General features: G+C 35.3%; 3 protein-coding genes across 3 annotated transcripts; 2 read left to right on the top strand and 1 right to left on the bottom strand.

The window, feature by feature from the left end:
• Nucleotides 1-11017: 11017 nt before the first annotated feature.
• LOC129257960 (tumor suppressor candidate 2-like) lies at nt 11018-19402 on the bottom strand. Its single transcript, XM_054896409.2, has 3 exons — nt 19044-19402; nt 18165-18294; nt 11018-17320 (listed from the first exon to the last, which is right to left on the bottom strand). Exons 1-3 carry the CDS (start codon nt 19220-19222, stop codon nt 17255-17257), a joined length of 375 nt encoding a protein of 124 aa, XP_054752384.1. The 5' UTR covers nt 19223-19402; the 3' UTR covers nt 11018-17254.
• An 892-nt stretch (nt 19403-20294) lies between these two features.
• Nucleotides 20295-69658, top strand: LOC129256016 (prestin-like). The gene is made up of 16 exons (XM_064097907.1): nt 20295-20360; nt 25979-26311; nt 44110-44220; nt 47535-47806; nt 48205-48369; nt 51453-51605; nt 52632-52714; nt 53529-53679; nt 55442-55555; nt 56380-56457; nt 57056-57151; nt 61121-61297; nt 61854-62075; nt 64515-64782; nt 67210-67325; nt 68009-69658. Exons 1-16 carry the CDS (start codon nt 20339-20341, stop codon nt 68123-68125), a joined length of 2478 nt encoding a protein of 825 aa, XP_063953977.1. The 5' UTR covers nt 20295-20338; the 3' UTR covers nt 68126-69658.
• Nucleotides 69659-91976: 22318 nt separating this feature from the next.
• On the top strand, nt 91977-115705 carry LOC129256590 (plexin-A4-like). The gene is made up of 6 exons (XM_064097901.1): nt 91977-95376; nt 98654-99740; nt 100645-100728; nt 113048-113242; nt 114354-114405; nt 115518-115705. Exons 2-6 carry the CDS (start codon nt 98670-98672, stop codon nt 115703-115705), a joined length of 1590 nt encoding a protein of 529 aa, XP_063953971.1. The 5' UTR covers nt 91977-95376; nt 98654-98669.
• Nucleotides 115706-121896: the final 6191 nt, after the last annotated feature.

Here is a 121896-nt window from a genome sequence, read left to right as displayed (position 1 = left end):
TTCTATTTTTAGTTGGGTAATTCCATTTTGTTTTTTTACTATTACTTTGGTTGTACACGTATTTTTCTTTTGGCTATTCCATTATAAATGGGTGAGTTTTATTATCAATTTACTTCTTTTTTTTTAATTTGGGCTATTCCATTTTAGTTGGGTTATTACATTTTGTTTTTTATTAAATTACTTTGTTCCCTTTCTTATTATTAATTTACTTCTTTTTTTAAGTTGGCTATTCCATTTTAATTGGGTTATTACATTTTGTTTTATATTTATTTCAGTCTCTTTTTTATTTGGGCTATTCCATTTTAGTTGGGTTATCATTATTTTATTCCCTTTTCATTTGGGCTATTCTATTTTACAGGGGTCATTTCTATTTTTTATCTAAGTTGTATTTTTTACTATTTAGTTCTACATGTATTTTTCTTTGGGCTATTCCATTATAATGGGGTTATTACATTTTATTTTTTAATCATTACTTTAGCCCCTTTTTATTTGGGTTATTCCGTTATAAATGAGTCATTCCATTTGATTTTTACTCACTAATTCTACTTTTAGTTTGGTTATTCCATTTATTTATTTTTACTATGACTTCAGTTCTGCATGTATTTTTCTTTGGGCATTCCATTATAATAGGGTTATTCCATTTTATTTTTTTATCAATACTTTATTCCCTTTCTTTTTTGGGTTCAAATTGGGTCATTCCATTTGATTTTTAATTTCTTATTTCTATTTTTAGTTGGGTTATTCCATTTTTTTTTACTATTTACTTAAATTGTATTTTTATTTGGGCTATTCCATTTAAGTTAAGTTGGGTAATTCCATTTTGTTCTTTACTATTACTTTAGTTCAACATGTATTTTTCTTTGGGCTATTCCATTTTACTTGGGTTATTCCATTTCATTTTTTAATCATTACTTTAGCCCCCTTTTGGGGGTTATTCCATTATAAATGGTGATGATAGTATGGGGTTAAGCAAATGCAGTGTGAAAAGCATTAGAATGTAGCTATAATCCATTGTCATGATTGCAGTCTCTCGATCAGTAGGCCTATATATCCACCCCCCCCCCTTTAAAGATGGGAGCTAGGGAGAGAGAAAGAGAGAGAGAGTGTGTGAAATAGAGGTTACATCATGGATGGGAATGAGAGAGTGAGTGAGAGACAAGGAGAAATTGAATGGAAGGAGGAGGTATAGCATTGGAGATCTAGGGAGAGAGAGAGATAGAGATGGAAAGAGAGCTAACAGACGACCGTGAAGAGGAGTTCTCTCAACCTGACTGTATTAAGGGGATCATAATTTCCTCTCATTTCCTGACCATTTAATTACGAGGTGTGACCCAACGTATTTGACTTTCTATTCACGCAGGTGCCTATTCATTCCCTGTTTCAATTCTTAAAAATAGATTTTAAAAGAATTCAATTTTGGTGCATCTTATAAATGATGTCAAGTGAGATTGGACAATAAGTGACAATTGGGGCCTATATCAGAATCATTCACGTTGTATTTCAGTCCAACATCCATTTAGTTTTCTTGGTATTGTATTCATTGCTTTTGGAAAGACAAGAAACGAATAATTCAAATCAATATATCAGTCTACCAATTTTCGTTCCTAACCTTTACTGTCAAGTATGGGCGCTACCAGTATTTCGCAATCAAGGGATATAAGAAAATTTATTCCGAATTTCTTACACGTAAAACAAAACGCAATCAAAAACGGAAAACACTTTAATAACTCCAGTACAGTGTGAAACTTGGGTGAAAAGAGGGGGGGGGGGCGAATCACTTGTCCCCCGGATCCTTTCTTTGATCAGAGGCTTAAACAGATTATAAATACTTAGTTAAAATACAACTTTCTCATAGTCGAGTTGTGTTTTTTCTGCTGTTTTAGTATAAACAAGCGTACGTGAGCACGTATACAGGTGAAACATAATTGTCCTCTAGCCACAAATCAATCAGTCATAATATATCTTTCCACTTTTACCGATCATACAAATATATATATATATTACAATTACAGGAAAAGGGCGACCGTAATTCACTGTGCAGCTAGGCCAGTCTATTGTGAACCGGCACGTCCCTGACTCATCACTGAGGATATGAAAAATGATCACAGCTCACTAGGATTGCACCTTCGGGCTCGTCATGCCAAAGAACCCTTCGTCGCTGAATTACCAGTCTTTCAACTCCCTCGATCCATTAGGGTCCATGGCAAGTCAGAGAATTGACCTGCCGCTTTCTTTTCTGATCCTACTCTTCCGTTTTTCAAGCTCCGAGGCAGCCCTGATACCATAAGCAGTTTCTAGATGTTCATCAGCTAGATGCTCGGCTCAGGTGTTTCTAAACCGTGCGGATCGAGCTTGTATATTTCTGGGAATTTGCGGAGTTGGATCGTTACAAGTGGATTCCTGGCCGGAGCTGAGCCAATTTCAATATGACTCTTGGACGAGGTTTAAAAAATAGCTGTGAGTATGCATATTAATTTTTTTTACCTAACTTTAAGGGGAAGGTGAGCTTTGTTAATATTTTCATCCTAAAATGCCACAGTTGATCACAACGGCAAAAGCGACTCCAGTGGAGCGTTTTGTGAAAGGATCGACTTGTCGGATGTTTTATCCGACTGTTACCATAGTAACAGTCGGACACCTGTGCTTCTCTGCCAGTCATAAAAAGTTGTCAGATTTGAGAATTTATCGGATGATAAATGTTGCTTTAAAATTCTGCCCAGACCGACTAAAGATATTACGTTAATAGGCCCTAAAAAACATTTAGCTATTTACGGTGCCGTTTCTTTTCGTACCTCTTTTAATTCCAAACTACATTTTTCTCCTAAATTCAGAATAAATTTACGGAAGTTCTTAACCAAACATAATCAGGACTATTTGGACATTCATTGCCCCTCCCATATATATACATTTCTTCACCCCCATCTTTCCTTCAGTTATGGGTGATCTATATAAGTTATTTTTAAAATGTGTGTAATAATTATACAGAACCTGATTGCCTTGACGTTTTAATCGTAATCAGAAGACCCTCGGTGACACGAATATGCCTAATTGTCCAATTATAAAACATCCGCTTATGAATTAATACCCGCCTAGTCTTACAACAGACCCTTCGGACAGGTGCATAGACCTGAGGCCAGTTTTTATAAAGCGTATTACAGATTTGCAATACCAGTTTAAAGCTACTGAAATCATTTTATTTGATTGGCTGACAAAGTATATTAACTTGTTATAGAAATTGTGATTTTTTTGTCATAACAATGCTCTATGAAACGGGGCCATGTAACTACTCTCTAAATTCTGGAGATTGAAAGTCAATCTAATAAATGGTGGTCAGGGACCCGTCCAAATTGGATCGAAAGTTTCAATTGTATAAGATTGAATTTTAAATCTATTAGATTGAAAATTTGAATTAATCTTTGGATAGGTCCCTGATCGCAATCTATAACAATGTCAAGAATTTAGAGAGTAGCTTAACGGAACATCCTATAGTGTGTTTGTTTATTCGATTTGTTTTACTACTTTGTGTGCGTGTGTGTAGAATCAGTCACGATTTTTTTAACTTTCATCTCAACTTTAATTCCAAAAATGTAGGCCAATAGTATACAGATTTGTAGTGTTTCAAGTTTCAAGACTTTGTTTTAATTTCGAAATATGAAGAGCTTGATTCCAAAAGGTGCTAAATCCACTTTTGACCAAAATTGATTGTTTTTAAAAATACAAATATGTATCTTAGACGTGGAAATTAAATGCAACATATCGCATTTGAAAAAAAAATGGAAAGGTTGGTAAAAATTGATTGCAAATTTGAGTTTTGTTCCAAAAGAAGCTAAATCCACTGTGCGGTTATTTAAAATTGGTTATTTATCATATTTTAAATAAATTTATGCATTCAATTTTTTTAGGTACATGTGGATACAAGTTTACACATACTATCACTGTAAATTTTGCTGAAAATAACAGAATTTTACAATTTTTATGATTTTTTTTATTTAGCTCCTTTTGGAATTAGATATCGAAAAGTCAACGTCCTTAGAGAAGATGACAATTTTTTTTTTCTTTTAGTAATTTTCAATGGATAGACATCAGAAAAGATGTGAAATGTACTCTGCTAGCCATATTTATGTGTTCCGTGTTCAATTTCCAGTGTCAAACATGTCTAAATTGGCAAAAGTTGACATTTTTACGAGGGTTTGTTCCAACAGGAGCTAAATCCATGACAAATAAAATTTCAAAAATTCGTTAAAAAAGATTATTTAATTACTCTAAGATGACAGTACTATCATAATTATAAACAAAAATAAAACACCGGTGGCTAAGGGAAAGTGGTGAATTAAAAAACCTCGATTTACAGAAAATACCAACAGTGGATTTAGCTCCTATTGGAACAAAACTCTTCATAAGAAGTTTCAAAAACATATCAAGGCATACTTTTAGGCTATTCCAATTCTGTATATTGGCGTGAAGTGGTATTTCATCCTCTTGAAAAGCTAGTCACATGCATGGAATACGAGCGCGAAGTTTTTTTCTTTGGAGGGGGATGGGGGCTTAGCGACCTGAACATTTTTTTTCATTTTCTGATTCTTTCCCTCTGCTCACTGAGTTTCCTTTCTTTTCTGATTATTTCTTCTAATTTTTATCCTCTTGTTTCCCTCTTCTATTCATCTTATTTTTATATCCTCTCTCCGAATTTTCTTTTTGCGCCGCCCCTCGATCCGCCTAAGATCATGTATGTCTTTGCATAGGCCTACTGTAAGACATGTTTATATCATATGTTGTGACGTTTAAGTATCTCCCTCCAAACATAATAAATAATAGAGCTTATCAATCTATGTTATACGCATTTCTAAACCCCCTGGTATTCGTATTTTCAATAATTCCCTTCCCTTTTCCTTCTCGTATACTAATTCTAAGGGGGAAATGTCTATAAAACATTGTTTCGATTTTATTGTTTCTAGAAAATAATGACAATCATGAATATGTATACATGAAAAGGACAATCAATTCCTGAAAGGCTGCCTCGATCGTTTCGAAGTTTTCATATTTCAGTAAATTATAAACCAATTTTATGATTGCTTCCATAAAGTCAGGTGACAGAACACATAATTAGTTTCGAATATGGATTCATGGTTGTTTCAAGTAATTCAGAGTTTTATTTAGATCATGAAGCTCTCTCACGTTTTGGGTTACCTATATAAAGTTCATGACTCGTGGATCAGATGGCAGTAACCTCATATCTAATTTCATTTTGTACTTAATTACATTCTCGATGTCAACAAGGTGATGTGTATCCCACAAGGAATGATCCTAAAGAATCATGATTTCAGTCGAATTCATAGTGGTTAAGAATTTTGTGTCGCCATTAGGAATAGAAAGGAATGTCTGCAATGGCTGATGCACTGTTTGAAAATAATGACACCTATATTACAGTGGTAGTGTCGGAGTGTGCAAGGTACTGCACGCTACTAGGTAAATGACACAAAACATTATCATGATTATTACTCATACATTAGATAATACCATAATTATAAGAGATGCCTAATTACAGGAACAAGAAATACAAAAAAAGTAAGACCTCCTCCCACCCCCCCCCCCAAAAAAAAATAATCCGGGGGTGATGAATGATACAAACTGGATAATTAATTATTGACAGCAAATATTGCAGTACTTTACTTTAAGTATCTAGTATGGGGGAGCTTTATTTTTAAGTAGACAAAACGCATGTATAGAATGAGTTGAAAAACTTTCGCTACCTTTTATGAGATACCTTGGACAAATAGAATGGAAAATAATAAGTAGTAACCCTCATCATTGAAAATAAAATAAAAGAAAGAAGCAGGACAAACCTAGAACGATGAAAGCTGAAATTGTGCAGCATTTGGTGCATCTCTTCTCCACACAAGTGCTACTAAAAAATAATCATTTTCGTCTTTTTAATCGGCACACTTAATAATACCAACCATCCACCCAATGGCTCATATTTATGGTTGCTTAGGAGGAATGCCCCCCCCCCCAAAAAAAAATGGTTCATGACCAAGAACAAAAAGAAAATGAAGAAAAGGAAAGTCAAAAGGAATGAAAATTATATGCTTTTTATCTGAATGTTAAGTCAAAATCTATCCAAAAGTTAGATGTATATATATAAGGGGCGGACCCAATATTTTCCAAAAGCAGGGCACATTTTCCCCCGAGGAAAAATTTGACAAGCAAATAAAAGGAGGGGGTTTAACCAAAACTTCAGGACATTTCGTCCACGAAAAGGTCAGACAAGCAAAAAAAGTCTTCACTTTCAAAGGGGGGGGGGGGGGGACACTACTATTTCAATGGCATTTTTACATTAAACATTTTAATTGTGCCTCTCAAAAGGGAGGGGGCACGGGCTGGCTTTGCCCCCCCCCCCCCTGGATCCGCCAGTGAGATATTATCATCATTAAATATATATCATCATTATCATGATTAAAAAGGTCCAACATTTTGCTCCATCCGCCATATCAAGCCTCTTCGATTTTTTGACTCACTGCGTCCATCACCCCCCCCCCCCTCTCTCTCTCTCTCTCTCTCTCTCTCTCTTTCTTTCTGTCGCCCCTTCATTTTCTTTCCCTTTCATCTTATTCACACTCCTCATATTCCTTCTTCTTAACCCAACCTGACATCATCACTAAACTGTTAAGTATTACCATGATTACTCTTCAATCCTCTGAGAAGGTTACGATTAAACGAGTATGAAAGGATTAAAACTGGGTTGACACTTGACTGTGCACTTTCGTTGCTTTACACTTGCTATCATTGTTTCTTGGCAGTGAAAATTCTCATTTTCAAGAGTAAGAGTAAAAGGGGAAAGGAGAATCATAATAAGACCATAATATATATTCACTATATTCACCATATTCACTTTGAATTTTCTTCTTTAAAAAAAAATCTTGCAATGCTGTTTCCTGCATAGCAAAGTATGACGTCATGCACATGATGCATGAATGCATTTTTTTATTTACAAATCCATCTACTATCTAGGCCCATTGCTTAAATCTGTTAAGATATTCAGGCGCAAGGTATTCTGATTGATGATAAGGAACAGACCACCTAATAATGAGGTCCGTTTTTATTTCCAGTTGAATCACAGGTGTAATAATGAGTGACACAACCAAAACCTCTGCTTTACACGCTGTTTCCCCTATCTTCTTTCTACATTTTCTTCCCTTACCTTATTGTTGTTCTCTTCTCCTTTGCCAAGTATCACAGCCGCTGAATAAATGAAGAAAACTCTACCATTAAAAAATCCTTATCGTACTCCAGTTCCTCTGGACGCAAGTCAAGGCCATAATTACATGCACTGCAAATTTGAAATTATATTATACATCTCGGGGTGTTTTATTATTCAATTATCATTTACTAATTAATCAGTTGAATTTCATAATATTGAGTTAAACGACTCGGACCACCCTGTTTAATTTCCCCTCTTCTCTCTATATTTCCTTCCCTTATCTTATTGGTTTTTCACTTCTTCTTCCCCAAGTACCGCAGCCCATGTAGTAATGAAGAAAACGCAACCCATCTGGATCTAGGCTGGGTTTACGTTTATACACAAGTTGCGCCTTCTCTGATATTTTTTTTTTCGTTGCATTATGTTATATTTTGGTTTATGATATTTTTACAATTTGTTAATCATTTTTACTGTCTTTTTTTGTATATCTATATTTTGTTTATTCGTATAATATTTTAAAGTGAACTACACCCCACTCCCTCTGGACGCAAGTCAAAGCCATACACTGCAAATTTAAAAATATATATGTCGGGGTGTTCTACTAATTAATGATAATTTATTAATTAAACAATCCTTATACACACCCCACTCCCTCTGGGCGTAAATTTAAGTCATCCATTGAAAATTTTGAAATTATACATATCTTTTGTGCTTTACTTCTTGATTATAAGAGGATAAAATAATTAACTGAATGTCGTTATCTCCTAACATGGTCAAGGTTTGATCGATTAGATATTTTGATTAGCATATCACATCGGAGTCATCAAGTTACGTAACATCCACAGTCGTATGTAATCAGTCCTTCTTTACAGTTATTCAACCAATTTAGTATTAAGGTAACCGGTGCCTTAACTCAAAGGTTTACACAAGTCATGAAGAAGATTCTGATTCGAGATTTAAAACGGCATAAACACAATGTTTACAGAGAAATCCTCAGCAGCAGTAAATGAATCGTGTAACGAGATGACCGAAAAGCGTATGTTTTTTTTTATAGTTTATTCACATCACTCTAATTTTACTACTGATTGAGAAGTCCACTAAAGCGGGTGATTTCAAAATTTTCCGTTTGTTTTCATCTGCTCCATTAATTATCCCACTGAACCTCATCTCCCTATGAATTACAGTGTCATTTTATTAATGTATGATTAAATATGTTTTTTCGAATTTACTGTATATTATTTTGAATTTATATTGAATTGTCAGGTGCCTTCACTCTAAAAAAATATTGGGTAAAAATGCTCCATGAGGGTAATTATGTGTCCAACCGACATTGGGCTTTTCTTTTGGGCATTTTTATTTATCCAGTGTGATGAAAATTTTGCCCATTTTAAAGTAATTGCTGCTTATTTTTTTAACCTTACTGGACAATATGCTTCCCGCATTGGGTAAAATACTGCCCCAAATTGGTTGGACACATAATTACCCTCGTGATGGTTAAAATTTTACCCAATATCTTTTACAGTGTTGAGCATTTGTTGGACTGGATATGTGTACATTAGAAGTATGGTTATCATGGTTATTATATTCTATAATATTCTTAACTGATGAAATGTGTTTTTGAGCTCTATTGAAAAAGTGGTATTACGAGATAAAGCAGGGGTAATAATAGCAGCGCTTTGTTTTCCTCAGTTTCGGATTCCGGTGACCCGGGTTCGATTCCCAAGTGGTGCGCTAGTGCCCTTTGGTAAGGCATTTATCCTCATTACCAGGTCCCTCGGAGAGGACCTTAAGTCGTCGGTCCCCTGGTTGCTTGCTCACAGGCATTCGTGCTTTCTTAGCAGTCAGGTAAAAAACCTCGGTATAATGAAGGTGGTGGTGATGGTGATGATGATGATGATGATGATGATGTTGATGATGGTGATGATGTTGATGATGATGTTGATGATGTTGATGATGTTGATGATGATGATGATGATGTTGTTGAAACAATAACATGTGTATTTACAATTATAGATTACTGATTTGATTTGATTAACTGTAGTCACGTGTCCTAGTCATCCCTTTTCAGATTCTTGATATAAACAACATGGTTTCCCATGCAGTATACGTAAGATGTTCTTTGGTCGGGAGGAGCAAAGTTATTACATATGTTCCCCAAATAATGCACGACTAGAATCATCGAGCTTATTACAAATAGATTTTTCCTATTTAAGTGTAAATTGATATTGACGTATCTGGTGCACAATCTCGATGTTCTTTGGCGAAAATTTCCGATAAAAGGTAAGGCTTTATATCTATTTTTGATATGCAGTTTTTTTTTTATTCCTGAGCCAGTGAGAGAGCGAAATATTTTGCCCTTTTTTAAATGAAATCTTGTGATAACATTCGACAAATGATATATTTCACCTTTTCCTTTAAATTCATTTCTTTTTATCTTTTTTAATTTTTATTGGTTATGGAACATTTTTTTTTTTTTTTGGGGGGGGGGGACTTCATTACAGCCACTATTGAAGCAAAGTATAAAATAATATGTCTTCCTCTATAAATAGGTGATGAAAAAAATGCCCCTTCCTTTGCTGCATATCAATTTTAACTCACAATAACATTTGTTATCTATCAAAAGATTTTTAATGATAAAAAACCCTCATTAAAACCACGAATGTTTCCCTATTACATTCAATCAATGTCATGACCTATTTTGGGGTTGAAATGACTATAATCATGCACATGTCTCTCTAATTTGAAGTGGTAATCCATGTTTAATATCACTAATCTCCCAGTTCCTATTATACACCGTTCTAAATATATTCATGATGTTGCTATTTTCCATTTTATCAACGCCAGTTGATGTTCAACTTACAAGGTTTCATCAACGTATCAATCATGTTAATACCTCATCCGTCTGGTTTCCTCTTCGGTTTACAATATTTACACATGAATCGAAGTTATGATTCCCCTACTTTGTTGATAATTGAAGTGATCGAAAATAAATTACAAATTAACTTTAAATGTGTCAACAATGTGTTTCTGCGTCGATATACCATATCTTTCTCTTTCTTTTTTTGTACACTTTCTTTTGGTAGATTTCGAGAAACCTTCGCTTTTATTATTGTTCAGCTAATGGTACATTATTCCCTCATCATTACAACCTTCTTCCTCTCCCCTTTCTCTCTACATATTACACGCATTTGCTTATATAGAAAAAATGGCTATCAAACGTTACTCTCTTCCAAAACGTATGGGGAATGTTTTATGCCTTTGAAATATTACACAATTATAAACAGTTAATATCTTAAATGAACGCTGAAAATTTACTAATTCTAGCAAGCTACTTCGCCACTGATTTACTTAAAGAACCCCTTGACCCTCTTCTAATAATCCCTCTTCTCAACCGTTACTTATCTTGATAAAAAAATCGCCGGAAACTTTGAATAAAAAAAAGATGACCAGAAACCATTTTCTGTGACTCTTTTTGGTAATAGAAGCTGGGCAGGGCAGGATATAGAGCCGATATGTTTAATTTCTTAACGTCGGGATCTCTGATTCGAGCTTTAAATACAGCGAGAAGTCTTTCACTCAAAAGTAGTCAAATGTAGGTCAGTCGGAAAAGGTTTGTGAGGTCAATTTGAATCGAATATTTTGCAAACAGAGTGGATAATTATGGACATGTGGAAATTATACGAATTATAAGAGGAATAATACTACAATCTTTGCTTGCAATATTTCATTATATAAAAAATCAATAACAATAAATGCACAATGCTTTACTTATATAATAAACAAACAATATTCGGTAATATATAAACAGAAACATGGGAGTATGTTTAGATTCTTTATTTCCATACATTCTCACGTCATGACTGTTCGTTTCCAAATGCATTTGGAATTTTACACAGCTTGGAAAAAGAACACAATGCATATATATATTCAAAATAACAGAAGACTATTGATATCCATGTCACGAAATATCTCTCTCGAGAATGGTGATATAGATTTAATACAAACAAACCCTTTGAAGATATTTTATTCAGTGTCTTCTGGAAAGCATTCTAAATATCTCTTCTCAAAATGGCAACATTTTGCTTCTTTTATTGCAACGTTCTTGAAATGTTTTGTCTTTTTGAACCATAAGCACAGACATTTGAAGAAAAATATCTTGGTATGTTGCAGATTTGCATATCGTAAAACTAGTTTTCATTTTCCTCTTGGCCATTTCTTGGCAAATAAAAATAATTTAATTTTTAACAATAATAATGTCATTTTTGTGCAGTATTTTTTACCACTATGTTCATCCAATTGACTATTCTCATGGCTCTGAATCCTGAATCAATTTTTATCTTATGTCAAATTTTTGTCTTAACTTAGTTTCAATGCCTTTCTTAGAGATCTCTTGAAATAGATCTTGGCCCCGTCTTACAAAGAGTTGCGATTGATCTGATGAATCTCAACTAGATATGATGTATATTCCTTGACAATTTTGTGTGTTCGCCTTTGTTTTCAAAGGACATTTTGCAAATTTACTGTAGAAAAAATTATGACACTGATGGATTTCCATAGTTACGATCGATTGGATCAATCGTAACTATTGTAAGACGGGCCAAGATATGAAATAATGTCACACCATATGATTCTGAAACATAACTAATACATACCCACAATGATATGAATTTATAATACATGGTATATCTATATTAACTGAAGATAAATTGCAAAATCAGAAATACAGTGAAAACTCAGTGTAACAATATTTTTTATCAATGTTCCTAACAATATTTTTTTTACAACAATGTCTTGACATACATATCTAGATACTACTCATATTTTTGTTTATTATGTGTTTAAGTTTTATGTCAACCCTACTATGTACATAAATAAAATCAAATTTCATTTTCAAAGCTCAGTAATGTAACATAACTGGGTGTGTGTGTTGGGGGGGGGGGGGGGTAAATCAACCTAGTGGGTCAAAAGAGGTAGAAAATATAAGTAAAAATTCAATGGAGCATCCAACTTCAGAAAATAAAGGGCAGTTCCTATCAAACCAGACATATCAGGAGCGTTTCCTTACTGCCATCTACTGTTAAATGTGCTAAATTACTCTGTTCTCTTGATTTCACCAATTTCATTGTGAAATTTTAAAGCCTTGAGGTCGTCTAACATCACCATACATACTAAGAAACGTGCATTGCCAGACTTGAACAATGGCCAAGATCAAAAAAGGTAAATTTTCTGCCATCTGACATTGTTTGATGTAAAAAAATTATTTAGACAGAGGAAGTATGTGACAGCATTTTTATTTGAATGTTTTATAAAAAGAATGCTTTAAAAGCAGCAACCTGTAATGACACGATGACATCTACAATTATTAATGAAAGGATGAAGTTTCTAGCAGTCGATTACTGGAAAAGATGAGGACAAACCATGTAGTCATCCTGTGTTGATTTTTCAACAGCATATTTACAGTATGTATTTTACAAAAAAATATTGCATGTCACTTCTATCATATCCATCTCCTAAAACAGTTAAAACATGATGAATTTCTTGTATATAACAAAGAAATTGTGATGATTTCAAAGATCTCATCATACTGAATTTCCACTGTATATTCTGGAGTAAACACACACACAAGTATCAAAATTGAGGGCAACAAAACCTTTTGAAATCTAGAGTACATCTCTAAAGGGGTTGGGGCAAATCACAATTGTTTTTTTTTATTCCTGTCTGAATCTCTGCTCTCTACCCTCAATTACACAAAGTGCTAAATTCAGCACTGCATGAGCTTGTATAGTGATTGCATTTTAGGCAGGTAGAGTGCTAGAAACAGCAATTGGATGCTCAAAGAACATCACATAATTTGTTTGTGGGAACAAAGTGCCGAAAACCAAAACCCCAAAATGCAGTCACTAATATGAACTCATAAAAAGCTCAATTTAGCACTTCAATTCCAAAATTGTAGTCACTAGTATGAGCTCTTAAAAAGCTCAATTTAGCACTTCATTTGTTAATGGTGTATCTAAGAGATTGTAGTTACTAAACAGTCATTCACATCAAATGGGATAATACCCTACTAGATAGATACAATGTTATGTCATTCCTATTTTACTGTCTAAATTTAGACTCTAAATCTTATAATATTTTGAACCTACGTTTTGTCACCCTTGCAGCAGAATATCATAAAAAAATTAACTATTACAATTGCACCTTAATGACCTCATAGGCTCCTACCACATTTAAAATACAACTTAAAGGTCAAGTCCACCCCAACAAAAAGTTGATTTGAATAAAAAGACAAAAATCCAACAAGCATTACACTGAAAATTTCATCAAAATCGGATGTAAAATAAGACAGTTATTACACTTAATATGCTTAATTTCACAAAACAGTTATATGCACATCCCATTCAGTATGCAAATCAGGAGACTGATGACGTTATCCACAAATATTCTAATTTTCTCCTCATTGTCAAGTGAAACAACAATCAATTCTTCCCTAAACATGTGGAATTAGCATTGTTTAATACTATATGTATCAGTTAAGTTGGTCCTTATTGTCAAATTTGTAGAAAATGAAATATTATATCATTCAAACAGTAAAAACTAAAGAAATAGTGAGTGAAGGACACCATCGGCTGTGTCATTTGCATGTCACTGAATTGCGCATATCACTGTTTTGTGAAAAATAAGCGAAACTGTAAAATGTCATAACTTTCTTATTTTACATCCGAGTTTCATGAAATTTTCATTGTTGTGCTAGTTTGATTTTTCTCTATAGATTTATTCAAATCAACATTTTTTTGGGGTGGACTTTACCTTTAATGATGACTATTTCATTCTATATGAAAACAAATAGGTCAGTAAAATTGCATAATATAACTATGTAAATAAAGATCATTAGAAAAACACACGTAAGAACAGAACAGTGAAATTTGACATCGGTGTCAAATAGTGCAGTTCAGTGGTCCTTGTTAGATTATACAAGGTGAAATATTTCAAACATGAAAAATTAACAAAGCTGTCTGATTTAGGAGGCATAGTGTGCATATGCAGACATGGGTATTAGAAATTTTCAGATCCAGTGAAAATCCCTTTTTTACAATCAAAGTCATCCAAAAAGGTAAGTTTATTTCTTTATAAATTCATAAATTTCTTTTCTTGCTAAATTTGAATGAGCATCTGTCCGTAAGAAATGCCATGCATGAACTCAGGTATGGAAGTACATTACACACTGTACAAGTCTGTTTCTTACATTACAAGAAATTTCGAGATGCATAATTCTCATTTACAGTTAGGATATCAATTTAAAAAAAAGAAGAAGCTAATTCAAAAGTATGTTAAATCACCCTTTTTAGCCTTTCAGTTTGCACCATATACAGTATGCAATATCAAGCAATTATGATATTTTATTAAAATAATAGCTCCCGAGTATACTTCATTCAATGGATTGAATGGATACAAATGTAATATACACATGTGTACTGTATTGGTCTCAAAGAATATTAACAATTATCACAAAATATATGTACTACAGTAAACTGGCAGAACATGTATTGTGATGCATAGGATTGACTAACAATGTCTATAGAACCAAAATGCACAAAACTGAAATTATATTCAATATAGAGTACCAAACAAACAAAAAATAAATTATTAAAGAAGGCATAGCTATTGATTCTTTACAAACCACTCATGAATAAAAAGAATATATTTGCTATTCTTATCATATCAAATTCAGCAACATAACACATTCAGTTTACATAACTGAAAATTATACTAATCATATTTTTTTGTATGAGTGGCAATAACAAGAGCTGCTCGTATGAATCTATAATTTCTTTGTCGTGCATGGCTCATGTTTTTCCTCCAAAATTTGATGGTTGGAATAAAACAAATATTGCGTCAAATGATCAAAAGTAAAAACTAATAAAGATTTCCTAACACTACAGTATCACAAAAATACCTGTATGTCATTGATTAATGGGCAAGTATTCTGTTCTAGGAATGTTGATACGACAAGTAGTGAAGATTGGTCAAAAGGTAAATCAATCATCATCAATTAATAAGTCTACCTCCACAAACCTGGCATAAAATAGATGCAATTCCATTTTCAAACAGCATATAAATGACAACACATATCTGTAGTAGATATCAAATAGTATCTATACTATTTGATAAAGGGATACAACTTAATACATGTGGATTATTTTACTTACTTTCACAAATACTAAAAAGTTATACCTGTCGACTAACCATGGTAAGTTGACTAGTAGGGCAACTGGATATGTTCTTATTTCTACTGATTCAGACCAGAACGTAATTGATCTGCTTTAACAAAAAGTCATACAATCCATGTATCAACAAAATTCAAGTTATTGATGTTTTCATTTTGAATCTATGCAAATTTACAGGAAGTTGGTACACAATTGAAATTGGCTTTGATGGTGCCTTGATACATGTAGGTCTGAAAAGCGACTTTAGTATGAACTTGTTTCCTTTTATCCAAATGGTTTATTTCCAATTCGTCTAATGCCAATTCATCTACATGTAATTGCCAACTCGTCTACTATCATTTGGTCTACCATCAGTTCATCCACTATCCACATGGTCTAATTGCCAATCCGTCCACTCAACATTTCGTCAAATAACCAGTTGGTCCAATAGCCATTTACATGTAGTCCATATACCGGTACCATTTGGTATAATTGGACTATGAAGTGTTAACTGTTAATTGTGCAAAATGAATGAAAATGAAATGGATATTAGACCAACTGGTTATGAGACGAAATGGTCATAAACGAAATGGTGATTAGACGAAGTGATAATTGTACCAAATGGTTATTGGACAAAATGGTTGTTGAAATGTTGAGGGACGGAATGGCATGAGACAAAATGAAAGTAGACCATGTTGTGAGTGGAAGGGCTGGCAGTAGACAAATTAGCAATTTACCATCAAAATATGGCAGATGTAGTCCCTCCAAGAAATATTGTGGTCACCACTCGCAATAGATTGATGCAATTTCAAACATGATTTAATGAAATGTCTGAGAAAGACGAAATGAATGCTACGTGTATATGACTGAACTTATAATAAAATAATCACATTAGGCCAACAAGTAGTAGTAGTAGAGGTAGCAGTACTAAACTCATTTACAAACAAAAATATATGAATAAAGGACCACGTTAACACAGGAAGGTACACATACACATATGTTTCAATGTATATTATTTTCTCCTCACCATGTACACACGATCTATGAATATAAGTGTGTGATAGATATATATTGTGCAATATGGCACATTAATAATGACCGGTCACCACAAACAATTTTGCTTACACGTCAGCTTACTTAAAAAGTAAAATATATAATAAACGTGTATCTGCCGAAGCAAAATAGAAACCTGTTTGACTAAGGGAAAATTCTACTTACAAGAGATAAATAACACATGTTTTGCATATTAGGCAATTATCTGACTAAATATGGAAGGTTGACTTCAGCAGAATCTACTGTATTCAAACACGATTTGAACATGTGAATTCACATTTGATTTTAACTTCGAGTATTAGTCAACGGGAATACTTGGTAATACTAGACGTTAAAGTGGTAAATGACATAGAACTCATAGATCATCAAGTTTCATCACTTCATTAGCTGTACACAAACAATAAATCATACATTGGATGCCAATTACTATCAGCCTTGTGTAACAAAGCGCAAAGTACACTAGACTGGACATAACTCACTGGCATGTGTGCTGGTTGTAGAAATAAATGAGTACAAGAAGTCTCGTTCCTTTTCACAATATCCGCTCACTGAAACCAGCAGTAGCGTCCCGAACATTCGTGCTTCGGTCCAAGTTGGGCGCTGCAGACAGCGTGCAGAACATTTCTTTAAGTTTACCACACTCTGTAATATACACCTTTGACTGTATTTACAGGCACTGCCAGTGGTTCTCCAACATGCCTTTTGCATGACCAGTGAGAAAAGTTATTCAGTCACACAGAGCAGCATGGTTCACATCTATATTCTTTGATATAATCTAATGTAATAGATAGTATTTTGGTCATAGTTCCATCATTACTGCAGGAATCTCTCCTCGTAACCTAGGTGGGTCTACTGGTACTTCTCCCTGTTGAAAAAAAAGACCAATAACACGTAAAAACTCCTGCCAATCGCACACTGTAGGTCATGATGATTTATAATTATTCTAGTTTGCTTGTTTGTTTATTTCCCCTATATTAGCCCATTGTTTCTTTTTTCTCTCTTTTTTTTCAAATTGTATTTCAATATTATTTGTTGTTTACTCTTTATGTATGTCTTATATTTATTTGTATTTAATTGTATCATGGTGGCACTGGTGCCCTACCCATAAGTTTTTAAAATGAAAACTTCAAGGGGCTCCCAATCCCATGTTTTTATCTAATTTGTATATACCTGCATTTTTATGATTGATTGATTGAAATAAATTTTGAATTGAAATTGAATTGAATTAAGTACAGGACTTCAGCTGTTTAAGCCTTCTGTAGTTCTGAATTAATTTCAAGGAGAAAACAATTTAACAATTGGTCTGTAAATTCTGAATTCCAAATTGTATGGAAGGTGAAACTACATGTAAATATTGTGTATCAAATGCATATACATACACATGTAACCCCTACAAGCATCTTGGTTTCAAATTCAAGACCAGCTTTGTAAAATCATGCTATTGTAGTTTAATGTTAAAGAAAATCAAATTATGGTTGTATTGTTAACATTATAAAAATTCACTTAAAAAATAAGCATCTTCGAAAAGAAAATGTCAAAAATATCAGTTTTGTTGGGTTAAGTGTCTCCAAATGTATAGGTTACTAAGAAAAAAATATATAGGCCTTCAATTTTAAGGATCTATAAAAAAAAAAAAAAGTGTAACCTTAAAACATTTTGGTCTGAGTGAAAATCACCATGTTAATTAAATGTCAAGTCATTAACTTTACCTGTGGGAATATATTATGATAAATCCTTCTCATTCCCATTCTCCTCCTGCCTTTCTTTGTTTTACTTCTTGTTGGAGTTTCCACATAAAATTCATGTGCAACTTGTCCATCTTCATCAAAGTACATGGAGCTGAAAAGAAAAACCAAAATATTTTTTTCAGAACATGCCATGGAATATTAAACAGAGTATGTAATTCATGTGTTTGAGAGAGATCTCTGTAAAGTAGGAGGTGCACAGGAGCAAAAAATAATAATTTCGGAAATGTGAGAGACATTACCGGTACACGATTAAATACTAAACTTCTACTCCAGTAAAATAAAAATTTCCGTTCATGGGGAAGTACTTTTTTTCTAATTTAGAATTAGATTACTTGTTACATGTCAAAATGCACATAAAACATACAATTAGGCCTACCTTATTTTTAAATCAATATTACTCTTTCTTTTGTTATAATACTGCATTCCTAAATCATTTAGGCCTAACTTGTTTATGAATATGAGAGATTGTGTCAACAATTTTCTGATTTTGATTTGAGACAAAAAATTGAATTCAATTAGGCCTAGGCCTAAATTTAAAAATGTAAAGTTTATCCAAATAGCGCTGGAAATGTTAAATTTTACTGATTTACTTTTATATGTATTGCTTGTAGCCTTTTACTGGTATTAGATTTGCAGTCATTGCAATTCAGATTCATGAGAAAATATTCAAGTCATGACTCATGACATGACATTGTAATATTGGGCCTAAACAATTACAAAACGATCATCATGATCATTTCCACCATCATACCAAATTAACAGAAAACTTATGCAAACAAAATTACATTAAAAAAATCGTATTCTGTAACCGAGTATTTTGTAAAATCAAAGAAAAAATACCTTGATCGCGTCAGAACAAACGGGTTCGCTAATCTCACGGGCATTCCGAAACCTTCGCCGGGCTCTCTTCCCCGTGATCCACTCTGGCTGTCTTCGTCCCCCGTCGAGTCCCCGTAGCCCATATAGTGCGACACTGGTGACACGACCTTCTGCATAAGCGATGACGATTTACCACCCATCCTGGGCTTCTAGATTAACTAAACAGACCTAGAACATTTAACACTCAGTTCAAGAGTGCATACATTCAATGATCAATCATACATAAACGATCCTGATCCACAATTTCTGAATTATTTTCGTTTGTTTTCACTGTCTTCTCGAGAATATTGATTGAACTAGATTTAGGATGGTGTAGGAAAGATGTCAAATCAAAATTGAAAACCAAAGTATCAATACGAGTACCTGCGGCGGGTCAACAAAGAGAAGAAGAAAATTTGTCGAATTCAAAAGGAAGTGTAGAATGCCGGCACAAATCGGTATGGAAAGGCTAGGTGATTTTTTTTCTTGTCATTATTTTCGGAAAGATGCTAACTATGAGTCGGGTGACCCTTGGAGTTTGGAGGCAAAATCGGCCCACCACTCTGAATCTTGAGCCCAATGTTGGGATAATGTGCATTTATTATATAATATAGCGTGATAGTATTATTCCAATTAATTAAATAATCGAATAATAATGCATGATAGAACTTAGTTAAAGCAAATGCTAAGTAAATAAAGTAAAAATATAAAAAATACAGCTCCAAATAATTTTGGATGCTCCTTGATGTATTTCTAATTTTCTTCAGAAGCTCCCTCTTAAAAAAAACATTAATAATATTTTTCTTGGAGTCTGGTTAGTATTTTTAAAAGTGAATTTCACAATTCTTTCACATCAGTAATGTTTTGGATACATTCTTTATAGATTGAGACATACTGGATATCGTTATCAATGTCTTGGGCTAAACAATGCTAAAACTCACAAATTCGGTCATGAACTAATTGTAACAAAGTCATCAATATTTCATTATCATTTCGATTTTACAATACGCGTTAATCTCAATTTCCTTTCCTGGAACGAATTAAAAAAACAACATTATTTTTTGGTTTTCTACCCTTACAATAATCCTCTTACAAGGGCTTGCATGCAGAAGATCAACAAAGCTCTTGGAAAATAAAGTAAAACGTCCTCTTGTGTTCACAGGAAATTACCTTTTGTTCCAACCCAAATTTTCAATATCCCTCTTTTGTGATTCTCATAGTAAGGTCCATGGTTTAAGCTCCATTGTATAAGTTTGTTTGTCTTCTAGATATACGTCATGGGTGATCTTCGGATATCTGGTGAGTTGTAAATGATATTGCATTAATTTTTGTTTGCTTTGTATATGAGGGGTAGTCGCCCTTTATTGCCCCTCGATCACCTGGGGTTAATTTTGTAAAAAATTTCGAAGGCATAAAACAGTCTGTAGGTCTATACTAAAACATGACAAAAAATCAAATAATTGTACAACTACAGGTGTCAAAGAAACTATTTTCGCAGACACCCCCCCCCCCGAAAAGAGGTAAACAGGTATGGTGTTTGTTGACGAGATACTCATTCCTAAGGTGATGGCGGGGGTGATGACTAAAAATATCGTCTTCAAGGGGGGTAACCTCAGTTGTGCACTGACTTCGGGGAGCCGGGGGGGGGGGGGGGTAAGTGGTATATCCAGAATGATAATTTACCAAGGACTCTTGTCAAAGTATTACTGGTTGCACCCTTATAACGCCCTGTCGAAATGAATAGAATTTCCATCTTAGAGTAACAGGGTTTGTAGATTATTTTTAAAACAATTACTCGGAAGAAACTGTTTACGGTTTTATGGGAATTTTTAACTCTAGACTCAGAAGCATACCCGTGTTGAAAGATGAGGAAATAAAACAACACTCCTTGGAAAAAAAGGTTTTAAATTACCTTAAACTGCCACTTTTGAATCCTTGAACGTTCTTTGTAAAAATCATTTAAGGTTATTGAGCAAGTAAAGAATCGTTTTCTGAACCCTTTTTCTGGGGTTCCAAATATGGAACAAAAGGGTTCCATACACTTCACTTTTTTTTTTCTGAGAGTGGACATCTATTCGTTTAAGTGAGGGAGTAATTTGATTTGATTTGATTTGATTTATTGATTTCCGTTTCACAATATTATTGTACAATATGATAAACATAACATAACAAGGTCGAACATAATTACAAGAAATAATATTATAATCATAGATTTTAGGAACATATATTATTCAATAAATAAAGTTTTTAAACTACATTATGTCATTCTTCGATGGACTTCGCTATATTATAACGCGTTTCTCTCAATTAGTCCGTCTTTAGTTTTAACATAATATATTTCCATTGATGAATTCATAAATGTGCTTTGGGCCTAATGGGAAAAGCGCAATATTAAGCCTTAACTATACTACTACTATTACTACTACTACTACTACTACTACTACTACTACTACTACTACTACTACTACTACTACTACTGCTGCTGCTGCTACTGCTACTAATACTAGTATTACTACTACTACTACTATACTACTGCTGCTGCTACTACTACTATACTACTATTACTACTACTACTACTACTACTACTACTACTACAGCTAGTCTACTATACTATACTGCTACTACTACTAGGCTACTACTACTACTACAGCTGCTGCTGGTGCTGGTGCTGCTGCTGCTACTATTACTATTTCTACTATAGACCCCATGGAAGAACAGAGTAATTATGCTAATGACTCTGAAATGGGCAATCCTTTCGATTATTTTATCTATATATCCAACATATTTGCAAAAATATATTATTATTTATTGTGTTTTTTTAATAATCAGAAAAAAATATAAAAAATACTATACTACTACTACTACTATACTGCAAATCATTTGCAATTTTTCGTATTTGTCGAATGTGTTATATTATATTACGTTCATTTAAAGGTCAAGTCCACCCCAGGAAAATGCTGACTTGAATAAATAGAGAAAAATCAAACTAGCATAGTGCTGAAAATTTCATCAAAATCGGATGTAAAATAAGAAAGTTATGACATTTTAAAGTTTCGCTTATTTTTCACAAAACAGTGAAATGCACAACTAGGTGAGTCAGTCGATGATGTCCATCACTCACTATTCATTTTGTTTTTTATTGTTTGAATTATACAATATTTCATTTTTTATAGATTTGACAATAAGGACCAACTTGACTGAACCATATAGTATTAAACAGTACTAATTCCTCATGTTCAGGGAGGAATTAATCGTTGTATCACTTGACAATGAGGAGAAAATTAGAATATTTCATATAATGAAATACAAAATAAATAGTGACTGGACGACGTCATATAGTCTCCTCATTTGCATATACCAGCCAGGATGTGCATAACTGTTTTGTGAAATTAAGCGAAATTTTAAAATGTCATAACTTTCTTATTTTACATCAAATTTTGATGAAATTTTCAGTGTTATGCTAGTTGGATTTTTTTCTTTTTATTCAAATCAACTTTTTGTTGGGGTAGACTTGTCCTTTAAACATGGACCCTACTAAGATATGAGCAATTGAATTAGAAATAGACCTATACTTCTATAGATATGAATAACATAATATATAAATGATGCTTTCTGTGACAGCTAGGGAGCACTTTATATAAGAGGGTGTATATTTTTATTGTAAGCAAATTGTGTTTTTTTCAATCGACTATTTATTTTGGTACAGGCCTACTATTATCTAGAAGAAAAACAACAATATCACGGACATAGGCTCTACAACTGACACGGAGCAACGACAACGCAAATCCCCTCCGTTAGTAGTTCCATGCAAATAGGGGATGGTAAATTTGGGATGATAACAATGGGTGATTTCAAGTTCAGTGTTGACCTTTTGGTGTTGGTGTTAGGTCAATTTTACACGAGTATAACACCCAACATAAAATGAAGATGGTCCTGAAAAGTCACTCACTAGTTGTTGAGATGTCGATAATGTGATCTGGTTTAGTTTTACAAACTATAGGTTTTGGAGCTAGGGGAAGCAATCCAAACTGTGCTTCCAACACCAACGCCAACACCGGACTTGGTATCACCCATTATCTATCCCAAACAGCCACCCTTGATTTCTTTTTCTTTGAAATTGTTCCCATATGTTGGAAAAGAAAGGGGTAATCAAAGTTAACATATATAGGTGCCAAATCCTGAACAAGAAGTTTTGCAATGGTATTCTGGTGACCAGGCGCGGATTTAGGGGGTGGGGGCGAAACTCGCTGGGCACGTGACCCCTTTTATTAGATTTTTTGCTCGCCAGAACCCACCTCCCTCCCATTTTCGTAAGTCCTGGTTCTTGGTAGAAGTTGGTGGTAATTTTGTTTCCGTTAAAAAAATTGACGATTTGATATATCGGGAATTATCAAAAAGGGGGCAGGTGAAGATGAAGCCCGGAGATGAAGATATAGCCTATATGCCAAGCATATTTTTCGAAGACTAGAACATATCTTTCGAAGACTAGAACTCCTCATCCTCTGAACTTTTATTGAAAATGATGACGGGGGGGGGGCGAAACTCAGATTGGATCTATTATTTGTTTATTTATCCATTTCATAATTCGAATATTATGTTTTATACTGTTTTTTCAGATTTTTTAATTTTTTTAATTCGTTTGTATTCTATTTTCCTTCTATATTCATAAGGTAGGAAAGCGGCCTCTTATTTGTCTTCAAGATATTTATATTATAACTAGAGTCTATACTTCTAGTTTTGTGGGAAAAACAATAAAACTAGTAATTTAATATTGATGAGTTCCGATCCATGCGTGCTTGCACGAAAACAAACACGATGACGTCATCATTACTACGCCAGTTTCATCACACTTGCAACGCAATGAGCGACTGGAAAGGGCTGGAAAGTTAACATTATTTTACTAAAAGTGAAGGTGAATATTGTTGACTTTTTTTCATCTTTTTTTATTATTGCCAATTATGTGTAGACGATTACTTGTATGTTTTTATAAATATAGGATGGAGAATGAAGGAAGAGTTATAAATAATTCTTACCACTGACTGATGCCGATCGTGTGATGTAGATACCAGTATTGGTGTGTTCCTCTCCCGGCAAATCCGGTTGAGTCTGCGTCAGGTGTCCGGTGGACTGGTCGTCGTGCCGCGCCGTGGAGTGTCGTAGATAACAGCGTTTTATGTGTGTGGGGATCGGGTCTCATTTTGAATGCACTTGTTTCTGTAAGAATGTTGGAATGAGAAGAAAAACGTAGAGGAGCTACCGGTACCGTAAATAAAAAATGAAAGAATTATAACATTAATAAGAATAAGATTGACTTGAGAAGGTGAATCATGTCTCATGATTGATATGGTCATGGATGTTGTTAACTTGAAATTGTGAAAGTCCTGGAAAAGTGGAATGTGGTCTTCTGGATCACTTTCAGTCTATTAAACCTTAGTGGAGTTCGTTTTTAAAATTCAAGATAAATGCCAAATTATTAAATGCAAATTATTTCCAAACACCCCCTAAAATGAGTTTTTCTCTGTGTGCAAAATAACCCCTAAACAAGTTTTTTGTGGGCTTTACACATTTTGGCCCCATAACAAGTTGTCGCCAGAATATGACCCCGGGAAAAAGCTTTGAGAATAAAACATACCCTAAACACATTTGGCTAGTCTTAAAAAAAAGCTTTGGACCCCAAAAAACCTACCCTAAATACGTCTGACCCAGCGATTGACCATTGACCAGTCTTTCAAAACCACCCCTTTTTTTGAAAATCTTTGTTTTTGATACCCTTAACGAGTGCATGCACGGCCCGCGTCCAAAACTGAAGAAAAAAAACAACCCTTTAAACACATTTTTTTTGGGGTCATTTATGTGTACAGCAATATATTTGACTGCCCCCCCCCCCCCAGGATGATAATACGGTAGCAGATTTTAAGTAACCTTGGTTTTACAGACTTGTGAAATAGTGTTTACTGCAACTATTTTCATATATCTTTTAGTCCATGCCCAGGTAATACCTATTGCTAGGTTTGAGAAGGAGTCTGTGAAAAAAATATATATATTGTGTTCAATGGGAACATGGAAAAATGAGGACCAGGAACATGGGGAGAGGAAGGAGGAGAAAGTAAATATATAACCAAGTTGCTGATGAAGACAGCAACAACATCAGCTGTTAGAAGGATGAGATTAATACATCTACATGTGTGATGGAGACTAGAGTGAAAAGAGATAGGAAATAAAGAAAATGGATTTACACTGTAGATAGGATTGTTGAAGAAAACAAAAATGAAGAAGGGAGAGGAAATCTAAAGTTAAAGTTTTTTTTATTAATCACTTCATGGTAAATTGCATGAATGAGAAAATCAGACAGAGGAAAAAGTTCATTGAACTCATCGAAATTTGACAGTTTCCATTCTCAAGAAATTATCCTTGTTTTGTCTAAATTTAGCTTTCATTTGATATGATAACAGCTTTACTAGCCAAAAAAAACCCAAAACAAAGGGCGAGCAGTGAACAAGAATGGAGAGAAGTGCTTGCAAGTTATTCTCCCAGTGCCAAATACTCATTGAGAGTGGCAGTTTATGAAAGGTTTTTTTTGTGGATGATAGTGCACACCTGGGAATTTAAGACAGAAATAACTTTTTTGTTCATTAGAGGTGTCTGAAGAGCAGCAATTTGCAGTGAAGGGGAATCATCAAAGTGGCACTTTTACATATTATCAGAGCATACTGAACAATTGATAATTAAGATTCAGCAAATATTCAGTCCCTTATTCTCTTGGTGTAAAGTCTGTGCTTTTGAATGTATTTTGAGTTTGCAAAATATGCAAATACTGTGAATTGATATCATCATTACTGTTGATTGCAAAAAAGATAGAAAGTCAACATTGTTGCATTAATTACCAAAATATATTACTTTTATTTTATTCTCTGCAGATCGCATGATGGCTGCATTTGAGGAGATCACGGATGTAGATGCAGATTTGCATTCTGGGCTGAGGAGAAGAGGTGATGTCTTTGTCTCCAGGCCCGCTTACAGCGAACAAGCCTTTCAGGAGCAACACACAGAGAATGTGAAGGAGCCAGTCAGCATTCTCACCAGGATAAGACGCAAGGCTGGGAGGTGCTCCTGTTCACCTTCTACAGTGAAGAAGTTCATTTGTTCGGTTATACCGATCTTGAGTTGGCTACCCAAGTACGACATCAAAGGCCTGTTGCCCAGGGATCTTATATCTGGGATGACAGTGGGTATCTTCAGGATACCGCATGGTAAGTTTAACATAATTTGGATTCATAGATTTCTGAATCATCATTTTGCTTATTTTTTGCACTTTAGTGTATTTTTGACCATTTGTACACCGATTTCTATGGCACTAAGAAGTAGGCATATGTGCAGCTACATATCTGAATCCCATCAAGGATTTTCCCCACCAAATTTAGGCCGCGGATGTTTTTTCATTATGCTTCAGTAAAACAAGGCATACATGTACAAATGTTATGCCATGGGAGAAAGATCTTGGGGCTGTTTTACAAAGAGTTGAAAGAGAATGAAGGTTGCATGATGGAAAGTTATCCTCACACTTGTCACATCATGCTCAAGGGTGTGTGCTGCAGTATAATGTACACATCAGCAGACTGAAAAAAAATTACACGGGGGCTTGGGGGCAATTTCGCCTTGCTCAAAAGAGCCCTGGAAAATACTTTTAAAAAGAGCCTTGGAAAACCCCCAATCATTGCAAAAAGCTTATCCAATGTTGCAGATTTACATGTAGCCAGTGAGTTGTGAAAACAACCCCCCCCCCCCTATATATATACAATTGCCTATCAATGAATGAATGTCAGTTACACTTTACTCTTTGTAAAACATTCCTCATCCATCCATCCTGCAGTTACAGTAGAAGGCGGTCTCGTATTTAATAGGATATTTGTGTATTTAAAAATCCTTTTTATTGCTGTTTGCGATGATGCTCCAGTGTAATGTAATGTAGGTCACTCCAGGCAAAGTCAAAAGTGCAGTGTTTCAAATACATTGTTATTGGTTGGTTGGATGGCATTCCTCATTGAGTTGGATGATGTGCACGAATCCGATGCATGCCTCCCCAAATGATGTGTAAACATTCTTTGTATACGTTATATTTTGAGATTGAAATTTGAATGTTTCTTTTGATGTTGCTATGAGTCTCTAGAGCTTAACTTGAGAAAGGAAAGCAGTAGGCTACATACGTGTAAATTGCAGACTTGTTGTTGGTCACCTTTACAACAATATTTTAGAACATTTAGTATTGGTAGATGGTTTTAGAAATGATACCGGTAACCTCTTTTCATTTTTTCATATTCATTCATTGATTAATTAAGTTATTTATTTATTCATTTATTTGTTGAGTTAGGAGTTATTAATTGAGTTTAGCTTTTTTTCTTGACCGCATACACCTACATGTATATGAAGATAAGGAAATATGATCTAGTGGCCTTGGTCAGAAAGGATTGAATAATGATGGTCATTATTTGTAACCACCTTCCTATAAAAAAATAATAAGTTGAAAAAATAGACCCTAATAAAGTTTTATTTAGAGTACGTAATCATCTTGTTGAAATTGATTACATGTAGATATAACCCATAATACTTCAGTCCATTCAATAGACAAAGTATTTCGGAAAGAATTCCATAGAATACATATATTTTTAAAAGGAGAAAAATAATTTCATGTTCACTCTCAACCGTGATACTGTCTTTACCCATTGAAACTCTATGCATTTAAAAAAGGGAAGGTGATCTGATAAAAATGCTTGTATCTTGTCTTAAAATGGTTTGAGTTTTACCACTTTGTATTTTCAGAATTCGCACTAGAACTAAGTTTTGCAGATTGTTGAAATATTTAGAAACCACACATTTATTCTACAGTGTAGTTTCTTTTCCTTTGGTTGCCTGGCAGATTTTGTGTGTTTTTAGGAGAGTGACATTTGTAAAATGCCTGTGTACATTGTACAGTGGCATTTTGCTATTTTTTCTTTTATGGTCTTCATAGTGTATATACACACACTCAAATTATATACATGATTTGGCTGAGAAAAGGTCATATGACCACATGAACAGCATATTTATTTACTTTTCACAATTTTTTTTCACATTTTTGGGGGTGAGGGGTGCATTTTCTTCTTTGTTACGATATCAGATGATTACATTATCAACTTCAGAATCTTTCAGTGCATTTTTCATTTTTATGTTCCACTTTTTAATAGTCAATGTATAAACAGCAAATATACTCAGCAAATATACTATGATGAAGAGAAAAAAAAATGAATTTTTAACCAGCAACTTACATGTACATGTAGCCAGGTCACACAGAAATTGACGGAATATGATATTCTCATAAAATAAATGCCTTGTATAGTGCATTTGATATCTAGCTCCCACCGTATCCATTATTGCTGGTAAGTCAGTTTAATACATTTTGAATACATACATGTTTAATGTTAAATATGTTGTACATTGTATTATGATATATTTTTCATCTTGTACCAATTTCCAGTAAAGGGCAAGTCCACCCCAGCAAAAAGTTCATTTGAATAAAAAAAGAAAATCCAACAAGCATAACACTGAAAATCAAAAAAAGAAAAAAATAATCAAAATTGGATGTAAAATAAGAAAGTTATGACATTTTTAAGTTTCGTTGAATTTCACAAAACAATCCTGGTGGTCGGTATGCAAATGAGGGGACTGATGATATCACTCACTAACCCACTCACTATTTCTTTGTATTTTATTATATGAAGTATGAAATATCATAATTTTCTCCCTGTTTTCCTGTGAAACAAAGTTTTATTCCTCCCTGAACATGTGGTATTGCTGTTGTTTTAACATTTTATGATTCAGTGAAGTTGGTCCTTATTGTCAAATCTATAAAAATTGAAATATTGTATAATTAAACAAAAAAATTGTGACATCTTCGACTCTCATTTTACATAAGATTTTGATGAAATTTTCAGCGTTATGCTTGTTTGATTTTTCTCTATTGATTAAAATCAAAATTTTTCTGGGGTGGACTTGACCCTTAATATCTTAAATTGTCGTTCATTTCCATATAATCTGATATTATGCATTTTACAAGAATGTAGTTCAATCACAAAAAAAGAAAATGAAAACCACACATCACTTTAATATCAATATAAAATATTATGTATTGACTACTCTTTAATTTTTTTCTCTCTAGCTTGTTTCTGAGAATGGAAAATGTCTTATTCTGTCCATCCTTTCTTCAATATACTACTGTATATTGAAGAAGCAATGTTTTATACGTATAGCAATGTTTTCCCAGCTTTAAGCCAGGAGCCACGCAATTAGCGTTTATCTTGAATTGCTGGTTAGTATAAACTATAAAATAAAGACATAACTTTTGTTTTTTTTTAATTCGCTACATTTAAAACAGGACCTTCCCCAGAGTAGGAAATGATTTTGTACATGTACATTGAGCTATTGCAGAATTTTGTGGGCTATTTCTTTAAAAAATAGAGCTTCATTTTAGGGGTAGCAAGCAATTATGCAGTAAAAGCAAATATCATTATTCTGCCATACGTACATGTATGTATTTAGAATATTGATCTTCTAAATACTCTTGAAGATCTTGGAGCGACTCTGAAAAGAAAAGTCGCCCCTAAGTATGAATTTTTTTGGGAAATTAGGGGCAACTTGGGCTCTAATCGCCCTTTGCCCTCATGTTTTCCTACATTGATCTTCTCTTTATTTAAAAAGTTCTTCATTATTAATGCTGGTACAGCCAATTTTCTTGCGAGTTAGTCAATATATGCACAAGTACTCATGTAAATGACATGTTGTTTGCTTGGTTTAATATTAATATTAAGTACTTCAATGTACATGTATACAATGGTGTACTTGTAGTTGGAATTAATTTTCCAAAGCAGAATGAGCATTTTGAATTCTCATCTAAAACACACATCAAAGGATTAAACTTTTGAGGAAGCTAAAGGGCCGTCTGCACCATCCCGAGTTTTCAAATTAGCGCGCTATTTCTGATCCGGCAAATTATCCCGATCTGAAAAATCTCGAGATAGTTTGCAGTGGAGACGCAATTATCGCGCTAGTTCGTAGGATTAATCTCGAGATTGCAATCCCAAGTCAACTCGGGTTTATTTGCAAAATAGCGCGCTATTTTACGAATTATCCCGCTAATTCGTAGGTGCAGACGCACTCGAGATTGGACTCGGGGTAATTTATTCATGACGTCAGTCCATAATGCAATTCGCGTTCCACTTCCGCCTTGGTCAAAACATAAACACGTGCGAAAGTCAACTTTATACATGCGAATAGATATTATCGCGAATAGCGTTCATCAAACTTTGCCTAATCAGCAACGATGGTGTCCCACCAGTGAATGGATTTTGGGAGAGACCAGACAGAAGGGGGAGGTGCTCATCGACGATGGTCATATTCAATAACAACACTGACAGCAGTGTCGTCTTATTCCTTCGCAAAATGTGAGCAAATAGCATTTCTTTCCTCCTTCTCTCCCTCTCGCTCTCTCTCTCTGTCGTTGCCTCCTACTCCGCCATCATATTTAACAAAGAATACATCACTTCTTCACTCGCTGAGCTGAGAGGATTGTTGCATAACACTGGTCGAATTCGGCGAAAGTGCTAGTGAAAGGAATACATTGCTTGCATATCGCGGGAAGTTATTCAAAAGCGCGGGCCGTTGAAACTCCAAGATCCGAAAGTGCGCATGCTCGGAATATCGGGCTTGTTGCCTCGCTCGAGCAGGAATCGCTCTTCTTGCGATGGTGGAGACGGGGTTTCTTGAATCTCGAGATTAATCGCGAAGTAGGCCGATCGGGCTAAAATCTCAAGATTGAGCAAACTCGGGATGGTGCAGCACCGCCTTATGTGATGAAGACATGATGTTGACTCTTATATCACACTTTGGGCTGAAGCATGATCAGGTTTGTGTTTCATAAAGCTGTACGTAACTTATGAGTGACTTTAAAGGGATGCTCCAGGCTGAAAATAATATGATTTCAACAGATAAAGAAAAAATCAGACAAACAAAGCACTGAAAATTTGATCAAAATCGTACATGGAATAACAAAGTTATGGTATTAAGGATTTGCATTATTCATGTGAAACAGTTCTAGGCATGTCTTCATGAATGTACAATGAGCAAACTGATGATGTCATATCCCCACTCGTTCTTTTGTATTTTATTATATGAAATTAGGTTTTATCAAAAAAATTTCACCAAGAATTAAAGATATTGGATTGGCAACTGATTCAGTGCAATAGATATTTATTGCTGCAATTTATTTCATAAAAAGGGAGACAACATTCACACATGTATGAAAAAAATCAAACAATTATGATTTCTTGTAATAATATTTCATAAGAAAAAGGAAAGTGGGGACGTGACATCATCAGCCCACTTTAATGTAAAGAACATTCAAGACGACGTGCATGTAACTGTTTTCATAATACATGTACATTGTATATTGCTAAAATTTAAAATTCAATAACTTCGCTATTTGTTATCAGATTTTGACAGAATTTTCTGCATGAATTTTGCTCTATTTATTTACTAAATATTTTCAGCCCAGAGGATCCCCTGAAGAACAGCTTGTGAACCTTCTTACGTACATGTACTAAATAATCACCGATGGTGAATATAATTTACCACAAGAAAGGATCACCAGTCGTTCACTCTTAACTTATGAACAGCTTTATGAAAGGGCCCCCTGGTCTCAATGCAATGACAATTCACTGAATCTCTAATTCACATATCATTTTGGCCCCCCAAAGTACACCATGAACCCATAATATTTTGTTACCATGACATGTTGTCTGGCCTCTACATGAGATTTGTATCTCTTAGTGAATGTGAAAATATAGTAATATACAGAAAATTATTGATACTGTATCAAATTTACTGAAGAAAATGTTTATCATATGAAATACAGTTTTTGTCAAATACATGCAAATGTAAAATCAGAGGAGAAAATATCTGAATGTATGTACATTGCATGCCACAAATTAATGTGTTGGTGGATTACTGGATTCTTTACGAAAGTGTTGCAGTGATTCAGAATATCTCAGCTTAATCTCAGTTAACGAATTTCAAAATTTAAACTTCTTGCGCCATATTAAAAGATGATCAAGCATAGTATGTACATCTGTACTTGTACTCCAGATCATGCAGACATTTTATTTTCCTTTTCTGAAAGGTTTTGAGTCAATATAACAAAATATGGAATGATTATGGCAAAATTATTGAAGTGCTATTTATTGCCTCTTGCTCCTCAACAGGTAATAACCTACAGTATAAACAGTATTTTGGCTTCTTTTCAAGGTCATTTATTCATAAAAGTTCAGACACGTTCTTGACATTGTCAATGCCTGTGTCATATATTTTTATACAGATACCATAAGTCACTTTCTTTGTTTCATAAAATTGTACATAAAACAATTAGCAAATTTTGCCAAAGCTACAATATGTTTTTAATGTCCTGTCTTCTTTTGTGCGAGCCTGAGTTGAAACACCCCTTTTTCTGAATTTTATGACTTGTACTGATGTACATTACCAAATAAATTCTATGTAGGCTTTACGAAAACTGTTTTCAAGGTTATATGAAACATTTCTCGCGTATTTACCAAATGCTAATATTTGGGCTGCTGCTTTGAAAACAAATAATGTTATCAAATTGTTAATCTCTCTTTATGATATGAACTTGTATCTGTATATGTAAACAGACCAAATTATTCTTCATTGCCTAGCAGTTTGTCAGATGGGTAAATCGGTTACACTTCGTAATTCCGAAGGTTCTTTATTCCGAAGGTTTGTAATTCCGAAACACGTAAATTGCCTATACCTCGATGTTCGTTAATCCGAAAACGTAAAAGGGTTCGTTAATCCGAACATTTGTGGCGTTATTCCGAAGGTTCGATAATGCGAAAACGAAATAAGGTTCGATGTTCCGAAGGCTCGTTAATCCGAAAACGAAATAAGTTACGTTGTTCCGAAGGTTCGTTAATCCGAAAACGAAATAAGGTTCGTTGTTCCGAAGGTTCGTTAGTCCGAAAACGAAATAAGGTTCGTTAATCATTTCATTTACGGACTTACGAACCTTCGGAATTACGAACCTCATTTCGTTTTCGGATTAACGAACCTTCGGAATTACGAACCTCACTTCTTTTTCGGACTAACGAACCTTCGGAATTACGAACCTCATTTCGTTTTCGGACTAACGAACCTTCGGAATTACGAACCTTTGGAAATACGAACCTTCGGAATAACGAACTTTCGGAATATCTGAACCTTCGGAATAACGAAGCTTCGGAATTACGAATGTATGAGGGGTAAATCCACTTTATTAAAAGGGCACATTTTAATATGCTTTTCACAATGCATTTCCTTAACCCATAGTATCCCTAACCCCAGACTATCCTTAACCCCATACTATCATTTTTGGGATTCACTTTGTCTTTCTTAACCCCATATTATTTGCTTAGCCATGGTCAACGCCTTAACCCCGGACCATCATACAGCTCATGAATATTAATGATTTTACCATACAGAGTGCGATTAACATGCAATTTCGACTTCTGTGATTGGCTAATGCTTAGCCCCACTTTCCTTAGCCCAGTTTTGTTTCATACTGCATCTCTTAGCACTGCAATTGTGGTGCTACAATGTAGCACCACCATAAGCCAGCTAACCCGGCTTCATGGGGCTCAGACCCCCCTTAGCCCCACCAATTTCCTGGGGTTAAGGAAAAAAGTGCAGTGTGAAAAGCATGAGTACCGCACTAATTTTGCAGAAATTTAAAAGGGCACAAAATACCCCAAGGCCAGTGAAAGGGGCCCTGGGCCCGTATTCCATAAACGAGATAAGCTTTTTGATTAAGTCTTAGCAATTTGTCTTAGCATTTTGCTTGTCTAAGAAATCTTCCCTAACAATATTCTATTAACTTTAAGACATTTGTCTCAAGTCAGAGGATATGGCTAAGCCAAAGTCTCAAATTCTATGACGTCATGAGAAAATTGCAACGTCGCGCAACTTTTGTCGCGAACCAAACAGCTGCTCCGCGGTAAAAAGTCTATGCGTTTTATGTGTTAAAGCAAAAATTGCATCATAAGAAATATCAAGATGGAGGCTGAGATAAAAGGAAGGCCAATTTCACTGAAGGAGAGAAAATTACGCTAATTAGAGAAATAAGAGAAAGGGAAGAGATCTTGAGACCCACGTATCACGTTTCAGGATAAAGAAAAGGCTTGGGCCGAAATTGCTTTGAAACTAAAACAATTAAGACAGCTCACAACTGTCTTAAAGTAAGGGCAAAATTCTTAGCCATGTTGAATTTATGGAATACAGACTCTGCAGTTATAAGAAAAGTTGCTTAGCCATTCATCCTATATCTGTCTTGGTCGCGCAAAAACTCTTAGCCAAATTCTAAGACAAAATTCTCTATGGAATATGCGTCTTGGCTAAGAATTTTGTCTTAGACAGAAAATAAGACAAAATGCTGAGATTTTTTACTTAAGCATGCTTTTCTCGTTTATGGAATACGGGCCCTGAGGCCAATATGCTATCCAAGATCATGGCCTTGCAATGTATGTATTGCATTAATTGCCCTGCCTGGTATGGATCTATTCAAATCTAATATGATTTCTCCCGCATGGTCTACAACTGTAACATCTGGTGCTTATGATATCTGCTCAGTAATCCAGATAAATAACTTAGAGATTTCACTGTATAATTGGTTTATTTCCAATTCGTCTAATTGCCAACTCGTCTACTATCATTTGGTTTACCATCAGTTCGTCCACTCACCACATGGTCTACTTTCATTTAAGTCCAATGCCATTCCATCTAATAACCAGTTGGTCCAATGGCCATTTAGTCCTATACCATTTGGTCTATTTAAAATTGGACTATGTTAAATTGTGCAAAATGAATGAAAATGAAATGGATTATTAGACCAACTGGTTATGAGACGAAATGGTCATCTACGGAAATGGTGATTAGAAGAAGTGATGATTGGAGTCTTGGACCAAATGGTTAATGGACCAAATGGTTGTTAGACGAAATTTTGATGGACGGAATGGCATTAGACTAAATGAAAGTAGACCATGTGGTGAGTGGACGAGTTGGCAGTAGACAAATTGGCAATTTACCTTTATAATGCAAATTATATGAAATGCTAAAATAGATGCATTTTAATTTTAAAAGGTGATATTTCAGAATCATGAGTGTTAAAAGTCAAGGGAATAATTTTCCTGGTATCGCATCGCAATTTGCTCCACATTTTTGAAAGACTGCTATGCATAAAGTATTTTGTATAACATATTTTTACATAGGACTGTACATTACTTTAATAGTTGAAAGCTTTTCTCTTATGACCAAAAATGCTATTCAAATTTGCAAAGCAAAATTAATCCCTGAAAGTCAATTAAATTCATTAGAGATCTCAACCATGATTCTAGACATGCTTTTTTTCATGTTTTGACTTTATTGTAGACAATCCAAAAGTTGACCTCTACTTCCAGGGTCAAACACAATATCCAATACATATGGATGGATTTTTAAAAAGGGGAATGGTGTGATTGAATGCTCCACTGAAACCAGATTTCTTTTTTTTTTTTTTTTTGATTTGTGAGTCTAGCCTATAAAAAAAATTGATTACACACCCTTAATAGACCATTTCATAAAGAGACAAAATGACAATTAGCCCAATTGAACCAATGACTATCAGCAATCGGGTTTACAGTATATCTATTATTCTATTCAGATGAAATTATGTTGGTGATATATGTAGGAGATTAGACTAGCAGTGAAATAGTAGTGAAGCAAGTGCATATATATTAATATAAATCATTTGTACTTTGAAGCATTTGAATGTGAATACAGTACAATTAAGTATATAAAGAAGGTTTTTCAAGGCTGAATGTGCTCATGTACAGTACATGTACAAAATGTACAGTATGTTAAAGTAATGCAAATCCTTCTTGTACCTCGTATGTATATGTCTATTATCAATATTTGAACATTTGTTATGTCTACATTCTTGAGACCTGTGTTCTGGTGTCAAGGCCTACTGCATACATTTGTTAGATGTTATCATTTTGATTTTTTTTTTGCAGTCCTTAAAGGTCAAGTCCACCCCAGGAAAATGCTGACTTGAATAAATAGAGAAAAATCAAACTAACATAGTGCTGAAAATTTCATCAAAATTGGATGTAAAATAAGAAAGTTATGACATTTTAAAGTTTCGCTTATTTTTCACAAAACAGTGATATGCACAACTACATGTAGGTGAGTCAGTCGATGATGTCCATCACTCACTATTTCTTTTGTTTTTTATTGTTTGAATTATACTTTTTACAGATTTGACAATAAGTACCAACTTGACTGAACCATATAGTATTAAACAATGCTCATTCCACATGTTCAGGGAGGAATTTATCGTTGTATCACTTGACAATGAGGAGAAAAATAGAATATTCCCTATTTCATATAATAAAATACAAAAGAAATAGTGAGTGGATGACGTCATCAGTCTCCTCATTTGCAACCGACCAGGATGTGCATATTAAAACAGTGCGGCACTGTTTTGTGAATTTAAGCGAAACTTTAAAATGTCATAACTTTTTTTTTTACATCCGATTTTGATGAAATTTTCAGTGTTATGCTTGTTGGATTTTTCTCTTTTTATTCAAATCAAGTTTTTGTTGGGGTGGACTTGTCCTTAAAATTTTGATATTTTAGGGATGGGCTACTGTTTTATAGGGCATATACTGTACATGTATATAACAGCACACAAATGACCAAAAGTAGAAATGGTGCCTAAAATATATGTGGCCTATGAGAGGGCATTGACGCCAGTCTAGACATGGTCTTGGATTAATCTTTATTTCTTACCCCCGTTTTTGTCTCACACCTGCATAGCAGAGTGAGACTACATGTACATGTATAGGCGCCGCTTTTGCGACGGCGGCGGCATCAACACCAAATCTTAACCGAAGGTTAAGTTTTTGAAATGACATCATAACTTAGAAAATTTATGTACCCAGTTCATGAAACTTGGACATAAGGTTAATCAAGTATTAGTGAACATCCTGCCTGAGTTTCATGTCACATGACCAAGGTCAAATGTCATTTAGGGTCAATGAACTTTGGCCAAGTTGGGGGTATCTGTTGAATTACCATCATAACTTGCAGGTTTATGGATCTGATTCATGAAACTTGTACATAAGGTTAATCAAGTATTACTGAACATCCTGCCCGAGTTTCAGGTCACATGATTAAGGTCAAAGGTCATTTAGGGTCAATGAACTTTGGCCAAGTTGGGGTTATCTGTTGAAGTACCATCATAACTTTGAAAGTTTATGGATCTGATTCATGAAACTTGTACGTAAGGTTAATCAAGTATTACTGAATATCCTGCCTGAGTTTCATGTCACATGACCAAGGTCAAAGATCATTTAGGGTCAATGAACTTTGGCCAAGCTGGGGGTATTTGTTGAATTACCATCATAACTTTGAAAGTTTATGGATCTGATTCATGAAACTTGGACATAAGAGTAATCAAGTATCACTGAACATCCTGTGTGAGTTTCAGGTCACATGACCAAAGTCAAAGGTCATTTAAGGTCATCAAACTTTGGCCATTTTAGAGGTAATTATTAGATTGCTGTCATAACTTTCAAAGTTTATAGATATAGTGTATAAAATGTGGATATAGGGGTAATCAAGTATCACTGACAAGTTTTAGGTCACATGATCAAGGTCAAATGTCAATGAACGTAGTATTGTATTATTATATGAATGGTGTTTTTTTTGCGAATAATTATTTTATAGTAGTTTTCAAAGTCAGCGCTGCTGCTATATTGAATGGCGTGATGCAGGTGAGACTGTCAGAGGCGCTCCACTTGTTTATTTAAATAACCTTTTTTTATTAATAAAATATGTATGAACAAAAACAGATGCCAGAAAGGCAGAAACATACATTGCAGAACCATTTACCAAAGCTGTAGATTCTCTGTAATAACTGGCTGGACAGTATTCAAGGGGAATTTGACCCCCCCCCCCCAATAAATAAATAAATTAATAAATTAATTTAAGTAAGTAAGTAAGTAAGTAAATAAGTAAATAAATAAATAAGTAAATAAAAAAATAAATGAATAAATAAAAATGAATTAAACTAATATAAAAATAAATAAGTGAATAAATAAATAAATAGATAAAGAAAATCAAATAGAAGAAAATGAAATGAAATAAAATGAAATAATAATTTCAGAAAATTGAATAAATTGAGAAACATCAAGCAAGCATCATCTAACATTGGATGTAAAATAAGGAAGTTCTTTGTTTAAATTGAATATTTTGTTCCACTTTTACAACAAATGACATTGATATGAAAACACATGTATATTCTTAAACATACTAGTAGTGTTTTGAGATTAAATGATTATTTTACATGAGGTACATTACAGTATACAAGCAGGGAGCCTAAATAAAAATCAGTACTATGCAGTACTTGAAAAAATTTTGACTTTTAAAGTTTATCATCAGACACATCATTACACATCATACGGTACTCTCTTCTAATTTTCTATTTTATAAGAAAAATATTTGTATTCCTTTTATTCATCAGTGTTCTATTGAAAAATTGAGCACATTGGGTAGCTATTCGCATATGACATCACAAATTAAAAACTTTACACAATCATAATTCTCTTACACTCTAAATTATGAGGATTATAAATAAATCCAGATCGGCTGTGAACAGTGACCAGCCAAATATTAGATATAGATTTAAACCATGTTGATTTAAATGTAAATCTAAAAGATTTGAAATTAAATCTTTTGAGATTTATACGTTAATCCTTAAGATTTGAAATCAATTAAAAATTCGGCTGGCCATTATTCACAGCCGGTCTGGATTTATTTTAAATCCTTGGAATTTAGAGTGTATTCTTTGATTGTTTTCATCAAACCTTCACCAATATTTTTCTCTATTTTTTTCCTGCTTTTATTAAATTCAATTTATCTTCAGGTTAAACTTCCAATCTAAAGATAGTCTACGGGTTAAGGAATAGTAACGTCTACGGGTTCGGAATTATAACGTCTGAAAACCATATGATGAACTTGAAGAATCTATAATTACCAATGCTACATGTATATATAAAATATACAGGATCTATTTTATTACTAGAGGGAAGTAGTTGATGAGTCGTAATGATCTCATTCAATCCGTATTACAAGTCACCTGGGAAGCTAGTTAGTTTGCTAAGCACAAGTACTCGAGATTTCTCATCAATTGACACCCTACATGTACAAGTCACCTGGGAGTTTTATTGATTTTGATTGATTAAAATAGTATTTGTCAATTGGCACCATACTGGTTGATAAAACTGTTTTGTGATCTTTATTTTGATTGATGAAATAGTAAAAGAAAGTTTTAAAAAATTAGTACGGTGCAGTTTATATGAATGAACTTCATGCATCACTTGTTATATCAGGGTGCTACATAACTTTTTAGAAGCACTTTCCCGGTTGGGCAAGTAAATTTTTACATAGTTGGAATATACTTGCCCAAAAATCTATTTCACTTGCCCGAAAAAATCCTTGAAAAAAAGTTTTAACACTTCATAAGAAAGTATTGTGGTTTTATGAACCATTGAACTTCTTTTCTCTCTTTTGGCATGAACTGATTTACCTTGTTATTGCATGACTTTTTCCAAATTGATTTTATCTTGCCCGCTATGAACAAAATTACGATCAATATATCAAAAATATCAACCCTAATTTTGGTCATTCTACTGAGAATTTTGCCTTCCCAATTCGGGCAAGTACTTTTGGTCTTTATTTCAAAACACTTGCCCGACTCTAATTTTTACTTGCCCCGGGCAAAAGGGCAAGTGCTTATGTAGCACCCTGGTTATATACATGTAGGAAGTTTTAATCAGGGACTATTCAATTAGGTGATAATTGTACCCCTCCTCCTACCCCAAGGTGCAAAGTTTGAACCTTTCTAGTAGGACCTACAGGTACATGGTTTGAAGTAGTCTGCTGGCACATACCTTGGTTTTTGCACAGTGCGTTTAAGAATGTCTGAAGTAGAAGACTGGATATACATGTACATTGATTATTTATTGTAACTGGTCAGATTTAGTTTTCTGTAAAAAAAAAAAAAAAAAAAACCTCTTGAGGAAAGTGGTCTGAATTGCAGCCAAAAGTCCTCCCTCAATGACTTGTGTACATTTACATTTGTAAAAGACCTCTCTCATCCAGGTTGTTGTTGTTTTAGCTTATATATCATTCAGTAGTGAATATTTGCGCCAGCATAATTTGTGGTAATTTTTATATAACTTTTTCTTTACTTAAAGGGATGGTCCGGGCTGAAAATATTTATATCTTAATACATAGAGTAGAATTCACTGAGCAAAATGCCGAAAATTTCATCAAAACCGGATAACAAATAATAGAGTTATTGAAGTTTAAAGTTTAGCAATATTTTGTGAAAACAGTCGTCATGAATATTCATTAGGTGGGCTGATGATGTCACATCCCCGCTTTCCGTTTTCTTATGTTATTACATAAAATCATAATTTTTTTCATTATTTCATACTTGTGTGAATAATATGTCTCCCTTATAATGAAATAAGTTGCAGCAATAAATATCTAATGCACTAAGTCAGTTGTCAATCCAATTTTTCTAGTTCTTGGAGGAAAAAATTTGAATAAACCTAATTTCATATAATAAAATACAAAAGAACAAGTGGGGATGTGACATCATCAGCCCACCTAATGAATATTCATGATGACTGTTTTCACAAAATATTGCTAAAATTTAAAATTCAATAACTTTGTTATTTGTTATCCGATTTTGATGAAATTTTCGGCATTTTGCTCAGTGAATTCTATTCTATTTATTAAGCTATAAATACTTTCAGCCCGGACCATCCTTTTATAAAATCAATTCAGTAAAAAGAAGGTATAGCGCTGCATTATTTGTGCAATTTTGGGAGAATCACAACAGACTGTCATCACAAATCACTTAACCACTTTAGGTACAACAAGTTGTGCTAGTCTTGTGTGAAGACCCACTTGTTGATCGAAGTCTAAATCAGGGTCAGTGTAAAAAAAAGATTTGGGAGAAGAATTTAAGATCTAATTTTTAATCAAGGTTGAGTACCCTTTGAATATTACAAAAATACCAATGTTGCATGTATGTAAGTTTGTGTTTCCCGTGTAGTTTTATATAGTGAACATCAACATTCTGTACATGTATGTCTCCAGATTCTTTTTATAGTATTTACATTGAATGGTGTGTACCCAAGTAAAGTTATTTTATTGATTTATAGGATAGACGAGCAGTTAACCTCATTTACTTGTTGATTCAGAGCTGATACCACAATATTGACATTAACTTCAATGTACACAATTTTAAACATCTTTGATTACAATTTCTGAATATTTATTTGTCTGTTTGTTTTGCTCCATATATCATTTGTCATTTTTAGTTTTACCCTATTTTGCTGGTATTTTTAAATAACTGTAATGCCATATAAGCAGTAATAAATTCTCCTTCTTTTTTTTGTTTTTTGTTTAATGATACAATATTTTGTAAATGTTTTGATTGCTTGTGATTGTGATTTGTTTTGATTTGTTCAATAAAAAAAAAAAGTTTTAAGTACATGTATGTACATGTACACTATGTGAAGTTTGTTATGACTCACTTGTGAGTTTGCATTGATAACAGATTTTTGCCTAAGTTGTATTTTTTATTGCACATATTGCATCCCAACATGGATTTACTCATCATTTTAAAAAGGGGGCATACATGTAGATCATTTGCCATATTGCATTTGATTGATTTGAAATGAACTTTTCTTTTTAATTTCCACTATTTATCGCTATGAGATGACTCGTACTCAGACAAGTACTGGAACAGGATACAGAACTAGATGTATTAACCCGTATTTTTCACGAGACCTATAAACATGTGAAGTAATTTATTGGATGGCACAAAATCAAGTTGAGCTTAAAAAAACAAGTTCTTTTGCAAATTGGTGTTGATATGTTTTATATCACATGGGAGAGCAAAAAGAAGCAAACCTACAACACTATTTAGTAGAGTCACTCATATTCATTTATTATTCTTAAAAAAAACAAGTTCTTATGCAAATTGGTGTTGATATGTTTTATATCACATTGGAGAGCAAAAAGAAGCAAACCTACAACTACATAAACTATTGAGTAGAGTCACTCATATTCATTTATTATTCTAAAAAAAACAAGTTCTTTTGAAAATTGGTGTTGATATGTTTTATATCACATGGGAAAGCAAAAAGAAGCAAAACTACATAAACTATTGAGTAGAGTCACTCATATTAATTTATTATTCTTAAAAAAAAACAAGTTCTTTTGCAAATTGCCACCAATTTGTAGAGTGGCCAGAGTGGTAGGCAAAGGGCGTGGTTCTAACTTACAGAGACATAAAGTGGACAACCTCACTCAATGATTGCCTGTGATGAACTGTCCTGGGCTAAACAACTTTGAACCTCAGGGGTTTATTTGGCATAAGATATTTACATGCTTGATTTATATATAACAAAGGTAAATTATGAATATTCATATAGCAAAGGTAGCAAATAAAAGAAAGACATGAATATACATGGCATATGAATAGCTGCTAATGAATATTAATGAACCTAAGTCAGAGGGAGAGAACCAATCAGAGAATAAGAACTTAGCAAGAGTCAAGTATGAGTGAACATGAGCATGAACAAAAGAGAGGAATGGAAGAGTGAATCTGGCATGTTGAAAGGAATGTAAAGAAGGTGCTGGAAGAAAAGATGGAATTATGATGACTAAACCCCCCATCACACTTATTCGGAATCAGCAGGAATCAAGCAGAAGCTGGAAAGAAAAAATATTCAAAAAATCTAGAAATTTTTGGGAGGAACTTATGAATTCACCAAACTGGAGTTGAAATTCAGTAAATTGACCAGGTGTATCATCATACACTAGTCAAAATGGAGTCAGATTGATAATTCGGGTCTCACAGGCCTAATTAATTCCCCATAGACTCGTGTGTTAAATTGGCACTTTAAAAAAATCATAAAAAATAAGGGTGAAATTCGGGGGTCGAATGTTTACTACCAGTGGATAGGATATATATCTGGCAATCCATATCTGACCAGAAAAGGGTCCCTCGACCGGCTCATTTTAGAAATAAATTGGCGTGTTTGAAGACACCGTCGGGGGGAGCAGATTCATCACCTCAAACAGCAAAATAGCCCTAATCCTTCCGCCAGTCAAAATATAGTCCAAAATTGATGATATTTCTTCCCAATTTGGGAAAAGGAAGTTCAGTAATTACCAAAAATAGAATCAGTGTTAGATGGACAATCATATGCATACACTTTGTCAATCAGCCATATCAAAATAAAAAAAATAGCAATGGGTTGGCTCGAAGGAATATCTCTTGCTTTCCCAATGTTAATAGGCCCGTGAGGCCTTCGTGCTACGTTTTTGGACATTCTAAATATCCTGAGTGCATTCGAAATATTTTTGTCATTTCTTTTGGCCGTCCCGAAGGTTTTGGTCATGTTCAAAACATTCGAGGGATATTTTCGAACGGTGTTCGAAGTAGATTTAAATGACCAACTGGTGGTCAAACAATAGTCCTTTCATTCAGGCCAATTCTGCTTGATTCGGAATAAGTGTGATGGGGGCTTAACAGAGGAGAGAGGATGATCAAGAATAATGAAGAACAAATCTATAAATAACCTTAACTATTCTCGAAACCCTGTTCACACTACAGCTCTACAGTGTTGATATGTTTTATATCACATTGGAGAGCAAAAAGAAGCAAAACTGCAACTACACAAACTATTGAGTAGAGTCACTCATATTCATTTATTATTCTCATACTTGTTTGCCTGTGCAGTGATTTTCATGCTCTTTTGAAGTTTCTTGTTTTGATTTTGCAAATTATATACACTTTTCAATCTTCTCAATAAAGCTTCTCTTTTATTTTATTTCTCCTGATTTGCAGGCATGGCACATGCAATTTTAGCAGATGTTAGTCCTATATATGGCTTGTACACATCCTTTTTTCCTGCCATCGTTTACGCCATATTCGGCACCAGTAGACAACTTAGTATAGGTAAGTCCAAAATGTGTGCACAATTAATCTTATAAATATTTTAAAATTTGTTCTCAAGCATTTCACTAGCTCTTAATTGCAGCGCAGTAGAATTTATGCACATAGTTTCTGCGCTATATAATCAGTATATATTGTTATTATATTTATATATGTGGAAAATTCCCGGGGGGGGCACTCGACCAAAAAAGTGGTGGGGGTGTGCCGCGGGCGAGACAAAAAACGGGGGCCTTGGAGCGGGCTTATTGTAAAAAGGAGGGTCCTCGGAACGGGCTTCGGAACTACAAATGTTTGTGAAAACGGGGGTCCTTGGAACGGGTCGCCTGCGTGCGAGTGCGTATGCATCCCTATGAAACGTGCATGCAGCTGGGCTGCGGCACGACTGCCGGGCGCGCTAGCGCAGAGGCGATGGTCAGACAGCGAGCTTTGGCCGCTTTTCACCAAAATTGCGACCGGAACGTCGTAACGGAAAATATGCGAAGCCCTGGAGCGGATTTTTTTCTTTTTTTTTTCTCGAGAAGAAGAAAATGCTATGCTTTGGAGCGGCTTTCTTTGTTCTTTTTCTCAATAAGACAAAAATGCTATGCCTCGGAACGGAAATTTGAGTGTAAAAATGGGGGTCCCCTCCGCGGCACATACCCACTATGCATTATATACTGAGTGCCCCCCCCCGGGGGAAAATTAACAGATGTTACAGAAAAGCTGGAATATAATCAGCTATCATATTGTTTTCATGATGTTTAATAGGAAGAATATCATGAAAATGGTCCACTGCAAAGGATTGAAATTTTGTCACATTCAAAATATAAATAACAGATTACCGCCATTTGCTATTTGGCTGACAACTTGGATGTAGTCCTATTTTATGTAGATCATGCTTTATGTCTACTGCATGTGACCTATGCAAGAATTGAGTTTGCTATTGTCTTTTTGTGATTCCAATGCTTTACAACAAATGGCAGTCATATATATCTTATTTTTGTATATTAGTTTTTCCCTTTCCTTTTTCATGAAGATTAAATGAATGAATTTGTGAAATATAAATGAGTCTTCATGTGTTAAATGGGGAAAAAATGTCATTCATGTTTAAATTTGGGTCAAGCATTAGAGTAAAATAATCCTTATTAGCATAAGAAATCTTGTTGGCAGATTTTAAAAGTAAGTGTTATTTGAAAGAGAAAGGAAGGTGATGATTGTAATGGTAATAATATATGCAACATTTATATAGTCCTTGATACAAGCACTGAATGCATGTGCCAGACTCATTCGTAATTCCCCCCAATTTTCCCATGTAAGGCCCCTACTCCACGATCTACATTGGCTTCCAGTACGTCAGCGAATCAACTTCAAAATAATGCTCCTAACATATAAGATACTACATGACATGGCCCCCACCTATCTCAGTGAACTCCTTAAATTAAAATCACCCACCCAGTCTTACAGGCTTCGTAGTTCCCATGACACAATGCTCCTCAGTCTCCCACCATGTAAAACAAAGATTACACTTGGTGACCTTCCTCACTAGGTGGTTTCAGACCGCCTCGAAGTTCGCCAGTTCCAGGTATTCTCTGATCGGGAAATTTACCCCGATCAGAAAATACCAGGTATTTTGGCGGTGTGAAAGCAAACTACGCGTAATATCCCCGAAAGAAAATACCCGATAAATAGTAGGTACTTGGCGAAATTACGAGAACTTTCGCGGGGATTTTTCCAAGGTCGTGGGTATTTTGGCGGTCTGAAAGCAAATTACGGGAACTTTTAGCCCAGCGTGTCGTTGGGTGCCGCGCCGTGCATGGGTTGCTGCTGGGCTAGTGATTTTGAACTTCGCGCCTTGCTGCTTATCAGACCATACTGCGCATGCTCGTAACTTCAGGAACTTATCCCGAAGGGTATGTTTCAGGGCGGTGTGAATGCAGGAATAATTAATGGGTATTTTTCAGCCTTAAAAAGTTCTCGTAATTTAATGGGGATTCTTGTGATCGAGGCGGTTTGAAACCACCTACTAAGAAATGCATCCTCTGTCAACTTATTTAAAACTAAACTGAAATCTCACCTCTTTCAAGAGAGTTTGATAAATAAGTCACTTTTTTGTTATGTATTTTGTAGAAATAATTAATCTTTACTTATTTTTCTTCGATTAATTTAGCGAACTTAAATTTACTTCTAAAATTTTTGCGTATCCTGTTATTCTGCTTATCTGTTATGTATTGTAATGCGCAGTTGAGTATATCCAAATAGAAATTGCGCAATATAAATTTACAATTATTATTAATTATTATTACAAATATTTAAAGGACAAGTCCACCCCAACAAAAAATTGATTTGAATAAAAAGAGAAAAATCCAACAAGTAACACTGAAAATTTCATCAAAATTGTATGTAAAATAAGAAAGTTATGACATTTTAAAGTTTCGCTTAATTTCACAAAACAGTTATATGCACACCCTGGTTGGTATGCAAATGTGGAGACTGATGACGTCTTCCACTCACTATTTCTTTTGTATCTTATTATATGACATATGAAATATTCTAATTTTCTCCTCATTGTCAAGTGAAACAGTGATTAATTCCTCCCTGAACATGTGGAACTAGCATCGTTTAATGCTTTATGATTCAGTCAAGTCGGTCCCTATGGTCAAATCTGTAAAAAATGAAATATTGTATAATTCAAACAATAAAACACAAAAGAAATAGTGAGTGATGGACATCATGGACTGACTCATTTGCATGTCACTGAGTTGTGCATATCATTGTTTTGTGAAAAATAAGCGAAATTTTAAAATGCCATAACTTTCTTATTTTACATCCGATTTTGATGAAATTTTCAGTGTTATGCTAGTTTGATTTTTCTCTATTATTCAAATCAACATTATGCTGGGGTGGACTTGACCTTTAAATGTTGCATATTGAATGGAAGGAAATCATAATAATGAACCATGTACCAACCTGTGCACAATGTAACAGAAAAAGAAGAATGACAAATATTTAGAACCATATATATTTGTTCTTATATGTTCATGTACAATGTATCAAAGACACATGCAATAATATTATACGGAGGTTTATTTACCTGACTGCTAAGAAAGCACGAATGCCTGTGAGCAAGCAACCAGGGGACCAACGGCTTAAGGTCCTCTCCGAGGGACCTAGTAATGAGGATAAATGCCTTACCAAAGGGCACTAGCGCACCACTTGGGAATTGAACCCGGGTCACTGGAATCCGAAACCCCCGCTCTACCGACTGAGCTATCGCGCCTCCTAATATAATATTCTTAATGTCATTGTTTTTGACGTGTTGGATTACAACCTTCATCCAGGTACCTTTGCCGTTGTGAGCATTATGTCGGGTCAGGCAATAGACAAGGTGATGGATGTCATTGAGCAAGAAAGGAACCAAGCTGTTACCATGCCAACCGCATCGCCTTACACGGTTGCCCCTGGTGGAGCCGTGAACTCCAGTTCAGGGGGGTACTCCCCCACGGGAGAGGGGGCAGTAGGAGGGGCCACGGCTATTTTTGCTCCGGGTGAGGAAGCCATCCTGCGGGCAGAGATTGGAGCTCTTCTGGCCATGATCGTTGGGCTCATCCAGGTAGGTTTGTGAGGATAACTAGATGAGAATAGAGAACTTTAGAAGAGGAAATAATGATTTTCAGGAAGAGAGGAGAAATTTGTATTAGAATGGATAGGCAAGGGCAGAATTATAGAGGATAAAAATGAAGGAAGGTATGAACGTGATAACAGAGAAGTAGAAAGGAAGAAAATTTGATTGGACCAGGGACTAAGTTTAAAGGGGAACTCCTAATATGTTTCATAAAGCATCTTGTCAGTGATATTCACGTAATGTATGTTTTCAATGAAAATGTTCAGGAAAAACCTAACCTGTGGTGTTTATGGACAGGTGGTCCTTCTACAGGTGGCTGCAAAACAATGTTTGAATGTATTAATCTCCTGTTTTGTTTTGTTTTCTCTCTCTCTTCTCCCATACAGGTTGCAATGAGTGTTCTGAGGTTAGGGTTTGTTACCTGCTACTTAGCCGATCCCCTTGTGAGAGGTTTTACTACCGGTGCTGCATTTCATGTCTTCACGAGCCAGTTTAATAAACTCTTTGGCGTCCCCGTCCCCAGGCACTCTGGGATATTTGCTCTCCCAAAAGTAAGTTAGAAATAAAATCCCTCTGAAAAAATAATACTTTAATTCATATCTAAATATTAAAGCCTCTCTTTTGTTTTGGTAAATACCTCCCCCCCCCCCCAAGAAAAAAAGTATTTGTCACTATTTCAGTTTATTAATACTCTATATATTATGTATATGTCCTAAAACTGTTAGTGGATGATATGAAATAAAAAGATGTTTTGGTGGATATACATTATTGACATTTTCTTTTTTGGTAGACAAAGTATTTAACCAGTATATCCATGTATATTTAACAACAATGTAATAATTAACACCTCGGAATTGAGTAACACCAACACTCTAAAGTGAAGATAAAAACAGAAATTTGATAAAGATTTGCATTGTAGATCAATTGTACATGCACCCCTCAGTTCATGCATGATCCACATGTTATCCTATTTTCCAACTACGTGTAGATTCAATCTGACTGTACTCTTGTCCTATGTGTTTCCCTTAATAGTGGTGATAGAAGATTACTGTTTTTCATGTCAAACATGTAGCTGTCGTCTTCTGTGTAACTTTGGGTGCGAAATGTTTACATAATCAATATTCAATTTGAACTCAAGTGCTGCTTCAATCTGCTGAATCATGCATTCAAATCAATATTAAGTTTTGCCCAAGAAAAAGAGAGTAAATGTGCTTTTCAGAAGTATTAAAGTGACATTGTAGATAATTGCTTAGGTCATTTATTTACGTAGCATGTTAAAACAAACACTGTATCATATGACTGATTCACTTAATGTTAGATGTCTTTCAGTTTTCAAGTTTCATTTTTTTTTTCATTTGTTACTTAAATGTTGAGATTATTCTTCATGCAATTCCATTCAAACTTTTTTTTTTTCAAGTCATAAACAACTTAAGTTAATCTTAAGAAATACCAATAAATACAACCAACCAAGCAGAAATGATTATCTTCAATTTTGCTCTAAAATAATTATTTAAAATTGTAATTCAAATATTGTAAAAGGAAGAAATCTACACATGTTTACAATATACTGGTAGTAAAAGAAACGCAAAGAAAACTTTAATTTGAGAACAGTAGGTTCCCCAATGTGTGCCTGAGCAGTTGTACATGTACATGTACCTCACCTGTCAACTGTTTAACTATTATCTTAACCATAGGACGTGAGCAGTGAGGTACCTGTCTTATAAATAGAGACATTCTTCATCAAGTTGTCATTTGTGCACATGCCTTTGTTATTGTGTATTATTAACCGTATCAGACATCTGAGCAGGGCAACTTTGAAACATTGTTGCCTGCTTAAGACTGGGATCAAATGGCTGGTCAATAAAATTCCAATTGTTTATCCACGGGCCCAATTTATTGCCCGCTCAGGAAAGTCAATGAGAAAATGCGTGGAAATGTAGCGGGCAATAAAAGGCAGCGCTAATATCCGGGTATTCTACGCGTTTTTGCATGCGTCCTTGAACCGCGCAGTGCTATACGTCATAATGGTAATCAAGTTAAGACAACGCTGGATACTGCGTCCCTAGGCCAGGGACGCGTCATTTCAATTACGTCACAATGGTAAAGTTCAGAGGCCCAGTCTGCTCAACATGATAAACTAGATTCTCATTCTAAAAATTTAAAATATCTAAATTTTAACGATTTTCGCTCTAGATGTCTGATTTGGTTAATAATAGCAATATTGACTGGCCTGGGGGCGAAAGGACATATATCGCTCTCGCTAAATTGATATCACCCTTGTCTACGACTCGGGCGATATAAATCTAGTTCGGGCGATATATGTCGTATCGCCCCGAGGCCAGTCAATATTGCTTTAATATTAAGATTTAAAGGTAAAGTCCTCCTCTACCAAAAGGTGATATTTATTGAAGGAAATTAAGCAAGATAATACATGTAGTTAAGTGCTGATTGAATGCTTTCGACTACAATATTTTGCACATACATGTACTTTTGTTATTGTATTATACATGTAGTGTTGCTGCCTTACAAAAGATTGAAAGGTAAATGTCTCCTCGGCATAAACGTGATGTTTTTAGGAGCAGAAAACCATGATAAATAGTTGAATTGGGGATAAAATGTTTTCACAATATTATAGAATTACGAGGATTTTTTAAATATTTATTTTAAGATTTAAATATTTTTTAAAGAGGAAATATAGAATTTCCTGATATTTGATAGTGCATGGGAGACAAGCTTGTGTCATCCATGTATATCACATATTTAATAGTATGATTTACTTCATTATCATAATCAAAAAGAAAATATTTCCCCCTAATCTGCAAAAGATTTCACCAATCATTTGTTTCGTATTTTTGTAAGTACTGCAAATCAAGTTGATTTTCGTGGAATATTGTCCCCTAGAGGAACCTTCGATGGTAATGATAGTTCCTTGTCACGTGTTCTGTCAGTTGTACCTACATACACTGTACATGTTAATTTCCATCAACAGTTAATTGTTCATGGGGTACGATGGAATTCCCTTAGTATACGGATTATATCTTGTTTATTGGCAATGCTTCAAATGAGTAAATATGGGAGGGGTAGCAGTTCTTAGTAGTAAAGGGAAAAAAAGTTGATGGGTTTTTCCCAATTACGTCTTCGTTTTGTTGCCAGCCATAGTTTAAAGGTTTTGATATGTCAGATTGTCTTGTAAATGAAGCCATTTCACAAGGAAGGGATAGGTATATTTATGTGAAATATCACTCCAATTTATTGGGTTGGTATTGTATTAATGTATGAATAACTAAACAATCATACATGAAGCTGTGCGGAAATTCATTGATGCCAAAGACTTTGAAACCAGTTAGTGATCCAAATTTTCTTATCTTTATGAAACCTTTTACATGATATCAAATTTCTAATCTTTAATCAGTGGTTGATTTATAGTTTCAAATCTAATATCATTTAAGAAATATTAAGCTGTAATTTTTTGGGTATTTCTTTATTTCATTGTATTGTGCTGGTGACCAGTAGCATCCAGCGAGCACCAGTCGACCAACTTGCCAGACCCAGGCCTAATTATTATCATTATTGAATTTATTCAACCCACTTCACTCTTTACTTCATTTTTTCAAATTTTCTTATTGATCCACAGACATATCGTGATTTCTTCCTCAACATACACCTAACTAATGTTGCCGCAATGATTAACAGTACACTGGGGATTCTATTCTTGGTGATAGTCAAAGAATTGCAAGATAAATTCAAAGACAAGATCAAATTTCCTCTTCCAATCGAGTTAGCAGTAGTAAGTATGATTGCCATTTAAAAAAAATCTCTGTGTATTGGATTATTACTATTCAGAATTTTCCCCTCATATTGAGATTTCATTTTTAGATGTCAGATTTGGAATCCATGACACCCTCTAACAACGTTAAATGGGTAATTTCAATCTTGGTGTCAGCATTAGCACAGCACCAAACTAAAAAACGGACTGATAGTAGGACGAATCTCACTTGATATCAAACCATCAATAATGCAATATGGCCCGTTTTTGTAAACTCAGATTAGGTGTGGGATCTATGCTTCCAACACCAACACTGAATGAAAATTTAACCATTGTGTTTCATTGCTCGTAAGATGTGATGATCATGAAATGTGTCAATGGCAGATATCTTATATGATGTAAAAGAGTGATGATATATATATATAATTGTTACCTTTGACTTTTTAGAGTCAGACATCATTCTTTAAATTGTTCTCAACCTCTTAACAAATAAATATTTTGAAAGCGTATATTGCTATGTGAATGCAAAAGTGAAATCAGTGTAGCCTAATGTCCATAACAGATGCAGGTGTGTTTTTCTTACACCAGGGCCCAGTCATATAAAGAGTTGCTATAGGTTTAAATCAAACTCAAATTATGATTGGTCTTAAATTCCTATCTCTTAACTACACAGTTTTTAATCAGTCGCAATTTGGGTTTGATATTAATCTATTGCAACTACATGTACATGTATTTGTAAGATAGGGCCCAGGGGTCTGTATCACAAAGAGATACTATTTGCACTTGATTGTAATTGATTGATATATCATTGCCTTTACAGTTACAACCAGTGGTACGATCGATTGCATCATAAAAATGTTGAAGTGTCTTAAGCACTTATGATTCTATTGGTTACAGTATGTTGTATGGAATTTCCATCAACAACAACAAAGATATTCTCTTGTACCAGTCACTTTAAATAAATTTGTTGTTTTATCTATTTCTTTCTGTGCAAACCTAAACAATTATATTTATTTTTGGATGTAAATATTTCCTTTTTTACTTCAGATTATAGCATCGACGACTGCTGCATATGCTGGAGATTTAAGTAATAGGTATGGGATGCCTATAGTTGGTGAAATATCTACCACGTAAGTACAGTGAATTTTTTCTTCATATTTTACTATGACCAATACGTAGAACCTATTATTCATTAGGCCAAGTCTACCTAACAACAAATTGATTTGAATGAAAAGAGAGAATCAAGCCAGTGTCACTCTGAAAATGTTATATCAAGTAAGAAAGTTGCTGCATAGTAACATATTGCTTATGTGGTAACATGCAAATGGGCAATTCTATAAAATAATCAACCTTTTTGTACATCCGACCCCCATTTTTCTCAAGTTTTACTTCACTTCATAAACTGTCCAAACCATGGTCCTTTGAGAGCATTACAGACTGTCAAAAGAACGTCGGATGTACATATTTGATGGAATTGCCCAAATGCATGTAGATTTTAGACATCATGATGAAAAGAATTGAAGAACTAATCCTGGGAATCACTACACAGAATTGTTATTTAGATTAATTTAAAATAAAGATACATGTACTACCAACTGGCAAAATACTAAAATAAAGCATTTAATTTAGATGAATTATATCTAAACATGTATGCAGTCTGTTGTAAGACCATTTTCTTGTACATATTTTCTATTATAATGAAAATACCTTTTCGCACATTTAGTAACTCTAAATTCCTGCATAATCTTCCCTACAGATATTTATAAAATTTTCATTTGGTTTCTTTGTAGTATGGTGATAAGATACATATATTTATATGTCCTACTTATCTGATCAGTGATCTTAAAAATTATGTTAATTTCAAATACCTGTATTTGAATTTGAATTCAAAGTCTTCATACTTACTTATTTTTACAATTCTTATCTTATTTCATATATATTCAGGTCGTTACCAGCGCCTATAATGCCTCCATTCAGGTATACAAGTATAATCATCAGTGATGCTTTTGTAATCGCCATAGTGGCTTTTTCAGTTTCTGTCTCCCTCTCCGTCATCTTTGCAAAACGGAACAAATATGACGTGTCTTCAAACCAGGTATGTCTGTAATGATTATTATTAAAGGGATGGTCCGGGCTGAAAATATTTATAGCTTAAGAAATAGAGTAGAATTCACCAAGCAAAATGCTGAAAATTTCATCAAAATCGGATTACAAATAACAAAGTTATTGAAGATTTAAAGTTTAGCAATATTTTGTGAAAACAGTCGTCATGAATATTCATTAGGTGGGCTGATGATGTCACATCTCCACTTGTTCTTTTGTATTTTATTATATGAAATTAAGTTTATTCAAATTTTTTCCTCCAAGAACTAGAAAAATTGGATTGACAACTGATTTAGTGCATTAGATATTTATTGCTGCAACTTATTTCATTATAAGGGAGACATATTATTCACACAAGTATGAAATAATAAAAAAATTATGATTTTATGTAATAACATAAGAAAACGGAAAGTGGGGATGTGACATCATCAGCCCATCTAATGAATATTCATGACGACTGTTTTCACAAAATATTGCTAAACTTTAAACTTCAATAACTTTATTATTTGTTATCCGATTTTGATGAAATTTTCGGCATTTTGCTCAGTGAACTCTAGTCTATGTATTAAGATATAAATATTTTCAGCCCGGACCATCCCTTTAATACTTATAAATGTTGAATTGGATGGCTCTGAATGGGATACCAGAGATATTCCAGGAATTGTAGATGAGTGGAATATTGAACGAAATGAGGGGAATGTATTTGGTGTTCCTTGCAATAAAGCCATCCAATATAAGTATTATTATCTATTGTACAACGCCTACTTAGCTTGTTGTACACGAGCAAATGGGAGGCTGAATGTCAAACATTCGTACCGTTGCACAAAAGACGTACCATCCAAAATGTACCGTCCAAAATGTACCGTTGCACGGCTTTAGGAGGTGACGTCACAATACGATTTAATTCATTGCGCTCGGTAAAAATGAACAATACGCGTATAAGCCAGCTGGCTAAATGCGCAAGGCTGCCCAAGGTCATGTGCGCTTGTGGGATTTTGCTTTCTGCTTTCGGTATTTTTGCTCCCTTTTCATAGATTACTATAGGGATAAACTCTTTGTTTTTTTCATATTTTCGCTAAATTCCGAGGCGTTGTACAACACAAATAGCGAATATTCTTATTCGTGCAATGGTGCGAGATTTCGCATTCGGTGAAAGAAAGAAACGCTCTATTCAACTCGGCTCACGCCTCGTTGAATAGAGCATCTTTCTTTCACCTCATGCGAAATCTCGCACCATCGCACTCATGCCTATTCGCTATTTGTATATTGCCCCCAGAAGTAATGTGATTTAGCAGATGTCTCTTATCAATATGGCCCTATTTCCATAAAATTATTTGATCAAAGAAATGCGACTTGCATGGAGCCCTTTATGATGTCATGTAGTATCCCTGCACAGTGCACTGCAATGCTAAAAGCCCACGTTGTGTATTTCATGCATTTGCATAGGTATGCTCTTGAGACCATATGAAAAGCAAGAGAATTTAGATCATATAATAGATGAATGAAACCATGTATCATTTGTTTTATACAACTACTGTTCTATATCCTGTCGATTGAAAAAAGAGAAAGCATCGAAAATATAAGTTGATGTCCCACAAATTCTTTTCCAAATGCTAACTACTTTACAGTTGGCCTACCCGGGTGATATATTTTGCTGTGTATATAAAAGCAGGTGTTTGCTTTTCCTCTTGCAATGTGCCCTTATTGCAATATGACATTACGTTTATGCACTGATACTCTTTCTTTTCCTCCAGGAGCTGCTTGGGTATGGATCCAGCAACGTACTCTCCTCGTTCTTCCTGTGTTATCCATGCTCTGGCTCCCTCTCCAGGTCGCTCCTGCAGGATCTAGGTGGAGGAAAAACCCAGGTAATTATACTCCTTCATGTTGGACCTGAAATCTGAAAAGGATTTGGGGGTGTCAATAATACCCCTGTTTCTGATATTGCAAGGCATTATTCTGAAATGCCCAGTGATGACAACACAGAATTCATTTCTTTTCTTCTTTTTTAAAAGTCTTTTGAGACCAAATTTGCAACCTATATACTTTATAGCTTTACAATGCCACTTGATTTTGTTGGAAGACAAGTCATTCTAAAATAGCTAATTAATATAAAATTTGTGTACAAATTCAATGGAAGTTGGAATTCATTATTGGTAACAAGTCATTAATGAAGCTTCCAAAACAACAGTGATGATGATTGTGATGATGATGGTAATTGTGATGATGGTAATTGTGATGATTATGATGGTAATGATGATGATGATGGTAATTTTGATGATGATGATGACGATGATAATGATGATGATGGTGATGATGATGATGACAATGACAATGATGATGATGGTGATGATGAAGGTAATGATGATGATGATGATGGTGATGATAAAATGTTGATGATGATGATGACAATGACAATGATGATGATGATGATGATGATGGGGATGATGATATGATGATATGATGATGATGGTGATGATGATGATGATGATGATGATGATGGTACTTATGATGATGATAACAAAGATGATGTCAATGTTAGTGATAGTAATGACATTCCCTATCATGGCAAGGTCATACTTGAATCATCTTTACATAGCAATGCTTGTACCTGTCCAAAATGAGGAAGAGAGAACAAAAACCTGTACAAGAAATCACCCTTATTTTGGTACATTTCTATTCATTTCTACAGATTGCTGGGATAGTTTCAACCATCCCTATTCTACTGGTGTTATTTCTTCTCACCCAATTCTTCCAGTCACTTCCTGTGGTAAGTTAATCCTTGTATAGCTTTAATATATCATCTTGCAAAGTAAAATGAAACAAGAAATGACAATTTCACCTTGCCACCGTCTTTTTTTTCTACACATCTTTTTTAAGGAAATCAATGATAAGAATACATTTGATCTCTATTTTTTCTTTATTATGTATTTTTTTCTTGAATTAAAATGGCAGGTAGTTACCTTGATATAAAATTGTCCATCTATCTATGTGTATTTTCAATCTAAGATGAGTGTATAGTGCTTTGAAATTACGGCCTTTGGTAAAATTGTATTCAGTTAGTCATCAGCAAATGAGCTCAAAATCATTTAAAACTCTTTCAGATTTAATGATTGTTTTGAACTCCTCTCAATTAAAAAAAAAATTGTTGGACTTGCTGGAATATGGGAGTGCAAGAAGCAGAGACAGTACATTTCATCAGTCCTTTCTTCATGATGCTGTCTGTAGAGTAAAAAAATAACAGAGATTTATTAGTCTGTAGATACGGCAAACATGTAGGTCGAAAAATGTCCCTCTTTGTTTCATTGTATTATCTGGTTCATGCCTTGTGAGATTTACGATGCATTGTTCTCTCTGTTTTGTTGCAGGGGTGCTTGGCAGCCATTGTCGTTGTTGCTTTAAGGGGAATGTTTAGACAGTTTAAAGACATCAGAGATTTATGGCAGTTCTCCAGGATGGACTGTGTAAGTAACCATGTACATTTCTTGTATATTTTGGTCATATTTTGGTTATTACCCACTTGGTCCAATGCCATTTGGTCTAATTCTTAGATCATTTGCGCAGTTCAAGGTATCCTCTGCTTTTACAGATTCCATCCTTCCAAACAAAAGTAACGCTAGGTGATCGGACATTTGCTTGTGTAGCCCCCCCCCCCCCCCCCAAGCTCTGGAATAGCTTACCCCTAGAAGTTAGGAAAGCACCATCTGTAAAAAACTTTAAATCAAAGCTCAAAACAATAATTGATAACAAGCATTTTAGGAGTTCCCTAAAGCGCAGTAGATATATACTTTATGGAATAGTCTCTGCACTCTATAAATTTATATATTATTATCATACTTCTATGGCTTAATATATCAGGGATCCATAACATTAAGCTTATAGATTGATAGTAGAGCTGAGTTTTATGATTCAGTACATTCATCGTAATGAGCTACAATCATATGATCAAAATGAATGATCAATCTCAAAGTTTTGTGTTACAGGCCTCTGGGCCCCGTTGCATAAAAGTTACTATTAAAGAGAAATTCCAGTATTTGCAGTAAACACTGATTTCATGAGAAAGTCTGTAAAACAAGGCTTAATTGTCAGTATATCATCGAGGATCTAGATCTGGTACAGTTACATAAACTGAACTTTGTGAAATCTTGAAATCTACGCTGAAAAATGTTCACACTGAAGATCACCAACACAGATAGGCACACGTGGGACAGTGTATTATTATTGCTAAAATAAAGACCCGACGGAAGTGACCGAATCCGCGCTTATTTTGCTTATTTCTCAGCAATCACACAATTTCTTCCAGAATCCTTTGGCACATATTTTTTATTCATACAAACAGACACTTAGGTGGTCATTATATTAGATTCTGTAAAAAGTCATTTTTAGATCGTTACCAAAACTGGAATTTACCTTTAACTTTGCTATCCAATGGTAACACTGATCATCAGCCAATCAAAATAAAAGATTCCATGAAGTTACCATTGGATGGCAAAGTTACCATAGTAGTAACTGTTATGCAACATAGCCCTGATGTATTTTTAGATTAGTCTTGCTGCCTGTTGTTATAATTAGCTGTTGGTCTGATAATTTCCTAGATTAATTTGCGTCACACTGGCAAACCCATTTAGTTTCAATTGCCTTTAATACTGGTTGTTTGATCCAATCACCATTTGGTCTAATACTTGTTGGTGTAATCTCCAAGTCATGTAACAAAATTTTTGAAAGAATCCATTTGTCTGCTAATATTTTGTTTGTTTTATAGAGTTATCATAATTTGGTCCAATTTTTCATCCCTGTATTTGTTTGTGTGTGTTTGTGTATTAATTTGATTGTTTCCATCTGGGGACTGACCTTTGACATCTTCATATGATAAACATGCTTTGGTAAACTAGCTCATGTCTATCCATGTTATTTTCATCGCTATAGATTACTGCCAATTTGAGGAATAAAAACAGATTATTTTCTTACGAAAGATTTGTGATTAAAAAAAACACATAGAATTCCGAGGGGGGATCGACTTCACCTTTGTTCTAATTGTTGTCACCTTTTAGGGGAAATTTATGGACATTGTTTTGAGAGATAAATTCAAGTCGCATAATAACTCCACGGTGGTCCATAGAGGGTTTCAAATATCATTGCTTGAATAACAGGAGGTTGTATCTTACAAAGGAAAACTTTCCAGGGGGCTGTTTCATAAAGATGTTCATAAAGTACACATGATTTTAAGCTCGACTAGCAACCCACTGTACTATGATACTTCAAGTTTATCCTGTTTCAATATAATGGGTCGGAACTTTCTATAATTCTAATCAAATCTTGAATAAAAAAGCACTTTGCATTCAATTGCTGTTGCAAAGAGAATCTGATTTAAATAATTGGATTTTAACGTTACCTGACTTTAATACAAATTATTAGGAATTTCAATTGGCAAAAGGAAGGGTCGCCATCAAAGGTCAAGTCCACCCCAGAAAAATGTTGATTTGAATAAATAGAGAAAAATCAAACTAGCAGAACGCTGAAAATTTCATCAAAATCGGATGTAGAATAAAAAAGTTATGGCATTTTAAAGTTTCCCTTATTTTTCACAAAACAGTGATATGCACAACTAGGTGAGTCAGTCGATGATGTCCATCACTCACTATTTCTTTTGTTTTTTATTGTTTGAACTATACAATATTTCATTTTTTACAGATTTGACAATAAGGACCAACTTGACTGAACCATATAGTATTAAACAATGCTAATTCCACATGTTCAGGGAGGAATTAATCGTTGTATCACTGGACAATGAGGGGAAAATCAGAATATTTCATATATTAAAATACAAAAGAAATAGTGAGTGGATGACGTCATCAGTCTCCTTATTTGCATACCGACCAGGATGTGCATATTACTGTTTTGTGAAATTAAGCGAAACTTTAAAATGTCATAACTTTCTTTAACATCCGATTTTGATGAAATTTTCAGTGTTATACTTGTTGGATTTTTCTCTTTTTATTCAAATCACATTTTTTTTGGGGTGGACTTGTCCTTTAAGCATGACTGGTGAAGGCGACCCTTCCTTTTGCCAATTGAAATTCCTAATAATTTGTATTAAAGTCAGGTAACGTTAAAATCCAATTATTTAAATCAGATTCTCTTTGTCAACAGCAGTTGAATGCAAAGTGCTTTTTTATTCAAGATTTGATACATACCACCCAAGCTTTGTATTCAAAAGCTTGTTAACAATAGGAATTTAATAAAAAAGAATATCTGATTTTAACATTTGCTGAAGCGAATTCAAATCTTAATGAATTGCAGTAGCAGAATGAAGAGTCTCCATTTATGTATGAAGGGTGTAATTTGCAAACTGCTAATGAAATACCAACCAGGGGCCCGTTTCATAAAGGACTTGCAACTGTTGTAACTTTGCCATTATGGCAACTACCATGGAAACCACGATTATGATTGGCTGCTGAGCCCTGTTACCATGGTAGTTGCCATTATGGCAAAGTTACAACAGTTGCTGGTCCTTTATGAAATCGGCCCCTGGAGAGTGTAAAATCATGGATGTCATAAAACTTTTATTGCATGAAAATGCCTTGCATTTGGAATTGTGTCATGGCTTTATTATTTATTATTGTTATTGAGAGCTATGATTGGGACCAGACATTGTATGAAAGATTAATGACTTATTAAATAATTTTCCCCCAAAATAATTTTACCCTGTTTATTTGGAATGAAGTTTATCAACACGCTTGGCATTATACTTATACAGGTCTTAATAAACAGGTATCATTCACATATTGTTATTAAACTGGAATTAGTAATGTTTGATTATGTGCAGATTTGAAAAAATGAATACATGTACATCAACCAAGTCTTTAAATACTGTGTGATAACACGTAGTAATTCATCTAGGATCCCTTAAATCCTGGACTTTGGCCAAAAGTGACTTCCTTCTGTGCCTACATGATACCAGTTGTATATGTTCATCATTGAACTTTTAATCTTATTTTTGGCTCAGTCTGTGGCCTGTATTTGGCAAAGTGATAATGCCTGTCAGATTTTTATTTCCTAAAAGTGTCTTACCCCAAAAGCAAAATGAACACTTGTTCTTGATCCAATAGTCATCAGCACCTATTCTATTTTCAAATTCACTCTTTGTGCCCCATCTATTTTGACGTCTTTGATCCATCACTGTAAACCGATATGTAAACAACAACTCCACCTGGCTTCTGCTTCCTATGAAAAATATGTAACGCTCTCAAATTATCAAGGTTCATTAAGTGAAATAAAATGGGGGTCAGGCAAACAGAAACGTTAATTAAAAAAAAAAATAGAAGCACACTTCATGCAAACTATAGAATCATCAACAACCTTGAATATATGAACGAAATGACATCATGTTCACCTTTCGGTCTCTTTGAAATTCATTTTCTTTGAAATTACAGATGTTATGGCTAGTGACCTGCCTAGCAGTCATCCTCTTGGGGGTTGATATCGGTCTAGGCGTTGGTGTAGCGGTGGCCATCTTCTCCGTCATTCTACGAACGCAGAGACCGAAATGCGGCATCATGGGTCACATTCCCAACACCGATATCTACCGTGACCTCAGCTACTATCAAGCGGTATGTGTGCCCTTCACAGCTTCAGTAGCCAGGGCCCTGTTGCATAAAACTTGTTATTGATTGCAGACCATTGGCTATTGTTGTAAGCTACTGAAATCATCCCATTTAATTGGTCGAGAGCAGATTGATATCAGAATTTTAGCACATACCTATTTAATGAAATTAGATCCAGGATTCTTGGTTGTTATCAAGGCAAATCAGTCTGCATTTAACTTCGGAGAAATTTATTCATGTTTGGTGTTTATGCAAATCAATTATAATCATAGAGTATTTTTGGTGACCTACAAAATATAATGATGATAGAAATAGAAACATTTTTCAAGAGAAATACATGATAAATTACCTAATTGGGATTGAATATGGTTGAAAGTAAAGATTGATAAGATGAACTTTTAATTTCATTTTTGAACAATGCTTGGAAAAAATATGTATTTAAACAAAAATATATATCATTCTTTAGAGAGTTCGGGAAGTAAGCTCTTAATTTTATTGTTTCTCAGAAAGAAATAGAGCTATGAAGTTAAGAGTGCTAACAATATGCCCTGCTTTCTGATAGGCTGAGGAGCTTCCTGGTCTGAAGATCTTTCGTGTGAATGCCCCTATCTACTTCGCCAACGCTGAATATATTAAGATGAGCATGTATTCAATAACTGGTGTCAATCCACTCAAGATCCTGCAAGAGAGAGAAAAGAAAGAAAAGGGGCTTGCAAAGGCTCAGGCCAAGTACAAGAAGACCAACGGTGTGGAAGAGATCCAGAATGGAGAAATTGCAATAGAGGTGAGTCCTAAGTGTTTGTTGAGGGTGGAAGATATTGCCTGGTGTGGAGGAATGATTGATGATAGTTCACAGTGTGACTTCAGGAGGTGTTTAGGTATGTTCCTTTAGTGGAACTCTGACACCCAAGGCTCAGGTCAAGTGCAAGAAGACGAATGGTGTGGAAGAGATCCAGAATGGAGAAATTGCAATAGAGGTTAGTCCTAGATGATAGTTCTTGCGTTGTGTGCAGGAATGACTGATGTTGGTTCACAATGTGACTCAAGGAGGTGTTTAGGTATGTTCCTTTAGTCGAACTCTGTAACCAAAGCTCGGGTCAAGTGCAGGAAGACGAACGGTGTGGAAGAGATCCAGAATGGAGAAATTGCGATAGAGGTGAGTCCTAGGTGTTTGTTGAGGGTGGAAGATATTGCCTGGTGTGGAGGAATGATTGATGATAGTTCACAGTGTGACTCAAGGAGGTGTTTAGGTATGTTCCTTTAGTGGAACTCTGACACCCAAGGCTCAGGTCAAGTGCAAGAAGACGAACGGTGTGGAAGAGATCCAGAATGGAGAAATTGCAATAGAGGTTAGTCCTAGATGATAGTTCTTGCGTTGTGTGCAGGAATGACTGATGTTGGTTCACAATGTGACTCAAGGAGGTGTTTAGGTATGTTCCTTTAGTCGAACTCTGTAACCAAAGCTCGGGTCAAGTGCAGGAAGACGAACGGTGTGGAAGAGATCCAGAATGGAGAAATTGCGATAGAGGTGAGTCCTAGGTGTTTGTTGAGGGTGGAAGATATTGCCTGGTGTGGAGGAATGATTGATGATAGTTCACAGTGTGACTCAAGGAGGTGTTTAGGTATGTTCCTTTAGTGGAACTCTGACACCCAAGGCTCAGGTCAAGTGCAAGAAGACGAACGGTGTGGAAGAGATCCAGAATGGAGAAATTGCAATAGAGGTGAGTCCTAGATGATAGTTCTTGCGTTGTGTGCAGGAATGACTGATGTTGGTTCACAATGTGACTCAAGGAGGTTTTAAGGTATGTTTCTTTGGTCGAACTACGACACCAAAGGCTCAGGTCAAGTGCAAGAAGACGAACGGTGTGGAAGAGATCCAGAATAGAGAAATTGCAATAGAGGTTAGTCCTAGATGATAGTTCTTGCGTTGTGTGCAGGAATGACTGATGTTGGTTCACAATGTGACTCAAGGAGGTGTTTAGGTATGTTCCTTTAGTCGAACTCTGTAACCAAAGCTCGGGTCAAGTGCAGGAAGACGAACGGTGTGGAAGAGATCCAGAATGGAGAAATTGCGATAGAGGTGAGTCCTAGGTGTTTGTTGAGGGTGGAAGATATTGCCTGGTGTGGAGGAATGATTGATGATAGTTCACAGTGTGACTCAAGGAGGTGTTTAGGTATGTTCCTTTAGTGGAACTCTGACACCCAAGGCTCAGGTCAAGTGCAAGAAGACGAACGGTGTGGAAGAGATCCAGAATGGAGAAATTGCAATAGAGGTGAGTCCTAGATGATAGTTCTTGCGTTGTGTGCAGGAATGACTGATGTTGGTTCACAATGTGACTCAAGGAGGTTTTAAGGTATGTTTCTTTGGTCGAACTACGACACCAAAGGCTCAGGTCAAGTGCAAGAAGACGAACGGTGTGGAAGAGATCCAGAATAGAGAAATTGCAATAGAGGTGAGTCCTAGGTGTTTGTTAGGGTAGAAGTTCTTGCGTTGCGTGTAGGAATGACTGATGTTTGTTCACAATGTGACTGAAGGAGGTGTTCAGGTATGTTTCTTTAGTCGAACGCTGACACCAAAGGCTCAGGTCAAGTGCAAGAAGACGAACCATGTGGAAGAGATCCAGAATGGAGATATTGCGATAGAGGTGAGTCCTAGGTGTTTGTTAGGGCAGAAGTTCTTGTGTTGCGTGTAGGAATGACTGATGTTTGTTCACAATGTGACTCAAGGAGGTTTTAAGGTATGTTTCTTTAGTCGAACTCTGACACCAAAGGCTCAGGTCAAGTGCAAGAAGACGAACCATGTGGAAGAGATCCAGAATGGAGAAATTGCAATAAAGGTGAACCCTAGATGTTTGTTAGGGTGGAAATTTGCATGTTGTGTGCAGGAATGATTGATGATGGTTCACAATGTGACTTCAGTAAGTGTTTAGATATGTTCTTTTAGTCATGCTATAAAACCAAATCTCAGGTCATGAACAAGAACATAAACAGTGTGGAAGAGCTTCACACTGGAGAAATTCCAAAATAGGTGAGTCCTAGTTGATGCTTAAGATGTTGTGGAATGGTCAACATTGTTTGAAGTTCATCTTGTAAAAAACTTGAGGAAGTCTGTTTATTTCAAGTTTTGAGCATTGCCCCGTAAGATGAAATTAACCTGGTTGTGGGATGATTCAATTTCAAGATGTTTACCATGCTTTTGACAAATATGCTCTCATCTCTCTAGTCCCACGAAATGACACCGCCCAACAACCACCCTGGTCAAAACAACGGAAACAACCACGAGATCACGGCGACCAATGCTGAACTCCTTGAAGCAGGTACTTCAAGCAGCCACCAAAGTGTAGAGGAAGTTGATCCCAACCTGGTGAAGACCATCATTCTAGACTTTGGAGCAGTCAGCTTTGTGGATGCTATGGGACTAAGCACCTTGAAAGTTATCGTGGCAGACTACGAGAAGGTGCAGGTCGATATCATCATGGCAAATTGTAGAGGTGAGTGTTGCTTTTCAGAAGTTGATAATGAAATTGGTGCACATGATGAAATTAAAGAGGAACATGATGAACTAGATACTTGAAAGTCAGTTTTATGCCCTTTGAATTATATGAAAGACTTCAGTTTATTTACTGTCTTTTAAGTGAGAAAGTAAAAAAAGGGCCTAAGCTTTCGATCCTAGCAGAATCTTCGTCAGAGGCAAAATGACAAACATATAAAGTGGAACAACCATAATATAGACCACAAACAAGCTACAGCAACACTAGAAACAAGGAGACAAAAGGGGCATTAGTGAGTAGAGAAGACCAATCAGGTTAGTGAAGGGGATGAAAGAAAAGGAGTAGGCAGACACAAAGGGAAGTTAGTGTAAGTAAGGCCAAGAGGGATTAAGATAATGAGGCAGGCAACATCAAACAGGATCTGGAACAAAACAGTGATAGAGGGGTGAATAACTAGAGAATTAGTGAGAGGTGGGTCAAACAGGTTACAAAGAAAGGCATAATAAACTGGTGCATAAGAGTGGGGGAAAAAAAGGAAAAGAATGGGGAACAACTGATAATGTGCAAAAGACATATAAGTATATATGATAAAGCATTAAACAAACTAAGAGAAGAAGGTAAGTGTAAATATGTATCTATAAGTGATATGTATACAAATATATCCAAAAAAGAAATGTATATGAAAAAATTTAAATACACATATGGTGTAACTGATATTGTAATCCGCTTGGTGTGACGGGAAAAAAAACATAGGACTATACAGTAGGAAAAAAAAAAAAAACACCTGTATATGTGAAAAAGAGGAAGCAAATTGCCTAAAAAGGTAAAAGCAAATATAGAAGAGAGGGGGTGTATTATGAAGAAACCATAGTATACATGTAAATAAGCAAATGTGGTAAATCTAAAAGAGGTGAGTGGAGAAAAAAAAAAAATAAATAAATAAATAAATATATATATATATATATATATATATAATAATTATTATATCGCCTGAATAAGGAAGGAAAAATTGGAGCTGAGCTTACTGATTGTGTAATTCTCCTTTTTCTCATATATGATTCAGCACAATAAAGAACATTATTGATATTCTGGAGCAAGGTCAAATCTCCATATTCAGACTAGCAAACTTCTGAAGTGCACTCATCAGATACATGCTTCTGCTATTAACAGACCTGCCAACCAGTACGTTATAGCCGTATTTAGTACGTTTTTGCAACCAAATTACGGCAGTACGTTTTTTCATTAAAAACTACGTTTTTTGTGAAAAATCGTAATTTATTGAGAAAAATCATCTCTCTATGTCTCTATTTCATAAAATGTACACAAATGTGGTTATTTGATCAATGTAATTTCAGGTAACTTGTTTTTTTTTTTCATCTGCGAGAGCAGTGCGCATTTGAGCTTTCATGCAGCTTGAGCGCCGTGATGGGCGAGTGCGCCAAGCATTTTATTATGAAATACACTTTTTTGGGAAAAATGCACAATATTTATCTCACACGGTAAAAATACTTTTTTGTCAAAATACTGATTTTGGGGGATAAGAATACTGAAAATGCAAAATACAACTTGGCAGCTCTGTATTAAGGAATTGATTTATTACAATTCCTTTCCAACTAATCCTTTTTAGTTCTTTAAAAAAAATCATGCAATGACTTGTGCCTTTTGGGTACACTCCAGAAGTGATCAGTGATCTTTTCTGCAAATTACAAGTACTCGACCAAAAAAGTAGTAGGTATGTGCCGCGGGCGAGACAAAAAACGGGGGCCTTGGAGAAGGCTTATTTTAAAAAGGGGGGTCCTCGGAACAGGCTTTGGAACTACAAATGTTTGTGAAAACGGGGGTCCTTGGAACGGTTCGCCTGCGTGTGCATCCCAATGGAACAGGCATACGTGCATGCAGCTAGCCTGGCGGCACGGGCGCCGGGTGCGCTAGCGCAGAGGCGATAGTCGGACAGCGCTCTGCGGCCGCTTTTCACCAAAATTGCGGCTCATCGTAGCAGATCGATGCGACCGGAACGGCGTAACAGAAAATATGCGAAGCTTTGGAGCGGATATCTTTCTTCTTTTTTCTCGATAAGAAGAAAATGCTATGCTTTGGAGCGGCTTTCTTTGTTCTTTTTCTCAATAAGACAAAAATGCTATGCCTTGGAACGGAAATTTGAGTGTAAAAATGGGGGTCCCCTCCGCAACACATACCCACTATGCATTATATACTGAGTGCCCCCCCGGGACGGATGCTCAATGGATATAGAGCGTATGAAACACTTCTGCAAAGAGTACACAACAGATACATAACATTTTCCAAGATTCTATTCCATTTTACATCCTCTCTGCATCCGTAAGTACAGTGAGACCAAGCCTTAATTAAAAGATTTTAAAAAGGTGTTGAACTAATGATAGCCACTTTTCCTTAATCTCTTCTTCACAGGACCCATCAGAGCCTTATTGTTCAAGAGTGGTTTCTTAGATCTCATAGGTCTGGACAAGATCTATGTCACTCTCCATGATGCCGTCCTTCAACACGTAGACAATGAACACGGTTTGGTAAGCACTATGTCATATCTAAAATATATTCAGCTTTATTCATTGATGAGAACTTGCATCTACCGAGGGAGTGTTTCACAAAGCAATTAGTGAATTTCACTGACTGTTATAATCTACTGAAGTCCTGGTATCTGATTGGCGCAGGGCAAAATTGTTTCATGGAATGCGCCCCAGAACATATGTAATAGTTGACATGGACAGATTCAAAATAATGTTGTTTAATTCAAGAGCATAAAGTAGATGGAAAGGACATTAAGATGGTATGACCTGGCAATTTTTTCCTGCAGCAATTTCATTTGTCTTTATTCCTTGAAAGACACGGGTTATAATAGGAGCATTTGAAGGTGTAGGATTAGGGATAGGTTTAGGTCTCAATTCAGTTTTTAACTTTGCTTTTCAAGCAGATTTCCTTTTCAAGTCACTGGATCAAATTTCATGAAATATATATTGTTACCGTCAAGCCATGTTTATTTAGTTTAATTTTTGCAAGGTGTAACTTTTCAACATATGTAGATTTTTTAACAGGTATAATTTTGTAAGGAAGTGATGTTAATCTTTGAACAATATTTCTTTTTTCTGTGGGACACTGTCCATTTGAATCTGCTATGCTGTGTCAGGAGGATGTATTATTTAAATAGACTAGCATTGACCATTCTTTTATTAAATCTCTTTTTTATGTACAGCTGGCAAGTCCAAGGTGTCGCTTGGTTTCCGAACCTGGTGCTGTTGTCAAGTATCATCTTGCTGCCAACGAAGAACCTGAAAGACCACTCTCAGAAACTATTGATACAAATATTTGAAATCCTTCCAAATTACCAGCGATATCTTAATTTTGTTGCAACTTAAGAGAGACTTTCCCTGTGGTCAAATATCATCTTGTTGCCAGCAAGAATATGAAAAGACAGTTTGCAGAATCTGTTGGTGCTGATGTCTATATGTTCCTTCCCAAAAATTTAGTATTGTCATCAATGTAACTTATAGTGTACGTGTATCTTCCAAATGACCAGTATCTTGATATCATCAAAGAACATAAAAGATCTACATGAAGACCACTATCAGAACCAATGATTTCGATATTTGACTACCTGCTTAACAACTAGAGTTGTACCAAGGCAACTTGATGAGGACCTTCCAAAAGTCAAGTTTCATCTTGCTGCCAAGAAATACCAGGAAGGTCACCTTCAGAAACCTTTGACACTGATGTCAGAATAGCTTTCAAAGAGCCAAAGTGATCTGAATGTTGATGCAACTCATAGAGAACTCTTAATGGTGGTCGTATCATATTACTATCAATGAAAATCTGGAAGGGTGCATTTGGAAACTTTTGATGAAAATTGTCAAAATACCCTCAAACACCATAGAAATCTGTATGTGAATGCAACTCACAGATTACTTTGCCATGGACAAGTATCATCTTCATGCTAACAAAGAGCCATGGAGGCAGCTTTCAGAAGCAATTGTCGCTAGGACCAGGGTGATCCTTGCATTGAGGCAACTCGTAAACTTAGAGCACCTTCCCAATGTTCAAGTATCGTCTTGATGTCAGTGCAGGACAGGCGATATCTGTATACCTTCCATGTCAGAAGACCTAAGTGATTTTGATGCAACTCGTAGAGCGCCCTCACCATGTTCAAGTTTCATCTTGATGTCAGCAAAGATTAGGTGACATCTGAATACCTTCCATTCAAAAGGCCCAGGTTATTTTAATGCAACTCGTAGCATGTACTTTCTTATGGTCAAGTATCATCTTCCTATCCATGAAGATCCTGAAATACTGCTCTCAGAAAGCAGTGATGCTAATGTCTGAATACCTTCCAAAAAGTCATGAGTGTTCCCAACAAATTGATGAATGTAACTTTTGAGTATGGATAAATGATTCATTGTCTTGCTGACAATGAAGAGTTGAAAAGACTTGCATTAAGAAGGCATAAGATGCTAATGTTTAGATTATTTCCTGCAGTTGATCTCTGATGATCTTTATGCCAATACAATTTGTAGGGTTCTTACCTACATCTACTGATCCAAAGCTTTTACATGTGAACATGTTCTTCCATTTTTTTTTAAAATATATAAAATCCTTGCAGTTTTGTTGTTAAGCTTGACATGTCCTTTGACAGTGGAAGATTGAAACCTGGGCCCTGTAACACAGCATAGCATCAATCGTAAATTAATTGAAAGTATTTTGATTGGTTAGTGGTCAGTCTTGTGAACGAAATCTGCAAACAAATAACCTTGATTGGTCATTGCATGTTTTTTCCTTATATTTCTTTCATATGATTAACTTGTACAAAGCCAAAGAAGAAAGAACATACTTGAAAATAGGAAGACAGTGGGGGAAAAAATGAAGCGCATATTAAGAACTACCCCCCCCCCCCCATCAAGTCGTGCTAATTGGTATTTTCTGATGACATGAATTGCATTCAGATTTGTACAAAAGCGTGCATTGTAACCATTGATAATGATACATACGTATGTAACTGATACATGTAACAACTGTCTTATATTACTAAAGTAATTGTCTTGTAATTGATACAAGATTTTATGTGCAAGAATTTTTTTGCTGTCAATTGAACAAATGTCCATATTTTGTAATTTCGTTTTGTACACTTAGAATTCTTCCAAACAAGTCACACACTAAATGGTATTTAATTCAAGACCATGATTGTGTCACGAATATAATGCTATGCATGGTGTGATAATGGTCATTGGTTAGATCATGTCCTGATAATGCTGTCTTGCTTTATACCAGGGGGGTGTTTCATAAAACTGAAGTTATGCACAATTTTTATGCACAACTGGCTCATGTTCTTACTTGCTAAACCGATAATCAAATCTGCTAAAGTTGAACCCCATCTTGTCTTTAACAATCATCTCAATGCAAAGTTTGTTCTTTGTCAAAATTTGTTTGATGATTTAGGGAGTTCAGTCCCACTTTGTGGGACACCAAGGAAAATTGGGGGAAATACCATTTATCACAAGAACAGGTTACCAAGTGTGCATAATTAACAAAGAGATTTATGAAACACCCGTCAGATTTGATACAAGCAAATGAAGTCTGCTCTTGTGTTGTTTGTTATTTTTACCGGTAGTTTCAATCCCTCCGAGGTATGAACATTGAAAGTGCTTGATATTTTGAAATAGTCCACTTGATAAAGTGTAATAGGTAAAGGTTTTATCAATTTTCGTAAATTTTTATTTCTCTATCTCTTTCTGTCCCCTCTATTTTCTTTGTTAATACTTCCATCTGTTTATATCAAATTAGTAAATCAGTATTGTACAGTATATCCAATAGTTTTCTTTATGACTCATGAGCTTGGAACTAAACGAGTAGACTTTCCTCAAAGTTGGCTGTTATTAAGGTGCTATTTTGTTTACAAGTTTGTTTTGTTTGTATCAATATTCTTTTATCTGCATTATCCTGTATTTATTTGGAAACAAAGAGTCTGGAACTGTTTTTTCCCTTTCTCCCTTACATAGACAAGAATGAAATTTCGTAAAAATAACAATTTTCACTGCTGCATGCAGAAAATATGTTCACCAATATCATGTTCAGGATTTATTTGGAGATATTAGCCCACCAATTGAACTTATTACTATAAAGTGTGATATATTATATAGATAGTGTACAATCTATTGTACAATAAACTGGATTATATACACGACAAATATAAAATTATCCTGAGTGCAGGTTTATTTCATAGACCTGCATGAGGGATAATTTTATATTTGGAGTTCATATAGTCCAGTAATATTGTATGATAGAACATTCACTATTTATTATAGTAAATTGTACAACGCCTACTTAGCTTGTTGTATAGTCTGCTGGGCAAACCCTTCACTCGAGTTACGGGTCTGAATGTGCAGCCTACTCATGCCTTGTGTACTGAAGGCCCTCTTGCTCAATTGAAACAGCAAGATTTGTATGTGCAAGTCTTTGCGTGGAGACACACTTGTTGATCAAAGTTTCAATTATGTTCTGTGCCTGCAGACTACTTGCTGTATGCGAGCAAATGGGAGGCTGAATGTCAAACATTTCCCTTAAAATTAAGATCAATATGGAGGAATTATCCATCTTCAATTAGGGGGGCATGTAATCAAATTTCTTCAGCTAGAATCCAAACAAAGATCTCAAATAGAAATATGAACACAAAACACACAGTGTTCAATTCTACCATTATCCCCTCCTACTAAGCCCACTCATGAATTACAGATCATTAACTTTGACCCAGGAAGTAAATGTCAACCTTGGAGTGTATGCAGTGTATTTCCAAACTGGAAGAACCCTGTAGTAGAATCATCAAGAGCTCTGTTGCATTCAATCGACTTTTAACATCCATGGTTCTGCTGAAACACATCTGAAAACACATCTTTTTAGATGTTCCAAATTTGTATTTTGAAAATATGATTATTTTACAACTGATCCCCCCCCCCCAAAAAAAAAAAAAATCAATTTAATGCAATCTTTATTTGAAGTAAATATCTGTGAAAAATATGGTTCTAGAGTAAGAGAGTGTCAATCAAGTGCAGCCAAAGATGATATGTACAATATACTGCATTGTACAATATAAAGTGTTTTTAAAATGTGTAATTCACTCAAGTTTATGCATGAAAGTTGATTTCATATGACTGTTTAATATGTTATCTGTAAATATCAAAGATATTGGTGATGCTTATTCAAAGATTATATTTTTATGATGAAAATGAAATGTACATACATATAGATATATATGTAAATTGAGAATATAAGTAATTTTGCAACCAACTTTAAAAGTTTATATAAATGTACAATTTAAAAAAAATAGTCAAACGTTATTCATGAAATTTCAATCATTGAATGAGCAAGTGGTATTATGAAATGCATGGCGATGTTTGTTGTGAAAATCCTATTTGTTGAGAAACAAGATGAACATTATTAAGTTTCCAGTTTGTTGATGGGTGTTATACTTTGTTCTTTTCATTTTGAACTATCTGCTTGCTGTGTTTTATGAAGCATTTCTGTTTGATCTTTGTGTTGATTCTATTGTTAACCTTTCTTCTGAATGATGTTAAATAGATGACCCATCTTCTCCCATTTACTACTGAAAACTGTATTTCCTATAGGCTTAATACAGTGGCCATGCAGTTCCAGTAGACAATGGGTTAAACTGGTGACTACTGATAATGTATTTCCCATAGTCTTTATACGGAGATCACATAGAACCAGTAGGCAATGTGTTAACATAATTTGTCAAAAGGACAATGTAATTATGTAGTCGTTATTCAAACTCTCTTGTCGGTGCAATATGATTTGGTGTTATCAATTGTGAAAATTGAAATTAATGAACCATGTCACTGAATATGTCAATATCTGTATAAATACAAATGAATAATGAGATAAAATGAGGAAGTGTATGAATCACAGTTAAAATGATTGTAATGAAATGTTTGTACATAAAAGTAAACAAGACAAAAATATTGAAATAGGTTGTGGGATTTTTTTTTGGTTGGCAGTATTATATGAAAGATCAATTGTGATTTATTTATATCTTTATGTGCATTTTGATAAAAATTACAACTCAATTACTTGTGTTCTTCCATTTTTGGACATTTTGTATTAGATATCAGTTATGTGTCTGAACTTGTGTTAAATTTTCAATTCAAAAGTCCAAAACAATCATTCATTTAGAAAAAAGTATATTGCCAAAAAAAATATAGCCTGGATTAGAATAAGAAAATACAAATGGATTTTATACTTGAGCAGTAGCACTTGTGTGTTTTGCTTTTAAATCTTAGATCTTGTCACTTTCTGAAAGACTTATATAAGCAAGAAATATTGTTTTAGCTCAGGGGTATAAATGGTGTAGCTGGGTTTTGAACCCAGGCTTTTGTATCTATTAATATGGACTTATATAATCATAAAGTTACCTCGGCATTTTCTGAAATATTTCAAGATAAGTGGCATATTTCTTATTGCACTGTATGTTTATGACAATAAGTTTCTTCCAAATATTCAAGATTTACAACTTGGGTTAAATGATTTGGATCTGGAAATTGACTTGGTTATTTGATTGATGAATTGTATTTGATTTATTATGAAAGACAATCGTTTTATCACAAAGTGTATTGTAAAAAAAAATATTTTTATTAGATGAAGGACTGCTGTGATATGATGCATATTAAACATGCTTGGACTTAACACCCATTTATTACCCAAATTCCGCAATTTTTTTTTAAATCAGTGGTATAAAAACATGGTTTGTACTTATTTTGTGCATTAATGTACCACAAATAGTAAAAGCTGCTTAATATAAAATATCACACTCATAGGATTTTTGTGATTACAAGAAATATTTTGAAATCAAACTTTGATCATGAAATCCGAAGTTATAAAATGTTAAATCTAAATTCTTACTCTGCTATCATGATCGTTATCTTAATGAAAATGTTGTACACAGTAAATGAGTATCCATCACAAGTTAGTTTTGGATTTGTATAAAAAGACCTTTGTCATCTTTAAAATGCCTTCATATACTTATTATTTTTCTTCATTAACAGGTTTTCTGTATATGAAGATAAGCATGAATTCCTGTAATTAATACAGGAATTATTATTTGACATCAATGAATCTTACTATGCATTGTAGTAATCTCAATATTTTTCTTCTGTAATCCTTTAGACTCAAGAAGAGACTGTTAAATGTTATAAAGTCATCGGTGAATACTATGATTTAGTAGAAAACGACAGGACTTAATATTTTATTTTTCTTATTTTCTTGTGAATATTGATAAATTACAAGTATACCTAGGGTCCCCGTTTATGAAATGTTTTCATTTCTAGTGTGCTTGAAATATAACTTGCTGACCTTCATATTTCTGTTTCAGGAATTAGCTTGAGAGATACCATACTTTGAAATCAACAAGTGTACATATGTTGTTATGATGTGTGTTGAAATATATCATTCCTCTGTAGCTATTATCACCTTAATGTCAGTACTACCCATGTATTGTTGACAGAAACCATTTTGCCAGTGTATCTATATACTCAGAATCATTATTTATCCTTTCCATGTTTTTCACTTTCCATACTTCTTCATTTCAAAAGCTTTACAAGAAATCAAATAATCAAGAGAATATATATTATATTTAGTGGAAATTATTGAAGTAATATTAGTGAGCATTTCCTTCACGTGTTCACTTCTCTGAAATCCACTGTTATATTTTTCTCCTTTGTTTCAAATAATTTCTTGCACTGAATATAAAATTATTTTTTTTCTTCGTTTTGAATAGTTTCTCATACTATTCTTTTATAAGTAAACATGAAAAAAATGTGTAGCCATCCAAATCAATTAGAATTTGATAAATTATCCAAATTGTTGCAAGTGCCTTAATTTTAGGGGAAATTATTGTCAGTCTATGTGTTGTCATTAATTATTCAAATATCATATTTTGGGGGCTGTAAGTATAGACTCCTGTTGCTACTACCAAATTCCTGTGTATGCGACTCATTTACTCCTTTCCTGCATGTTATTTGATGGTTTCATAGTTTCAACGTTCAAGTTGTGATCAAGCGTAACTTTAAAGAAATGAAAGAACATTTTCAACCAATGAAACGTGCATTTTACGGACTTGCACTGATTTTTTTATTTTTGCATTTAAATACAACTCTTTCATCAATGGACACAAGATATTGACACATATTGTCTGGTATTATTGTCTAGTACTTTGAATGTATGTTCAATGTATTTTGATATAACATGCTCTCTTTATTGTAACTATAAATTTATTGTAATGTCTATTTTCCTATGCTCTAAGATACTAATTTTACTTGTGAAGTGACCTAGTTTTAATATATATTTTATTTTTAAAGTATGATTTGTTTGGCCATTTTAGAATGATGTTTAAGTGTGGATATCTGAATTATCTTATCTTTTCTATTGTCTTGATGTGAATTGCTGAATATTGAGAAAGGTAAAATAATTGATATAATTCAATTATTTTATTATCATTTATTATTATCATTTATTAATGATAATAATATTGAATAATAATTTGATGAAGAGATATGATAAGAGATGAAATCTACTTGTACCCAGACATTCTAAAGAAAGAACACATCCTCCGTCACAATTTATCAATTTTTTTTATTGTTAAAATGATATGTGATATTTTGATTAATGTATAGTTTTGACATTCATATGAAGAGATTATTTTTTTGGAAGATTGTTTTAAATGAAACAAAGTTTGAATTTCAGCATGAGCATGGATTATTGCAATAAAAGATTGACCTACACAGTTTGAAGATTACTTCAATTAGCATCCAAATTTTGTCTTTTGTAATGCTGATTGAATCAATGGGCAAAGGAGCATAGACTGCCCCCTGACCCAATTTTTTTTTAATGTTTGCTTGGCAGGTTTTTTGTGTGGATACTTCTGCCCCACCCCCATTGGTCAATTATGGATCACCCCTGGATGAAGTTTTATATTGGGCTGTGTATAAAAACACTACAAATGGACTTATGCTTCCCCAGACCATTTTTTGTGTGGTTTACTTGGCAGACATTTTGGACATTACCCCCCCCCCCCTCCCATACTGGTCAATCGTCGATCTGCCCCTGGGTGGAGTCATAGGTTTGATATAGGGCTCTGTTTTGAGGACAGTGCAAGATGAAGATGATTCAGTTTATTTTGTGATAAAAAATTGAATCCCATTATCTTTCTGTTATTCAACAAAACCCCATGAGAAGATGTGACATATCAATCGTATTAAAAAAGTTTTTTAATATTCATGGTACAAACCAAAAAAAGAAGTTTTTTTTTATTGTACAATGTTGGGGATGATGAGGAGGAGGATAATCATAAATTGAATGAAATTTCTTACCAAAAAAAATGGGGATGAAATAACATTCTTACTTCACTTCAAGAACTACTCATGCCATTGTAATTTTAGAGCATTACAACTTTCCATGTGAACAAGAAAAGAGAGACAAATCCAATTTAGGAAGCTTCCAAGTCCGCCATAATAATAAAATATATTATTGAAATTTTCGGTATCGATATAAGCCTACGAACATGAATTCAAATGACTGACAATCTTTTACCTTCATTTTCTATAGCTGTGAATTAATGAATACAAATTTTAATAAAGCTGGGGAGGGTAATGTCTATTGGGGTTTTGTTTCATTTCTCTTTCTTATATTTTAATTCATTTTTTCTTTTTGTTCATGTCAAATCCAATCAAGCACGAAAATAATAACCGAAATCAACGATTTATTTACCGGGGTATGTTATTCTCAATTCGAGTAGACGGGATAAGTGGAGACTTCGTTGGCAACCCATTCTCTATAATACTTCAACTTCCCTGGGCAACCCACTCACGAAAAGTTGACTCAATGGCCCATATTCCGAATCTCGGTTTAACTTAACCATCGACTAATTCTAGGCTAAAATTATGGGAAGCTTAAAATAAAGGGGTTATTTTTGTTCACACTGTGATACTTCTTGCATTCATTAGGTTCCTTCCCATGTTTTGATGGTGAAGTTGTCTACCCATACAATCATGGTTTAAGTTAAACCGGAGGTCAGAATACAGGCCCTCATGTACAGGAGATTGTCTTTTTGTGCCACTTTGGCAAACTATTTGGCGAGAGGTGAACAAATTCGTTGAAGATCCGCTTCCACAGTATACTAGTATTCTCCACTCTCTCTCTCATCTCAGCTCACCAATGGCTCATTATGCGCAAGCTAAGCGCAAAGCATATAAATTATGATAAGCGCAATTCAGCGGAACTTCATGACGTAACAGTAAACTAAACCATACGTACGCGAATGCATTGTTTCGTCATAGTCACATGACCAACTTTATCGCTGCTGATTGGTTGAAAGTTTATCGACGTCACGCTGCCTCCCTTGGATCCACGTTCGTTACCAAGACCACAAAGACAAAAAATCCCCTCCACTTTCTGATTTATCGTGCAGTCGAGAACACGTAGTGATCTCTTCTTCCGAGTTTCCGAAATCGATTTTTGTGGCAAATTTTGCTGAAAGCATAGCTGTCATATTACTCACCTACCTTTTACAAACTGTTTGTTTATCCTTTTAAGGTGAGTTTATTATCAAAAGAGATGAAAGAGAGAATATTTGATGACTACGAATTACCCAAGTAGGCCTGTACATACATAATAATGCTAAGGGAAATTCGGGCATAGAGTCCAACAACAACATTCATTACTTTTTAAATTTTCAGTGGGGTAATATAACTCCGAATTAATAATATAAAATGAAAACTTACTTAATTACTTCTTAATTCTCAAGAGGTATATGTAGAAATATAATATCATTTTTAATTATTGTGACTGAGGGGGTAGGGTATAGCGTATGGGTTCTAACGGTGAGTCCTTGTCGGTTTGCCAACTCTGCATAGCCCTTCCATTAACAATAATATAATAATTATATCGGGGGAGGGGTTCCTTGCAAAAGCCGTATATTAGCCTCAGAATTGGTATCATGAAATAGCATTAAACTTCATACAAAATTCATAACATAGCCCCCCCCCCCCCCCCACATAAAACTATTAATGAAAGCGGGACATGACCATGTACGTTATAAGGATAGAACAACAGCACCACCACCATGACCACAAACCCCTCCCCAGAGCTGGAGGTCAATAACTTTATACTTGTCAGTTTTGGACAAATATTTTGATCAACCCTCATAACATTTTATGCCCTATACATTTTAAATGACAGTAAAAAAAAATATAAAGTTAAAAGATATTATATCAATTCCTTCGCTGCTCAAAAATTCATCTGGAATTTTTTTTTTGACAAGTCATGATCAGAATTTGTAAATAGTGACATCCTCTTAAAATTTTGAATTGAAGTAGATTGTCATTCCAAGGCTAAATCATAATCAATAACAATTTACTTATATATAAATCTTTATTATAGCATGGTGATAATCTCATCTCCAGCAGACATCGAATTGTCGGGTCAGAGACTCCGCCGGGCAAAGCGTATGAACGGTCGCCGTCAACGACTTGCTCTCGAATCGGTAGTCGACCACGGAGCCGAAATCAGTACGGCTCTCGACATGGCCGCCCAACTCTCCCCGTCCAGCAGCAGTGGCGTAACAGGCGGGGGGGCAGGGGGGGCAAGTTGCCCCCCCTGGCGGATTTCACCGGGAAAATAAAAGAAAAACGGGAAAAAGAAAAAAAGGAGGGAGAAAGAACGGGAAAGGGGAGGAAAGGGGAGAAGGAAGGAGGAAAAGGAAAGGGAAAGGGAAAAGAAAACGAAGAAAAAACTTTTTTTAATGGAAAAGGAAGGAAAGCGGGAAAATGTACGATAGAAGAACATTTGAGAAAGACCAAATCATTCCGAAATAGGCCTACGTAATGCAATAGTACGGTGGGAAATGATGACAAAATGGCAACAATAGCGGGAAACGAAGGTAGAATGTAATTAATCAAAAGCTTAATTGGAAAACAAAGAAAAGGAACAAGAAAAAAATGATAACACGACCGGGCTGCCGATGATTGAAATTAAAGAGCGGGAAGAAAGATGGACTGCATACAAAATTGTGCTATAAGCTTGCTAAATTTTATGCAAATAAGCGCAGTATAGGGCTCTTCATTTATATCCTTCAAATGACTCTATAATGCCCCCGTTCAATCACATTCAATCACTGGCATAGATAGATAGATAGATAGATAAATGGTATTTATTGTGATAAAAATTCAATTAGCAGCCAAAGGCTGAATTACATGAATTTGTACAGAGTAAAATTTCAGTAAACAAACAAGCGAAACAGTAAAAAAAAAATGATAACAAAGTATACTAATGTATAATATTGGAAAGGGGATACAAAGAGAAAAGTATACAGAGGGAGAAGTAATGTCAAAAGCAGGAATGGGGAAAGGTTAGGAGTAGACTAAATGTATATACCTTTAACATAATGAACATTTTAACATAAATATATATTTAACCAATTTTGAATGGATAACAATACATGTAGATTAAAGAGTGGATTGTATGAAATAATACTTGCTTCTTTTTAGAAAAGAAAAAAAAGAAAGCTATTAATTTGGGTGAAATTGAAGGAGAAAAACATGTATAAACATTATAAATGAAACAGTAATCTGGGTTGGGATTGTTCTCGATATGCTTGATAATGATTCTAAAGAAACACTGTGTTGATGGTAATAATAATAGTTGGAGGAATCGGAGTAATGAATGAATTATTAAAAAAAGGAATTTAAATTAAAAATAAGAGGACGTGGAAGTAATATGATCTGAACAAAAATATAAATATAAATGTAAAGTGGGTTATAGCATTATTAGCCAGTGATTTTTCGGAAAAGAAAGTTGAGTGATTACTGCAGAAATTAACAATTAGACAAATATTTCAAAAGTCAGTTACAGTTTAAGAGAAGCTAAAAATAAAACAACAAAGGTATAAATAAATAGTTCTTCACAGTCCATGGGAGTTTAAAAGTCTCGTAAAGAAGGGGACTGGGCTGTTCCTGTAGGCGCGGGGTGGGGGTCGTGGTTCCACACCCAAGAGGAAATAAAAGAAATTATAGGAGACAACTTATAATGAAATGAATGGGAACAATGAAATGTGTTATTTGCTGAATATAATGGAAAAAATATATCACATAAATATAATTTAATTTCAAAAGGCCTTTTTTCCAGCTCGCTTTGCACGCTGGCGACTTTTTACAAATTTTTCCAACATTGCCCAAAAAGTTCTACAAACAAGAACAAAAAGAGGAAAGAAAAGCAAAGGAAAATTGTAGGATATGATTTTATTTACTGAATATAATGTCAAAAATAGCTCAAAGTTAGATTCTCATTAAAGGTGATTTTTTCTCGCTCGCTTCGCTCGCTCGGGACTTATATAAAGCAGCTCTTTAGCACAGTACATTTCCTATACTGCGCCCCTCGGTTTTTTTTTTTTTTTTTTGGGGGGGGGGGGAATCCTGTTCACAGTGGTGTACAGACCACAAAAAATGGAATCTAAAGAGAGAAGGGTGATATATTTTATTCTTTGGATATCATGTCAAAATCTTTCACGACATTGGATTTTTTTTATTAAAAAGGTCAAAAATTTTGCTCACTCGCTTCGCTCGCAACTTTTTTTTAAAAGATAAATTCTGCCTGATACGCAATAACTGGCCTTCTCAAAATAGTCGCATCATTACACCATTATATGCCTGGTCATACCATGATATGACCGGGAATTTTTTTGCTCTTGCCCCCCCTGGCCATCGACCCCTGTTACGCCGCTGTCCAGCAGTACTTCGGTCCCAGCCGATGCGGTCTTAGAATTATTCACTCAGAGACAGAGACGGGCACAGAGAATGGCCACAAGACGCCAGCGTCTTAACCTGGGACCATCGTCTGATCACGCTGCAGAAATTGCACAAGTCATCCATGACTTTTCTGTCGCGTCTTGTACAGACGGAGAGGCCCTCGAAGGAGGCAATGATGGCATTGCCATCGAGAGAACTGATGTCATGGCCAAGTTGGCCAAAGACAGTGAATCTAGCCCCCTTGTCAACCTTGCTCGCTTTAGACTTCTGCTGCCAAAGAAGCTGGCAAAGAAGATAAGGAAGTGGTTCGGAAGACAGAGCTAGTTTTATTTTTCGCCTTCTTGATTGAACTCTTATTTGTACATAATTTGTATATAATGTATATAGAGTATATAAAAAAAAATCATTAAAAAAAAATAATGATCTGAGAACAGTTATCGATGAATGAAATATTATGTACGGGATGGAAATGGATTTCACGGACTATTCAAAATTATCAATTATATAAAATAAAAACAAAAACACGTTAATTTGACTGAGCTCATCAAAATACAAACATTCTTTCAGCATGCAAGCTTTGTGCGTTTCTTCACCAAAATCTGAAAACCAATAGCTAAAAATGATATAATTATAAAGGGTATCAACCGAAAAGTTTATTTGAAAAATGACCCATATATGTTAATGGACTAAAAAAATGGTCAATGTGGTATGGCATACATTTTCATAAAGCGCTTGAGATCAGGGCCCTGTTGGATAAATACTTATCTCTGTTAACTTTGCAGTAATGGGTTATTACCATGGAAACATATTTGATTGGCTGTTGAGTTATATTACCATGGCAGTTACCATTAGATGGTTAAACCTAGTTTTAGCCTCAAGCCATAAACCTCCAATGAAATGGGGATTTAGAATTAAAAAATGCAAGTGAACAAACAAGAATGTTTTGTATATACATAAATTAATTTTATGCAATAGTAAATAAACGAAATTCGGCCTTTTTATACAAAAAATGGATTGAAGGGTACTCCTGATTTTGTCTGTAGTTTTAAAGGTCAATATGAAACATGATGGAAATGAGATGCCAATTTTTTTTTTTCGATGACAATGTCCTCTTCAGAATGCAAATATAGGCAAAGATATTGGTTTTTAAAAATTCTGATGATGATAATAATGATGATGGTGATGATGATGATGATGATGATAATGATGATAGTGATGATGATGATGATGATGAAAATGATGATGAAAATTATGATTGAGATGATCATGATGATGATGATGATGAGCTTAAAAGCTTTTGTTTCGCGATTGGTGTTTAGTATACATATTACTAAATAGGTTCATTATTGCGGACTGAAATAATCGTTAGAGGGTATTCATTTGTCTCGCAATCTACTATATGGTCAACAAGTAAATTCGTGATCACTCTCGCAAAAAGTGTTCACTATAGCTTACAAGTTCACGAGCTTTCGAATGCCGCTGCAACTCTTTATCAAGTGACTTAATAAAGAGTTGCAGCAGTAGATTGCGAGACAAATGAATACCCTCTAGCGATTATGATACATATTGTTTAAAAATGCTGACAAATTGATTAAAATAGATTGTCAGTTTTCGAGTGAATTATCCTAACCATGCATTATTTTGTCTGACAGGCAGTGGTGGCACCAGATTCATTAAAGTGGGGGGGGGGGGGGGTGGGGGGGGGGGGCAAGTGAAGTACAAAAGAAATGGAGCACTTAAGGGCGAATTATTTACAAATTAGATAAGGTAAGATTTTATTAAGCTCTATCGACCCCCGATCGGGAGTATGAGAGTCTCAACAAGAACATATTTACAATAATGAACATGCATATAGAAATGAACATATTTACAATAATGAGTTTGCGTATAAAAATGAACATATTTACAATAATGAATATGCATATAAAATGAACATATTTACGATAATGAATATACATATAAAATGAACATATTTACAATGATTAATACAAATGTTTGCGTTGTAAAAATACATGTTGCAAAAGGTTAATACAACAACAACAATAAAACCCACTATAAACTAATATTTTGCTGTGTTTAACACAATTATAATATTGTATAACGCACTGGTTGTTTAACCACCCTGCCACTTTTAGTAGTTACATTCACTCTGGTAATTCTATAATTATCAAAAAGCCTTTCATCAATAAATTATTTAGAGAAGTACAACATTATTATTCTAATGAATTTTACAAGTTTTGTCAAATGGCACCTTTTATTTACACTAAACAATCTTCGCATTTGGTAAGCACATGGTCATATAAAAAAAAAAAATCGTATTTTTTAAAATAATTCCTAGGTGCAACGGGGGGGGGGGGGGGCAAATGCCAAAAGCCTTATGGATCATTTCCTCATGCCCCCCCCCCCCCCTTGGTGCTGCTATTGCTGGCATGGATAGAACAAGGGAGTTGGTTCACGCCTTGTTGGGTATCAACTGCAATATTATTTTGGCCAGTATATAACCGCACCTTTTCAGTGGTACCGGCGGACCATAGGCATACATCACTGAGTACTGTAACCTTTATGAAATAGCGCCAGCTTTGATGACGACTTTTCTTGCAATAATATTGCACTTGTTGAATTCATTTTCGATCGCATCGATGGTTGTATTTCAAAATACAAATTTAAATCATAATCACTACATATAATCATGGAGTTATGATGTAATGGTGACTCAGTGGTACGAGTGCCCGTCTCGTGATCGGAAGGCCATAGGTTCGATCAAAATGGGAACCTTCGCCTTCTTAGGTGTTCGGTGTAATAAAGAAAATTATGATTTCTGAATTTAAAATAACACAAAAATAGAGAACTTATAGATACTATCATTGATTGCAATACCTTAATGACTTGCATGGATCATATGGGCTAAAAAAGCAACAGAGAATTATTAGTTTTATCAGGTCCTTGGTTTGGGTTGTCTAAGATATTTTGGTTACACTTCGTAATTCCGAAGGTTCGTAATTCCGAAGGTTCTTTATTCCGAAGGTTCGTAATTCCGAAACACGTAAATTGCCTATACCTCGATGTTCGTTAATCCGAAAACGTAAAAGGGTTCGTTAATCCGAACATTTGTGGCGTTATTCCGAAGGTTCGTATTTCCGAAGGTTCGTATTTCCGAAGGTTTGTTATTCCGATGGTTCGTTAGTCCGAAAACGAAATAAGGTTCGATGTTCCGAAGGTTCGTTAATCCGAAAACGAAATAAGGTTCGTTGTTCCGAAGGTTCGTTAATCCGAAAACGAAATAAGGTTCGTTGTTCCGAAGGTTTGTTAGTCCGAAAACGAAATTAGGTTAGTTAATCATTTAGTTTTCGGACTCACGAACCTTCGGAATTACGAACCTCAATTCTTTTTCGGATTAACGAACCTTCGGAATTACGAACTTCACTTCGTTTTCGGACTAACGAACCTTCGGAATTACGAACCTCATTTCGTTTTCGGACTAACGAACCTTCGGAATATCCGAACCTTCGGAATAACGAAGCTTCGGAATTACGGTTGTATGCGGATATTTTATGCTCCAGCCATAAACCGACTCCAGACCGATGTAACAAAATTACCTTACGTTATTTCCAATGGACAGTGACATACCATCGGTCAGTTTGGAGTCGGTTACGTTTACGTTTATTATTTCTTATTATTTTTTTTACTTTTGTGAGACTATGAAACATTACTGGAAATTGTATAATAGGAAATTGTAAATATTAAAGAGAAAAATTTACAATGCAATATAAGGTATAACGGAAACACTACACCCTTTTAACCAACTCTGAGCAACATACTGTCCATACAACTATTGGTTATTGCTCAAATCGGGTAATAAAAACTAATAATTGGGTAATAAATTTGCTCAATTGGATAATAATTGCCCAGAATATACATGTTTATATTTTTTACCAACATACACACCCAACACAGTGGACAGTATGTTGCCCAACATTTTAAGTTTCACTTTTTTTCTCTTGCTGAATATGAATATAGGAGATAATTTGTGTGTAACTTAGTTAGTGAAAAGTGGAAAGTTTCATAATAAAGAACATGAACATTGCCAAAAAGTGTAATATCTTAATAACGAGGATTCGTCAAATATCCACATTTTTTTGGGCGGGGGTAATATATATGAAATTTGTGGGGTCAATTCGCTGCTACTATGTTTCGAATGGTTTCATAGTGATTCAATTCAAGAATGAGCTACTTTGATAACCCATGATTCTAAGAAAAGTGATTTAAATTTTTTTAACCCTGTCACTTTGCCGTATTAAATATAAATGCTTGCTGGATTAGTGCTTATATAGGCCCTTTTCACACGTGAATCATCGTTATAATGATGATTGATATTGTAATCGTGACTGAATCGTGAATAGCGTTCGTGATTCTAATCATGTTCTAGTTTGGTTTCACACGTGTTAAATATTCGTCATTATATATACTCATTAGTCTTATTTTTCATTGGAATCATAATTCAAATTACGATTTTTTTTTTCCGTGTGAAAGGGCGGTTAGACGAACTTTGGCAAATGCACATTCATGCATGGATTTGCCATACATGACGTTATATACAAGCATAGAAACTCGAAGGAATATACACTTTCACTGCATCTGAGGCATCTTTTGATCTCTCCCTAATCCTCCTCCATTATTTTCATATTCTTCGATGACCCATTAAAGGGATTCTAAATGCCATTATAGGGTTTCGAGTTACGTCCCATGTGTGTACAACAGTGTCGCCAAAGCTCTTTTTGTAAGGGAAGAAAACGAGTTATATTAGCAAAAGAAAAAAAAGTGAAAAAGATGCGAAGGGGTTTGAAGCAATAGACCATGTCCGTTTTTTTATTTTCCCCGCGCGGAATTCCCAAAGGTATTATTCATTATTTTCTCCGTTCTCTTTGCAGAAACTAATCGGTCGGTTTTTTTGGTCATCTTCTTGTTCAGCATGATTCCAGAATATAGTATATCTGATTACCGCAAATCCCTGTATGTGTGATGAATTGATGTTGATTTTGTTAGCTACCATTCTTCCGCGGGCTGATTTATTCATCCTCTTCTTCTCCCGCACAATACTGGTAGTATCATGATGTCTCTTTTGCATTCGTTGCTGTGTATATATCCATCAGTATGTCACCTTCCGTAGTAGTATATTCACAAACTTTTATCTCAAAGCGTCCGAAAACAAACTACAAAATAAAATTTAAAAAAAGCGGCAAGAAACTGAAGAGGAACCTCATGGCGACAGATGTCCCCACGTGCACCCTGGGTGATGGAGTGTGCCGATGCGGCGAAACCTTGATTTACCCCCTCCTTCTTTTCTTCCTCTTCTTTCTGTTTTCCCTCACTCATGATCTCCTCTCGTCCGCTGGGACGTCGGCGAGACACGTTTCGGCACTAATGAACAAGTGAACAGAATATTGACGAAAACGACAAACCACCCAATAACTCTTCTTACCGCATTCTATATGCTCTCTTAAAGAGCCCCTCCAGTTTTCAATACATCATTTGCTGCAGCAAGCAGACGGGGTAGAACGGAGGCTGGGGCGATTTGCATCTCGAACCGTTTAGTTGCTTGAGAGGGAAGAAACGCGACTCGCTTGGGTTCGAAGAAAGCGAGGAAATACAGGATAAAATCGAAAAAGAAGATGTAATTATACATACAAATCGTTAAAGCTGGAGGAGTGGTGATTGTAATGAATAAAATAGTGTTTGTTATTCTCATGCGCTTTACCCTATTTGAATCCACCCGCTCTGGAAAGAGAATAAAATGAAACAACCACAAAAAAAAAACCCACAAAGAAAGAAACAAATACATACACACTAATGCTTTAATTAAGCAGAAAATCGGATGTGCTTTCTTAGATCGATGATTGTTCAATGTTGAATTTCTGACAAAATGCTGTTAAATAATCATAGAAAGCAAAGGGATATGAGGACTGTATTTTAAATTTCTTCGAAAACGAAGAAAAACATTAAATTACACATGACATATTAGCTTAACCATCTGATGGAGTCAGATTTAAAACATGATCATACCATGAAGTGATGTGTTGGTTAAGACAAATAGAAAAACACGGATGTTCCAAATTTTGGTTCAAATATTTATTTAAAAAGTGGTATGTAAATCAATATTTGATTTGTTTGTTTATTTTTTCTATTTTTATTTTATTTCATTTATTCATTTATTATTATTATCATTATTATCATTATTGTTATTATTATTATTATTATTATTATTATTTTTTTTTTGGGGGGGATGATATAAGAAAACATTAAGTGTTGAATACGGATAAGTGTAAAAGCAGGAACGATCCTGGATCCGATCCGATCAGTTGATACAGAAATAGTTATGGTTTAATTCTAGTGAGTTTGGTTTATTCCAATACAGTGGTAGCTTCAATTAAGGTCCAAATAATAAAAAATTACTTTAAAAAAATCTCCGCAAATGCACTATTTTAAATTGCGATCCCCTATGAATTATGTGAACCAGTCATGCCGATTATAGAATATACCCCTACATTTGGTATCTGACAGGTAAATTTGTTTGTTTTCTATGGAAACGTCACCTTTCTCCCAATACTGAGATTTTACCTCAAATTCTTTTTTTTTTATAAGGAAAATGATAATTTTTTTTCATCAATGGTATTTATGAATTAGATAAAGTTTTCTGAAAAAAAAATACGTTAATAAGGTTAATAAAAGAAATAGAGACACGATTTTAACATAAAATGTTCCTTTCTCCTTTCTTTTACGATTTCCGCTGTATTACGCGAAGGCCTACATGAGTTTGGTTTGTTGAATCAATCATTTAAAACGAACCTTCAAAAGCGGGGTATTATAAAACAATCATAACATAAAAACTGTCATTAACGGACGTGAAAGTAAGTAAGATACAGAAAGTAAACATTACTTTATTCATCAATATCATATCTGAGTCTCGCTTCACTCAAACGAGGAAAACGCCAAGAAAGTTTATACTGCCACGCCCACTATAACGTAACGTAGAACCACAAAGCAATAAATTGAAATGACGTACAGGTGTATTACTCAATCGGTATTAATCACTCTGCAAGAAAAGTTTTGGAAACGTCAATTATTAAATTAGGGTTGTTTGTTAATTCGTTAAGTCTTATCACACGATAAAACTTGAAAACTCTCATACACACAAAATAAATATATTATTCTTGTAGAGTCAACCTATGTAATAATATTAGACGGTTAGATTTCAAAATCTCTATGGAAATCAGAGAATCATAGAATTGATAAAAAAGTTACGAAACTCGAAAACTAAAGAGCGTGAAGTTTTTGTCCCCGAGAGAAATGGAAGAGTCAAGCCGCGCCCACGTAATATCGACTTTATGTGGAACGTGTGTATATCGAGAGGAACTCCGGTAGTACCAAAATATTACCCGTGCACCGATCGCATGCATGTGTTGCATATTTTCACCACTACTCACATCGCTGGTGTGCAAATGATGCATGCGGAGAAAACAACACTGAAATATTGTTGCGGTGGATTCTCGGTCTTTGAACATCACCTATATAACTTTGGGAGATAAATTGTGTCGCAATTAATTGATTTGGCACCGTAAACCGTCAGAGTGGCCAGAGACAACACTTGGATACCATACTTTATAGATTGAGAAGACCAAGACTGGAGTGTTCTGACAGAAACACGCTTTGATTACACGGTAAGATTCAAGTTTTTAGATGTGTTTTCATCCATTGTAGTCTGTACGTGTTTTGGAAGGGGTTCGGTGGGGTCCAACGTGCCGAGAACTTCCCGGTACACGACAACCCTTCGAGTGTGCAATATAAGGAGCACTGCTCTACTTTCTTCATGGAAAGAAATGGCAGAATTTGAAGTATCGTGCGAAGGCATGGGACTGTTTACTTATCATGGCCTTTTCTGAACCCCAATATATATATAACTTCCACTTCCATTTTTTTCTCCCTCCCCTTCTCCAGATTTAGTTTTGTTATTTTAATTTGTTAAAAGTCAAAGACTTGTAAAAATAGTTGTATTGTAATCAACTCAGTAATGGGAATTAAGATGAGTGCTGATATTTAATTGTTGGTAATAAAATTACGAGGTACATGCATTTCTTTTGATACAAAAGAAAAGAGAAAAAAATGTTTTTTTCACCAGATATATAGTTTTATTAATATGCACAAATCTTTTTAATGTATTTATTGCAAGAATATGACTATGAGCTCTATACCATTGTCATGGACTGATCACCTTTCACAATCAGTAGCTTTGTATTCCAGTTTGATGCAAAAAGAATATCAATGGGTTTATTGACAAATCATGACAAAAGAATTTATAGAAATGAATCACATACTATCATGTTTCTGGGTAATATCAGGTGTTTTGCATCCCTCTTTTCAGTGATCATTACTCATAGAGATTCCGGGTGTAGCGGTAGACATTGATTGTTGACTGTCCTTTGATTCACTCGTTTGTTTTCATTTGACCTTTGTTCCATTTATTTGTAAATTCAATGATTATTTGCAGAGTTTCTAATTGAGATTGTTGAGTTTCTCATGCCATGACCTGATCCTGCAGTTAATATTGTTGAAATTCTCAAGTTCGAGTTTTGAGTTTAACAAGGGCTGTATTGAGAATGAAATTTAGCAAAGTATTTTTATGGAAATGGAATGGTAGAACAAAGATGAAATAGAAAGAGGGCGTGGAGGGGGTAGTCTCCAGGCACAGACCCTTATTTAAACTCTGATCAACAAGTGTGTCTCCACGCAAAGACTAGCACTAGCGAGAGGACCTTCAGTACACAAGGCATGAGTAGGCTGCAATTCAGACACTTTACTCGAGTGAAGGGTTTGCACAGCAGACTAGGGAGGGGGAGGGTTGGGATTTGGTGCACAGAAGGAGATGGATGGAAATGTAGAAATGATTTGGAAGGGCATGGACCAAGACACGTTGTGAAAATGGGAGGGAAGGAGAATGTGGGGAGGAGAGGGTGGAAGGAGGGAGAAAGAAAGAGAGAGAGAGAGAAAGAAAGAGAGGTAGAGAAAGAAAGACACCGGAGAGGCACAATATGACAGGTGATAATGACTGAATATGATTATCTTAGAAATGGCCAAGTTATCACTTTTTAAGGAATTGCAAATTAATCCATTGATAATGCCTAGTTTAGAAAAAGAAGACTTTTGGAAAAAAATATTGCAAATTGTTCATGTATTCAGTGACCATCAAGGTGTAAGGTGACCTGATATTTGGCAGGAAACAAGTTATATCTCAATTTAGGAATAAAAACTAAATCCAGATTTTGTATTATTATTATTATTTTAGAAAAAATACAACATAGGCTAAACCCTTCTGGTCTACTATAATTTTGGTATAATTGCCATTTGGTCTACACTTACAGTACATTTGGCCTAATAATAGGTATACCCACTTAATCTCTGTACAGTTTTTGTTGTTTCTTGGGTTTTAAGGCACGTACCATTCAGATATGAATATTTACGCCTAGATGATTAATTTGTCTTATTTTACCAAGCCAAATAGCAAGGAGATGAACTGGACACTGGTGTAAATGAATCTTAGACCAAGGGGAATGAAACTAAAAATTGAAGAGTACACAGAGTGGGTGTAAACAAGGTGGCAATTTGCCAATGATCATCAGATCCAAATTCATGAAATGAAACTGAAATTGAGAGATAACTGGATTTATACTGTACTTCTTTTAGTAAGATCACTGGTCTGCAAAATAATTGAATTTGCTGTTAATTATTAACTGAACAAAAATTTTACTGTTTGGTGTGCTATGACTTGAATGAGTGTGGACGAGAAGCCGAATGATTACTGAAATATGACTAAAATGGGCATAGAATTAGACAAACTTGCAATGGGTTGTTGAAAATACATTTACCTTGATTTGTGTAATTGAAAAAGTAATTGGTCTGTACTGAAGCGACAGATAAATTTTTTGGCTATTTTTTGGTAGGCATAATTCTCAAATTTAATTAAATGTGAATTGTGGGTATGTGTGTGTTGTAACATGACTTGAAATAGGTTTAACCGGAGCAAGAAAACCCCATTTTCATTGCAGTTATCCACTTATACTTGAAGTAGACAACCCTGGACTTTGAAATTCATCATTAAAAAAAAGGAATTCATGTAGTATGTATGATCCACTCTCGAATGGAGATGAAATAACGATTCTCTCAAAGTTATTTAGAGCATGGTCGATTGAGTGTTGCGCTGTACATGATGCTCATTATGAATTCATGTTTCATCCGTAGCCAGGATTCGCATCCAGAATGCGGGATGGGTCCGCGTTTTGATTTAAATGACAGGAAACGAGCCAAAATGCAGATACGAGAATTCAATTATCCCGTCTAATCAGTGTGTGTGAGAGTGAAATATAGTTGTAGGTAGGATTGCTGCTTTATTTTAGTTTGCTTTTTGAAAAGTATTGGTATGGACGGTGCTGGTGTGCTGTGTTCTAGGGAAATATAAACTATACTTCTCACTTCCCTGATCAAGGAACTACTTTTTGACAGTGTAAAAACCCCCCAAATGTGTAAACAATAGAAGGCGCGATAGCTCAGTCGGTAGAGCGGGGGATTCGTATTCCGGTGGCCCGGGTTCGATTCCCACTTGGTGCGCTAGTGCCCTTTGGTAAGGCATTAATCCTCATTACCAGGTCCTTAAGCCGTCGGTCCTCTGGTTGCTTGCTTACAAGCATTCATGCTTTCTTAGCAATCAGGTAAAAAATCCCCCACCAATACTAGAATGCTCTAAAGTTCAAGGATTTAAACTGAACAGAAACGCATGTACTGGTCTAGACTTCAACATTCCACCTGTTTTCATTATCATCATCAGTATCATTTTGTAATCTGATGGCATCACTTGATCTTTTCTTTTCATTGGGGTGTCATTTTCTTTCTAAATTATGCAAAAAGAGTGTAAAAGCTCTCAATAAGTATGAAGTTTCTTCCTGTGATGACTATTCTTACCTTTCCCGACAATATGGAAACTACTTTACAATCTCCATGCCAGCATCTCGTGTTTCCCTTCAATGCAAGTTGGGCAAGCAAGTGACGGCATTTGTTGGCTTTACTCTAATGAATGCTTTCCTTATAATTTTGGACTGTCAAGGTGAAGGACATCATAATTTGAGATAAGATCTGTCACCTCCCATACCATGTCAAACTCATATGTCTAAAGAAATGTTTGTACGAGAAGGTAATCACATTCATAAAGCCCCTTTTCATTGTCCATTTTTTCAATTAATTGTAAAAAAGTCAAAACTATAAGTCTCATTGACAAGGAAGACTTATAATTCAAAGTCACCACCATATCCATGTCAATCTCAGATGTCTAAAGAAGCTTTTGTAAGTGAAGGTAACCACACTCATTGTCCTTTTCAGTTTATGTAAAAAAGTCAAAGCTGAAATTAAGTCTCAGATAAGCTGTCTTGGTCAAGATTGACAGTGAAGTCATATTATTACTTCTCTTCTATTAGAATGATTTGACTCTTTTGGCTTTGCTGCACTTTGAGAAGATTAGGCAGTGGTTTGTCATTTATTGTAGGAATCTGTTGGCTTTAGCTCTGGATGATTTCTGTTTCAAACTTTTAAGCCTGTGAAAATTAAGTATTTATCATTAGATTGGTGTAAGCAATACTGTACAGGAGTTATATCTTTTTTGTAATTCTTCTACACTAGACATAGGACATATATACATGTAGGTAGAACTCATGCTGTAGATATGTGGAAGAATACATTTGTATCTATAGAGAGAGACATAGAGAAATTGGTAGACACTCTTGGACACATGTAGGTCAATTAAGTGTAGGCCTATACATGTCGGGCAGGTGAGTTTACAGAATACAGGGATAACATCAAGAGGAAGAGGAAGGCAGCATAAGGCAGAGGGAATACAAGGAATTAAAGGAAAGTGATCGTTAGCTTCTCAGTTTTCTCAGATGAAATAGAGCATGACCCATTCCCAACCAAGGGACGAACTCGGCCGTGCGATCCTTTGTAAGATTTCAGTCAATAAGGGAAACTGTTCTCTTTTCGAAAGCCATAGAATATCCCAAAGAAATACCCCTCTCTCCTCCCCTTATTTGCCCATACGCCTGACAAATCCTAATATCTGTGAAGTGGAGTTTGTTGGGATAAATCCGCTTTGTTCACAAAGGGCAAAGCTTGGTGAGGTATCAGATTTGTCTCCTGCTTTTGAATGAAGTGAAAGTTTGTGCATTTTGTACCAGGCTTTAAAAGCTCTTGAAAGTTTGTGAGTATTCTTTGTTGTTGTTTAATGAAACCCTGTTGGTGTAGTGTTGGTGTGTTGAAGCCCAGGAGATAATTTGTAGGCTGAACTGGCTACTACAGATATATGCACCTGCAAGGTGCAGGTTTAGTATGATATTGTATCCATGATGTATCCTCTGTTTCTCTCTTTCCCTCGCTTTTTCTTTACTTTCTTTTTGATGCCACAATACCACATACAAAAGGAAACCTCTATTTCATAAGAACAACCTTCTGAGTAGAAATGGCAAAATCATGAAAAAAAGGTGAAAATTTGAATGAAATATTACAAAGTGAGAAAGTTACGAAATGTATAAAATGGTTGTTTTTAATGATTCACATCTTTAGATGAAAGCTTGAAGTTTTAAGCCATTGCAAAGTTGAAAAATGACATCAGTGAGAACAGACAGGCCTAGATTTGCAGGCATAAAGTTACCGGTACATTAACATAACAAAAAGCGACAATTAGCTTACATTTTCCTGAAGAGTTTCTATGTTGGTCTGTTTCAATATAGGAGATATGACACGCTGAGAAAGTTGAGGTTAAAATATGATCTCCAGAGTTCCAATAGGTTTGGAACAATGCGCAAGTGGAATGAGTGGTCTTGTACAGTGTATGTGGAAATGTTATCAATGTCTTCCAGTACAGATGTCATTTCCATCATGTACCCATGTCATGAAGAACTTGTTTATATTTTCCATTGTTGGAAACAACCCATTTATATACCGCACTGCTGAATACATCAACCAAACCACTTTGTATCATTTTCTCCCTGATAGCGTGATTCTGTCGGCGAAATTGCAGATGAGCTTTGATGGTGATTTCATTTTGAAGTTTTGATTACATCTGGCAGGATCAGAATACCAATGAATACATAAATGATTTCTCCTCCTCGCTCAGTGGCGTACGGAGTAGTCATTATTCATTACCAGGCATGCCACTCACTCGCATCCCTGTCACACTTTTGTCAGCACATCCACATTTGTGATTGTTTTTCAATTTGACCAGGAAAAGATGTTCCATTGGACCCAACCTTGGCCAGGAAATGGGACATGGTTTGGCATAGATAAAAAAGTTGGATGGGTAAATTTGCAGGACCATGCGTTCATGGTTGGTGTCAAATGTTTGCCGGATGGATGTAGATTTCCAAACTTCCTGTCAATTAAAGGGATTGTCTTTATACAATACGAAATTATAGTAACAAAAAAATGCGAGGATCCTGGACAAAGTGGACATATGTCAGTCATTCGTACTGATAACTGATTTATCAACTTTATCTGTTTCCTGTTGATAGTATACATCAGTTTGAGGAGGTGTTAATGAAAATGAATTGCTTATTTTCTAATTTCTAGTCACTTAAAATTTTTCTTTGTTCTCTATCCTTTTATGTGTTCAGCATTTCTTTGCTTCATTTGCAAGAAGTTATATTTGCCAAACTATACACCGAGGCCAATTTACAGAATTTGTGAATAATCATTTTGTTATATACCTACATGTAGGCTATTTTTCACAATTCACTTGCTTGCACTTTGCTCTCGTGTGAACATATTCTACAGCCTGTTATTAAATAATCAAACATTTCACAGCTACCTGTCTTTAAGAACCCATAATAAGACCCACTTCAAAACCATAATCTTGTCTTTCAAGGATAAGGATGGGAACAGATTTTTATCATGTTTTGAGTTTTTATACAAATGTTCTATTTGCTAACAAAGAATAAGGAGTAAACGTTAATAATCTCTTTTCCTTTTTTTCTTGAATTTTGTCTCCACCTTCTTTCTATATAGGAGTACATGTCTATCTCCTAATTTTATTGTTCATGTATTTGTTTATTTTTCTTTCTCTTTCATTTAAATGTAGTTATATTATGGTAGTAAAAAAGTTTAAGTTTTGTGGCAATATTTTCCTTTCAACTGACACAGAACAGAAAAACGGATAAAAAAGTAATTGTCCAAAATATGAACTTCTCTGACTTTTCCTATTCAATTTTTGAGGGTAAATCATCCATTTTGTCAACAATGAATGAACTTAAGAAAAAAAAATTGCAAGATAATGTAGTCGAGGTCCTGCAGGAAAAAAGTTCTTTATCAAATATTCATTAATAAAAGAAAAAATGAATAGAAATATTACATTATGCAAGCTTTCATTTTAATTTCTCTTCTAAAATATTGGTCCCCTAATTATGGAAAGATTAATGGCAGTATTAGAGATAGAAGATTAAATTCAATGCATCATTAACTCTTTCCTGGCCGAGTTTGGTAATTGTCATCGTAATGTCTTCCTATCACTCCCGACAACACGAATGAGAGATGATGATTGTAAAGGGAATATATTTACTGTCTCTGAATATGGCTTGTTCCTATCAGCCACTTCTTCCAAACAAGTTCTGTCATCCGAGACCATTTTTGTCTCACCGCTGCAGTCACACCGATGAGGCCGACTCCCAATCGACAGATGGTATGTCATTGGAAATAATGTATAGGTTTTCATTGGGTTTGAGTCAGTTTGGATAGTGTGACTGTGACATGACTAAATACATATTGTATGCCTATGTTTTTTCGGCACAAATTACACCAAGTGGCGAATTGTATATAAAGTGGTGCTCAAAAGTTTGTGAACCTCAACAGAAAATGAATATATTTTAAGTGTTCAAGTTCTGTCATGTTTTATATAATCTTATTGTGAAGTCAGTTGATACAATATTACATTCAATAAAGTTTGTTTCTCTGGGCTCACCAAATATTGTAATGTTGTTGTCTACATTGAACACTCGGCATGAAGAAGTGCATTTTGTGGTGGGGGTTCACTAACTTTTGAGCACAAATGTATATTGAAAGTTTGGACAAACGATCAGGCTTGCCTGACATAATAACAATTCATATGCTAGTGTGAATTGAGTAAGGTGTTAAATGAAATTATTCAGAATGGGATGCGGAGGGTTAATTTCTTGGATCATTCACCCCGAAACACTTCCAAAGGTGTTTGGCCTATGCATTAATTTGGATTTTTACATAATATACCAATTGTGTAAATAGTGTTAAATTGCCTGTTCATGTATCTACTGATCACATGAATTGATTGAATGAAAGGGGAAGTAAGTTGGTTGGAAAACTTCAAATAAATGCAGAAAATTAAGAGGAAAGAATAATAGCATCTCTGTATCATGCAATCATATCTTCCTATACATGTAGGTTGTCCCTATAGGCCTACATAATGTTCTGTGTATCAAATTCCATAAAATATTTTTATTATTGAAAAAAATTATGATTTTTCCTAACAGAGTTTAAGTATGGAGGTATTCTTAACCTCAACTGGTATACATGTAGTATAATAGTATTACTAGTAGAAACTGCAACTTACGGTGTCTGATCCAGTGAGAGTTTCTTGACAAGAAGTGAAATATTATTTTGGTACTGAATTTAAAAAAGGGTGGGCTTTCATGGCACATCACCAAGTCGACTGCATGTATTGACTGATTACTTCATTTCTTATTTGTTTCTAAATTGGAATTTACTCAACATTTTAGTAGGTGTAATCTTGACATTTTCTGCTTCTGTTGTAACGAGCTTGAGTCATAGACTGAACACACCAACATTTTTGGGAGCATTCCATGAAACAAATAGTGATTTTCACTGACTATTCCATATGTTATAAGCTACTGAAATTCCTGCATCTGATTGGCTGAGAGCAATATTCTCAGTGAAAGTCACTGACCGAGATGCTTCATGAAGCACCCTCCTTGTCTTGTTTTGTCTCAAGAAGCTTTGAGGATTATCTTATAAGGATTTTTACACCTCCTTCATCTGAGCCTCCGCAAGCTCGGTCGGGCTGGTGGAGATGCACCTCCATTTTACTCCGAGGCCTCTCGCCAGACCATCCATCGACATTCCTGGTGCGACCTGTCATTGACCTGGAATTGACCAAACTGGCTACCCTAGGGGGTTGTTCAACTTGATCTTGGTAATGACAGGGGCAGGACAGAGCTGCCTGTGGAAGAAGTACCGTCAAGATCACTGCCATATTTGGCAAATACTTTGTGATGTCATGGGGTGCTGTACGGATGCTGATGGATTTGAGATATTTTTGGTTCCAGGTAGATGAGGGATGGGTCTACTGAACATTTTCATTGAAAAAATGTTATAATTAAAAGCTGTCTTTTACATGTATATAGTATTAAAACAAATGTTTGTTCATGCCTTCATGCTTCGTCCCTCTTACATACAAAACTCCATTTTCACACAACTTGAATAAGTCTACATTTTTATATGTATTAAACTACAGGGATTGATGAGCCTGGGACTTAAGGCTCAATTGCACCAATGTATCTGGAAAACAATAAAGGGTTGGGAGTAAAAGACACCGTTCTCATTACGCTTTCTAAAACTAGTTTACTGGAAACCGGTTCAGGAAACCAGTTTGGAAGATCGCTTTGGTAGCGTTCCCATTTGATCACACGAAAGTGGTTTTCAAAATCACTTCATGTATTACGATCTTGTTGCTATGGAAATGCTCTCAGTGGAGTGACACGTTTCACGCGAAATTCTAAACTGCAGCATAGGCATTCTACACAGGTCTGTCGTGTGGAGTAGCGTGCTCAAAATGTGTGAAGATCGCTTCCCGAAGAAAGTTGTGTCCTCACTTACGCTAAAACCAGTTTAACGAGGCAAAGCGATCTTGAAAACTACATCGCGAGGTGGTTTTATGAATAATAATAATAACGGTTATTTATATGTGCTATACACAAAAAGTATCACAGCGCTTACAATTGTCAGAAATGAAATATAAATATAAATCTTAAGTAACAAAAAAGTATAGAATTGTATACATTAAATTGCATCAACTATTGGTGTTCTCAACTGTGCCAGATGAGGCCTGGTGGCCTCTTGCTTGCTGCTTCGTTCACCAACTGGTTTGGAAGATCGCTTTGACCATTCTCATTACCCGTTAAAGTAGTTTTAGGAAGGTAGTGAGAATGGTGTCTACCACATTCTTTTCCTGTCTTTCTTTGTATTTTCTTTTCTTCTCTTTGATCAGTCCGAAAGTGGTCTGCCCTACCTCCATCTTCCCTACCTGGTAGTTAAATTATGCTAGGGTGCAATGTGTAATATTTCTAAATCTGTGTATATAGGTCCTTGCATTATTTTTATACAACATTGATTGTGTGGGCAGGATGTATTCATGCAGGTAGGTGTGCCTTCAAAAGAAAGTACACATTAAAATTAAGCAAATAGAGTACAATTTCTAGCATTTGTAAGTTATACACATCTTTACAGACTTGTATCATTACATTAGGTTGTCTTGCGTGGGGTCGGGCAATCGCGTATACCCAACCATTCGAGGAAAGGGCCCCCTAAATTCCTGAAACGTCAAGTCCAGTTTACAGACAATTCAATAATTTTGCTTGCATCTGAATTCAAAGTTTTTCGTTGGTCAAAATTTTAATTAGGGTTAGTAGGAAATTTAGTCCCAATATCATGGACAAGAAGAATTTGAGGCATCACATCTGGGATTAGAACAGGTCACCAGTCAAGTGTAAAGTTGTGTGTAACATACACACAGCTTTATAAGAAGAAGAAATGGTAACAAGATTTTAATTCCTCTGTATACCATTGATTGTCTTTTGAACGTTTGGAATGAACTTGTTTGTCAATCAAATCCGGTAAACGTGCACCTGTAAACTTGATTATTGTGCAATATCGGATCTATACTAATATCTTTTAAAATTCTCTTTCAGGTATATTCTCTCCAAGATGAGCATCTTCAGGAGCAAGATGCCATCTTTCCTTCATACATCTTTTAGAGAACAACATCACCTCAACATGGTAATATACATCTCTTTCCTAGCCATAACTCTTCTCATCAGAACTACACAAGCAGCTGCAGTACTAAACTACTATAACCTCACATCATTCACATCGCCAATAGGAGGGACGAATTTGAATCGTTTTGTCATTCACAACAGGACAGGAAATATATTCCTCGCTGCAGAGAAGAACCTCTTTAGGCTTGGCTCTGACTTGCAGAGCCTTGGAAGCACTGGGACTTCCAATTGTGCTTCAGATGAATCCTGCGAGGATGTCACCAAGATTCTTGCCATTTCTCAAGGAGATGCTGACAACTTAATTGTCTGTACAAGTGCAGAAGGAAGGTGTGAAGTTAGGAACTTGTTAGATATTGAGGATGTGATATATAGTGAAAACATAATGGTTCCGGGGGAGACAGAGGGACTAACCGCAGCAGGGGTCATCACAGAAGTGAATAGAGGGGAGCAGTTCTATTTAGCAAATACACTAAGTGGAGGTTACAACTCGATCATCAGTCCTATCAGGAGATGGACTGTCTCAGAAAGCTTGGACCAGGTGGAGGATGAGCTCAACCACTACGCTTTAACTGTGTCCGTGAACAACTTCCCGATCTCCTACAAGGAAACCTTCACCTACGAGGAATTTGCATATTTCGTCATGAACCAGGACGGGAACGTCAAGTTGGGAAGGGTTTGCGAAACAGCCATTATGGAATACTATTCAGAGATTACCTTAAGGTGTGACAGCAGGAGCAGACCAGGCACATCTTACAGCGTCATCCAGGCAGCTCGTGTTGGGAAACCCGGCCCAGACCTTCAGATGTCCATGGGGTCTGGCTCAGACGACATCCTGTTCGCAGCCCTCTCAGAATCTGACGCTGCGTCTAGTCGTGCAGCCCTGTGCGTGTATCGCATGTCAGATGTCAAAGATGCCTTTATGCAGGCTAGTAAACAATGTAAAAGTGGAAACATGAATGCCCGTCTGACGTACCTGGCTGATGCAAATTGCGTTTCCTTGGTAAGTATAGATTTCCATGGCTTAAAACTTTTACTGTATTTGAAATTATATGTACATTTTTGCATGTATGTTGCTTACAGACAGGAACTTTGTTGGATAATTGTCATTCTTAAGGTCAGACAAGAATGGGCAGAGCTTAATATGCCAAGTGGTCAGTTATAGGGGTACAACCAGACTGTGACGGCATGGGCTCTGTGTCCCACCGGTGGCCTGCCCTTTGGGTGCTTGATCAGACTGCCGTGGGTTGATTATCTGTCGTCACAATGTGAAATGATGTTTCTGATCATGTATGGCTAATGCACAGGTACACTCAAGATTCATTTTTTTATCATTGTGTTGGTAGTGTCGTTAAACCTCTTTTTATGAGATTTCTTTACATGTTGTCACAAGATGAACTCTGGAGAAACTGTTATTCTTTGATAGATTTTTGCAGAATTTTCAAAAGTATCTTTCCCCCATTTTTCTGTTCATAACCAACCTGACTTTGGGATGAACATCGGCCCCTTTACATCTTTTAGCTTGGAACTTCATCATTGACTTCCAGTTAAAAGCTCATGCAATGAAAATGTCAATTTTTGATGTTGGCTGCACACACTAGGTTGTTTCAAACTGCCTCGATCACAAGAGTCCCTGTTCAACTATGAGAACCTTTTCAGGCTAAAGAATACCTGACATACCTTTCGGGGAAAGTTCTCAAAGTTACAAGCATGTGCAGTATGGTCTGATAAGCAGGCCAAAATTGCACTACCAAAACACCTGTACTTGACCTTGGAAAAATGCCCGCGAAAGTTCTGATAATTTTGAGAAGTAACTACTATTTCGCAGGTATTCCTTTCGGGGACATTACGCATAATTTGCTTTCTCACTTCTAAAATTACATGATACAACTGTATTTTCTGATCAGGGTAAATTTCCAGATCAGAAAATACCAGGAACTGACAAACTTCGAGGCGGTCTGAAACCACCTAATGACTACGTGCAGTCCAAGGTATTCTGTCATGCATTATTCAGTAGACTAGTGATTGCTTTGTATACTTAAAGGTCAAGTCCACCCCAGAAAAATGTTGATTTGAATAAATAGAGAAAATCAAACTAGCATAACGCTGAAAATTTCATCAATTTCGGATGTAGGCCCTACAATAAGAAAGTTATGACATTTTAAAATATCGCTTATATTTCACAAAACAGTGATAACCTTAAAGAGTAATCCCTTTCAGCAGCTTCAGCAGCGGGATAACTCAGTGACATGCAAACAAGACAGTCGATGATATCCCTCACTCAGTCACTATTTCTTTTGTTTTTTTACTGTTTGAATTATACAATATTTCATTTTTTTTTTTCAGATTTGACAATAAGGTCCTACTTGAATGAAACATAGGCCTAGTATAGTTTTAAAAAATGCTAATTCCACATGTTCACAAAGGAATTAATTGTTGTTTCACTTGACAATGAGAAGAAAACTAGAATATTTCATATTTCATGTTATAAAATACAAAAGAAATAGTGAGTGGATGACATCATCGGTCTCCTCATTTGCATACCGACCAGGATGTGCATATAACTGTATTGTGAAATTACGCGAAATTTTAAAATGTCTTAACTTTCTTGTTTTATATCCAATTTTGATGAAATTTTCAGTGTCATGCTTGTTGGATTTTTCTCTTTTTATTCAAATGAGCTTTTTTGGGGGGTGAACTTGTCCTTTATACTTTGATCACAGTCTATTTAAAGGAAATGGCATTTCCAAAGTTCAATTTCAATTTCATTCACAGTAGCTTGCAGAAAAGTTGATTTTGATTGCCAATTTTGTACAAAGTTTTTAATTGCCTTTTTAAATGACAGTGGGCTGCTGGTGAATTTATGTTGTTGAGTAGAAGTTCCAGCCACTGGATCAATAAGCCATTAACACAACTTTGTGATTCTATGTTTTGCAATAAGGTCTGGGAGTGGATCCGTGAAATCATATATCGCTGTACATGTAATTACTTGTCTGTGCAGCTCTTGCATTGAAAAAAATGATGTACATTTTTTTCATTTTCATTGAGAAAGAAAATGTGTATATCCATTATCATAGAATACAGTATATACAGTTAAAGTTCACAAAATGTGTAAAGTTTAAAATGTGTTACATCATGTTCATGTGTGTGTGTAGCGTAATTACAGCATTATAAATTCGTTATGACTCAATTCTTTCTAATCAAAATATGCTAAGTTTTCTACAGACTCATTTTTCTTTCATCTTTTGAAACATATATTTCAACAAGGATGGATGAAAATTCAGCGAAAACTTCATCGATATTCAAATGACTTTTCCTTGAGATATTATTACATGCATGCTTGTAGGCTTCTGTAGTAGATGGAATTATATGTGAGGTTATTTTCCTGGATATATAATTTGCATCCCTTCCCTTATAAAGTGTACTGGAGGTGGAAATGTAATTACCACATGCATGAATCGGAGGCAAGGGGATGACTAGACTACCACCATGGTGGTGTATGTATGCATAGATTGCTCATCCTTTGCTCCTGTGTTTCTGGAGGAAACAGAGAATCCGCCGCCGCCACCAAGGAGATGTTTGCAGTTCAATGCGTCACATCATTAATTCCATGCTTTTCACTCGCTCAATAATCTCTCTTTTCCTTCATCTTGATCTCCCCTGTCATCCCCCCTTTCCCTTCCTCCGTCTCATGCTCCACCTTTTTGTCTTCTCGTCTCTCTCTCCTTGCCTCTTTTGTCCCGCATTTTGTCTCTTCGTCCTTGTTTTGTTTCCTCTCCTGGGGAGTGTTTCATGGACGTGAATTTTGTCCGACAACTGTTATAAGCTACTGAAATCCTGTCTCCCCCACTTTCTCCAATCCTCTCTATGTTTCTGTTTGTGGTTCTCTCTGGCAACTGTTAAAAGCTACTGAAATTCCTTGTATCTGATTGGATGAGAGCTAATTTTTCAGTGAAATTCACTGACATAAAACATCCTAGATTCTTCTCTCTCTCTACACGTATCTCTCTTCACCCATCCCCCTCTCCCTCATTAGGTGGTTTCAGACCGCCTCGAAGTTCGCCAGTTCCAGGTATTCTCTGATCGGGAAATTTACCCCGATCAGAAAATACCAGGTATTTTGGCGGTCTGAAAGCAAACTACGCGTAATATCCCCGAAAGAAAATACCCGATAAATAGTAGGTACTTGGCGAAATTACGAGAACTTTCGCGGGGATTTTTCCAAGGTCGTGGGTATTTTGGCGGTCTGAAAGCTATTTACGGGAACTTTTAGCCCAGCGTGTCGTTGGGTGCGGCGCCGTGCATGGGTTGCTGCTGGGCTAGTGATTTTGAATTTCGCGCCTTGCTGCTTATCAGACCATACTGCGCATGCTCGTAACTTCAGGAACTTATCCCGAAGGGTATGTTTCAGGGCGGTGTGAATGCAGGAATAATTAATGGGTATTTTTCAGCCTAAAAAAGTTCTCGTAATTTAACGGGGATTCTTGTGATCGAGGCGGTTTGAAACCACCTAGTCTCATCTTTCCCTTCTTGCCTCACCTTCTCGTTCGTCAATGATCAACATCCTTTTATTAAAGTTAGGTAGAGTGGACGTGAAGCCCTAGCACCATTGGTGTTGGTGACTTGTAGCTTATCTAACATGTTAAGTGCATAATCTTGAGCTTCATTTGATCAGAGCTCACAGTGTAAATGATGTATAGATGACTGAAGCATACTGTTCATCAACATGTCCCTCCCTTGTTTATAGATGCATGCTATAATAGTCAAACCATGGAACTACTAACGCACCGGACAGTATTTCATGAAACAGATAGCGATTTTCACTGACTATCTACTTCCTGAAATACTTGCATCTGATTGGCTAAGATAAAGTTTGTCAGTGAAAATCACTAACAAGGTGTTTCATGAAACCTTCCCCAGGTAAAGGTTAGGAGGGGCAAGCCATTAATTGTTAATACACTGTAGTTTGCCCCATGGAGGTAGTTTGCCCTTAGAATCTTATGTCTTCTCAGGACTTTCTTTTGATTTTGTTCTTTGGAAAGAAACACTATTAAACTCCTATTTGCAAATGAAATTAAAGTTCTATTAAATTTCTATGGAAATTGGTAAAGTCAGATACCAATTGGTAATGTAGAATTGACGCCATCTGTGCATGTGACAAACTCAATACACAATATCAGTATCTTTCTTTAAACTTTCCCCAGATAAAAGTTAGGAGGGGCTTGCCCTTAGAATCTTATGTCTACTCAGGACTTTCTTTTGATTTTGTTCTTTGGAAAAAAAAACACGATTAAACTCCTATTTGCAAATGAAACTAAAGTTCTATTAAATTTCTATGGAAATTGGTAAAGTCAGATACCAATTGGTAATGTAGAATTGACGCCATCTGTGCATGTGACAAACTCAATACACAATATCAGTATCTTTCTTGAAACTTTCCCCAGATAAAAGTTAGGAGGGGCTTGCCCTTAGAATCTTATGTCTACTCAGGACTTTCTTTTGATTTTGTTCTTTGGAAAAAAAAACACGATTAAACTCCTATTTGCAAATGAAACTAAAGTTCTATTAAATTTCTATGGAAATTGGTAAAGTCAGATACCAATTGGTAATGTAGAATTGACGCCATCTGTGCATGTGACAAACTCAATACACAATATCAGTATCTTTCTTGAAACTTTCCCCAGATAAAAGTTAGGAGGGGCTTGCCCTTAGAATCTTATGTCTACTCAGGACTTTCTTTTTATTTTGTTCTTTGGAAAGGAAACACGATTAAACATCTATACTTGCAAATGAAACTTAAGTTCTAATTCCTATGGAAATTTTGTACAAGTAGCTAGATACCAATTGGTAAGGTAGACTTGACGCCATCTGTGCATGTGACAAACTCAATGCACAATATCAGTATAACGAAGATGGTGTTTTGATATATCCACCTGCCAACCCTTGCGTTCAGACTGGGAGGAGACCCAAGGGTCGTAGTGATGCAGTTTACTTTTCACTTCTTGGGCGCAGGTGATGCCCAACACGTGTACTTGATACCTGGCCACCTGTACGGCTTATGTCCCAATCAGTTACATGTGATTTCAATATTTTAAGGTATCCAGGGAGCGCAATGTGCCGTGATTCTGTCGATTCTGTTCTCTCTTATTCATGAAGGATAGTAGTTGCTTCTGGCTACTCCCACTCACGTAAATGGACAAGTTTACTGAGTGAGATACAAGGCATTCTTGCCCATTTCATGGCTTTAGTCCACGAATTAGACATTTTCTTTTTAAGAAAAGTTGAAAATCAGACAGGTCTGACAGCTTCCAGTACTCCTATCATTACTCGTGGCAGAACCTTGGTAGTCAATGCAGGCACAGACCCTGATGAAAACTTTCATCAACAAGTGGGTCCTCAAACAAGACTAGCACAAATACAACTTGTTCTTTGTACACACCAATTAACCTTTGGCTGCATATATTCAGACCACTTCCCTCATGTGAAAGGTTTGTACAGCAAACTAGAACAGAACTTGGATATTCATCCTGTCCAGGGGCGGTGCCAGTGCACTTGGAGGAGGTGGGGGGGGGGGGTGCCAAGGCAACCCAAAGATAACATCATTTTCTCCTCAATTGATAATATGGTGTTGTATCGTTTATAGTACCATGTATATGATCCAGATCTCGTTGTTGACACTCGACAGTCTTCCGTCTTTTTCACAAGAGAGTTGAATCCCCCCTCCCTCGTGCCCATTGTGACACTGCTCATGTCCCATCCCAATCCCTGGTCCCACCGTCCCACAGTGGACTCACCATTTGGGGGCTTTATTTGGCATCCACTGTACATGTAGATGTGATTTGTCTTCAAATGGCAAGGAGATTCGTTCTAGTGAGAAAAACAGAACAGAAGTCACCCCCAAAGTTTAAAGTCAGTATCGGTAGCACTTCACCTGCTAGATGCCGGATTTAATTAAAAGTGCTTGATGTTGTTTTGATTGACCATCATATGAAACTGATCTCCAGAAATAGTTCACTTCTTTAGCTCTGTGCATCTTTAGCCATACATGTAGGTTCTTTCAGACGACAAAAAAAAAAAAAACCCAGAGAATACAAGGTATTTTTGCCAGTGTGAAAAAAAGACTCCTATGATTTTTTCATGATATTATTTCTCAAGAGATCTTGATGAGATACATGAGTATAACGGTTGATTGATGGATGGATAGGTTTTTAGATACATGTACGTGTAGTTAGGAAAATGGGATGATGGGTGTGATATGAATAGATAGATGGATTGATGGATGGATAGATGTGGGCCTTTCCATTGAGACTATGGGCATGTACTTGAGTAGAGATAGATAGATTAGATGCAATTATTTGTGAGCCTTCGTTATATATTGGTACTACATTTAGGTACTACATTGTAGGTAGATAAATATACTGTAGGTTTTCTTTATAGAATTATAGCTGTGAGATAAGGAAGAAAGAATTGACTGCAAAATTAGTATATCATATTCCTGTACATATAATTACAAAGCTATTTGCAAATCTTTTTTTCAAAATCTAGATTTTTGTATATTTTGCGGACTTGATACATGTAGTCAGACAAACTCTTTATTCAAGATGTAGATCAATGGATAGACATATAATAGATGACAGATCAGATAGTCTAGATGCATTTAGATGAAGGCAGCAAATGAAAAAAAAAAGGGGGAAAAAATAATAGAGAATATCAATATTTGTGAAATATTTTTCTACATCTGTACATTTTACTCTGGTGGAATTATACTGTAGGAAAGCCAACATTGCATACAATTTCACCTTTAATACACTGTATTTTCACCCACATATTCCACGGGGATATTATTTTGTCCCCATTAATGCATGGATCTTACTCTGATCCATGATTAATACCAAGAAACACAGCGCGTACATGAAAGAGAGGGCTGTTTGCCGCTTTCAGTTTCATCTTAGTGGCACTAATCTGCTTGGAGTGAGCCATGAATGTACTTTCAAAGATTTTTTTGTGTGTAGAGGATGAAATGAAATCTGATACAGCTTCTCTTTGTCATGGAAATTCTCATTCATTCCCGTCGTTATCGTATCCAGCACCCGTGCCCCTGCATGGAAATGGGTCCCCCTCTGCATTTATGACGACCTTTTCAATACTTATGCATGTGCATATTTATTGCAGAGAGAAAGAGAGAACTGTCTCTCTGGTAAATGGAAATATCATGAATTTATGGATATGATAGCAAACGAGCGCAAGTGATCTGTAGCGCAGTCTGCGAAAACCATCAATATTTCCCCCCATTCATGGCCAGTCAAGCAGACATAATAACTCTTTCTGCTCAATTGCCGTTCTCTCTGAAATAAGATGAGTCGTAGCCCCTGTGAATGGAATTGGTAAGTTGTAGCTTTACCTTAGGTCTGTTTGCGAAGGGAAGTCCCTGCCACTCTTTTGCTATCTGCCTTTGACCCCTTTCTCATATAACTTTGCTCTGAAAATAGAGGGAAATGTGCTCAGTAAATGCCAAAAAGAGGGTTTGTATGCAGGTGTACAAGCAGATGGTCTAATAGCCAGATTGCTTTTGCTAAACCCACCTGTTCTACTATCGCTTTGGCCTACCTACCATTTGGTCTATTAAATATTCACTTAGTTTAAATCTCAATTGGTGTGATACCCAAATGGTCTAATTTCCACATTTTGTACTTTACCAAGTGGATATACTTAGCCGAACTGGAAATAAAAGAAAGTGGTACATTATGGGTTACATGTAATGGAAATTAGACCAAATGGCTAATAGATGAACTGGTAGATGAACTAGGAATAGACCATATGGGATGAGACCGAAAGGAAAGTCGTCAAAGCAGGTGTAGACCAAGTGGCAATTTTACCAAAAGAGCTACATCTATGGTCCTCTGCTTGCAAACCCAAAGGAGAGAAGAAGTATGATGGGAGCGAGAATATAGTATTGATTTCATATCACATTTAAAATTTGTTCTGCGTGAAGTGAATTAAATTCAGAAGGTTGGGGGTTATGTGTTCATTGGTCTGACAGCAAGGCTTCTCTGAAAGTGAGAGTGCCATCGGCCTGCGAAGGATCTTACTTGGTGCTTTCATAGTGTATCTATAGGTCAGTGGGTTTACAAAGGGTCTACTTGGCCGCATCATATACCCTTTTTACACACGCTAAAATTTCCTTAACCCCGTACTATAGGTGGGGCTAAATTGCCATTTAGCCCCACCTATAGTACGGGGTTAAGCTTAGCCCACTTTCTTTTTACACAGCATTTTTGCAAAGTGGGCTAACCCCACCTATAGTACGGGATTATTTGGCCCTGCAAAAAAGCAGGGTTATCCCAGCAATTGCGGTGCTAAGAGCGATAGTACGGGGTTAAGATCGCTAGTGTAAAACGAAAGTGGGCTAAGCTTAACCCCGTACTATAGGTGGGGCTAAATGGCAATTTACAGAACTGTAATGGCAATTTAGCCCCACCTACAGTATAGTACGGGGTTAAGGAAATTTTAGCGTGTGTAAAAAGGAATGAACCCTCAGTGCGCTCGTGAATATTCGTGAGCTACCACTAGTCCGGGGTTAGCGAGTTTCGTGTGTGAAAAGCAAGCATTCCTTATCCGGGGATAGCAATAACGATTTGGCATGTGTGAAAAGGAAAAAAAGATAGTACGGGGTTAAGGATAGTACGGGGTTAGCGATAGTCCGGGGTTAAGAAAATCCTGTGTAAAAAGGGTAATAGGTCCCCCATAGATCCCTTTTTAATAAAAACGTGGTCATGGATCTGTATAACTTTCATGGTTCTAGCAATCTTAAATTGTCTTCTTGCCATGCCAGGTTGAGTTCTTCTGTTACTTTGGAGTTACATGTAATACTAAATGCAGAGATCCCAGGGCCCCGTCTTACAAAGAGTTACGAATGATCCGATCAATCGTAACTCTATGGAAATCCATGAATGTCATAATTTTTTCTACGAAAATTGACCTTTGTATGCAAAGAGAAGTGCAGTGAATTTTAAAGAAAACATTGAATGCATGAAATACATCATAGCTAGAAAATATTTTGAACAAACGTGCATAATAGATGTTGAAGTTGCTGGCCATCCATAGTTACGATTGATCAGATCAATCTCAACTCTTTGTAAGATGGGGCCCAGGTCTCTCTGTTTGTCAGGTAGCTTTCCTAAAAAAGTAGATGACTTACTATCCCCAAAATTTTGTCTTCTGTTGAAAAGAAGTTAATTTAAGAAAGATTATCATCTCCCTTTATATGATCATGGACCTACTATGATATGATCATGATGCAGCGTTGACTGTTCTGTGAATTGAACAATTTCTGTGTGCAACCTTTCAGTTACACTGCAGGATAACATGATAAGAACATGAAGCTATTATTTAAAGAGATAGCTTCATGACAATTGCAGTACTTTTCAGTACAAAACAAAGAATCAGTTAAGTCAGTCAATTACAATTAAATGAAAGATTTGTCATGTGTCACACATGCAGAGGAAATAGCAAGGTACGTCTCAACACTGTGCTTCTATTCTTGTATATATTTTCTAATTATGAAATAGCAATATACTAGATGTACATCGATTAGGAATGAAGGATTTTAAAAAGATCAAGGATAAAGCTTTCAAATGGCTTTCTGACATGTACTGTATAATACTGTATATATGGAGGAATGATTAAATGAGTGAAATTATTCTTTTTTTTAAACCCTCTTTTCCAGGGATGAAAATATTGCGAAGAGAGGAATTGAATTTGAATTGTTGATGATATTCATATTTTTAAAGAAAAAAATATTGAAAAATTGCAGTTTTCATTTAAACGTTTGGAATCTGATTGTTTATATCAAGACAGTATGAAAAGAAATTCCAAGTAGTGTTTATGATTCAGAAAAATATTTTACAATTTATTTCCAGTTATTTCACCTATTTCCAATTCCATTGACATTTTACTCTCTGCTTAAATAATTCAAGATCTGTTTTACTGAATTCAAGATTTATGTTTTCTGGGAGAAAATGGATTTCTGACTCTGAAAATGGAACTCTCTGTATCTATCAGACAATCAAATGAATTATTCAAACTTAACTTGGACATTACATTGCTTTCTGTTTTAACATTTTATCTGTCATATTTACCATTATGCTTTCTCATGAAGGAAATTGACACTTTTCAGTAAAATATAATTTAAATTCTTTTCTGAATATTGAATTAAATTCAGTAGATTTTAAAGGGATTTGGTCAAAGAGGAGAAAAAATGTAGAATTTTTAATGTAGCATGATGAATTTGGATATATTTTTTTAGCAGTGGTACTGAGTCTGAGCTTGATTATTAAAGTTTTGAATTATATTGTGTTAGTTATTTATAAAGATATCTATTAATCGTATGATACTATTTTGAAGCACTCTACAATACCTATGGAACCCAGTGAAAATTGTAATTATTATTCTCTTTTTTTAATGATAAATTACAAATTCAAATAAAAAAAAAATTTGCAAAGGAAAATGATAATTTGAAAATCTGTAGTGATCATGAAAAGTGGAAGCAAACGTACATGTATGTAGCTCTAGACCATGTCTTTTTGTCTATGGAAATGGCTGCTATGTTAGGTAAAACTGTTTTGTACGATTTGAATGAGATATAATGGATAAAAAGCCGCACTGAAATAGCATCAAATTAAAATGACAATTATGGTGGGGATCCCTTTCAAAATTCACCTCATGTAAATTCGCCATATATGGATTTTGGTACTGCATGTGATGATAAATCAATGTTATCAGCTGTATTTGACTTGTTCAAAGGGTCTAATTCATTAGAAGACATTGTACAACGCCTTCTAAGCTTGTTGTACGCGAGCAAATGGGAGGCTGAATGTCAAAAATTTGTACCGTTGCACACAAGACGTACCATCCAAAATGTACCGTTGCACGGCTTTAGGAGGTGACGTCACAATACGATTTAATTCATTGTGCTCAGTAAAAATGAAGGTGCAATACGCGTATAGCCTGCTGGCTAAATGCACAATGCTGCCCAAGGTCATGTGCGCTTGTGGGATTTTGCTTTTCGCTTTCAATTTTTTATGCTCCCTTTTCATAGATTACTGCAGGGAAAAACTCTTTGTTTTTTCATATTTTCGCTAAATTCCGAGGCGTTGTACAACACAAATAGCGAATATGCTTATTTGTGCAATGGTGCGAAATTTCGCATTCGGTGAAAGAAAGACACGCTCTATTAATAATAATAATAATAATAATAATAGCCAATTTTTATAAAGCGCTTTTCCCAGAGTGGCTCAAAGCGCGTTACAGCATATTATAACCCCGGTAATTGGATTCATTTCAATCCCGCACGAAAAGTGCACAATTTCCACTCCCTGGGGAGCATTCCTTGCATTCATCGCAGCCTCATTATGGCGCTGGCAAAATCAAACATACAATATCTTTCGCATCCTACCGGGTACGCCTCGTTGAATAGAGCATCTTTCTTTCACCTCATGCGAAATCTTGCACCATCGCACTCATGCCTATTCGCTATTTGTATACTACTACAGTCTTCTCCTTTATTATAGGCCTAATATGAAAGTAGATTGATGCCAAAAATAGTTGTATCTTCCCAACTTAATGTTCCCTTTAAAAGCTGACCAGACCCACATGTACAGTACAGTGTGCCTCATCTCAGTCATACACTGAATGAGTTGGACAATGATTGATGTAATAGGAACGTCTCCTAAATTGAACGATATTGCTTCAGAGCTCCCAGGAAATTGCCGGGCAGTGTTATGTTCTAGTCGATCGGCTCCGCTTTCTGACATTTGTGCTGTTTTCTCCATCTGCGATTCAGCTGTTTACGGGATTCAATTTCCACTCATTATTTAAGCCAATTTGTTTTCTCTCCAAATTCCATTTTCTAACGATCAAGGTATTATTGGAAACAGTTTTGTTGTTAGTGGGTGACCCTTGTGCTTTTTTGGTCGTCTGTGTTACGACTATATGGTGGCTTAAAGCCACAGCCTCTGACCAGGGATGGTCAAACAAAGAGATAGGTGGAGCATGAAATGGTTTGCATTCAATACAAATTAGTGAGAAAGGTCTTGCATGAGTACGGTTGACAAGAATTTTATTTATACTGAATGCAGATCCAATATTTCCTTAAAATCATTTACATAAACTGAAATTTAGCTGATATGGGTTTTGAATATCTCCATGAAATGTATGTTGATTGACTAAGGCATATTTTGTTATAATTTAAAGCCCTGCTCTTACTGTTAATTGTGCTATGCCTACTATGCCGAATTACAATACCCTCATATTCAAATTTTACGGAATTTATGAAATAAACTTCTGATCCATATATCAATAGAATGTAAACCATTCACCCTTTGAAATATCTTTCTTTGTAATATATATGTTTATAGTACCATGGGGAGTTGTTAAAATCTAGTATTTTTTCAAATCAGCCACAGATATTAATTTCAACCACAGTGCTGGTAATACTGCCCTGTCTACCATATTCCAAAGTTGACTCATTGACTGTAAATTCTGAAATCATAGACCAACTTGTTCCAGAAGAAAACTATTATGCTTTTCACACTGCATTTCATTAACCCCATACTATCCTTAACCTCGGACTATCCCTAACCCCATACTATCTTTTTTTTTTTCATCATCTCTACTCGCCGACTCAAGCCAGCAACTCCTCATTCATCCTACTACTCAAGCTGTTTCTTCAACTCATCAATCTCTTCTGGTTTACAGTCCTATTCAGGACTACTTTCAAGAAAAGAATACTCTACTCTCAAATCTCCACTTTCTCGCCTATCCAATTCCTTTTCTTCTTCTTTCCACTGTTTCCTATAACACTCCACATGGTGTTCCATAAACCACATCAGCGATGATCTTTTTTTTGTTTCACACTGTCTGAATCCCAGTATTTCCTTAGCAGCGGGGGTTAACGCCTTAACCCCGGACTATCGCACAGCTCATGCATATTGATAATTTTGCCACACAGCGCGTCATAAACGTGCAATTTCGACATCTTTGATTGGCAAATGCTTAGCCCCACTTTTCCTTAGTGCACTTTTGTTTCACACTGCATCTCTTAGGCACCGCAATAAGCCGGCTAACCCTGCTTTTTAGCAGGACCAGATAGTATCGTACTTTTTACCATGCTACAATGTAGTATGAATCCAAAGTGGGCTAAGCTTAACCCCGGGAAATTGCTTTTTAAAATGTCAAATGAGGTAAAAAGGTAAAAATGTAGACATACTAAAAATTCACATGAATATTTTTTTCTCAATTTTTCCTATATAGGCCATCTCTGACGACATACTACCAGAACTCGTGTGTTCTACGGAGCGCACTTTCACCTACGCCAATGGCATCGAGGATCTGGTATCCACTGCTGCCGTTGAGCTATCGTCGCATGTCCCGTCGTCCATTGTTTCTGCTGTAGTAAGACATCACACCGTGGCCTTCATTGGCACCCAAGGAGGCGACCTGTTGAAGGTAAATGATACCCGTTTCAGATTCGTCTTAGAAGGGATATCAAATGGGTTTAAGTGCAAGGCCTCGTGGCCTAGTATCATCAAACATATCAATGATCACAAAAACTAAAATCCTGCCATAATAGCGTCTGAGGACTTTCTCGGTTCTTTTATGTGTTATTTTGTTCTAGCGTTCTGTTCATTCATGTTTTTTTTTTTACTCTGATGAGTGCTCAGTCGAGAAGCTTCAGTATGTCTGTTTCCAGTGCTGTTTTCCAATTTACCTACATGTACCAAACACTAGTAGAGGGACTATTCCACTTTAAATATCCAGTACATAGTCATAATACACGATCTTCCTGGAAGTGTGTTATACTTCATGACTGTAATTTTTTTAAGTAAGAATTATTCAAATGAATGAATTATGATTGATTTGGAATATTTTTTTTCATTGCATGATAGATATATATAAGATTCCAAAATACTGCTGCAATAAGATAATGCAATGCTCAAATTGTATATAATGATACTTTCATTAAGCAATCATACATCATTCAACATGCTGCAGATATTCATGAATATAGTTTTATAAATTTCTGTAAGAAAGTCAGTCATGGTACATTGTCATGATAGTGACTATTAAAACTAATTCATGGAAATAATTTTATGATTGGTATTTTAATTTGATATTTTTGAATAATTTCTTCAATGTATAGAACATCTGATATAAAGCCTTTATCCTCTCAGAAAGCCTTTTGGTAAAAGTCAGGAAAATTGAATTTTGTGCTGGATGTAATAAATTTCCTGCCGTACTTGACTTATTGGCAGCCAGTATAGGTTATCATAGTGAAACCTATTTCTGGAGAGGAGATGTGATTTACTTTTTAATAGTTGACAATTTTTAATGGATAGAATATTTATTATAACATGCCTGAATTCAGGCCTATTGGTGAAAGTCCGGGAAAAACAAATTCATCGCTGGATGTCATAAATTTCCTTTATACTTGACTTTAGCAGCCAGTATTAGAATAGGTGATCACATTAAGTTTAATGATGCAATTACTCTTATTGAATTAGAAGAGATTAGTGCCCAATTTATACTTATTACTTTGTTGGTACAATTTTGTTGCTAGCTGCTATCTTTAGAACCTTTACGTCTTGCCATATGTATGTTAGGCAGTGAAAGTAGGTTATTGAATTAATATTGTCCTCTGACTGTAATTAAGTTCCTCTACATTTTTATTTTTGTTTATTTCAGCTAGGGCTCCACCTTGTCAAGTGTAATTCTTATCATGTTTTGGAAAGCAATCTTTCCTCTTTTTACTCAATTTTCAAAGAGGAGTGAAAAAGAGGTTTATTTGAGAAAAAAAAAACATTGTGTACAATAGGACACAATGATTTGTGGGGGAATATTAAAAGAGGAAGAAAAAGAAGAATGATCAGGAAAAGTAAAAGAACAAACAGAAGGAGGAGAAGGAGGAGGGAGAAGAGGAAGAGGAAGAGGAAGAGGAAGAGGAAGAGGAAGAGGAAGAGGAAGAGGAAGAGGAAGAGGAAGAGGAAGAGGAAGAGGAAGAGGAAGAGGAAGAGGAAGAGGAAGAGGAAGAGGAAGAGGAAGAGGAAGAGGAAGAGGAAGAGGAAGAGGAAGAGGAAGAGGAAGAGGAAGAGGAAGAGGAAGAGGAAGAGGAAGAGGGAGAGGGAGAGGGAGAGGGAGAGGGAGAGGAGAGGAAGAGGAAGAGGAAGAGGAAGAGGAAGAGGAAGAGGAGGAGGAAGAGAAGGAGGAGAAGGAGGAGAAGGAGGAGGAGGAGGAGAAAGGAGGGGGAGGAGGAAGGAGAGGAGGAGGAAGGGGGAGGGGAGGAGGAGGAAGAGAAGAAGAAGACAAAGACAAAGAGGAAAAGGAAGAGAAAGAGGAGGAGGAGGGGGAAGAAGAAGAAGGAGGAGGATCAGGAGGAGGAGAAGTAGGAGGAGGGGGACAGGAGGAGGAGAAACAGGAGGAGAAGAAGAGGAGGGAGAAGGAGAAGTAGAAGAAGAGAGGAGGAGGATGGGAGGGGGAAGAGGACGAGTATGAGACGGAGGAGAAGAAGATAATTGAACCAATGTGATTGGCAAAAGAGAAAGAAAAAGATCAAGATCTACTTGAATCTAGTTTTGAATCCTTCCTAATTCTTCAGATATTTGATATACGTTGAGGTTTGTCTATTCTGAGAGATTCGCTTATTTTCTAGTCCCGAGATACAGGCCACAGATATTGACTTTAGAGTAATTTACATCTCTTGGGTTTTCCTGCACCCCTTGTACAGACTTCGCTGTGAGCATCACTTCCAATCCACAAACCACGCACTATCGTAAGGTTAGAGACTTGGTATTGTTTAGTTTCTGTAGCGCCAAAATGCCGCAGGAATCCCGATACAATCAAGAAAACCTGGGGGAACAATGCTTGCCACCACATGATGAACCCCATGCCATCACTCCATCTCTCTGTTATTGACATTGTGGAGGCGAGAGAAAAAAAAATTCAGACTCTCCGATCCGCCGAGACCCCATTTTTGCATTTGATGAACTTGCCTCGTGTGGTTTTCTCATCTCCGCTGCATTCGGGCAGCAACATATGGCATCCCAAGCACTGGCTCCAGTCATGTGTAAATATGCGCGCAGTCTTGGGTTGGAAAAACGAGAAATCTCAAGTTGTCTAGGGGCCCCCAGATCGATGTTGTTGTAATCCCGGGGTTCTCCGCCAACAGAGTTTCCCTCTGATTTGCGTTGGATGTTTTCTTTCTCTTGAATTTCATGATGAAAACCACAAGTTTGGGTTCGTATTCATGTAAAACAGACTTAATTTAAATTCAATTTGTTTGTATTGGTCTGTGGGATTTGCAATTCAATTTCGAGATGAAAGTGAAGGAGAAGTCACCGTCCTCCCCTTCCTAATCTTTTTTTTTAATAATGAATTCAACACTTAACATGAATGTGTTGTATACATGTAACTTTAAGTAGACTCTAGTACTAGAGTAGCACTTAAAGTAGTACCTTAAGTATTTTAAGTAGTCTCTATTGGTACTTGAAGGTCTGGCCTTGAAATTAATCTGAAGGATTGATTTTGATTGAAGATCATCTTGTTAGTTCAATGTCATGAAGTGTGTAAAACTTGAGGATAAAGAAAAAAAGTGAAAGTTTTAGCAATATCAGAGAGAGAATGAATTTTCAGAGTTATCATTAGACACAATAGTAACGTACAAGTGTTTCAAAATTACTATTAAAGAATGATGAACTTCATTTTAATTAAATTCTTAGTGATAAACTCAATTTTCCCTCACAGGCATTTTATCATGCATAGTTTTCAACAATAATGTTTAAGCATTGATGAAAAGAGATTAAATTTTTATATTTTTCAGAGAAACGAGAATAATAACCTTGATTTTTTTTCTTGGGGGGGGGGGGGTGTAAATAGACTGTATATTATAGGGTCTAGCTGCAGGGAATGTGATGTGATTTTCCAATGTATCTCTAATTATTTACACGTTTTACACATTTTTTAAATGAAAAATTGCTTTTAGCTACTCCTAAATATGATTTAAGTAGCTTTAAATACTGCAAATGTTTTTCCACTTTCGTTGCTTCAGGTTGGTGTGAAATTGCATGCAGTGTACCAAAACTAATGATTTTTGAGACGGTTAGCTTCAGAGTTCTGGATTTTTTTTTTACCATTTGATTATTGGCCAACTTTTCTTCCAGTGGTTGCCAATTTTTAAATAATTTTAGTTTTTACATTATTAGAATTTGTGGTTTTTATTTGGAATTTTTTCAGACTAGCGGAAATGTCAACATTGCTCTCCTCAATAAGGAAGTTATGTGCAATTCTATAATTTTGTAAGTTGGCAAAATATCTAAAAATTAAATTTCAAGTTCAATTTCATTTATTAAAACAAACTTAAAATTATAAGTAAATTACAAAACATGATATGAATTGTCATGAGATGGTTAGGACCAAAGTGAAGCCGGAGCTTGTGAAGATTGGCCCTTTCAGTGCGGCTCACACTATGCGATCCGATGCAACACGATTTTTCGAGAAATCGCATTTTGCATTAAATATAAAAGTTCCAAGAAGTAAAATTCTTTTATATAAAGTTTGGCATGATGTTAGGAATACGGAAATCATATTTCTACTTTGGGGCAAGCTCTGTGGTTGGAGTAAAGTCCAAATCGGCTTCAAGTTGCAGCCGATGTTGACATTATTACGATTTGGAATTGAATTTTTTTTATTCATTCAGGGAGACTAGAACTGAATTTTGATTTCAGTAGTCCTACCACTATTCTGAATTTTGATCCATGAGATTTTATTAGTTGAAATGTCCATATCAAATGTTATCACAATTTCTTTGAAATTCGGATTACAACGAATCGCATAGTGTGAGCCGGGCTTTACATTAGGTATATAACAAAATCATTACAAAACAATGGAAATAAGGAATTGAAAACAAGTACTAGATACGAAATACACACTTTTTATACTAATATTGTCTTTGGTATTATTTTTTCAACATCACAATGTTTCCATATATTTTTTGTTATAGAGGAGAGAGGCCTGTTTAGGACCATCCATTCAAATAAATTCAAACTTTGTGGCCTCTCTTTCTATATTCTTTGGAGGGGAGAGTGGCTACTGTGAACTCAATAGAAGTCATCTGTTTAAATTGTGTTTCATCAACTTTTGATAACAGGTTTTTCTGGGGTTTCTTTGAATTTTGGCCTCGGAATGGTTGGCTAATAGTGATTTAAAATAATTTTACATCCAAACAAGAAAGCATTCATTCATATACACAAACTAATGCTTTCTCTTTGTTTCATTATAACAAGAGATTTAAACAAAGGGGATTATGGGATATTCAATTCTTTCTTCTCCTAATTGATTTATCAGCTTGGAAAAACACCTTGTATAGTGTACTGAGGAAACAAAGGACCATGTTACATGAATGTTCGCAATGCAGACAGAGCGCTCAGCGTCTTTGTTTTTATTTTGACGTGAGATGAGCATGGAAGAGAAGGTGAAGAAAGATCTACATTGTATGACCCCGTTCACATTTATACCGAAGGCTGCACTCGGATCAAGCAATCCTCATTTCATGAGAAGGGTATAGGCCCTTGTCTAGCTGCTTTCTCACTAGTGTTGTGAAACTGTACTTTGCACTTGTCTGGACTTCTTAGTCAGGGGTGGATCCCGGATCCAAAAGGGGGGGGGGGTCACATTTTCCCAATGAAAATTTGACAAGGAAAAAATCACATTTTCCCAATGAAAATTTTAGGTAATTTCATCCACTGAAATCTGACAAGCAAAAAAAAATGGCATAAAAAATTTACATTTGAAATTCTGACGATGACTCTCAAAGGGGGGGGGGGGGGCATGAGTCGGATGTGCCCCCTGGATCCGCCACTGTCCTCAGCAATAAAATTTAGCATCCATTGTCACACTACTATTCTTTTCTGACATCCAATGTCTTAGCAAGTGAAAAAAATTGTTCTATAGGCCTTGTTGCTATTGAAATTATAAAACTAATATACATCACCAAGGGCATTAATAAGAATTACATGTATGAGGTACTTTGGAATGGTTCTATACATTTCTATTGTTTTTAAGGTATATAAAGTATGTGTGATTACTCTAATACTTGTGCAAAATGATGTATATTAAATGTTTTATAAGATAGTCATGATTATTCTTGTTATTTGATGAAATATCATCATCTCAAAGCTAGTCATTTGAATTTTTAAATTTAACTCTTTTTTTTCTATCAGGTGTATGTAAACAAGGTCTATCACTTCATATTTTTATTCTTAGCAGTGGGAGACAAAGTAATTGATAGAGAAACAAAGGATGGATTTGAAACAAAATCATTTGAAATGGAATGCTTAGATGTGAACATGATAAATGTTGGATAACAAACTAGAACGAACAAAGGCATACCTTATAAAGTGAGTCATTCCATCCTTTATCTGTGGACGTGTCTAATTGATACAAAATTTGATGTTTTATGTTCCGTGATGTAATTAATGAAGTCTCTCTCAAGTGAAGTCATTATTATGTTGTGAATACGACACAGACACTCAGACAATATAATGCCTGCTAAATTCTTGGTCTTCTGAGTAATTAATCTTATAAATTGATATTGTAACGTGTCTGTGTCATCACATTTTTATTTTATTGAAGCCTGTCATTCCTGAATTATTTCTGAGATTATGAGCATTTTTAGATGATTCATTTCTCTCTAAATCAGGCTTAAAGCATGTATTAAATGGGAAGGAAGGGAAGAGCAATATTTATGGGTTTTACGTTTCCTTTTTTATTTGGTTCCAGCAGTTCCATTAGTTGATGACATCAACATAGTTAATCTTTTGATTAGTTTTGTGCTTCATTTGATCAAGTAAAATTGACTCATTTATCAAATTTTTGCCAGATGTGTCTACGTATTTTGTGATGTAGTCTTAGTTTCAGATTTGATAAACAAATTTAAAAACATTCCCTACATTATTGACTTTCAAAATATAATCTATGAATATAGTAATATTATTTCATGATTCAGACCCAATTTTATGATATAGAATAAAAAATAAGGAGGAATTCAATAACCATTTTCAAAACATAATCCTGAAAAGGAAAAAAACAAGAATGAATTGAAGAAAAGGAAATATTCTTTATCATGGATTTAAAAACAAGGGGCGGTATTCTGAGGTCATTTTATCTTTAAAATATTTTATTTTATCTCTTAAAATGAAATTGGTATTCTGAGATGACATTTTATCTTTCAGATAAAATTTAAAATTTTATCTTGCGTATAAATTTTATCTTGCGTATCTACAGATGATACGCAACAGGGGAGTGCCTGCGTAGACATATCCTTCGCGTATCTGGCCATTGCAACGCGGATGATGTGCTTGCGCTCATGTTACTTTGAAGAAAAAAAAAAAACTTGAAAGAGGGTAGGGGCTATTTTATCTCCGCGACGTTGATTTCATCATTATTTCTTGGTGAATTAACTACAAACGTTGGCATGAAAATGAAGAAAAATTATATATTTATTGAAAATAACACCTTAACGTTATTCCTGTACAATCAGGAAGTATTTCATGAGACTTTTCTTGACTAATATTGTCTTTGAAATGATGCTTGAAAAGATGAAATATAGACTTCGAAAAAAGATGAGAGTATTGTCATTTAAAAAAAAAGAAATCTCTGTAAAGACGCGCAAGCGTATATTGCAAGCGTATTTGAAGTCAATAAATTGACACAATCTCACTCCTTTGCCACACCTCCTGGCGGAATGGATTTTCATTGGATGAGTGATATGAGAGAGCTATAAAAGCGAATTTCTAATTGGATATTGATTAAAAAATAGGTGTGTCTTACAGAGATAAAATGAAGATAAAATTGTTCTCAGAATACCAATTCGGAGAGATTTTAAGGGTATTTCATCTCACTGATTTTAACGGAGATAAAATATTTTATTTTATCTGAGATAAAATGGATCTCAGAATACCACCCAAGATCTTTTGCTTGTAAAAAAAAAAAAAAAGAAGATCTTTTGCTTGTGAAAAAACACCACACTTTTAACTGCATTTTGAATGCTGGAATTTATTATTGGATGTGGGATATAATTCTAAAATATGTATCAGCTTATGCATTTTGAAGTTTTTGTCATACCATTTTGCAATAACGAGACTAATCCCATCCCTACATCATGTTTACAGAATTATTAGTATTATTGCCTCTATGCATTTTATATGCACAATCATTAACAAATTGAATCCTCACTCGGGCTTTGTCTAATATTTTATATTTAATTCTTAAATTTGTGATACATCTTTCTGATCAACTTTGTTCCTCTATTGTAATTTGAAATGAGATGAAGCATAATTGAGAGTGAAGTCTTTGTTGCGTGATACACAATCTTGTAGGGAGTATTATATCCTGAGAGCAACAGAGATATAAAAGCAGTTTCAACTTTTTAAGCTGTATAGTCAAATAATTCCAATACATCTTTCTCAATTTAAAAAAAATATAAAAGTTAAAAAAACAGACAAATATTTATCTTTCAAAAGCAGAAAATCAATCGGAAAAAAATATTCAAAAGACTACATGTTTTGAAAATATATAGAAAAATAGTATTGATAATTTTGAATCACCTAAAGCCTAAAGTTGTATCCAATTTGGATCATTTTTTTTTTCTTAAAATTTATTCATTGCAAAATTTTGGCTCTAGGCAGTGAAAAAGAGTTTGTAAGCAGGTTTTATTATATCTTCGCTATCATTATTTTACGAGGTTTATTTCAATAAATGATAAATCAAAGTTAGTTATTTGCTTTTTACCTTCTATATCATTATTATCGTGAAGGGCTTATATATAGTCTGTCTTTAATGAAGGTTTGATTTAGTCAAAAGTAAAAATAAAAAAAAAGAAGAAGATACTGGAAGAAATATTGGAATTATTGTTCCCCAAAAGGGTTGAGTACATATACCCTTTTGACTCTGACACAAAGACACAGTGTCAAAGGTTGACTGACATCTGTCAGTGGTCCTAGATGTCGGGATTTATTCTGATATTAATATGCTTTTCACACTGCATTTCCTTAACCCCATATTATCTTTTTTTCGATTCACACTGTCTTTCTTAACCCCATACTATTTGC

Source organism: Lytechinus pictus, chromosome 3 (genome assembly GCF_037042905.1).
Source record: "Lytechinus pictus isolate F3 Inbred chromosome 3, Lp3.0, whole genome shotgun sequence".
Lineage (NCBI taxonomy): Eukaryota > Metazoa > Echinodermata > Echinoidea > Temnopleuroida > Toxopneustidae > Lytechinus > Lytechinus pictus.
Note: the sequence above shows the minus strand (reverse complement) of the source record. Positions and strands in the feature narration are given on the sequence as shown.

What these genes read in the sequence shown, in the direction of transcription:
- LOC129257960 (XM_054896409.2), bottom strand. Translation starts at nt 19,222, where the DNA reads ATGGGTGGTAAATCGTCATCGCTTATGCAGAAGGTCGTGTCACCAGTG. An exon ending in TTTGTTCTGACGCGATCAAG is followed by an intron (nt 18,295 to 19,043) that starts GTATTTTTTCTT and finishes TTTTCTTTTCAG; the next exon opens with CTCCATGTACTTTGATGAAG. An exon ending in ATCATAATATATTCCCACAG is followed by an intron (nt 17,321 to 18,164) that starts GTAAAGTTAATG and finishes TTTTTTCAACAG; the next exon opens with GGAGAAGTACCAGTAGACCC.
- LOC129256016 (XM_064097907.1), top strand. Translation starts at nt 20,339, where the DNA reads ATGGGTGATCTTCGGATATCTG. An exon ending in AGTTCTCCAGGATGGACTGT is followed by an intron (nt 57,152 to 61,120) that starts GTAAGTAACCAT and finishes TTGAAATTACAG; the next exon opens with ATGTTATGGCTAGTGACCTG. An exon ending in ATGGAGAAATTGCAATAGAG is followed by an intron (nt 62,076 to 64,514) that starts GTGAGTCCTAAG and finishes TCATCTCTCTAG; the next exon opens with TCCCACGAAATGACACCGCC.
- LOC129256590 (XM_064097901.1), top strand. Translation starts at nt 98,670, where the DNA reads ATGAGCATCTTCAGGAGCAAGATGCCATCTTTCCTTCATACATCTTTT. An exon ending in ATGCAAATTGCGTTTCCTTG is followed by an intron (nt 99,741 to 100,644) that starts GTAAGTATAGAT and finishes TTTTCTGATCAG; the next exon opens with GGTAAATTTCCAGATCAGAA. An exon ending in ATGTATGTTAGGCAGTGAAA is followed by an intron (nt 114,406 to 115,517) that starts GTAGGTTATTGA and finishes CCCCTTGTACAG; the next exon opens with ACTTCGCTGTGAGCATCACT.